The sequence below is a fragment of the Podarcis vaucheri genome (genome assembly GCF_965113315.1).
Source record: "Podarcis vaucheri genome assembly, chromosome: 12".
Classification (NCBI taxonomy): domain Eukaryota; kingdom Metazoa; phylum Chordata; class Lepidosauria; order Squamata; family Lacertidae; genus Podarcis; species Podarcis vaucheri.
The window spans coordinates 27685294-27829472 of record NC_138750.1 but is presented as its reverse complement, the minus strand read 5'-3'; the positions used below and the strand labels follow the sequence as shown (position 1 = coordinate 27829472).

The 144179-nt window shown below is 42.2% G+C and overlaps 1 protein-coding gene across 2 annotated transcripts; it reads right to left on the bottom strand.

Annotated features, from left to right (window-relative positions):
• Nucleotides 1-26564: 26564 nt before the first annotated feature.
• Nucleotides 26565-142252, bottom strand: SKAP2 (src kinase associated phosphoprotein 2). 2 transcript variants are annotated; one of them, XM_082193517.1, is made up of 14 exons: nt 142203-142252; nt 133779-133972; nt 127791-127896; nt 123517-123542; nt 113601-113708; nt 82605-82682; nt 80833-80916; nt 69049-69173; nt 68070-68133; nt 67454-67576; nt 47136-47219; nt 40999-41111; nt 28959-29060; nt 26565-26975 (listed from the first exon to the last, which is right to left on the bottom strand). In XM_082193517.1, the coding sequence occupies exons 1-13, from the start codon at nt 142235-142237 to the stop codon at nt 28968-28970; spliced, it is 1233 nt and encodes a 410-aa protein (XP_082049643.1). In that variant the 5' UTR covers nt 142238-142252; the 3' UTR covers nt 26565-26975; nt 28959-28967. The 2 variants fall into 2 exon arrangements, with proteins under 2 accessions (XP_082049643.1, XP_082049644.1); XM_082193518.1 differs by lacking the exon at nt 142203-142252 and having other exon boundaries at nt 133779-133951.
• Between the last annotated feature and the right edge of the window lie 1927 nt (nt 142253-144179).

Sequence of the window (144179 nt, the reverse complement as noted above, 5' to 3'; positions counted from 1 at the left end):
AACCTCATTTTTAAGAGAATCTTCTACAGTGGAAAACAATATCATACAGGAACACGGACTCCGGGAGAGGAAGACGGTTCTTCAATCATCTCCTGACCTTGACATTCTGCTACAGCAAAAGTTCACCCAAGTAAGGCAACCAAGATGTTCAGAACTTTCGGAGTCTTCCCGGTGGCAGGGACAGTGCCCCGTTATTAACACCGGGAAAGAACGGCTCTTTCCAGAAGGCAGCACTGGAAAGCAGGGTTAAGTGCCTGGCCTTAACTGTTGCACTTCAAATTGCATCGGAGGGCTATTTATTTCGCAAGATCCCCGTGGCAGAACTCCATTATAGGACGCTGTCAAGAGACTATGCAGACTCACAAACCTCTTGGATTGTGCTGCCCTGGCTGGGCCATGCTATTATCCCCACGCTGGATTTCTTTCTACCTTTCCATTACCCTGTAGCCCGCTATTTCTGGGTAGGCCAGCCTTCGACAGCTGGTCCTCTCCAGGAGGCTTGGACTACACTTCCCATCAGCCCCAGCCAGAACGGTCACCTTGGTGATCATGTTAGAAATTTATGTTCTGCCCACAAGGGCTATATTATAGTAATTACAGAGATATAAGATTGGGCCCATCACCTCCTGGCAAATAGAAGCAGAAGAATTGGAGGCAGTGGGAGATTTTACTTTCTTGGGCTCCATGATCACTGCAGATGGTGACAGCAGTCATGAAATTAAAAGATGCCTGATTCTTGGGAGAAAAGCAATGACAAACCTAGACAGCATCTTAAAAAGCAGAGACATCACCTTGCCAACAAAGGTCTGTATAGTTAAAGCTATGGTTTTCCCAGTAGTGATGTATGGAAGTGAGAGCTGGACCATAAAGAAGGCTGATCGCCGAAGAATTGATGCTTTTGAATTATGGTGCTGCAGGAGACTCTTGAGAGTCCCATAGACTGCAAGAAGATCAAACCTATCTATTCTGAAGGAAATCAGCCCTGAGTGCTCACTGGAAGGACAGATCCTGAAGCTGAGGCTCCAATACTTTGGCCACCTCATGAGAAGAGAAGACTCCCTGGAAAAGACCCTGATGTTGGGAAAGATGGAGGGCACAAGGAGAAGGGGACGACAGAGGACGAGATGGTTGGACAGTGTTCTCGAAGCTACCAGCATGAGTTTGACCAAACTGCGGGAGGCAATGGAAGACAGAAGTGCCTGGCGTGCTCTGGTCCATGGGGCCATGAAGAGTCGGACATGACTAAATGACTAAACAACAAACAACAACAAGATTGGTCAGATCTGTCATAATCACATACACACCAACATTTCTCCAATGAAAATAGGGACGTCCTATTCAAACATCATCATCATCATTATACCCCACCCATCTAATGGGTTGTCCCAGCCATTCTGTGTGGCTTCTAACATATAGTAAAACATAATAAAACATTAAACATTTTTTTAAAAAAACTTCCCTATACCGAGCTTCAGATGTCTTCTAAAGGTTGTTTAGTTACTTATCTCCTTGGCTCAAGGAGTCACATAACTCCATGATGGATGAAAATGGGGACGTCCTACCATACCCTCCAACATTTCTCCGATGAAAATAGGGGCATCCTAAGGAAAAGAAAAACCCACCAAACAAGCAATTGTATCAGAAGCAAGTCCAATTGAGTTCAGTAAGACTTACTTCCCCAGCTACATGCATATAGGATTGAAACTGTAGTTGTCTTGTCACCTGCTGTTATATAGAGCCGTCTCTTGAGCACAAAAAGGGAGGAAAGAAAACACGAATGAATCCTGACTTAGGGTCCTCTCCAAGGAAGGGTTTTTACAGTGAATGAAAATCTAGAGCTACATTATGATTGGATACCCATTCTGGTTGTCACTTCAAGTGCATATGTACTTGGACAGTGGGCTGCAATTTCTCGCTGGGGCTGAGAATGAATTTGATCCACTTAGGATATAAAATATCCCTTTTCATATGGCCAAAAATACCAACCCACAAAATTAAATGCGAAGCTGGGATTTGGATCAATGTAATACCCGCTCCTGTTAGAGCACTTAAAAAGGAAAACATCTACAAAGTGTCCCATTAGGCTGACAAATTTACAGCGCTATGAATGGAAAAGCAGAGCAGGGCACTGTTGAGGAGTATGAATGGATTTCGGGTCTGTAGCATTTCATCTGTGCAAACAAGGTTAGCCAGCCTATCACACATCTTCCAACTATTTATCAGATCCATGTACAATCGCTGCTGGCGTGGATATTAAATGGCAGGCTGTGGGCATTACAGTATATTAGCAAACATGTTTTAGAATGAATTATGAGAAATCTGGGTGGAGTGTATAAAATGATTCCTTGTAGTGCAATCTCTAAATGCTTGGCTTTGTAGATACAGTATGGGTAACTGTCATCAGCTATTAAAGATAACTGTGTGGCAATTTTGTAACACTTTTGCATCCATTGGCATGTGTAAACCCTTTCTTTGAAAAAAGGGAGGAAGTCCTTCCTTTAGAGTAGGTAAAAGGTAAAGGACCCCTGGATGGTTAAGTCTAGTCAAAGGCGACTATGGGGTTGCGGCGCTCACCTCGCTTCAGGCCGAGGGAGCCGGCGTTTGTCCACAGACAGCTTTCCAGGTCATGTGCCCAGCATGACTAAGCTGCTTCTGGCACAACAGAACACTGTGATGGAAACCAGAGTGCACGGAAATGCCGTTTACCTTCCTGCCACAGTGGTACCTATTTATCTACTTTGGCGTGCTTTCAAACTGCTAGGTTGGCAGGAGCTGGGACAGAGCAACAGGAGCTCACCCCATCATGGGGGTTTGAACCACCGACCTTCCAATCAGTGAATCCAAGGGCTCAGTGGTTTAGACCACATTGCCACCCATGCTTTTACCACCTTTAGAGTAGCAGCCATCAGGAGGGGCCTGTTAAGCAGAACTATGCATGCACTCTGTAGAGATGGTTGACATGTGAGCATTGATTACTTGAGTACTACATCATCATGTAATGGCTTGCATGTGTGAATGAGCCAAAACTGATTAAGCCCCCCAGTTAAACATTGTTATAAAAAAATGGGGGGGGGGCTAAATCTTAGAAATTAATAAATGCCAGAATTTTGATTATTTGGGATATGAAGGGAGAATAGAAGCTGCAGAGGAATTCCTGGGGTGGCCTATGCAAAATGACCTGGCCCAGCTAGGGCCATTAAGGAACGATACAGGGCCATTGAGGACTATTGGCAATGCAAGGGAATTGTCCTTCCCTCTTGCCCTGAGGTGTGAACAGATACTGAGGGTTTGGAAGGTTTGCCAGGGTAACTGGGTGTGAGGTGACAGGAAAAGAGAGTTTTGAGCAAGGGTTTCTGGGAAGAAGAAGGAAGAGATGTCTTGGACTGCTGCAATGCTGTGGGGTACGAGCCCCTCCAGAAAAGACCATGCAGTAAAATCTGGACTCCCTTCATGCAGAATGAAGGTGTGAATGGGTGAATAAGCCATGTTTCTTAAAGCTACCACAGTATCTGCTGTACAGTGGTACCTCGGGTTAAGTACTTAATTCGTTCCGGATGTCTGTTCTTAACCTGACACCGTTCTTAACCTGAAGCACCACTTTAGCTAATGGGGCCTCCCGCTGCTGCCGCACCGCTAGAGCACAATTTTTGTTCTCATCCTGAAGCAAAGTTCTTAAGGTACTATTTCTGGGTTAGCAGAGTCTGTAACCTGAAGCGTACGTAACCTGAAGCGTATGTAACCCAAGGTACCACTGTATCTCAATTCTCCAAAGGAACATAGACCCCGGGTGAGTGTCTGCAAACCCCCTGGGTTCTTGCTACAACGCGGCAGAGTGTGGGGAAGGCACCCGACTGTTGTAACAATATTAAATTTCCTATCACATGGACTCAAGCACAGTTGTTGTTGTTGTTTGTCAGAGTCTGCTAATACATTCAATTGCGAGCCATTAGGTGTTGAGTAATCAAGATAGTGAAAAATCAGATGTTGTGCATGTATATGAACCAGCCTGAAGATCAGAGCTGGGGAACCCTTAGCCTTTCCAGATGTTCCAGGACTACAATGCCCACCATCACCCTAACCACTGACACGGCTGGCTGTGGCTGATGGGAGCTGTAGTAGTCTGGAGGACCACAGATCCCCTGTTAGTGCTTTATGGACTCAAAAGGATGCAGTACCAATCATGATTCATGATTTGACTAATTCTGGGCACCTTGTTGGCAATTTCTCACCTGATTTGTTTTTTTAAGTCAATCCTCAGAAAAGGGACAGCTTTATGAAAAGGAGGAAGCATTTTTAAGCTCCACTTGACTTATTTAAAGGGAATTCTGTATTAGATTAAGCCTTTGTGCAACATGGCACATGGGAGGGAAAAGCAAAAATCCAGGAGTCACAACAGCAATCAAGGTCTTTCATTCCTTTACAAAATTTGGAGTCATTTTAAATTATGCAATCAAACGGGGGAGGGGAGAAAGAGTCTGATATGATTAAAATACATGAAAGAAGAAGAAAAACAGCAAGCGACTGTTATGGCTTTCAGCTGTATCAGAGCTAAGCAGTAACCGTATTATTTCTGCAAACTATTTTCACTTAGCACAGTTCAGATGGAATTATTGCTATGACCTTTTAAAAATGTGAAAGAGTGAATCAATACCCTTTCAGAGGCAAGATTGCAGGAGCAGAAACCAGCCCAGCTGTAATGGTGTGTATTTCTGCATCAGAAGGCAGTTGAAACCTAATTATCGTCAATCACGTACAAGGTAGCCTCGATGAGCACAGAGCAGTATGACTGTATTTGTGTGACAGAGAGAAAGAAAGAGAAAAAGAGGGAGTGGGAATGTGCATGTGTAGCTAACACATATACACCTTATGTGCTCTGCATGCAGATCTTCTGGTCCCTATAACCTATGATTTAAGGGTGAATGATAGAGATTGTCTCCCATTTCCAATAACTAACACTGGTGTGTCAGGAATATCATGTACGACTGGTTGGCAGCTTGCCACCTTCCAGCAGACCTTGCAGCCAAGAATCGTGGTTTATTGTCAACATACAGCACACATCCAAATGCTTACTTGGACGTGTGCTGTATATTATTAAATAATAAGAGCAAGCAGCCAATCTGCCACTTCCCCTAGGGTCTACAGGAAATGGTTCAGGATTGGAGTTTATGTTTGTTTCTTTGGTGGTTGTTTTTTAGAAAAACAAAAATCCAACAATTCAGAGAAAGTGAGACACAAAACAATAAAATATCATATTTCAGCACACTGCCTTATTAATTGTGTAGATTTATTGTGCTTGATGGATTAGGGAGGGAGAGGTCACTGACGGTTTAGCTGGGACAAATGGTTTCTGGTTCGCACAGTACATTTTTGCCCTTCCCACAAGTAAAAATTTCTAAGCATCGCACAATGTAAAAAGCAATAAGCAATATAATTAAAACAAAAATTCGAACCAAAACACCACTAAAACAGTAGTATAAAAATATATAGAGATAGGGATTCATGAAATTCAAACAAATAAAAACAGGATCTGATCTCTGGGCAAAAAACAATACCTTTACAACACTTCTGGTGTCAGAAGGAAGGGTACATAGTACAGGGGCCACAGTGGGAAATGCCCATTTTTTGGGTTACCAGCCTGTGATATTAGACAGATCGTCATACCATGAGTTCCCCAGATGATCTAAGTGTTCTTATAGGTCGATTCAGAGTGCTGGTGGTCTTTCAGGGCACCTGCTTTGATAACGAAATTTGATGGATCATTCAGGACAGGTAAGAGAAAGCACTCCTTCATGCAGCCCATAGTTAAACTATGGAACTCACTGCCACAAGACGCACCTACTTGGAGAGGTTTGAAAGAAGATGAGACAAATTCGTAGAGGATCACACTACCAATGGCTCCTAGTCACAATGGCCATGTTCCACCTCCCCTATGAGAGGCAGTTGGCTTTGAATACCAGCTGCTGTGAATCACAGATGAGCAGAGGGCTGTTGCCCTCAGGTCCTTCTTGTGTGATTCCCACAGGTATCTGGTCAGACGCAGGATGTAGGACTAAAGGGGTCATTGGTCTGATCCAACAGGCTCTTACTATGTTCATAAATTACCTATATTTCAAGGGCCTAGCATATATATATATATATATATATATATATATATATATATATATATATTCCCAAATTGTGCACCAAATGTTTCAAAAAATGAAAGAAGAGCTGAGAAAGCAATTAGGGGTCTCCGTGGCAAGTGCTAAAAGGCAGGCGTCAGCTTAATGAAGGAGGAATTCCTTCCCCCTTGTTCCTTGAATTTAAGGGGCAAAAAATAGGAGATCACTTAATGAAGCCCACAAGGCACAACACCACACACCCCATAGTTTTTGCCAATACCACACACAAACACACACACACACACACAGAGGGGGGGGCAGACAACAATATCTCTGTTCCTTATAGTGATGCAGGCTGTTACTTAACTCCTTTGTTCCTCCCATTTTTTTCAGTGGGCCACCACTGAAGAGACCCTGTCTGGTAAAACCTGATAGATCTTCTGTTCCAATGTCTTTCCTGCCAACAGTGAAATCAGGACATCGTCACAAATACAAATCTAAGCTGGAGGAGCTCCTTTTCAAGTGGTTATATCAGTGGTTGGTCACTGGCAGCAAACTTCGGCATTAGCTTTGCATTTACAGATGTCCCTTGATGCTGGGAGAGATATTTGGATGCGGAAATAAATTTGTGAGATGCCTACAGCAATGAAATTGCATGGAAGTCTCCCTCCCAGCAACCCATGGGTTCTGCATGTCCTATGATTCCACAGTTGCAGTTTGACACAGGGTGAAGCCAGCACCCAATCGTCTTAGCTTTTCTTTAAGTTAGGGAAGAGGAAGCTGTGATCCTTCAGCTCAGTGGCGTAGCGTGGGTTCTCAGCACCCGGGGCAAGGCAAGTAATTTGCGCCCCCTAACCCGTGGATTTTAGCACTCGAGTCTCTTCCGCGCCCCCCCTAGATGTTGCGCCAGGTGCAGCAGGCCCCCCTGCACCCCCACGCTACGCCACTGTTCCCACCACAAGTCTTGAGGACAGCCTTCCGAAGGTTGGCGCGGGGAGAAGGTCTCTCCGCCCCACCGCCAGGCTTCGGAGGAGGTCCGAGGACAGTGGGGTTCCTGCTTCCTCGAGGAGGGCCGGCCAAACGCGCCCCCCCAAATGTTGCGCCCGGTGCGGCCGGCACCCCTGGCACCCCCCACGCTACGCCACTGCTTCAGCTGTTGCTTGATTGCAACTTCCACCACCCCTGGTTATATGGACAGGGCTTATGGGAGCTGGAGTCTGACAATATCTGAAGGACTACAGGTTCCTTGCCCCTGCCCTATGCCAGTCCAAATAGAATAGCTCAGGATTTGTGTAGGCAGCACAGTGAGAGTTGCTTCATGTGCTTGTTCCAGGAGGTACCTTGGCTCTGAAGAACTTCCTGTTACACTTCCTGTTGCTGCCCCAGTGGCTGCCATCTGCAGGCACCCTTGCGCTATCTCAAGGCCTCATCAACCAAACAGAACGGCAGATGAATCAATCTTCTTTATTTGGGTTTTCAAGCCAGTCTCATCATTGGAGCCATTAAGAGAACTTTGAAATAATTACCTGTAGTGTAATAAATGTTTGTGTACGTTCAGTCTCTCCATTTATCAACAAGATACTAAACCCAGTGCTTAATTTTATACAATAGCCTAAAGGTGAGAGCTTGACATTATGCTAATATCCTTCAGCACAAAAAAACAGAAGGTTCTCCAACTGTGTTGATAGAGAGAAAGTGTCTGGCAAACACATTGCAACTGTTCTCCCGCTCGCTTTTTTGCTTTAAATACACACACAGGCATGCCACACAACTGCTGTCAGTTACACTGCTTGAAAGTGACAAGCAAGAAATTTACTGATATTTCAGCAAGCACTCCTAATATTTTTGAAAAACTGCAAGCAACACCAAAACAGCCAACTAGTAAATGATGGTACTAAAAACCAAAAAGAAGCAATGCCTATATTAGAAAACCAGCAGCTTCCCCAATTTAAAATAATCCAAAATGATTTTTTTAATCACATTTTAAAAAAAACTTTAAATCAAGCTTTGGTACAAAAAGTTGAGCTGTAAGAAAGATAAGAGTTATAGGACAACTACAATTTGCTATCAATGATATGCATTCCCTGAATTCCTATATGACTTCTAATTTTTTATTATTTATTTATTGCATTTACATTGCCTTTTTCTCCAAGAACCTCAAGGTGGAGTACATGGTTTTCCCCATCCACATTTTATTCTCACAACAACCCTGTGAGGTAGGTTAGGCTAAGAGGCAATGACTGGTCCTAGTGAGATTCACACCTCAGTGGGGATTTGAACCCTGATCTCCCAGGTCCTAGTCTGACACTCTAACCATTATACCATATATACAGGCTTTCCAATGCAAGGTATAATGCAACATAAAGAATTCCCTTACATACTAACACATTTATTCCAGTTTCAGTATAAATCCCACCTCCCTTCCATATGAATGAATAACCAGATTTTGTGATGGGCAAGAGTACTGATTCTGTGTTATAGGTTTACCTCAGTGGTGAGGTGATAATACAGTAGAGGTTTTAGATAAATGAAATATGAAGGAAAGCAGGGGAGCAGCTCTTTCTGGGTTTCCTGATAGAATTTGGTTTTGTTTTTTTTAGTACTAGAATTCTTTGAGGTCATAGTGATAACTCGAAAAGCAATAAAGTTCAATACCTGTAACTGATATACCAAACTTTTGAAGCAAGATCAATCAATTTAAGACCAAACACCCTCCACCAGGTGAGTCTACTAGATGAGGTTGGGGGAGGGGGCTACCAACTAGGCTTCTAAGAAGAGCTGTTCCACCTGTGGAATACCCTTCCCTGACAGGTAAAGCTAGACACCTGTTTGTTTGTTTGTTTGTTTGTTTGTTTGTTTGTTTGTTTCCTTTAGAAAACAAATTAAGATGCATCTGTTCACTGTATTTTTAATAGTGTTTTTTTTTTTAAATAGCTTTTATTATTGCTGAGTGGTTGCTTCAATTGGATTTAAATATCTCTACCTCTTTTTGTGAAAGTTCAAGACATCTCAATTATTTGTCGCTACATGTTCTCGTCACTTTTAGAGTCTGCGTGCTGCTTCAAGTAATTAATACTTTTAAGCAGCCTCTAAATATTTCTGGTTGCAGGCCAAATATTACAAAACACTTAGAGGGGATTTGTCATAAATGGCTTTCAAAAACACCACAATGTTTTCAGGTCTTAATGTGCTTTTTCCAGTGTTGATTTTACTATTCAATCTTGAACACATGCTGGGCAAATTTAAATAATTAGGGTATTTCTACAGTAGTGAAGAATATACGGTGTTGTTGCCTAAAGATGTGTATCTGTCATCCCACCCTGTAACCTTTACTTCCATGATACCCTTGCCTTGACCAATAAAGAACATCACTTATCTTCTTGATTGCACAGGTTGCCCATATTGGTTCCCTCATTGCTCAGAATTAATCCCAATAAACAGGTGATGAGCAATTGTCCGTAATGTATTCCCCTTTCTCCAGGCAGTCAATAGTAAAATATGAGCGTAATATTCAGTGTCGTTATTGCCTATCGGGTGGTCCTATGGCAAACAAGGCATTCGGTACCCAGTCCGTGCAGAGTTCTCGGATGAAAGGAATGAAACCAGGGACAGCAGTCAAAAAATAGTGCCTTATGACTGCATAATTCACTTATGGGGTCGCACTGAAAGAATTGTTGCTTTCAGTGGGTCTTGCCCTGAAAGCATGTTTTGCAAAACAGACTTCTTTCCCAGCGTACACATTCACCAAATGTATGCAAGAACAATTTCTACTGTAAATCAAGCTACTCTTGATACTCTGTCTGGCAGGCCCTCACGACATACGGTTTTCAAGCTCTCCCACAGGGGCAATGAAATTATTGTTGTTGACCATAGTCTTGTGTCACCATCTCCTTAATAACAATATACCATTGTTTTCAAGTTTCTTTTCCTAGGGTCCAAGAAATATATATATATTCTGAAGACAAATCAGAAGATGAATAGAGATAATAATTTTAATTTATCTCTGGCGATTTAATTTGCGGATAACTGTGGTTTGTTTCTTGGATAGGATTTTTTTTTTACATGAAACGGGGAATCTATGTGCCTGTTTAACATCATTAAGGGAATATTATATTGACTGCAAAGGCTTAGTGAAGTAACCAGCTTCCATGTGGTTATATCAATCTATTTTCTGTAACACTGTACACCAGTTTTCTCCCCCCAGAGTACTCCCGGTAATGCTGAGAAAGTGTCAGAAATAATGACTGTCTACCTATATCTGCAATAAAATGTAGAGCATGGATATTATAGTTGTAAGTATCAAAGATTTATTTCATGACTGCAGGTAATGATGAATCTTTTAGCACAACTAATGTCTAGAGGAAACCTCCCTTCTTCTCTGGGCTGTCACAGGGACGACTATTTATAGGGCCCTTAGTACAGTGGGGTTTTAGCATAAAGAGGCAATGCGTCTAAGGTGCCACTAGATTGGAAGTGTTTGCAAGGGCTTCCTCTCATTGAAGATCTCTTAGTGGATGGCATTAGATTCCCTCTTTGTGTGTTTACGTCCCCCCAAAGACAGGGGACAGATGTTTAACATCAGACCATTAATCCCTGAGCCCAGGTTCCTGTGACAGCGGAAACCCAACAGAATGAGCCCTTTGCCTTAGCTCAGTGTAAATGTCGCAGTTTACTGCTGATTTACAGAACAGGGTCAGGCCATTAGAAACTTGGCAATCTTCTGTACAGCTGGAAAACAATATGCATGATAAGCTAAAATTCAATACCTTCTTTCACTAATTAAATGGGTTCCCACCAGGACCAAAGGGGAGGGGGGTCGGGGGGGAGAGAGAGAGAGACTCAACAACACAAATTACAAACACACGGCCTTTTCTGCATTCCGGTGCATTTTTCCTGCCTAGGCAGACCAGGGTCCATTTGGGTACTTTTCCTTAGAATGCGCCCAAGGATTTAACCCTAAGATGTTTACAGCAGAGGAGGCAGCGATGGAATGAGAATGGCCCCTCTCATTCTGATTTCCAGGCTGCCTCATTATGCTTTTGTCTTGTCAAAGCAGACAGACTAGCATATAAACCACTACCAATATTTTAAACGTCCTCATTCCCATTTTGGGTTGCTGTTTTTTTGGTGCGGGGGAGGGGGGAGGAATTGGACAGCTGGTAGATCACACTCACAAAAACAAAATCTGACTAATTTGTTGGAAGGATCTCTCCCCCCCCCCTTTGCAAAATGCCAGCCTTTCATTTCTAATTTGAACTCCCCACTCCTTTCCATTATAGCTGGATATTTTGGATGTCCCTCAAGCCGTGTTGATATATGAGAGCGAAGTGGAGTGTCATCATTAGAAAACTATCTGTTGTTTCAAGGCCAGCGTAATTAACTTTTCTTGCAGATGAGCGTGAGGATGCCATGAATAACAGCAAATATTTAAATAAGCAGGTTTGAACGCCTAATATCGCAGCCAGCCAAGAAAAGGGTTCGAAAACAACAGCCCTGGGAAACATGGGACTTTGCTTTCAGGAATCCCTCTGAAATAACTGGGATTGAAAGATGAACTATGGAAGTAAAGGGGAACAAACACAAGAAAACGACATCTTTTTTTCCGCACGAAACCACCAAGAGATTTCATATTTTTGCCTGTGTGTTAAGGACAGGCCCTTGAGCTTCCTCAACAACTGAATAGTGAATAATATTTAGCTCAAACATGGTTAGGTTTCAGACATATTCATTGCAGGAAGAGACTGAACAGCTGGAGGTTTTAAGTAAAATCAAAAACAGCTACGGGCTTTAACTCGGATCCAAACTGTATGAATAATAACCAAAATAATAGCAATAAAAATCTGGTAAGTATAAATCTCATCAGCCAATGCAAAAGAACATTCTAAATCTATTAATATTTCCAAAGACATTATCTCCCCGCCACCCCACTGCTCTGTGACTTGTCATCTCAGCGATATTATTTGCCTTAAAGCATCATCTAAGTGGTTTTCTTCCCCTGTGTGAAGCATCTTCTGCAACCTTCGCAGGATACAGCCCACTGCTCCCCTGCAGGAGAACGAGATGATCATTAACAACCAAAGACACTTCAGGCACAAGCCAAGGCTCTGGTGTCTCCAAACCTTCCTGTCTGCCATCAAAATTCATCTCCTGTCAACTGTTCTAGGAGCAGAAAGGCTTCTCATTACAGCATCATTCCCCTCTTGCAAGAAGCCCTGATTGCTGCACTGGTGCCTTTGGAAGGCAAAGATGTAATTTAGCAAAATAATGTACCATGCTGATTAATTTAATGTAGCCCATGACTAATTATGGTAATTCATTACATCTACAATTAGGCTAAGTAATTTATTGCACTGCAGTCTCATAAAGCAGAGGATTTATATCGAGTTTTGAATGTCACCCAAAGGACATTTCTGTACCTTGTCTTTACTGAAGCGGAATAAGGCTGCCAGCTGAGATGAGCCAAAAAAATTTTAAACTCCCTATACACCCTTCTTCTGCCATATTTGATGTTTGTATCGCAGGCAATCTGCAGGTATGAGGAGACATTTTCTGGCCAGATCCTCTTTCTGAAATTCCACCTTTGTGATTACTTGGCATTGAAGGGCTTAAAAAAACCAAAAACAAACCCTATACAAATTAACATATTATTATTAAAGCCACACACCAATTTTACTTTGCATAAGGGCTGGAAGAATCACTAGACCATCCTTGCATTGTGTTTGTAGCATTTGATGGAAACGATTTCAGAAAAGTGTCATGTTCAGCTCTGGATCTGCTTATTTTATAGAGTGTACCGCAGCCTCTTTCAACAAAGCAAATCTCCTCCCCCCCCCTTCATTTTTTGGCATGCCTTTGGCTGAAAGGAGGGAGGGAAGGAAAAATAGAACATCTCCCTTTCCTCTGGAAGAAAAGGGGGGGAAAGACGCACACATAGCATTATTGTGAAATACAGCCTCGCTGCTACCCTGCAGCGCAGTTCGCTCCAGCACTGGTGTACTTCAGAGACCAATTTGTTTAGCTGATCACTGTCTCTTTGACGTGGCTGCAAATGTTACCTTTCTTTTTCAATCAAAAACACAGCAGGGTGTGCCATCTGTTTGGCACAGCCTCTCGCTCTCTTCCCCAATGCCTTTTTGTGCTGATCATTTTACATGGCAATTTGTTCTTGAACCACCACACCAACCCAGCTTTTCTTAGCTTGGGCTTTGGTAAAAGAAAAGAAAATGGGTGCAAAGAATTCAAACTTTTATTTTATTAAAAGAACGCACTGTTCTTCTTTGGCATTTTGTGCCTACTCTTGAGTCTCTCAATTGATGGGCATCCTCGAAAGATCAGAAAAGAGATCTTTGTCCATAATCAGCTGGATAGCTGCCTGTCAGCATGGGGGTGATTTAAAAGAGACATGTTACCAAGGCTATTTCTCCTACTACTCCTGCTTACCATCGCGGTTCAGGTCATTTTCCTTTCTATGATTTAACCTAAGTAGCCTTGCTAATTAACCATTTATTTAAAAGTTCCTTCCTCCCACCGAGTATTCTTCTTCTTCTTGTTACCACTATTATTATTATTAGCAAGTTAACATAGAAATACATAATTTAACTGCACAGAAGCTGGACTGGAGAAGAGCTTAAATATCCCCTGTGCCACACCATCTCAGACGCAACTCAGAGCACTGATAGCCCTCCTTATACCAGAACAGATGATGAGCACCCAACCTGAAGCCACAGGGATGTTGGTGGAGTTTGGGATGCCTTTGGCATGGAAATGAATCATCACTCCCCTTTCGGCTATGTGGGTAAGGCAGGCTAGCGGCCTTCATTAGAATTCAGTCTCATTCTGCTTTTCTAATGTTCATATTCCAGTTGTGTGGGAAACACACGGAGGGGAAAGTGCTTCTACTACTATTACAGTCAACATGATATCCTAATTCTGAATTCTGAATTCATTCATTCCTCTTAAAGGGAATTATTACGTTTTCAAAATGTGCTGCTCTCGAAGTCCTAAAGCAATGCAAATCTACTTCCTTCCCGTATTGATGAATTAAAAGCAAGCTTATGCCCAGCTTAGAATTGCAGTGAGCACTTTTAATTTTTGTTTCAAAAGTGCTGCTGCAAAAAGAACAGATTGTGTGAAAGCTTTGAGCTTGTTCTGCTCTGAAAGTAATAATGCACAAGCAAACAATAGTATCAGGTAAGTGTTTGTGTGTGTGTGTGTGTGTGTGTGTGTGTGAGAGAGAGAGAGAGAGAGAGAGAGAGAGAGAGAGAGAGAGAATATCCAGAAATAACTCAGAAGAACATTAGGTGCCCTTCCTCTTTTGTCTGATGAAAAGTCTAATGGAAATAATGCTAGCAAGAAGAATTGGGGCAGGATTACTACTTGTGCCTTTTAAGCCAGGAAAAAGTTAGCTAATATTTGTATGAAAAGATGCAATTTTAGCATGATAATCAGATGTTTGCACAGTCAGGACATTGTGACTAAATCATTTTTTCAGAGTGCTGATGTGCAGGAATTTATCTGCGAGGCGGAGGTGCAGGTTCACTCACGCTGAAGGCTGGACTCAAGAAACATCCAGATCTGTACTTTGATTTACTTACAGAAGGACAACAAACCTCCTCTAAGACAAGTGACCTGGAGTAGAAATAGCACATAAGCATTGCAGATCTCAATATTTAACCAAATGTCTTGTTTATGTCCCAAGCGTCTTCTGCTGTTGTGTTCACAGCAAGAAAGCAATTGAGTCTGAGATATTATTAGGTTTTCTAAGAAAGAAACCTCCCTTGTTCATATAATCCAAAGTTATACACCAGCCTTTTAGGCATATCTTTTATATAGGCTCAGTGTTATTTGATAGGTTATTACTGCAAAAATGGCAGCTTAATTGAAAAGTTAAAACTTCTCTAAAGTGATATTCACTTAAGGCTATTAAGTCAATCTGAAGTATTTATGTAGTGGCTAAAAACTGTGTTTCTCTTACCGTCTTTTAAAATTCTCTTAGCTGGGAGATCGAGCTTACGTTTTGTTAAATTAAGCTCCCAAAGATAGCAGATCCCTTCTTTATCTAAAGCGCACCAGGCAAAGAGAAAGAGAGAGAGAGAAATGTAACTCTCAGTGCCTAAACAAAACAATATTTCTGTAAAATCAGTTGAGGAGAAATGCTCCATTATACCATGTGGTGAATAGCATGGTAACACTACAGATAGTACAATATTAATCTTTAAAATTAAGACCACAAAGTAGGCTGTAATGCTGCTTCTGTCTAAGGATACTTCTACTGCAATTAAGTAATCAATATGGAGTATTTATTGCTATAAGCCCAAGCATGAAGAGAAACACGGAAAAGGCATGCTTTAAACCAAGGGTAGGGAACCTTTTTTCAGCTCAAGGATTTCCTTCCCTTCCCGCCAAACTTCTGTGTGGGGCCAAGGGCAAAAGTAGATGCTACAATTAATATTATACCTTTGTGCAGCATCCTAGTTCCAAACAGTCGTGCACCCCTCTCTAGGCAAACAAGGGACGCTGGTGGTGCTGTGGTCTACACCACTGAGCCTTTTGGGCTTGCCGATTGAAAGATCAGTGGTTCAAATCCACATGACAGGGTGAGCTCCCGTTGCTCTGTCCCAGCTCCTGCCAACTTAGCAATTCGAAAGCAGGCCAGTGCAAGTAGATAAATAGGTACTGCTCCGGTGGGAAGGTAAACGGTGTTTCCGTACACTCTGGTTTCCATCATGGTGTTTTGTTGCGCCAGAAGCAATTCAGTCATGCTGGCCACATGATCTGGAAAGCTGTCTGTTAGCTCCCCCCACATCCCTACTTTAAACCACACCTGCTTGGCCATTCTCAAGAATGTCCTTTTATTTCCCCACCCAGATTAATTCACATATATTCCTCTGACTGCATCCCTAACTGTCCTACAAACCAGTCTGTCCTTACACCCTGCCTGAGGAACTGCACAGCCTTTTCTGAAAGACTCCTAGCTTGTAGTTTGGCACAGGTTTCCATCTGTGGTGACCAAAGCAGTGTCGGAACTCAAAATATTACAGCTCTCAAGTCCATCACTGCTGTATGTTACACTTGGTCTTGTAGTTACTGTTTACAGGAGAGGCAGTTATTCCCAATGCGTGGATTTCAGTATAAGATCATTGAGAACTACTCAGGTGGAAAAAAAAGAGAGTTCTTTAAAGGACCATCTACAAAGATGGGCCAAGGATAGGCCAAAACATATATTAAATGTAGCAGCAGGTGCATGTGTCAGTGTGCGTGCGAGAGAGAAATCCAGAATTATGATGGCTGGGAATATGAAATCTCCTCCTCCCTCCCCTGCCCCAGTTAAAAGGAGAAGGATATCCTGAGAGATGCTTAATGTACAAGACAATGAGCAGAGTATAATTCCATTACTGTAAAGCAGAATGGTGACCATTCCAAACTCTTCTCAGAAAAATACATTTGCAGAGTGGCATTGTTATGGAAGTTCGGACATGGTCTGGCACTTTCAGAGATGAAGAAACTCCTCCTCTCACCACTTCCACACCCCATTCTTCTCCCCCCCTCCCAGGAATACACAGGCACACACAAAAGCAGACCTGTGTATTCCCTCATGTGTGAATGCACCCATCTCCTGTCTTCCTGTCAGCATCAGCATGGCCATAGTGTTCAGATATGCTTAAGGAGAAAATGGTGGCTGTAAGTGAAAGGAAGGGAGACAGCCCCCACGACAATATATTGTTTCCCAGAAGACTCCCCTGATCAAGTTTCCGGCCACATGCACACTGTAGATTTAAAGCACTAATGAATTCTGGGAGCTGTAGTTTGCTAAGGGTGCTGAGAGTTGTTGTGAGACTCTTATTCTGCTTCCACAACTGCGATTCTCAGAGATTTAACCATCAATCCCTTGTTATAGCGAACCGTGGGAATTGTAGCTCTGTGAGGGGAATAGGGGTCTCCTAGCAACTCTCAGCAAACTACAGTTCTCACACAAAAATTGGGGGGTGCCATGGTGGTTTAAAGTGGTATCATAGCACCGTATGTGTAAACTGCTTGTTTTCCTTAAGGCACACCTACCTGGCAGCAGGCTGCACACAGCTGAAAGCATAGGAAGCATTCATAGAACGCCTCATGTGAAGACTTGTTAGCTAGAGAGAGAGAGAGGAATCTGCCAAGTTTGTTTTATGTCTGTTTCTCGTTTTCCAAGTCTCAAATTCGGTTCTGCCCATTTCCACATCAGCTTGTGATTTTTTTTTTAAAGTCCTTACCGAAATTCGTCAGCGTTTTAGTACAAATCACAGTTTAGGTATGTGGTGTTCATGGCAAAATATGAAAATAATAATACATGCATTACCTGAGTGGAGAACGGCATTGTAAAATTTGGAGAAGTGCAAATTTCAAAGGGTAGCTGAATTTCGCTTCACGTATTGTTTTGGGAAGTACAAATTAGGTAAGTATGAGTTAAAATATGATCCGAATCTCCACCCCACCCCTACTGTCATTTATGAATAAAAGGGAAGGGGGCAATGCTAATGGTTCATTGGATTCTAAAACATGGATGTAATATAGCTGGTATCCGGTAGGTTCATTGAACTGGAGTCTGAAAGCAATGGGCTAGAAGGGAATGGACTAACTCAAGGATGACAATGCTGAGATGTTGTTGGTGTGAAGCCCAGTAGAGGCTTGGTGTTACGTAGGCCCTTGAGATACTCTTAACCATGATGCTTACAGTTTTGGGGTGCCCTTAGATCTATCTTTGCTTCTGGATTCTCAGTTGACACCATTGACAAGGAAAGCCATAATTTAGATCTGTCCATTGTGTACATTATGCAACCCTTTCTCTCAGCCTAAATTCCTCATCTGTAAATGTATCTACTACTTACTCCCCCCGCCCCAAACACCACCTCAGGGGCTGTTGTTGAAGGCAAATGTAATGGTTGGAGAGACATATAAATGAAGGTCATCCACTCAAGAATTGTGATACCCTGAATATTATTGTTTAGCTCTGGCTGGGTCCTTCTACAGATATCCTGGTACATATTTAGGGTATGTGTGATATTTAGGAAATGATTTTTCCAAACTGAATGAGCCCTGATGACAGAAAACAGTCTTGGAATAGTTAGTCCTCTTTGTAGATTAATTATGAACTTGGGAGATCCATAAAGATAAACTTCCAAAGGAAGTGATGGATTTTGTACACTATAACAAAGGCGGCATTTTTTCATCTCCGCCAGGCTAAGCAGTTGGCTCCTTATCTCTCTCGCCCTGACCTAGCCACTGTGATCCATGCGACGGTCACCTCCAGACTGGATTATTGTAACTCGCTCTACGTGGGGCTGCCCTTGAGACTGACCCAGAAACTCCAGCGGGTGCAGAATGCCGCAGCGAGACTCCTTACGGGGTCTTCGCTGCGAGATCATATCCATCCGGTGCTGTACCAGCTGCACTGGCTCCCGGTGGAGTACAGGATCAGGTTTAAGGTGCTGGTTTTAACCTTTAAAGCCCTATACGGCCTAGGACCCTCGTACCTACGGGACCGCCTCTCCTGGTATGTCCCACAGAGAAATTTACGGTCTGCAAATAAAAACACCCTAAAGATCCCAGGCCTCAGAGAGGTTAGGCTGGCCTCAACTAGAGCCAGGGCCTTCTCGGCCGCGGCTCCAATCTGGTGGAACGCTCTGTCACAAGAGACTAGAGCCCTGCAGGACCTGGCATCCTTCCGCAGGGCCTGCAAGACAGAGCTGTTCCACCAGGCCTTTTGTCAGGGCGCAGCCTGACCCCCTCCTCTGGCAATCTGCACAAAAATTTGCTTGATGGTTGCCATTAATTTGATTTTAATTTGATTTAATTAATGTTATAATGAATGTTTTAGAATGTTGAACTATTTTTATTGTTGTTAGCCGCCCTGAGCCCGGCTTCGGCTGGGGAGGGCGGGATATAAATAAAATTTATTATTATTATTATTATTATTATACGAGAAAATACAGTGGGGACTGAAATGTTGTGATCCTTCCCACACAGATTGCATCTGTGTATCTGAAGAAGTGTGCATGCACACTAAAGCTTATACCCAGAAGAAACTTAGTTGGTCTCTAAGGTGCTACTGCACAATTTTTTAATTTTTTTATATAGACTGCGTCAGACCAACACGGCTACCTACCTGAATGCAGACATTGGTTAGATGTGTAGAAAGAGCTTATGCAGACGTCAATTGCCCCGTACTCTCCAACAGACAGAGAGCACTCATGCAATGTGTCAATGACCCTGCCTCCTCCATTGGAATGAACAATGAAGAATCAGTGGATGGGTCAGTTGTAGCCACATGCTGGAACTCTGGTGTGTTCAAGCATGGCTTCAGTTCGATCAATATGTATTTGACAAAACTTACATGAAACACATCTCAAGCCGAGTTTATCTGACACTGATCACTTCGCTTCACTGACCCATTCTTAAATAATTGGTGTCTACACCTGGAAGCAGCTTGTTTCAAATGCACAGAAGATGGTCCCAGCGTTGCTGTAAGCTCCAGCATGCATATCTAGAATGTTTACATATGTCTGATGTGCAACCAGGAAACTACACAAGGGAAAGAGATTAGAATTCAACTGAAACTCTCCAAACCTTGAATGTTTGAAGTGGGAATTAAAAATCTGCAGCGTGTATCCGAAGTTTCCATCTGGATAAGAGAGGTATCCAATATGAAGAAGATCTTCTCCATGCAGATGGATACCAGCACGAGAAAAGTCATGGACTTCTTATTGCTCAGAAAATAGTCCATACTCTACCAGACACAAATGATTTCTATCACAGAAGGACTGCTGGACAAACACATTCAAATTCTGCATGTTCATAATTTTCAGTGAAGGCCGTTCTGTGAAATACATGGGTGAGCATTCAATCCACAAACTCTGCTTAGAGCTAGTGAAACTTCGGACATGAATTTTGGTGTTTTAAGCATACCTAAACTTTTGATGTTTAGTTCCAATGAAATGAACACTCCGGTGCAGTTAGTTTTGTACCTGGATCCGATGTACTGTATTCTTTCCAATTGTTCTACTGATGATTTGATTCTTAAGATTTTAATCGCTGAAACATTATGTTGGTTGCATTCGAATCTTTACTGTAAGCTACTTTGAACAGATTGTTGTAAAAACAGGATATAAATTACTAAATGAATATTATAGCACCCAAACTACCCAACCTAATTAGCTATAACTGAGATAGACCAGACATTTTTATGTAATTAAAGGAGATACATATTTTTTCTAGGACTGCCATAATGATATACTGTTACTCTAAGGAAATGTTGTTGATATCTTTTGCGATATTCTACATGCTTTCATTCCTGCACACTTTCTGCACTCTGCACAGGAAGGACATCACACTTTTGGAAATCATGAATATAAATCATGACTGCACTGTTGGTGAATGTGCAGGGAACAGCTTGCACAATTTTTATAAGCTTCCATATATTTTAAAACTTTGATCGTCACAGTGAATGATATAGAAGCAGTTTAATGGTACAGTATAAATTCAAGAAATATACAGTTTTTAATAAATACCACTGTTTAATGAAGTATGGCTCCTCTGTTTCATATAACTACAGCCTGCTAGGAGTCCACAGAAAATTGATGGATGGGGGCCTTCCATGTAGATTTGATCAGCGTTCTACAATATAGCAGGGCCCATCTGCTGGTGTTCTTACAGATGGAACTTCATTAATGATTTCCCTATTCCAAACTTCCAGTTTCTAACTAGTATTTAATACAGAGCAGGCCAATGTGAAGCAGCCTGCCTACTTAAGTATGCAGCAAAATACATTCCCCCCTGCCATCCCCTACGACTTTCTGCTTCACTGTGGCTGAACGGATTCCGGGAAACTTCTCTATGTGACTGCAAAACTGACTACACAGACACTGGCATTCATATTGCACATACAAAAGTAACACTTGATTGTCTTAAGAAGTCGAGCGTCATTTCTATAGAACTAGGGTTGCCACATTTCAAACAGTGGCAAAGTTGTTGAGCTATTTTTATATGGAATCAGCAAAAATGGCACTGCTGCCATGGGCTGCCATACATCCGGATTTCCCCAGACATTCGTCCAATTTCTGCCCAGACACTGCTGCCGACTGCAGTATTCCGGACATATGGCAACTCTAACAGAACATAGGCCTTGTATTGAATAAGACCAGCCTTTCCTAGCTTGATGTCCTATAGGCGTTTTGAACTACAGCTCTCATCCAACGCAACCAGCATTGCCACTGGTCAGGGATGATGGCAGCACTGGTGTATGGTCAGTAGACTAAGGGGCCTAGGCTAGACCCCTAAATGTTCCCCTGGCGCCTCCTTCCCAAAGCCCGGAGAGCTTCTGCCTGGCTTAAGGAGGGAAGCAATGCTCATGCACATGTCACACACATGTCCCCCTTTCCATCGCCCTTACAAGCTGGTGGCTCTGGCCCTAACTGTCCGCCTACAAAAAAATTCACCACATGCCACCAGATGGGAGTTATAGGCCAAAACATTAGAAGGGGTCAGGTTAGAGATGGCCATGGGCATAGCCAGAGGGGGGCAGCTGTCACCCCTCAAAATCAAGTAAATAAATAAAAAACACTTAGCTGACCAATTGTATCACAATTCTGCCCCTGCCCAACAATATTCCTGCCTCCCCCAACATAAATCCTATGGAGATGGCTGAATTTGAAATGAACTTCTTCCAAGATGCACACTAGTAGAAGCGAGTCTGTTTTTATTCTGAATCTGAAACACAATTGCCTCTAATGGAAAGAATGCTAATCCAGGATCCAGCTAGAGAAGAGCAGATTTTCGTAGGTTTGCCTAAAAGATGAATTTGTGGTGACATCTTAAGGTCAATGTTGTCTTCTCTAGGCTAAGCATTTATGCTACGTCTCATAGGTTCGCTCCCACCCCACTTTTCTTTTCTTTTCTACCAGCACAGAGACCTTGTGTGTGGTGTTTTTAAACAATCCTACTCTTGAGAAGCTATGAAACATTTACTTGATGCTCAGGGGCAATAGGAGAGATTACCTTCAATATCTCCAGAAATTTTATTCACCTTATCCTTGGGATGGCTCAAGTTTAAGTTAGTTGATCTTGGGTCCCACTGAAATAGCTACTTAGGGCTCATTTCCTATTGATTTCAGTGAGACCCGAGTGCAACTCACCAATGTTCCTAACCTGTACACGCTCGCTTGGGTGTATATCCCATTTGAATGTACTTCTGATTAGACATTTATGTGTGGTATTGCACTACTAGTCTTGACCGGATCACCTGTGATCTAAGAAAGGTTGTCCACTGCTATTGACCCCATCACTGTGAAGCCCAAGATCTAGAGATCTCTGCAACAGTGTGTCCTCTCTTTGTTCATCCTATGTACACTTACCTGGGAGTATGCATCACTCAACTAAAGGTGACTTGCTTACGTGAGTAAACATGCACAGGATTAGGCAGCAAGTATCACAGAAGCTAGGGACGCGGGTGGCGCTGTGGGTTAAACCACAGAGCCTAGGACTTGCCGATCAGAAGGTTGGTGGTTCGAATCCCCGCAACGGGATGAGCTCCCGTTGCTCGGTCCCAGCTCCTGCCAACCTAGCAGTTCGAAAGCACGTCAAAGTGCAAGTAGATAAATAGCTACCACTCCGGTAGCTGGTTCACCAGAAGCAGCTTAGTCATGCTGGCTCCCTCGGCCAATAAAGTGAGATGAGCGCCGCAACCCCAGAGTCAGTCACAACTGGACCTAATGGTCAGGGGTCGCTTTACCTTTACTATCACAGCAGCTATAGGCTAATTCAGCCACTGGTTTTATTTATAACCCATTCCACCCCGGTAAACAGTATGTGCTTGAAGTTATTCGCATAATTCCAGTTTATTTCTCTAATCAGAACTTGTGTCTGAAAGATCCGCATTTTCTGATTCTGAACTTCTTTGTACAGGTAATTTTGTCCCTCAACTCTGTGTTATTTCACTTGATGCAGAAGATGAGGAGAATCTGAGACAAGTGAGCAGCAAGAAGAATCCAAGGTGCAAAATGCCAGGCATACTCACAAGGTGGACCAAAATACCCAGGTCTTTTGTGTCAGGCCCCAGATCTCTGTCTCTTTCCTCTATTTTCTTAAAAAGCTTTTGTGGCTATATGCACTGCCGGGTGCAGTGCTGATGAGACCCCCCACCCAACATCTTAACTGAGTCAGTGGCACATATATTAGCACATGCAAATGTTATGTAAATTCACGTCATGGGCCCGTGCCCACAGCTCTTTAAGCACCCAGCACCTCCCCAGCGCTGCAGCAAGTTGCAAGTGCTTTTCCATAATCACGATCCAAGAGTGTTGCTTGTTTAACAATCCAGTCAAATGCAGCTACAATTCTATCATCGCTAACATTAATCTATACTTGAATCTGGGATCTTAGAGATTTATAGTACAATGAACTGTCTGCAACAGTATTATTATTATTAAATCTGCTGCAAGAAGTGTTCCACTAATCCTTCTGAAAAAGAAAATATTTAATTTTTTTATTAAAAAATCCCCACATTTTCCCACATATATATAGAATGTTTACTTGTAAGTAAGCCTCACTGTGTTCCAAGTGTGTGCGCAGGATTATAAGAGTACCAGTACATAGTACTGAGCTATTTCATTTCACACGAGCACCATTTAACCCTCACCAGTCATGACAAACAGGGCCCTGTTCCTGAGATTATAAGGTATGGTACCTATAATCAATAACCATCTTTTTACAGGGAGATTGGGTCAAGGCTGAAACACGGAGAAGATTTGCGCCTCCACTATTGCCAATCCCTGAGTTTAACAGCAGGTGTCATGTCTGCACAGGTTTCTGTCGCACTGTAGAACACAGCAGTGGAATTGTTCCCCGTGGCAATTCGTTTTCAGCGTGCAAACGTGGCATTGTCTGCTCTCACAGCCCTGGCCATGCGAAAGGCAGATACCATTAAACGAGAGGCAAAGAAGTCTTTAGAACGGAGGGGCTCTGGAGCATGTAAGCTCCCAAGCAAGTGAATTACTGCAGGCGGTGTATATGAAATCATTATATAAGGTGGCATGGCTACATCACGGCGACACTGCAATTGAAGGCATTTGTATTACACTTACTCCTCTGAATAAATTCAGATGACAGCTCCATTTCATTTCTTCATTCACTTTGGAGACCAGATGGCATTAGAATCATTTACTTCACCTTGTTGTGTTTAATTACTACAATCAACACACTATTTTCCAAATTAATCATAACAAAGTAATTTCATTAGTAACACAGCAGGCTGTTGAATTATTAGCATCATAACAGTTTGCAAACAATTAAACTTTATTTGAACCTTAAAAATTTGCAGCGTGGAACATTATTGTAAGATCTAATGGCGGCAGAGTACAAACCCACGGTACAGAGCAAATAATCAAGCAAAATGCTGCATAAAATATGACTTACAAAACAGCTCTCTCAGTATTCCAAGGAACGCAAAGGAAATATAAGTAAACAATGGGAACAAAGCAATTAGCATATATTGCAACGTTTTCTTCTGTTTGAGACACATTAATGGGGGATTCTCCCACCCACCCTAAAAAGGTTATGGTATTTGTCAAGATTTCAAAGCAAACATTTCACCCCTTTTATTTTGCAGGGTTATTCCAAGGCATGTCTACTTAAAAGGTGGGGATGTGGTACCTTTGAAATATCTTCATTTGCAATGTGCATGTGTGTTTGCTAAATATATCACTTTATACTGCATGGGGGGAAAGGTTATGGAAATAATAAAACTGCTGCTGTCTATATTCTCCTATCAATAGGAAAAATTGTCTGAAGATCTGTCATTCATCAGCTGGCTAAGGACTCCCTCTCCTGGATTTACATGAAAAGGGGAAGGGAGTCCTCCAAATATTTTAAGTCGCAAAAAATTCATCTGAGCGTGATGGTGGGGGATGGGTTCTCCCAGAAGCCCAATATGCTGTGAAAGTCTACTGCCATCTACTGGCAAACATTGGCAGTACAGAGAAGTCTATTTCTCCCCCTTCAGATCAGTGCTAAGCAGCACTGATGTAATTTCTGGTTTGTTTGACTAGCACTGCTTCTCGGGGATTTAAGCCAGCTCCTCCACTAACCTGAGGAAGCCTTTAGTCCTTTGGACTGGATTGGAAGACAGTGCTTTGGCTTGTAAAGCAGACATGTTTGAATGCTCCCCACCCAGCCCCCGGGGAGGAAAATCTCACGAACAAGAGAGTTGGATCCAGAAAAACAGTGCATGTCTACTTAGAAGTAAGTCCCTTTGAGTTCAGTGTGGGACTTGCTCCCTCATATGTGAGTGTAGCAAAGTGTACCAAGTTAGTCACGTTTAGGTCTCAATTAGCTACTAACTTGTGACCATTCGTTTCAGTGGGAACATTTTTTGATTCTTTTTGGAACGATTCTGGAAGGGGGACCTTTTGCAAACATGTTCAGGGGCGACAGCGCACACATCTTTTTCATGGTTTCGCAGGGGTTGCTCCCCCCCCCCCCGCATGGCTCGCACTCTCAGTTGGTTTTATGATATGTCTCAGTGACATGTGGGTACATCATTACACAATCCCTCTATTATGCATATCCTGGTTTTCTGTGGATCATCTATAGGACTTACTGAGGAAAGGAAATGTGAAGACAACAGAACCAGAAAGAGGAAGAAAAGACGGTAATCTCCCCCCCCCCCTCAAAAAAAAGAGGAAAAGCAAAGATTCACAATATTCAGGGTTTCTGGTGGGGGTTGTTGTTGAAAACTCTACATCTGGCCCAAGGATATGTAAGAATGTATTCTATAAAGTGCAACATAAAGCATCTATAATCAAAGACTGCTAGATGATAGATAGATAGATAGATAGATAGATAGATAGATAGATAGATAGATGATAGATAGATATAAATAATTTCACACCATATATAATGGGACGCGGGTGGCGCTGTGGGTTAAAGCCTCAGCGCCTAGGGCTTGCCGATCGAAAGGTTGGCGGTTCGAATCCCCGCGGCGGGGTGCGCTCCCGTCGTTTGGTCCCAGCGCCTGCCAACCTAGCAGTTCGAAAGCACCCTCGGGTGCAAGTAGATAAATAGGTACCGCTTACCAGCGGGAAGGTAAACGGCGTTCCGTGTGCTGCGCTGGCTCGCCAGATGCAGCTTTGTCACGCTGGCCACGTGACCCGGAAGTGTCCCCGGACAGCGCTGGCCCCCGGCCTCTAGAGTGAGATGAGCGCACAAACCCCAGAGTCTGTCAAGACTGGCCCGTTCGGGCAGGGGTACCTTTACCTTTACCTTTATATAATTTGCTACCACAGTGTCGTCGACTTTTGCATTTTAAAAGAATGTGAAAGTAATTAAAAATGTAAAATACCACTAAAATAAAATGTACCGTTAGGAAAAAGAAACAAACCAGAGGAATATTTCACATCCAAGACCCTTTGCTGTGTATAAAACGTAGAAGCTTAATTTTTGGAGATGTCTTCTGCGTCACTTGTGTTGAAATGAATGCGAGACGGTCCAGAATCTCTTGTAGATTTCCCTGACATTCATTTCAGCTGCAGCTGCTCAGGATACATATCCTGTGTGTGATGCCCGTTTTGCAAAAGTATAACAAATGCCTGAATGCAACAGTTTTAACAAATAACTCCAATGCAAAATAATTTGAGTCCTACGATAAGCAGAGATTTTCTTTTTAAAAAGTTTAGCTTAACTTATATGTCAACACTCACAATAAACATTAAATATAAAAATACAGCATTAGAATCAATATGTGGAAGTGCAATATATTAGGGTTAATGCTCTTGCTAAAATCTAGGCACCTGCAGATTTGCATTGGCATACGTCTATGCCAGGCTTCACATAATTTGTAGAATCCACCTAATAAGAAAGAAAGAAAGAAAGAAAGAAAGAAAGAAAGAAAGAAAGAAAGAAACCCACAGTTAATGTGTAAGAAAATACTCACACCACTTCAAAATGAATGGCAATCCTTAAATACTCCATACCTAACACCAGTGAATTAGTTTCCCCATGGATGCGGATGAGCACATGCAAAACTGCACAAACCAATCAGGCAGACATGGGACTTTTGTTCTATGATCAGTCACCAACGATCCAGACTACAAAAAATAAAGGTAAGAAGACGCAGACAGAATGCTGTGTTTGTTCTGCATCATTTATCTGCAGTGTTCAGAATTTAAAAGAAAAGATAGAGCAGGGCCTTAATAAAATTCACAAGCCCCACCTTCCCCAATTTTAGCCAGATTGTGCCCATTACAGACTTCTAAAAAGATCAGGAGGTCAGACACGAAAGGTAAGGGGGCTAGGTCACTTTGCTCTACTGTACTTATTTCCTCCAGGAACATAAATTCTATCTATCCCTTGTATTGCTTGACCAACAGCAGCCATTGATAACAAGCCGGGAATCTCCCCCAAAAAGTTCTTGTGGCAAACTTGTGGCAACTATCTCACCAATGCAGAATAACTTCCCTGCATGGGGCCATCTGATTGGCTGCATTTGCCTTATCGCGGAGTGAAACCCAGAGCTGAATTAATTTAAAACTGCAGAGTCTAGGAATAATCAGGAGCTGTTTTTCTTGGGATAATAATATAAAGAGGAGAAACATTCACAGACAAGTGGTATTTGCGATTTGAAGCAAGCCATGACCCCAAGCTAGCGTTAGCATTCCTGGCGATGTAAAGAAATCCTAGGAAGCAGCACTTTCTGTTCTCTGAATGGCCTGAAAGCCATTCATGTAAGACCATTCCTATAATATGGCATTTGGAAACATGGAAGCACCCTGACAGTATCATCATCATCAGGCTGTTGTGTATACGGGATATGGCTAACAGAGCTTGCCATAATGGGAATTCTAAAGCAAAATAATAATAATTTTAAAAATCACTTTGACTGGATCACGCTCAGAATTTGCCTTAAAATAGTTCCAGGGCGTATACAGACACCACATTATCTGAGCCACTGTTTGCTGCACTGGGAGAGCACCCTCACCAACTTGTTCAAACGAATGGTTTTTGCCTGCTGGTTTTGCTCAGGAAAAAGCAGTTCTGAGCATCTGAAGCAAAACCACAAGTGCACACAGCATCTGATGGGCTTTGTGCAGCAGCAGCACCCCTGCTGCCTTCCAGATATTTTGGACTACAACTCTCTTCAGTCACAGCCAGGCCTGCAGCAGTAGATAGTTGCAGTCCAAAATATCTAGGCTACCACCTGATATCACAAAGCCCCCTTTGCCCCCGTCCCATCCTGGAAGCAGTTTTGTGCTCCTAGGTATGATATTGTTACAACTAGTGTGAATAAAAATATTAACACTAGTACCTTTGAGAAGAAGTGGGGAACAGAATTATGATTACTCTTATGGTTACCATTATTAGAATTAAAGTTTACTAAATTTACAGGTGATGCTTCTTCCTCTGTTTAAAAAGGGAACCTCTGCGGAAAATAAGGAGAAGGACAAGACTGGGTAGTGAATCAAGTGTTCAGTTTACTGGTCTGTATGCCACTTATGTTGTGGCAGAAAGAGCCTCATCCTGCAGAAAGAAAATCCACTGCGATTCCTGCTTCAACATTACATCTGTAGGCACCCTCAAAAAATTGAGGCTGAAATATGGTGAGTCACCCGGGAAGGATGGGACGCATCGTGGAAGACTTATTTCCTCCCATTATACAATAGTTTATTTTATTTCACTTAAAACTACACTACGGGTCCATTTTTTATTTTGTTTTATTTGCTGCAGTCTTTATTAACAGAACTCCAGTGAAGATTCCTGGAAAAGAAATCTGTATGAAACAGAGAGCAAGGAACATATAAGCCATTACAGAAGATTGAATTAAAATGTACTTACCCGGGCCTCTCAAATATCATACATCTCCATTATGTAGGCTCTAGGCACCAAGCCAATGGTTCCTTTCATTTCTCCTACCCACCAGCCAAATCTACCGTACTCCTAATTGAAAACAATATGCAATATTAACCTTTAGTCTGATATAAATGCAATAGAGTTTTTGCATGTGACTCCTTAGGTTTCCTCCTTATATACAGTTACAAAAGCATGAATGGAAAATTAAAACATTAAGGAATTGCGTGTGTATGTGTTTCTGAAGCACTTGAAATGCAGTTAAGCAAAACAGGAAATTACATTTTTAAAGACTATCTGTTACTACGTCCTAGAGAGAGAGACAGCGAGAAAGAGAGACGAGAGAGAGAGAAATACTAACTACCTATAGCAAGCCAAAATTCACTCAATGAGCAATACAGAATGTGATTGTACTAATGTCTTGTTTTGTAGAGTTTGTATATATGTCTAGTTGTTGTTGTTTTTAACAGTAATATCCAAACCATGCAGTCTTCATTGGCCTTATTTCATTCCTGGTTACCCACTTTGCTTTTCCTCAGTTAATGGTTCACCTTGAACTTGCTGGTTTTGCCTGCTTTGCTCCCCCCTGCTAGTTTGAAGGAGAAATAAACCAACGATCTCTGGCTCAGTATTATGTTTAAATCAAGGATCGTGGCTCATTTCATGCCAAACACATCACGATCTGGAGCCATTGTTTGTTCTTGGCTTACTAACTGTGGTTTGAACAAAACATACTAAAAACCCAGGATTGGATGGACACAATACTAACCCAGAGATCATGTTTTGTGTCTCCTACACTCAAATGGGGAGCAGCAAAGTGAGCAAGATCAGGAAAACATTAACTGTGGTTTACCGTATCGTGTGAACTGGGTCATTGTGTGTTGTGGGTTTTGGTTTGGTATTATCACTAGTATACTTCTTCTTCTTCCTATTATTATTATTATTATTATTATTATTATTATTATTATTATTATTATTATTATTATTATTTTGAAATACAGGTCATGAGGCTCATGGGGTGAATTCCCCTACAGTCAGGGAGCCATACTCTGCCTTATTTTTACATTCTTTCACCCAAAACCGTATCAACAGCTGACATTTGAAAACTAATACTTTATAATAAGGTATGGAGATCAGCTGGGAGCCATTCAGTAACGCAGCCTTGAGCCGTAAAGAACCTTGGTTAGTTAAGTTCACATATATGCCAAGTTAAGTTGACGTGGAGGGGCGATGCTCCCCACACACAGCCTGTATCCCTTCTCAGAATTCACCATTGCTTTATGCGGAAAATTCTATCACAGTTCTCATATGCCTGACAGGTGACTAATGCATTTTGGTTTGAAATTTGCTTAGGCGTAGCGAGATAAATCTGGAACAAAACAAGTATATGATAGTTTAAGGAAATAATATTTTCCAAAAGCAATACCAAGTAAGAGCATTGTGGGATCCAAATTTAATTTCTGTCCCTCTGAGGTAAATATTGTTAAGATCAATCCTAACAGCAGCTCAATAACTTCCAGCTGCTGAAATTGCCCCTTCTTACGCTGCGTGGAGCAGGCAGCAGTATGAAAACAAGAGAGCTCATTCCAAAATCAGGCTGACAGTGACCACATGAGGGACGAGGAAAGCAGAAACACAGAGAGACTTTGATATAGGAGAGAGCATCAACGTTCTGTTGCAAATGTAGAGAACTTCTGCAGAATAAAGCAAGCTGTTTTCTACCTGAATCTAAGCACTGATGGCATTCTGAATGGATTCCGGGCATGTATGTGAGATGCAAATTTTACCTGTCCTTTTCTACAGATTATATGAAAAGGATAGAAATTATACCCAACCCTTACAGGGATTTCTTCAATAATATTGTTCACTCATGCCATATATATTACCCCCAAAGTCCATATACTTCCCACCCCAACTCATCCATCTCTCATACATGCACGTCTCCCAGTCACTTCCACCCATTAGCCTGCATTGTGCTGTTCAAACAATCCAAACTACAACTTGCTTCCTGAAATATGCCACACCTTTTTTTTTTTTCATTTTCAAAGGGCTTCTCCTTAATTTATAATTTGACTGTTTAGTGTGAAAGCAGGGGAACTACTTCTGCAGGTAAATCAAACGATGACAGATCATGGATCTGTCAAGATATGATCCTGGTGCCTCTTTGTAATTTAAAAATTTAGAGAGAATCAATGAAATCAAGGCTATTAATGGCTACTCTGGTCGGTGGGTAGAGTCCAATGCTCAGATTCTGCTTTGGGGCTTCTTATGGGCATCTAGTTGGCCACTGTGGGAAGAGCATGTTGGAATAAATGGGCCACTGGCCTGACCCAGCAGGATCTCCCTTTGCTCTCAGATAAAAAGATGTATTCTGGCTAGGATGTGGCTATACAGGATGTTTTACACGTTTTACACATGTATAAGTGTGTGTATGGTTGTGTGTGCATGCGAGCCCACACAGTAATACCCTAACATAAACAAGATGGCAGAGTTTTCATGATGGACGCAATCTTTTATTTCATGCCTAACTTTGCCTGGATGTTAAAAACAAATACACTAAGCACGTTCATTTAACTGAGCACCTACAATGAGAAGCATGCCCAGGCTCTGCTTCGGAAGCCCTGCACCTTCAGGGGAACAAGAGAAGTCCCAAGGCAGAAATCGGATTTCCCCTTTGCCCATTGGAGTGAATGATGCTGGTTCATCAGCGCATACAGCAACCAGGCCAACGACTCTCCTGCTGCAGTTTCGAAACGATTGTTCTGGGGCCAAAACCCTTAAAGGCAAAGAGGAGCTTTGCCGCCTCACCAGGGGTTCAGATGTTCCAGCTGTGTGTGTGTGTTTAATAAACACATGTTTCATCCCACATTAGGCTGCTTAAATATACAATCCATGTCCCTGCAGACTTAAAGAGCGAGCAATCACTCACGGTGCCAGCCCTCACCTGTGCGGGAGGGAATGGTGCAAAGAAAGCTTTCCCAAAAAATAAGAGAAAGAGGAGAAAGTCGGGGGGGGACCACTTTCTGAACGCTAGCCGTAGAAATCGTTCATAGATGGGGCAGGGAGCAAAACAACGTGAGGTTTGCGGAAGGCTGCTTTAGTTAAGTGATCATTAAAGGCTTTTACGACTAATGGCAGAGAATAAAAGCAGTCTCCTAAATTACAGAATGGAAATATCCCATGCAGACATTTCAGGAACTTGGAAATAACACGTATTTTGCGGTGGGCGGGCGGAGAGAAAGCTGCTTCAGAAGAATCCAATTAAATTAAATTTAAAACCAAATTTCTCCTCCTTTTTGAAAACAATTTCTAGCTGCTAGGAATATACAGTTTAATGCACTTGCGTGAAGCTAAACTTGAAGATGAAGTGGCTGGAGATGTAACAGTCTAGTAAGCTAATTTATGGATTGGCTGCAGACATCGGCCCAGGAAGAGGCAGAAGCCTGCAACCCAGATGCTTTTCTTTTATCATTACTATTCTTGGTATGAGCCTCACGAGCAACATGAATCCCAATTAGAGCATTTGTAGTATAAGCAAGTAGGAATGAAAACACAGGGCCCGCTTGATTGGGAACGCCATATTTTAACCTTCGGCTGGAGTCGTTATTGCAGAGAGACCTCTTTCTAACCGGTTAATGTATTTACATCTCTCTCTTCTTCTTTTTTAAAGAGTGCTTCTGACTTTCATATGCACACAAAAACCAATTTGATCCTGCTCTTAGAGCTCTGTTACAGATACATTACTTACAAGTGACTCCAAAGGTAATTGATTCGGGCTACTCTGAGAGTCATATATGCTAGTTATTGAACTAGCACGCACATATGGAATAAAAAGCCTTAACATTCACCTCCAGGGAAAATATAAGCATTAGGGCAATTCGTATATTCTAGGTTCCTTGAAAACCAATAAGCTGCCATGCATTTTGATTCACGGCTCGGGGGTCCTGCGTAAGTGGAAAAGCACATACGCTTGTGCAAGGCGGCCCCACCTTGTTCGCCTGTGCCACACATCCCACTGTGAGGGTCTGTCGCGGGCAGGAATGCAGTGATGGCGAGCCAGCAAAGCTCTGTTGCACAATCAGAGATCAGTTTGATCTACTCCGGATTCAGCCATTTATTATTTGTACATCAACTCAGCGAACAGCAAAATATGACTGATCGCATTATATCATAATGCAGGTAAGACGCATGTAGCCACTCCTTCATAACTAAATGCTAGGAGACAAAATAATTTATGCTATGGAACAGCTCCATCTCATTCAGGAGATTGCAAGGATTCTTGCAACACTGCCAACAGCAACGCTCTGTTCATTACTGGGAGGTCTCTCAAATTTAAAAGCCGGTCTTTATCCTACAGCCAGTGAACGACAGCATCAATCAGCAAATTATTTAATATTTGTGGGGAAACAGCACCGTGAGAGCCTGTTGTGTAAGCTGCTTATTTATACCTTATTCGGGTATGAATAAGCCTACTATCTGGTATTCCTCAGCATATGAAGGTGGAGTGTGTATTCTTCCCACCAGCTCCAGCTTGGGCAATTGACTCCACTTCAGAGAGACTGATAAAATAATGAAGAGTCCTTTAATCTGCAGGAAACCATTCCAGTCAATTTATAAGAAATATTGCATTCCTTTGTAGGATGTGTAATTATTTTCTATTAATCATGCGCTATAAAGCTACATGATGTGGTTATTCTGTTATCGCTAGGAAGAGGCCTGCAGTCAGCTCCTGACAATGTTAGGTAATTATGAACACAAAGCTTCTTTCTCTTTCTGTAGAAATGCTATCAAGATCCAGGAGCACTGTAATGCTTTATTGTATGAAAATAACACTCGGAAGAAATTAAAGAGCCACATAATGAATGGCTTAAAGGCAAATGTGCGGATGGCCGGGAGACGAGGAGGGAGGAAGAGAAGGCAGAAAAAAATACTTTAAAATTTTGTGGAAGGAAAACTATAAAGGGACAACCAGCAGTGACGTTTTCAAAAGAAGCCATGCACCCAAATTTCACCTGGAACTATTAGCCATCCTTCCCGAAGCACTTAATGCAAGTATCTGGCTACCTGAAATTATAGCTGTGAGTCAGAACACAGTTACAACTGCTTAAATCACAGTGACATCTATTTATTGGTTTATTTAAAGATCAATTTATTTCTACACCTGCGGCTCAGCCCAAAAAAGGTTCCCAGAGCAGCTCACAAAGATCAGTAATCTATCAGCCCTTGCTTATCATTAGACAGAAGACAGAAGGGAGGAAAGCAAATTTAGGCCCTGGATCTTAAGTACAACCTTATACCTGGAATGGAAAAAGTTCAAAAGAAGAGGAGGAGCCAAAGGTTGCTGGTCTTTGGGCAGAGCCAATAGGATGATCCTGCTTCCCTCCTCTTGCTCAGCTGCTGCCCAATGAAAAACGGCTGATGCAAGTGACAAGGGAGTTTTTAGCTGGCTTAACTTCGTGTAGGATTTTGCCGCAAACTTCAGTACAATCAGACTCTCGCTAATATAACAGAACTAAATAAAAAAGCAACACTAACGGTAAAGTAGCTGAGAACTTTTTAAAAAAGAAATGGCATGTGCTTTTTTAGTATAATAGAAATTGCAGGTTTTCAACAATTACCACCCAAAAATAAATAAATGGTTCACATGGATAAATATGGGAAGATTTACGTAGCAACTCTTTAACATAAAAATAAAATGTGCACTTACTCCAACTAGGCAACAAAGACCCTGATCTTACTAAGGTTACCCAAGTAGATAAAATGAATTATCTGTGGAGAACTTGTCCCAGACACACAAAATCCCATCATTTGCCTTCGTAATATGAATTTCCAGGGCCTTCTCTCTGCAGGCAAGTGTGAGGGTGTTTATAAGGCAACTCAACCGCAAAATGCAGAACACGACATTTTATATAAAAAAATTCCTTCCAGTAGCATCTTAAAGACCAACTAAGTTAGTTCTTGGTATGAACTTTCGTGTGCATGCACACTTCTTCAGATACCCTGTGTGCTTGCACACGAAAGCTCATACCAAGAACTAACTTAGTTGGTCTTTAAGGTGCTACTGGAAGGAATTTTTTTAATTTTGACTATGGCAGACCAACACGGCTACCTATCTGTAACGAAATTTTATGTTACTAAGTTGCTGAAGTCACAAGTAGCTTAAGTTAATATACTCAGTTTGTGATTCAAACTATACTGTGGTTTGAAAAGCATGGGAAAAGAGCTGCTGGGTGGACAGCCCTGACTTTCAGCCAAGGCACTGGTTTAGATTGCCTTTTCAAACTGTCTAACTCTTTGATGCTGTGACTCAAAGAGAGCTCATCAAAAGCTTTTTGATTATACAACCCTCTCACACCCTCTAACACCTGAGTATGAACTCGCCCATCAAAAACTTCCTAAACATGAGAAGCCCATGACAGAAAACAGAGGTTCTGGCCTTCCCTTCTCCTTGTTTTGTAAACTTTCTACTTTAAACTTTTCTACTTCCAAGCATGAATCTCTGATGGTACAGAGGACTGCTAAACAGTATCGTACCAGACACAGTGAGTTTGAATGGAATCTAAATGGCTAAGCTTGAGGTTGAAGCGATTTACAGCTACGATTCAAACTCATACAGGAGCCCCGGAAAAGTTGGCTGCTTTATTATTATTATTATTATTATTATTATTATTAAGAGCAGCGGAAACAGAGAGATCACAACAACACAATTGAATCACTCCGTGGCTGAGTGGCACTGAAGTTTTAAACCAGGTCCAAGAGAAACCCTGTCCACTGACATGCACTAGATTCTGTGCTGAACTATTTTCATACAAAGTCATCACAAGTCTAGATTGGATTTAGTAAAGCAACACATTAAGATCAACTCTAAGTATCTTTTTTATAGTTTATAGAAGTATCTTTCTGCAACGTGTGATTTGTACACAGTTGTTTTTAACAAAGTTTCAAACCAGCAGTCAGTTCAATAGCACAGAAATATCAAATATTATCTATGTACAGTGGTGCCCCGCAAGACGAATGCCTCGCAATACAAAAAACTCGCTAGACGAAAGTTTTTTCCGTTCGCGATTTGCCTCGCAAGACGAATTTCCCCTATGGGCTTGCTTCACAAGACGAAAACGTCTCGCGACTTTTTTTCTTTGACTAAAAACAAAGACATGTTTTGTTTATAAAGTTAATTTATTTTCCCTTAAATTTTTGAACTGCTCTTTACAGTATGTGTGACTTTAAAGAGCAGTTAATAAACTGTTGTTGTACCAAATTTGGCTTTGTTTGGACTTTTTTTGACCATAGGAACGCATTAATTGATTTTCAATGCATTCCTATGGGATTTCGTGCTTCGCAAGACGAAAAATTCGCTAGACGACAAAAATTGCGGAACGAATTAATTTCGTCTTGCGGGGCACCACTGTATATATCTTTTTTTAAAAAGTTGATGAAATACGTAACCTACAGATATATTCCAGGGTAAGTGGATAATGGGCATTATACAATACAAAGCTGGATTTCTAGCTCTGATATAACTGGAAGTGAAAGACTGTAAACTATTTTAATAGATTTCTGTTTGCTTGCTGGACAAAGTTGCTGGTTAAGAGAAGGGTTTTGTTTTTCCCTAAAACTACTTTGGTCATTACTGTATACTTCTACTACTACAAACAGGAAGACAATGTTGAGCGTATTTTTCGTTTATAAGCAAAAGCTCCAAAAAGATGTTCAAGCAGAGCTGAGCCTATACTTCATTTTTAAGGACAGCTAGCCTTGTGGTGCATGGACATGTGCTGAATTAGAAACAGGAAATAAGCAGCAATGATAATAATCTCTGAACTACGGCACACATCATCCCAGTAAATGTTATTGATTGCTCTGAAAATAGGAGTGTATAAGTCTGGGTTGGCAGAATATCTGGCTATAAGGCTATATTCTGCCTGAATCGAGATTTGTGTTATAAAAATAATAAAGAGGGGCCTGCTAATATACTCAACATAATCATTTGCACCTGGCACATGAAATTATGCCATTCTACAATATGAAATTATCTCATAGCAAGATAGCTCACACCCTCCTTACTGCATCATGTGGGCCACAGTGTCCCTAACAAAGGCTTGGAGCAAAATGAAGACTTGCACATTTCTATCAAAAGTTTATGTTTAAAGCTGAAGAGTCCATGCTGCAGGTATTTTGGAGCATGCAGCTTGCGAAAAGAACAACAGGGTCTGGTACTAAGCAATCTTCTTCTAAATGAAAAGTTTTTTATTCCTAAAACGATGTTCTTTTAGGGTCCCCAAAACCTACATTGTCATTTATATTCCTATTTTAAACCTGGTTTTAAAATTTAGCCAACAGTAGGGGAGAAAGATTCCTTTTAAAAAAAAAAAGTTAGTTACAATATTTCAAAAGTGAATACTGATCCTTCCCCCTTGTTAGAATCCTCAGTACCGAAAACAACAAATTATATTATGAAGGTAGGAAACCACCTGAATATTTTTTTTTCTTGCATAAAAGTCAGGATAAAGCAAACACAAAGTATTAACTAACAACACAACACTTTATGGTGCTGGGCATGAGACCAGAAACGTATGGGAGCCTGCTTGCAGTCAGAATGCTCCTATATAATATTGCTATTAAGTTTAAAATCAAAAAGATGATAGCGGAAGCAGGAGACTATAACTCTGCGAACTTTACACATATAGGAAATATATGTGAAAACACAGAATATAAACCTCTGTACTACTAAAAAGCATTTAAGACCAGTCTTGTGCCCTGTTGCAGTTGCCACTGTTTGCAATAAGATATGAGCAACAAGATGCACAAACGAGAGTCAAAAGTTGAAGTGTGTGATCCGTTTCAAAACCTACGTAAGATCCTACTGTTTCCGTACTTAAGGTGAAGTTGTTTCCAAATATTTCTTTTAGGGAAGGGAAGAATTTGTCAAGACATGGTTAGGAAAAATAATTCTGTTGATCATATTTTAGGAACAACACCCACCCACAAAGTTGTTACTGGCAGAAGACCAAAGGTATGTTTCGGCTCATTTCATAACTGGCCTTGCTGTTATTTAAATTTCCTCTGCTGAAATGCTTTCTGCCTTCACACGTACTTTATCTTTCAGCTCACATTGCATTCTTCCCACAACATATAATACTTACCTTTAATTCCTTATCAGCAGAATAAGATTTCCTGAGGATTAATGTCAAGGGGGGCTGATATACGATCAGAAAGTAATAAGCAATAGCTGAGATCAAGCCAAAGTTGAAATTTATGACACCATTTTGGAACTGCAGACATTAGCGTCTCCCAACACCTGCACCGCTCATTTTCAACCACTAGATGGTGTAAAAAAATGTTTCTTCAAAAAACTGCCAAAGAATCATCCAAGTGCCATAAAAATGAAGCACCGATTTAGAGGGTTAAGAAGTATTTGTTCAAATCCTTCAGCTTAAGGGGTTTTGGATTATATTTTACTGTGTTTATATTCTTAACAAACCCTTTGTCTGGCTGGTAACAGTCAGTTAGACCTTGAACAGTAGAGGCAGATTATTCCCTAGTGTTTTACTTTCCAAAGTCCCTGAATTCAGTGCTGACTAGAGACCTTACTTTGCTGAAATAGCTGCAGTCAACAGCCAAAAGCATGTTGAATTTTCATCAAATTTCTCTGGAAAATTGGAGGGGCAAATTCTGAACATAAAACTTCCATAGATCGGGAGCAGCTACAACTGATCAAAACCAAGGTGTAAACTTTTTCAGCAGGGGGCCAGTCCACTGCCCCTCTGACCTTGTGGGGTGGCAGACTATATTTTGGAGGAAAAAATGAACAAATTCCTATGCCCCTCAAATAACCCAGAGATGCATTTTAAATAAAAGGACACATTCTACTGAAGTAAAAACACACTGGTTCCCAGACCGTCCGCAGGCTGGATTTAGAAAGCGATTGGGCCGGATCTGGCCCCCGGGCCTTAGTTTGCCTACTCATGGAGTAGAAGATAGATAGATAGACAGATGATAGATAGATGATACATAGGTAGGTAGGTAGGTAGGTAGATGAATCAAGATACTACATAGGATTGAAGGGAAAGAGAAGGCATGTTTGCTCCACCTTGTGTTCCTTTGCAAAGTGGAATGCTTTCAGTTCTGGGTCAAATGAACCACGAATTTGACTGGTGAAAATCAAGATGCAATTCCTTGTAGGAATGTTTAAAGAGCTGTAGCTGTTTAACATGTTAGTTAACACACTTAAGAGAAAAGTACAGTAAGACAGTGCTATAAGATAAAAGTGTAAGGCTGCAGTTGTGCACCCTTTCTTGGGAATAAGCTCTGTTGGAATACAATGGGCCTTACTTCCAGAAAAGCATGGACAGGATTGCAGAGCATGGCCACACACCTGGAAGCTAGCTACTGCATTTAACAAAGCAAAAAGAGTGGATTAGATATGCCGGGTCTGGATTTTGGGGAGCTAAATTCCTGCCGTGCCAAGGACTTAGCAGGTGGGCCTGGGAAAGAACCAGTTCCACATCTGTAAAATGGGAATAAGGATGACCTAACTCTCATAGTGTTCTGAGGGCAGCTGTGCAACAGATTTATTGTAAATCATTATTATTAAGTTATTTTGTTACATCAATAGCAAAGCAGAAGAGGTACACTTAGTTCTAATGAAACGCATCTATTTAATTAGAGATACTTTGCACTTTACAGGCGTGGGAAAGGCATGGCAGGGTTGCCACTTTTGTTCTGGCAAAATACAGGACAGGACAGGGCGGGGCAGTTGGGAGGCAATTTTTTTTTAAAAAAAATTGGTGCTGAAGTGACTTCAAAGCAATCCATTACAATATACTGTAGCCTATCACAATGGCCCCTCTGGAATTTGTCTGTCTGTCTGTCTGTCTGTCTGTCTCTCTCTCTCTCTCTCTCTCTCTCTCTCTCACACACACACACACACACACACAAATTTGTAAATCTGTCTGTACTTGGCTACCCAGAACTTAAATACATGACCTTTCACATACCCTTTCAAAAATATGCATTTGGAGAGGTTCCCTAACCTGGGGTGGGAGAGAGAGAGACGACCTGAAATACAGGACAAAACTGTATCAATACAGGACGTAACATTTTACATTGAAATACGGAACAACCCTGTATTATACAGGAAGAGGTGGCAACCCTAGCAAGAGTATGCCATGAACACTGGCTTGCCAGCTCTACAGACAGCAAGGATGGGGTTCAAGAAGCAATTGCTCAAAGTATCGCCAGGTATCCAGGCCACAGCCATGGCTCATTGTCAGGGCTGCCCCTCTAGTTTCTGCAGAGCAAGAACTGAACATTTTCTGGAAAGGGGGTCTGCTCATTTGTGGAGGAATTGAGGGGGGAAACGAGTCTTAAGTGAGACTAACCGCATAATTCCGTACACGGCTCAAAAATAAAGTCCTGTTGTGTTTGCAACTTAGAGGCGCTGTTACAGTGATCTACTTTCCAGAATAGTTAAATGTTGTAAGAATGAAATATTAGTCAGTTGCATACTGACGTTAATTCTGCCTCCTTCAGTAAATGCAAAGGGGAAATTGCACTTTTGCAGAGTGATTAACAGAAAAGAGAGGGAGGGGAAACAATGTAGGGAAAGTCAACTGAATCTGTAAACACACACACACAGCCGCTGGTTACTGCTGAGGCCAAAAACTGTGATATGAAAACAATTCCAAAAATTCTGAGTTCAGCACATGCAAGAACTGCCAAGGAAGAGGATGTAACGTGTACGCACACAGGAGTTGACAAAGCTAACTTTTACATGCAATTAAGTGCATTGTCTCCGAGGGAAGCAGAGATAAACATGCTTTAAAGACAATTCCTGTTGCACAATACCACTTCAGATGTGATTACATTCCATTGACAAAATAATTAATGGGCAAGGAACTTCTGACGGAACGTGAAGGATGTAAAGGAAATGCCAATTTCCCGACACCCTTGAAGGCCGCACGCTTTTTTTTCTTTCTTTACTTCAGCTATCTCCTCGTACCTATCTATTCTCGGTAGGATACAGTACCTTGCTGAGAATGTAGATAGCGTCTCCACGTTTGAATGTCAGCTCATCAGGAACATCACCGGTACAGTCCCACATACCTTGATAGAAATTAGCATAATCGGTTTTTTTACTGCCTGGGGAAGGAAGAGGTGAATACATTAGATTTGTCAGCATATGTGATCTGGGGTTTTGTTATCAAGGTTACGAATACACCACCGCTCAAAAAACCCCAAAGATCGACCGAGAATCATTTTCCAACTTTCTTTTCTGTCGTAGGAAGCCACCCCTTCATCCTGTAAGTGCTATAGCAAGGATGAAAAACAAGTTCCATTTCTTGCAGTCATCAAACATGTAGTCACATTTATCTTTTTTTAAAAAAAACAACAAGTTATTGCTATGGAGTTGCACATCACAGATCTGCTACTTTATTTCACGCAAGCAGCTATGTGTTTTCCCATAGAATAAGGGTAAGATGGCTGCTGACATTAAGAAAACCTGTGACAACAGGGCAAACCAAGCACTTTGCAGCTCTCCATGTCTTTCTCCTGAAAAAGACAAACTTCCCCTCTGAAAACTTCTCCCTTTTTTGAGGGCTAAAGCTGAAATACTGTCACGTCGGTAGAGCTAACCTTGCTGAAGTTGCATTTAAAAAAAAATATTTGTGTCAGCACCAGCTTAGGACATTAAGTTCCGGCTAAATATGCAACACACACTACAGCCGTAAACTCATCCTTCTAAGAACATAAGCACAATGAATGTGCTGCGTTCAAACTGCCATACAGACCATTAACTGATTGATTATTTTAGCACTGTTTGCTCTGTAATGCCACCATAACACAGTAATAAATGCTTTGTCATATGCTTGCCATACAGAGAAGCACTTACTGGAGCACAGAAATTCCATGCGGTTGAAATACTTGGGAAGCTTCTGTGAACACAGGAAGCTATTTCCTGTTTGCGATTCTGTAAGAAGCGCATCGGCCGAGTTTAACACAGCAAGAATGCAAGAAGCCCCGATGAGGCAAGCAGGGAACATTATGCTCACAAGACCCACAACAGATGCGAGTGTGCTAATAATCTGCATCTTTCAATTCAGAGATAAGCACTCCAGATTTAATCGGATGAAGGGAACGCTGTCTTCATTTTGTTACAGATGCAACAAAACTGCCATACTGAGAATCACGAAAGCGATCCAGTTCACGGTATTAGAACTCAAAAATCATTATTTATATCCCTCCACATACAACCGTGTATAATTAATGGTTATCACATCTGTAAAAAAAAGCCTCGCCAAATGTAAGCTGCGCACTGCATTTCAGAAAACAGGGCGGTTTTCTAATCATGACGGTGATCTACATTTAATCCCCTCCAGTATTAAGATGTCATAATAATATCTTCCAATGCTACACTCAGCTCAGCTCATGGAAAGTCATAGGCAGATGTTCCCCTGATCTGCATTCGACTCGAGGCAGCATTTCCATTTTCATCACGTGGCCTGAATTCTAAACAGAACCGGCTTAACTTCTGTTGTAAAACGCTAGAGGGCAGTCAGGGCGGCAGTCTGCACAGTGAGTGGGATTGTGCATGCACCACTTATTTTTAGCCATTTCTTTTTTCCTCCCCCCACCCCATAAGCAATTTGCTCGTTCTATGTTAAATACCTATATCATATTTCATTAGGATATTTTAATAGCTTATAAATGTAGGGTGGGGAGAGAGAAATCTGATTTGTGGAATGTAGTTCCTATTCCCCGCCTCGCCAAAATTGTAAAATAAGAGTCTTAAAAATAAGGTGGTTGGGCTTGATAACGCCTGCATTTATTATCTTGCATGTAATCATTCCCAACAGGGTTCTAGAGTTGCTGCAATATGCTGTTGCTTTCCACACAAAATGTCTCACAGCGATGCACGCTTGCAAAAGCGTACGTACAAATTAACATCAAAAAGATAAAAACAATACCAGTAACTAAAAATGCTCAACCTAAAATATTTTAAGAAGGGAGAATCCTATCCTACTATAATAAGGTGAACACCAATACAGATAAGGGTATATCTGTATTGATAGATAATGGTTTGATATCGAGATCAGTATCAACTAGTTCTTATCTGAAATCAGAATACAGAATCATAGAGCTACCCTGAGGGTCATCCAGTCCAACTAAATGTAAACGTGGCTCCATGAATGTAACAATATTATTAACTGCAGCTTTATCATTTTGAAATTTTTATTATTTTAAATTTGTTCTGCCCTTTATCATGATTTAAGGTGATTTTGGATACAGCCGTCGAATGCTTAATAATGATTTTTTAAAAAATCTTTTTTATCTTCAACATCGTATCCTTCTGTACGGAGATTGCAAGGCATTTACCTATTAAGAATGTAAAAACTGCTCACAGTAAATTGAATTCTGACAGAGAGTTAGAATTCAGTGCCAAAACCGGAGACCAAAGCTGCTGTACAGTTATTTGGATTGTAGCCTTAACGTTAACAGGATTCGACAGTGAAAACCTATGCTTGTCTACTCAGGACGGCCAGAGTTCAGTGAGAATTACTCCCAGAGAAGTGTGTACAGGATCGCAACCTTAGATATGAAAATAAGGTACGTGAAGAAACAACTTTTCCCCGCATGCGTATCTAAAAGCCACATTTGTCCATGAGGGGACTGTAGCCCAAGTAAGGAATTACTTGTGGTCAACACATGATGCCTGGTTGTTCAAGCCACACAGGTATACAAATAGAAAACTCTCTCTATATTATTGTTGGAAGGTGGGGGGAGTTTTAATGTGAAAAACATCTTACATTCTTAAGTAAGGTTAGAACAAGTTCATGTCATGTGATCCGTAGTAAGGCCGAAATATTCTTTGCCAATTCACGACCCTACATAACAAACAAACTTCTAGCATTACATGTTTAACCGTCCAGAGAGGATCAGAGGTCACTGCCGTACTAAAGTGTTAGAACCATTGCTTGAAATGAATTTCACGTCAGGGAATAATTATTATGGTGTTTTATTTCAAGGATATTGTATGAAACGTACTTATATTTATAGGTTCGCTCATAAAAATTTAAGACCATGCTAACAAAGAGAAACAGTAATATTTCACGATGGGGGCAGGTCACTTTTTCAGCGCAGAGACTGCTGGAAACATGAACTACGTTGTCTATTATTTATGTGCAATAGCCATCATTTGCATAGAATTTGCATGACTGTCAGGGCACAGCTGTTGCAGAAACTGCCACTCTGGGACAATTGTACAATTTCTGACGTGGGAGTTAAAAGCTCTGAGGATGCTTTGTAAGTTACAATCACTTTGGAAAGATTAAAGTTTCAACTCCTTAAAGACTTAGCAAGTGGGGGGGAAATGTTTTGCCCCCATATATACACAAAGAGACTTGTGAGGAAGAGCTAAAAGCATTGTGGAGTGAGGAAAAGGCAAGGGGAGTTCATGACCAAAGTTAATAAAATTATGTATAGTGAGGAGGGAGGGGAGAAAACTTTTTCATCCTCTCTCAAAGCTAGAGCAGAACCTGAAGCCAGAAAATGAAATGAACAGCAGGTTTAGGACAGGCAACAGAAAGTCATCACTCGGACATCACACTAAACTGTAGTTTAGCATGAAAAGAATGAACCATGGCATATGCTGGTCTCACGTGCGCCTCTGCTGTGCCTACAAGATGTTCACTACCAATTTAGATTAACCCTAGTTTGTTGTGTTGCCTGAACCTGACAAATGGTGCTTAATCTTAACTATGGTCTGTTAAAACAAGTTAACTTCAAACCATGGTTTATGAAGGTAGCTTGTCTAATCAAACAATAACTTAACATTAACCACGGCTTTTAGTGTTTGGAAAATAAGATGAACTGACGCTTACAGGACAGCTTGCTTGGGCGAAGCATTATCTAGACCTATTTCAATCTGGGTAACACCACAGGAAGACTATCACTTTTATGCCCTGTTGCTGGAAGCTACTGTGGGAAACAAGACCCTGGATTAGGCTTTGATCTGATCCAACAGGGCTTTCTAATGTGAACAAAGAAAAGGTAATTTGGCCACATGTTGCAACAAATATGTGTTAATCCCATCCTTTCCCACTGCCAAATCCCTTTGGACTGTTCCCAGCGCTATAGTTCACGTCAACAAAACCCAAATGTAAAGAAGAAATCCTAAAAGGTTCTCAAAATAATCCAGCTGCAAGGAATAGATTGTATTCAAGTTAGGGCCTACTACACAAACCAGCACCTTTAAAATTCTTCAACTCTGTGGGTTCTAGAAACAAACTTTTAACTTGAGAACTTGGGAGCTTTATCAGGATTCATTTGAACAAACATCCTGAACGTTGCATACAGAGCCTAGAAGTTAAGAGGCAATTGTGGTATGGCAGTTTCCCAGCACAGCCTTCATGTGAAAGGGATGGCATTGTATTATTAAACTGATTTGTGTTCAAAGTTTACTAAGGCTCTAATCCCTAGGAGTCCAGGCATCTGACCACTGGGCCCACCCAACTCAATATTGTCTACACAACTCAATATCGCCCGCCCTGATTGGTAGCGGCTCTGAAGGGTTTCAGGGAGGAGTCTTTCCCAGCCCAACTTGAAGATGCACCTTTACCAGGGAGTAAGCCCTGTCGAACTTGTTGCGACTTCCTTATGAGTAAACATGTATAGGAGAGGCTACAGTTTTAGAAAAGATTCTGGCACTCACTTTCGAATGGCTGAGAAACGGGGCTGGCCTACATCGCATTAATTTGGGAACGTGTCTATTTACTGGAAAGCTTCCATGATCCCGTTGCCAAGGTTACGCTGAGAATTATGATATTTTTTTAATGCTTGTTTTGTAGTGGTCCACTCTGACAGCAACATCTGATGACTCACCCCCTTGTTTCCTGTGCACGGCAAACCCAAACCCAAACTGTCTACAACAACCTGCTCAGATAGCTTCCTGTGAGAGGCCGGAAATCAGGCCTGCTTCCTCTCCACACACTATATGAGGAAGGGCACAGCCAAGACGCTTCCTGAACACACTCCTCGTCCACCCTTTCTGTGACAGCCGTGGAAGAATGATGTGGAGCAAATATGACGAGAAAGATAACCCTAGGGCTCATTCCTTTGTAGGGCCCAGCTGCAACACTGAACCACTTGCTCAGCTGGTGTCTGGGGTGTAAAGAACTGTCCTGATAAGGAACAAGCTCTGGTTTTCAAAGTTAAAAACAACACGGAGCTCAAAGTGGCAAGAGAGTGAGCTCCAAAGTAGAGGTTAAGTTGATTTTTAAGAGCGGCAAAGAAGGCTGCTCCTAACCCAAAGGCTTCATTTGCCGTGTCCAGTCCCCACCCTGCTCTCCTGAATGTAGTGCTAATTTGCACGGGGCAAGTTGCCAAGGCACAGCGGAGAGAAGCCATTCTTCACAGCACTTCATGTCCTTTTCTGATTATTTTATGCTGCCGTCACTTTTCCATTCTGCTGTCACTGAGCACCGGCATTTCTTAGCTCAGTTCATTTGCTTTCTGTGGTATAATCATATGCAATGAAGATATGCATGGCCAACATTTAAACAGGCTGCAGATCAATTAGTGGTCTTAAGTTTATCTGATTTTTATCAAAGAAGACAGAGCTGTGGGTCGATTGTCAGAGCCTGTGTCAAGATGACCTTTTCAGAGACGTCTACATTGCTGGTCCCCTGGGCAACTTGTTGTCCCCTGTTAGTCTCTGAATGACAGAAGTCTGTTCTGCTCAAGCACAAAGTATACACAGATGTCTATATTACATTCTTATAGGTTTGACAGGAACTGCATGTTGTATCTATAAACTGTCCTTTAGCAGTGACACTTCCTCAATGATGATAAGCTAATTTATGCAGCTAAATCTCCTTTGTGAAGAAATGAAAGCTAATTGAGTCATTACAAAGTAATTCAGGAAGGAATACCTTGTATAAATTGGCTTACTTTATAAATCCTTCTCAAGCGATTTTCATGCATCCTAAATGGTGCTATTCAGATTCCGCCGCCCCCCACCTTTCTCCTGCCATAAGAAATCAGTTAAACTTTCAGAAACTTCAAGGCTTTTTATCTGTGCCAAGGGCTGGGGTGGGCGAGAGGCAAACGCCGAAAAGTAAGCGTAAAGCAATGGAGGCAAAACACAGGCTGGAATCCAAAAGGTACCTGAAGGATTGCTAAGGTTCTCTTGGCTCGGTTTCCTTGACTCTTCAGCCTTCACTGGCACTTTGACCGGTGCTGCTTCTTCTTCTGCAGACACAAGTAATACGTTGAACAAACATGTTAGTCTACAGGAATTATAGCCCACGACAGTTTAGAAAATACAGAGTGTGGCTGAGGCGGCGTAAATTTTGCCTGTCAAGGAGGCCACAAAGTCAGCACACACAGCAGGGTTGAAATACGGTCAAGCACTTGGATGTCCCTCTTAAAAACAAACACCCCAGTTTTGAACTAGAAATATAACTCAAGTGGCTTTAGATCCAATCCTTGTCCTATGAAGGAAAGAGAAGGCAGCTTGAAGCGTCATTATCGCTGGTTGGCTTCTCTAGTTCCAGCGCTGACACAGGTTTTTGATGTAATGAAGTTCCCCACAAGGCGATACTTCTCACATTGTTTTCACAATGCCACCATGTTGCCGTTAAGTTCGCCTTCATACAGTGAAAGCTAGTAGCATATCAAGGCAGTGCTGTGCCAAGCCATTTTGCCGCCCGAAGCAGAGCTCACATAGCACCCTCTGCACTGAGGGAAAACCAATTCAGTGGACCAATTCAGACACTCATTCCTGACCCTTCTCAATTCCCCACACTGCCACGGCCCCATTGTGCTCCCTGAAGGAAGTTGCTATATGGCAGGGCCTATCCCGAATCAAGGAGACAGGCTTGAAAATCACAGTTCTCTTCTCCCTGATAAAATCTAAGGTATCACCATATGCAACAAGGTTCACCACATGAAGAGTATGCAATTAAGTCAACATGAGCTAACATTTTCATTTCAAAAGGGAAAGCCTAAAAGCTTAATGGGTTCTAAGCAAACAAAAAACAAAGCAAAAGCGGTTGAAACTAATTTACTCTTTTTTGTGCCACTGATTCATTCTCAAAGCAATTTAGATGCTGCTAAACTATGGCCACATTCACACCATTTTAAGCATTTTATTCTATTTAACACAGCCCGATTGATTAAACATAACCACAGCAGAAATCCTAAAACTCAGAAAACAAAGCAGCAAGTATTCTGATGTAATAATAATAATAATAATATTAATAATAATAATAATAATGTATTTCTACCCTGCCCATCCAGCTGGGTCTCCCCAGCCACTCTGGGCGGCTTCCAACAGAAGGTTAAAAATACATTAAGACATCAGTTATTAAAAACCTCCCTAAACATGGCTTCATCTTTACACCAAGCCTGAAACTCAATAAGGAAGGAGCCAACCATACCTTTAGGATGGTTTTAGCCAATGTGGTCCTCAGATGATGTTGTTGAACTCCAGCTCCCATCAGCCACAGCCAATATGGCCAATGCTCAAGGAAGAAGGAAGTGGTAGTCCAACAAAATATGGGGACACCGTGGCTGCTCTTGCATAAGCTTCAGCCTGGGATGCCAGGAACAGTGTGCACATACCACACACATACCTAATGCTTCAGGGGTAAGAAGACCCCATTGTTCAGAAGTACCTCAATTACTTCAGATCACAAGGTTGCTTTAACTATCACTACAACCTCTGCACCCAGATTCATTTTGTTGAACCCTACGTACCCAACCACAGCTACCGGACACTGTCTCATGACACAACACTACTCTGGATTGACAGAGGATTAAAAAAAAAAAAAGTAAATTGGGTGACAGCATGTTGTTGCCTTCTCATTTCAAACTGATGAATAGAGATTTTTAGCAGCCATGAGACCACTCATCTATTTAGACATGTTTTGCACTTGTCAAATGCACGCAAGGCAGAGTACCAGTTCATAATACCTGCTCCACAACACCCGAAGAAGAAGAAGAAGAAGAAGAAGAAGAAGAAGAGGAGAGAACAATCTGGCTCTCAATACGGCTAAGACCAAGGAATTGGTGGTGGATTACAGGGGAAAAAAGGCGGACATTCAGCCCTTGTATATCAACGGGGAACGGGTGGAGAGGGTGGCGGAATTCAGGTTTTTGGGAGTGACTATGGATCAGGGCATGACTTGGAGCGCAAATACCACTGCTCTGGTGAAGAAGGCCCAGCAGAGAATTTATTTCCTCAGACTTTTAAAAAAGAACAATCTGAGTGAGAGACTGCTGGTGTCCTTCTACCGAGGCTCCATAGAGAGCATACTTACATATTGTATTTGTGCTTGGTTCTCCAGTTGTACAGCTAGGGAGAGGAAGGTGCTCCAGAAGGTCATAACCACAGCCCAAAGGATTATTGGTCAACCTCTCCCACCTTTGGAAGAACTGTACGGTTCCCGTTGCCTTAGGAAAGCAAACAACATCCTGCGGGATCCATCCCACCCGGGATACAGTCTGTTTGCACTACTGCCTTCTGGCAGGAGGTATAGAAACATCAAGTCTAGGACAAATAGACTGAAAAACAGTTTCTATCCAAGAGCTGTGGCCTTTTTGAATGCTGTAACTCGATAGTGAGACCGGGGAGTTTGATGGGTGTGGGTGTGGGTGCGGTTGGAAGGTGGTTTGCTTGGTTGTTGCTGTTGTTTTGTTTTTGTTGTTTTTAAGGGTTGGCATCCAATTTCGTTGCACTTGTGCAATGCTGCACTAGTGTAATGACAATAAAGAATCTATCTATCTATCTATCTAGGAGGAGTTTGGATTTGATATCCCGCTTTATCACTACCCGAAGGAGTCTCAAAGCAGCTAACATTCTCCTTTCCCTTCCTCCCCCACAACAAACACTCTGTGGGGTGAGTGAGGCTGAGAACCTTCAGAGAAGTGTGACTAGCCCAAGGTCACCCAGCAGCTGCATGTGGAGGAGCGGAGACATGAACCCGGTTCCCCAGATTACGAATCTACCGCTCTTAACCACTACACCACACTGGCTCCCAAGAGGCTGGTTATGTGCTGCTTACCCACAGAAAGTAGCAATTGTAGTTTGGATGTTAAGGGCACAGTTTACTCAACATAGCAGCTTTATAGATCTCAATTCCACTATCCAACGTAGACAGATTTTATGCTGGTACAAGACTCCACAAGAAAGCCAGAATGGGTAGATCTGTTGTGGAAACCATATTTAGACTAACATTCAAGGTTCATCTGGGGCCAATATGTTGTCCTGGGATTTGCAAATAAACCCACTTGCAATTGCCGTTCAGCCACAAAGCTCACCGGGTGGCCAAGGGCAAGCGAACAACTAGATAAGGATTTTGTACAGATAAAATGACATCGCTTCATACAAGGGAAAGTGCTAGGGAAATGCCAAAGAGTGGATACAGTTTCCTGTTACCACACATTTTAGAAGGCTAAGTAGGAACACAAAGACAAGAAAAGAAATGTCTTTCTATATACTGTTAGGGGCACCAGGAGGCACTCTCATCCTATGGCTTATATCCAAGGAACAAACATGCCCTGTTAGTTATCTCTCCTTTCCACTGGGTATCACTGCTCCTAATTATGTTACACTGCATAAGCATCTGTTAATATGCAGCACACTGGAGGGAAAAAGCTTTTCCTAATAAACCCTATAAAACTATTCTACTGCGGTATCAAGGCCAACAGTTCTCACCTGCTTTAAGTTTCTCCAGAACTGAAGAGGGTAAAAACTTTTCCAATATTTGAATTTAACTAAGGAGACTAGTCTTTCAAAAATGTTGATCTAGCCCTCTCCTCCACTGCCCCAATTCACCCTAAATAATAATAATAATAATAATAATAATAATAATTTATACCCCGCCCATCTGGCTGAGTTTCCCCAGCCACTCTGGGCGGCTTCCAATCGAGTGTTAAAAACAATACAGCATTAAATATTAAAAACTTCCCTAAACAGGGCTGCCTTCAGATGTCTTTTAAAGATAAGATAGCGACTTATTTCCTTCACATCTGAAGGGAGGGCGGTTCACAGGGCGGGCGCCACTATCGAGAAGGCCCGCTGTCTGGTTCCCTGTAACCTCACTTCTCACAGTGAGGGAACTGCCAGAAGGCCCTCGGAGCTGGACCTCAGTGTCTGGGCTGAACGATGGGGGTGGAGACACTCCTTCAGGTATACTGGGCCAAGGCCATTTAGGGCTTTAAAGGTCAGCACCAACACTTTGAATTGTGCCCGGAAACGTACTGGGAGCCAATGCAGATCTCTCAGGACCGGTGTTATGTGGTCCTGGCGGCCACTCCCAGTCACCGGTCTAGCTGCCGCATTCTGGATTAATTGTAGTTTCTGGGTCACCTTCAAAGGTAGCCCCACATAGAGCACATTGCAGTAGTCCAAGCGGGAGATAACTAGAGCATGCACCACTCTGGCAAGACAGTCCACAGGCAGGTAGGGTCTCAGCCTGCGTACCAGCAACTTTTAAACAAATTAGTGCAGATTTCTTAGGTGTTAGATTCCAACTCGCCTCGCCCCTGCCAGAATGCTCAAAAATCAGGGATGATATGAGCTCAACATCCTGTGGTGGTCCCTCTCCCTGACATAGATGGTGATTTTCAGTTCAACACAAGGAACTGTAGATGACTACATAAAGGACAATAGGTCTCTTCCTACCTTATGAGAAAAATTATATGATCTAAATTTTGATAGAGGCTAGCAGATCATGGACTATGTTGCTTTTTTCATCAGATGCATGAAGCCCATCTTCCTGGGTACAGTACTGTAGTTATAAACAGGGGAGCAAAACTACCATGAAAAACAAGTAGAAATATCTTATGACTATGGATGGAAAAAGAATTTGTTTGGTCCACTTTTTGCAATAGACTAAACCCAATCTGATACTCCAGAATTTGCTTGCAGATTGGAATGTAGCTCCCAGCTGGATTGCAGACTTTTCCAGATTTTGCAATGCATTTTTGGCAGACCAAACAGGTATTTTATTTATTTAGTGCATAAACTGTATATACCACTTGGCTGTAGAAAAGAACTCAGAGTGGTATACAAGATGCATATTTTGCTGGTGAATGTGCTGAGAAGCATGTATTTCATGCAAAAAGTGTGCACAAAATGCATATAATGGAACTGAATGACTGGAATGCTATGAATACAGTTAACTAAAATAAAAAGCAAAAATCATATCAGGTAGTTGTTGTTATGTTAATGTCCCAAGTTAGCTTTCTAGAGCGTACTTCTGTCACGAGATCAGTTATGCCCAAGATAAAGATGTATTTGAAGTAAGCAATTCAGTTTAGATTCCCATCAAAAGCTCTAGTATTCATTACTAAGATACCTCCATTAGCCCTTATTAATAACATGGCTAATCACAAACAAGCACTCTATTGTGCAACGCTAGCTAAGAGACACCATGTCATTGCACAATATTAATTAATACCTTAGATAACAACAGTTTGTGGGTTAATATATTCTACTCAATACTTTTAGCAACAGTAAACACAAACAGCTGAGCTATGCAGTAAAATCCATCAAGCAACACAGATGGTTATAAGGTTTTCATTATGTGGTTTCCATAGCAATCATCTTGCAAATCTGGAAGATCCTAGCAAATAAGCAGCTTGTATTTACATGCCTTTCAGCTGCACTGTGTCTTCAACACATAGAGTTGCTATTCCGATAACATTAGAAGGGTCATTGGGATACATTTTGATCAGCCACTACTACTGCCGATTCTTAAGACAATTTGCCTTTGTAAGAAAAATGCATTGGTCAATAATTTCATGCCTGTAGTGTATAAAGGTATATTTTTATTTTTATTTGAAAGCTCAGTGTCATCTCAGCCACTTTAAGAAGTACACTTCCCCCCCCCCAAAAAAACTGAGCATACTAGAGAAGGGAGAGCCTTCTCGGGAGTGGCACCCCAGCTTTGGAACTTCCTCCGCTCTGAGATACAGCTGGCACAGATGTTGCTGAGTTAAAGATCTGGTCATTTGTCCAGATTCTGCTTTGCTGGAGCTCTGGGTAGCACCTGAAAACAGAAGAATGACCAAGACTCTCTCGTGTCCTCATTGAACAATCTGTTTGCATGGGCAACACTTCCAAGAGTCCATCCTTCCTCAGCTAACTGCAAAGACTTCTGGGGGTGGGGGTGGGGAAGCAGACAGGTGCTACCTTGGTAAATAAGTACAAAACCTTCTAAATTACATGAAGGGTGATACAACAGGACACACCTAAATCTATTTTATGGCAGGTCCAATGCAAGAGCAGCTATTTCATAGCTGCAGTTAAAAATATTGTGCTTGTTTACTCTCAAGTTGTAATTTTCTGGATGGCTGTTAGAAAAGTGCTTTTGCTCGTCTTGTGAAAGAGTTGTAGAGGATATTATCATCACCGTATCAGTAGCTTTTTACAAAAAATAAAGTGTCAAAGCAACCAAACAGGACAAAATACAGATAAAAGCAAAAAACAGAATACTTAAAGCAATGAATAATGCAAAGTAACTAAAATGCTCATCCAATAACATAATAATGAGGAGGAGTCCAACTCACCCCACTCAAAGATTAGTACCACCATAGAGGCCATATTAGTTAGCCAAGGCCTAAATGAATAGAAATCTCTTAGTCCGGTGCCAAAAACCCAGCCTTTTTTCCTCAGGAGAGCATTCCACATTGTTCACTACATCAATGCCCTTTTTACAAAGATCCTCATAACAAATATTTCTCACACCTACAGAGTTTCTGTGTTTTTTGCTATTTGACCATGAAAACTATGTTGCTTTGCAATTATACCTCATTTGCATTGGCAGGCAGTTTATGAAGGACTAAATTTGTGGTTCAAATCCCAATGCTCTTGATGTTATGTTATGGCTAAACAAATACAAACTATCGCCCACAAGAAAGCCAGAGTCTCCTCATCCTTCCCTAATTTCCAAGATAATAAAATACTTCCCCAATATTTCAGACATTGATTTCCCTTCTAAGGAAAGTTAAATTATATATATAAATATGTAACATTAAACCGCCATTTAGAATTAAGTTTCATTGCCACTCTTGTTTTGTGGATAAATTAACAAAAATTTAATCCTGTTAGTGTAAATAGATTTGAGAGTCCACTTAGTTACGTGTGTGTGTGTGTGTGTGTGTGTGTCAAACACATAAGCATCTACACAACATTTGTTTGATGTGTTCCGATTTAAGTGGGATTATTTCTAGGCTTGCATACTCTAACTGTTCGGAAACCAATGGTTTTATTTTGTGTACCTAAGTAAAAGGGACATTAAATTTTATCATCTTGTTTTAAAAAGGCCCTGAACGTGTTAAGAGATATAAATCTACACACACACACACACACACACACACACACACACACACACTTATGGTTCTCTGTCTCTTTCATTTCCAAGGGGTAAAGAGGACGAGTGTGTGGCAAAACGTAGGAGGCTCAGGAAACACTAAACTTCAGAGTGACTGCCACAGCTCTCTGTGGGTGGCCAGAGATCTGCAACATTTCCAGGGACAACTTAGACCATCGGCAGGCATGGTTAGTCTCAACTCCTGCTGGCTTCGCAGGGTGGCACATCTTTTGAAAAAGCAATCAGCGGGGCTTAGAATAAAGCATTTCCTGGCACTTCCTGAAATGATTTCCCCCTGCAAGACAATAATTTGGTCCAACATAAGGAAAGCAGCGTTAATTAAACAAAGTCAAGAATAAGGTGACTGCTGAGAGAGGTCAGATGGGGTGGGGGGGTTGGATTAAAATAAGGAAAAAAATAAAGAAGAGGAAACCTGCCATGTAGTAATTATTTACCCATGAAACAGCTTTACGTTAAATGCCTTTGTTCAGTTCTTCTATGTTGTATACACTTGAAGAAAGAAAGCACCCATAAAATTAAGTCAAAGCAAACACCTGTTCTTTGAGCACACTTCCCCTCTCCTCGTTTAATGCAAAAAAAATCGGAGAAGCAAATTCATGAAAAATGAAGTTAGAGTTGACCTTACTACTTTCAGAAGACATCTCAGCATTTGCAGCAGCTTTTAAGAAATCTTGTAGAACTCATTATTTTATGCTGAACATCTCAGAGTTAAAGTGAACACTCATGTGAAAAATGTGAACTAAGCCAAAGAAAAAACACACTGAAGTCCCTTTGGTTCCGATGATACAGAGAGGGAAGCACCATTTTTGAACTTCCTTATTAAAATCAAAAGTAGAATCATGTTAATAGCTTATATTTGTTTGGCTTATTTTGTTTGGCTCATGCCAAACAATTACAGTGGTACCTTGGTTTACAAACTTAATCCATTCTTTCTTATAGCAGCAGGGGACTCAATTTACAAATGAAACACACTCAACATATTCTGCTTCCAAGGCAAAGTTCTCAAACCAAAACACCTACTTCTGGGTTTGCAGCGGTCTTAATCCAAGTTGTTCATAAACTAAACTGTTCTTAAACCAAGGTACCACTGTAGTCTGTTGCAGCAAGCAACAAATTCTTGTGGCCCCTTAAAGTCTTAACCAATTTATCGTGGCATTAGTCAAAAGCAGCAGGAAGAAGATGTATGCTCACACAAAATGGAAAACTGTTGCCTCTGTTATTGTTGGTGTGGACAACAAAATACATTCTGAGGTAAACAAGGAAGTTAGAAGAGAGAATATATACTTATTGAAGCATACTGACAATTGGAAAGACCTGAGGCAACAGGTCTTTGCCTCGACTCTTTTTGAGCATCCTTATCAACACCTTCTGCTAGAGACAGACCAGCAATACTGAGCTGAATAAAGAATGGCTCCTGTCTGAGTTCTAGAAAGACCACACATGGAAACAGATCAAGCCACAAAGAACTGGAGATACCACAAGTAACACCCGGGACTCTCAACTAACATGCACACAAATCCTAATCTAAACACTTCCTAAATCAATAGGGACCATAAACGCTTAACTTCAGAAGGCAATTAAGCAGATCTCTGAATCATTGTTAAAAGAAGTTCCAAAATGCCTGCATGTAATGGTTGAGTCTAGTTCTATGGATACTTTCAGACACTTTTTTAAAGCACACGATGCTTAGCTGTAGTACAGGTTGGGTTTTGATTTGACCTTTATAATGCCCTCTTGAGATAACTCCCTCTAACTTATTAGCTTCATCAGCTAAAGGTCACGAACACAGGGGTGATTATATGCACACAATTATAATGGAGAATGTGGCGTAACAGCTTGTAACGAAACCTTAAAAGCAAATTTCTTTTTACGCATTATGGAAATTTAAACAGCATTTTTCACAGGAATAAATAACATCGCCGTACAACCAAATCTCCACCAGGACCTACTTGGTCAAAGACTTGCAGAGACTTTGCTCAGTTCAGATTGTGGCAATAATAGATAAGATTGGTCATTCCACAAGGTGAACACACACAACATTTTCCTAAGTAGATTTCCTAAGTGCTTAGTGTGTTTGGGCAATGTTTTGTTCTTGCTGATATTTCCCGCTTAGGTCAGTTATCTGAGTTACAAATACATGGAGCAACCAAAAAGTCATTTTCATACATGCTTGGTCAGTCTCCGGCTGCAAACACACTTTACATTTCAAGCACATCCCATCAAGAAAAACAAAGAATCATGGGTACTGTAGCATGTTAGGGGTGTTGGGATTTGTAGCTCTGTAAACTAGAGTTCCCAGATTGTTTGGTGGGGGGGGGGGTTGAAAAAAAAAATAGTTCAGCCAAGAAGCTGTCTTATTCATATATTGCATTAGAGAAAATTTCAGTTCTACCATCCAATCTGAACAGAGGTTCCTGTATCATGATTTCACCTTTATAGATTCCATTACAGGGTCAGTATTCAGAGAACTGTGAAAACTAATTCTGCAAGTCTAAACGGAGCTCTTCCACTCGTTTCCTTCCAACTGCAGCTCTTCTCCTGTAATCAATGCCACATGGCAAATCGCTCTGGAAGCTGACGCAACACTCTCAAGCAGTTTGTGACATGGCATAGAGATGGGCAATTCAGTCTTGTTGTTTTAACACTCGTTGATCCAGTGCAAACACCTTTGGTGAGCCTAAGCAGGTCTTTGGATACTGGCCCAGGATATGCAAGCACAGCGTAGTCATTCTCCTCCTTGCTTCCTAGAATGCCTCCAGCTCATATTCCATATATCATTGGCTCCCAGTGCTTGGCATTTCAGCCAAATCTATATGGCATGATCAAAACTGGCAGCCGCAATTGCTGGATGCGCTGCCAAGCATTCCTTCTTGGGACTCAGTCCATTCACAAATCAGAAATGCAAACAGCATACGGTCATATATGTGCCAGGCCTCTGCATTTGTTAGGCTCATGGCGAGAGGAACCATTGATTTTTCATACAGATAGATGAATTCCCTACTGGATGCCTGCCAAACCGCAAACTATAAAGAGTCCGCCATCTCAGTAATGTTTTGCCTCAACTTTAAACTAACTTTGGCCCAACTTCTCAAACATCTGTTTCCCTTGATGCTTGGCATTTGCAATCCACACTCCTAATGTGTAGACGAAGCGCCTGCAAATGTGGACTTCTGTGTGCACTTTACGGCAAGGCAGAGAGTATAAATAAACGAGAAGGTTCTGTGGGTGGTGGGACTCCACACACACACACACACACACACACACACACACACACACACACTGCAGCCCTTGTACCTGCAAGTAATCAGTGTGTTGGCACAAACAGATTGGCACCTGTCCAAAATGGCTTACCATTTAAAATAGTGGAGATCAAGCAGGTGGAAACCGTAAGGCAAAAGGAGGAACAAAATGGCTCTTATTAATTTTAACTGCTCCTCTCACAAACAGCTACTCCCAAAGATTTATGACCAGCGATTTTTCACATGTTTAGAATCACCTGGGTCAAGCCCATATGTTTTGATTTTTAAAGTGTTTTGAGACCCTGACAGAAGACGGCATTCTACCTTGGACCTGCAAAGAACACAAGACACTGGAAGTCAAAACCCCTTTTAACTGAAATGCATTCTACAGGTTCAAAACAAAACGGCATGAATCCAATGGATCCATAAAGAAACAAGACGTATATAAAATGTACTTCAAAATGTTAGGGTTAACTCCTGACCGCTGGGTGTCATTCACACATGGCAGCACAAAGCAAAGCACAAAAAGGTCTGCTTCACTATAAACTGAAAGCAAAATTATTCACCCCTGTGTGTTTTGTGTCTCCACATCATACCCTATACTTAGATTTGCAGCAATTTAGAAATGTTTGCTCACCAAGTATTTCAACAGATTTACATTACGAACTATAAGCTTCATGCTAAAATATAGCTAATGAATGACAAGGGTAAATAGTTTTCATTAATAAATGGCGAAGCGTGCGCACACGTACACACAAAAGCCTGCAATAAAAAGTTGCCCTACTTTAAGAACAATTTGTCATACACAATATTCTGTGCCTTAAGCATAATATTAGCAGAATGAAGCAGAAACTAATCATGTCATGTGGCATCTCCCATGCATATCTATCAGGAGGGAGGGATCTTGATTTAAGAGTCATTCATGAAAACTAAATATCTCTAATTGTGACAAATGTGACTTGGCAACATAGATAGCATCAGAATGAGCCACTGTACCTCCTACTTTGTGAATAATTTGTGGGTTTAGAACACTGAATTTTGTTTCCTGTTCTTTGGGTAGATTCATTTCTGAATTCAGGGGAGAGAGGGGAGAGAGAAACCCAAAGCAAGTTGTTTCAGTGTGACTTACTACAGTAAAGGAAACACAATGCAGTTTTTTGGAATGGTTCCACAGGAAAGGTCTGGTTCCCAGATGTTTCTCTCCTAGCTGCTTTAGCCATTTTAAGTAACTAAAGTTTATGCATTCCCTGCATAGACAGCACAGGGACAAGAGATTCAACCAGAGAGATCATTTGCCATACTTTCATTCAGTGTCGATATAATTAGACACTGCTGCCATTTTCTGCCTGCTTGAAATTGGCATCACCACGTCCTGCAAATTAGCTTGTCCCCCCGCCTCCCGCTGTACTAAAAGAGTTTATAAACTAGCTAAAGGTTGACTCATACAACAGAAGCAAAAAGAAAGAATGCGTAATAGACAGCAAAAGAGCTATTGGCCAGCACTCGACAATAATTGTCTAAATTCTTCTGCAACCCAGTCTTGTGATCCCCATCTGAACCCACATACTAAGAACATATGCTTGCATTATACCATCCCAGTATATCCACAGAAAAGGGGTATCTTTTCTTTCTCTTACAGCACAAGTTCAGGTATCTGCCAAGTGGTTGCTGCCACTTTAAAACATGCAACTCTTTGTGGTGGAGCAAAAATTGCACTGCTGTGTTATTAGGTAGCGGCTATTCCCCTTCAGACTATTTCCAGCACTTGAAAAGCCATTAGCTTAATCTAACCCTTTTTGTGTTTACTGTCCCCTAGAAAGGCACTTAGCAATTTCCTTCCCAGCGGATCCCTTAAGCTGCCTCCCCTCCACAGACATGCAAAAGGAAAAAACCTGAAGCAGAGAGCTTCTAAAATATCAGGTGTACATTCTCATTCCTCCATGCATGCATACTGAAAGACATGGCAAGTGGTGATGCCGCTATCCGCAGAGAGCTCAACAACAGAAGTGGACTGTGGTGGTTTTAAGGCTTCGGGTATGGCAGTGTTGAGTATGCGAATCTAGATGGGCCCATGGTCTGATTCAGTACAGGGTGGCATCCTATCCTAATCATTTATTAATTTTATGCACCACCCTTCTGCCCCATGGACCCCAGGGCTTAGTATTATGGCTTCATGACCACTCTGTGGTGCTAGCTTTTTCAGCAGTAGCTTTGTTCAAGCTGCTCTTTCATGTGCCTCCTGTCACTCATATTTGTCACCTTCTGTCCTCCAGTGTTTTGTTTAGGTAAGGTGCTAACTGTACCCATGCAATAGATCCCTGATGTGGGTTTCCTCATTGGTTTAAAGCAAGAGTGGGGAAACTTTTGGGTTCCATGGGCCACATCATGAACAGGATTGGTCTCACAGGCCAAATCTGACAGGTCAGCAGGGTTGCTCCCCTGCCAAAATCCCCTCTGCAGCTTTGCAAAGGAAGTCTGGTTCAAAGAGCATTTTGCTCGGTTTCTCCTTTAAATGGGTGAGAAGCAGCATTGGTGCACCCCACCCACTTAAAGGAAAATAGATTAAATTCTGCTGCCTAGGCCGCGCAGTCCTGTTCCCTGCTTGGAACAGGGTGGCACATACTATACAAGATTTAACCCTGCCTTCCTCTTATTCCATGACAGCTAAGCTTACTCAGGAGTATTCAGTGAGGTAGAATGTCAAAGGCTTTTCAGAAATCTAAGCGCATGCCAACTGAATTGTGCTTGCTGGCACTCTCAAAGAATTCTAAAAAGTTTGTGAGACATGACTTGTCCTTGCAAAAGCCATGCTGGTTCTGTTTGGGCAAGACTTGTTCTTCTACATGCTTGGTAATTCTGTCTTTGAACAATGCTTTCCACCAGTTTCAACAAAAATATATTGCTTGTTCTTTGTTTTAATTTTTTAAAAGTCGTGATATTCTAGAGCACTAATGTTCAAGTTTAAGATTGTTTCGTTGCATTGCTTCTTAATCACAAGACAGCTTTGCTTGCATATGGAGAAATATTCTATTTTGGGCACATAGTGTGCCAAAGCTATTCATGAATAAACAAAGTGTTGTTAATGTGTAACATGAAGCCAGCTGTCAAAAATGTAGTCAACAGTGAAAAGGCTTCAATATAAGGAAAATTACTTTTGTCTCTCTAGAATGACAAGATTCTCCAACTTGGGATTCTCCCCCCTCAATAAAACAGCCAACTTCTGTCACACAGCATTCACATCATATTGGTTTTACAAATCTATAGTGTCAAATATGTTTTCGCGTTGGTCCATTCGAAGGAGTAAAAAGGATGACTGATCAGAACGAGTAATAAGCAATCTTATTTTAATGGGAAGCAAATGTGTGGGAATATGATGCTTGATCGTTTCTCTTTTTTTACGGTTCTTTCAAAAGTTGAACTGCATGCTTATGAAGAAACCTCTCTTTTTATTGTGCAAGGGGATCACTTTCAAAAATTACAGGAAATAAGTATTACCAAAATGCTTTAAAATGATAAAAAGCTAAATGGTGTTAATTTGAACATTAAAATGCTCGTCTGCAGACAAAAGCTGCTTATGCAGGGTTCTTCCCCCTAACCATTCAGAGGTTATGCAGAATGGCTATGAGTAGCTCACCTTGTTGCTCCTCCCCATAGTGGCGTTGCTCTAGTTTCTGGTTGCTCTAGGAACAACACTGCTTTGGGGAAGGGCTGCTGCAACATCCTCCCACATGGCCTGGGGGATTTTCAGGTTAACTGAGCAGCACATGGCAGCTCCCATGCATCAGTCAAAATGCAAATAGGGAGACCAGAATCTTGAAAAAGTTTCACACAGCAACTGTGTTTGCAGTGTTAAGTAGCTAGATTCCGTTCTAAAAGAGAAAAGCTTAAAGCTATCCTGCCATGTTTTGGGGGCAGAAATAAGGAATTGTGTTGGGAAAGCAATGTGCTTCTTGTTCTGGATATTAATAATTGGGGTGGGGTGGGGGATAACAAGCCACTATTACTCAGCCTAACCCACCTCACAGGGGATACGGGTGGCACTGTGGTCTAAACCACTGAGCCTCTTGGGCGTGTCGATCAGAAGGTTGGCGGTTTGAATCCCAGCGACCGAGTGAGCTCCCGTTGCTCGGTCCCAGCTCCTGCCAACCTAGCAGTTTGAAAGCACGCCAGTGCAAGTAGATAAATAGGTACCGCTCTGGCGGGAAGGTAAATGGCATTTCCGTGCGCTGCTCTGGTTTCAGTGTTCCGTTGAGCCAGAAGCGGCTTAGTCATGCTGGCCACATGACCCGGGAAAACTGTCTGCGGACAAACATCGGCTCCCTCGGCCTGTATAGCGAGATGAGCACCACAACCCCAGAGTCGTCTGCGACTGGACTTACCTGTCAGGGGTCCTTTACCTTTACCTTTTTAACCCACCTCCCAGTGTTATTGTAAGGGTGAACTGGAATGGAGGCGGTGTAAGCAACCATGAGCTCCTTGGACAGTAGCCAGGATATGAATGTAATAAGAAATAGATCGGCAATGGATAGCTCAGTTGGTTAGAGCATGGTGTTGATAACGTCAACAAGGTCACAGGTTCGATCCCCGTAAGGGACAGCTGCCTATTGCAGGGGGGGTTGGGGGGGAGTTGGGTGAGATGATCCTCAGGGTCCTTTCTAACTTGTATGATTCTATTATTCTAAGATACGTCACAAAGGTTTTTTGGATACTACAAAAAGCACAAGAAATGTGGTTTATTGTATCACAAGTTAGGAAAAGCTACTTTTTTCAGGGGGGTAGGATGATTATGCCATTGCATCACTTGGCAGCAAGATGCTTTGGAGCCAAACACGCTTATGGACTGAAGCTGCAAATGTCACAGGTTTTATTACATTTGTGACTGATACCAAAGTCCAATTATTGCTGACATTTGGGGTTTGGGGCTGAAATCTTGCAAAGGTCAGTGTGAACAGTGAAGTAATACTCCCTTGGAACATTTCTTAAAAGGAAAGCTGAACGGGACTCCCCCAGGCATAGAGCAGCTTATGATGGCTACTCTGTGTATTACTTAGCAAAACCCAGGACAAAAGCGATAGGATATAATCTGCAACAAATGGGGCAATTATTGTATTATCTGAACAAGCAGTTTAAATTATACATGTTGGGAGAAGGGCAAATCTTGGGACGATCGCCGCAAGTAGAAAATCAAATCTGAGTCTCTGCTGTGTTTTACAGTTTAATTGTAATGCTTTTTATTCAATATTTAAACAGAACATTGAGTGCTTTAGGTGGAAGAGATGCTTTTAAGTACACCTAGGGGGCTTTAACATGCCTGGTGTAATGTTCTCCCTTTAAAAGACAGACACCTCACCCCACCCAAAACTCCCGTCTCAATATGCAACATCACAATTTGTTTCTAAAAGTTCTATCCCAAAACAGGTTTGCTGTGTAAACGTGGGGTGGGGCTGCTGCTCAAAAAGGGAAGGAATCCATTTGGCATGGCTAACGCTCCCTGGGATGCGTTGAGTAAGTTGCACAGTTCTTTGAACCCAGGCCACAACAAGCTACGTTGGGTCAAGACTGGAGTCTGTGCTTCAATATTCAATTTCTTTGCAAGCCTTTTAACCCAGCGTAATTTAATTCCACCCAAGAGAACGTCCTTTTAACTTTCCTTAACAAAACTTAAGAACATCAGAAGAGACTTCTCGATCAGGCCAGAGGTCCACCTAGTCCAGCCTCACCGTGGCCAAACAGATGCTTAAGAGAAGCCTGCAAAGCAAGACCTGAGCACAGCAGCACTCTGCCCACCTGCAATTCCCAGCAACTGGAATATGGCCTCTGACAGTGGAGGTATGACATGGCCGTTGTGGCTCTCAGCTGCTGATAACCTTAATCCTCCTTGGGCTTGTTGAATCTTCTTCTGAAGACATTCAAGTTAGTGGCCATCACTGTCTCCTGTGGGAGCGAGTTCTATCATTTAACTATGTGCTGCATGAAATAGCACATTGTTTCACTCTGCCCCGAATCTACCAATATTCAGCTGCATTGGATGCCCACGAGTTCTAATACTATATACGAGATGGAGAAGCACTTTTCTCTATCCACTTTCTCTATGCTGTGTATAATTTTGCAAATGTCTATCATGTCACCTCTTACTTGCCTTTTCTCTAAACTAAAAAAATACCCAAATCCTGCAGCCTTTCCTCCTAAGGGAGCAGCTCCAACTCGTTGCTTGTTTTACCCTAAACCAGCCTTTCTCAACCTGTTGTTGAACTACAACTCCCATCACCCCTAGCTAGCAAGGCCAGAGCTCAGGGATGATGGGAGTTGTAGTCCAACAACATCTGGGGACCCACAGGTTGAGAACTGCTGCCCTAAATGGAACTGAGCACACTTTGTACTTTCTGAGATGTTAAGCAGAGGGAACTCAGCTGACTGAAGTATACCAACTCTGTGGAGGAAGCAAATACCTGACCACAAAGCAAAACCTGGGAGGTAATGAAATTATGCCTCTGAATTCTCTAAAAACTGAGAAAAGGCTCGGAGAAGCCCAAACGCAGTCTGCTTGCAAATAACTGGTGTTAGTCCAAGTGAGCCCAAGGGAACTCTGGAATGCGACTTTGGCTGAGAAGCAGAGGCAGGCCAGAATCCTGGTGCTGTTGAGAATAATATTAGTCAACTGCAATAAATTTACTCTGTTACCAGAAAATAAATTAGTCATCTTCCCCCTTGTAAAAACAGATTTATGGCGCAAGGTATCAATAGATTAGTCTCCCCTATCCAATAAACAGCTCCTTACTTAGCAAGAGAATTGCAACACAATCCTATGCAAGTCTATTCAGAAGTCCCCATTGAGTTCTGTGGGATTTACTCCCAGGTAAGTGTGTACAGGACTGCGATCTTATCAATTTACAAGACAAGCTAAACATTTTAATGCACCAACAAATTGGTACTATGCATCAGTCTGAAACTATTCTGCTCTATTCAAGGAAAAAAATTGTTTCTACAGAAAATCCTGGTATTATTAGAAAGAATCGTAACATCTGGAAAATGTGGCACAACTCTGGGTTCTCTCTAGTGCTGAGTACCCATTTTTTTAAAAATGAATTGAAAGATTCCCCCACCTCCTTGTTTTGGCAGGAGGCTGTTTTTGAAATCTACATTCCATTCTCAGCCAAGCTTGGTGCAGATGTACAACTTAGCTGTGATGAAGGTGACAGGGAGAGTGTCATTTTGTAAAAAAATAATAATGATGGCGCTTTTTACCTTTTACTTGGGTTTAAGCGGGCCAATACTCATTACTTTAAACCTACTTTAAAGAGCTAGCAAAGTTCAAAAGTAATGTGCACAGGACAACAGCATGGTCAATTATAGTAGAAGGGTGAGACTAAAGGGACCAAGTCATAATTAAATTAATGTCAATATGGATGCTAGGATCAAACATTAGGAAGAACTTCCTGGTGGTTTGACAGTGGAACAGTCTGCCTTAAAGGGCGCTGTACCCCTGGTTAGAAGTTTTTAAGGCAGATGGCTACCTATCAAGAGTGCTGTAGTAGTGAGTTTCCTGCACTGGCAAGGATTTGATTGGACTAGATGACCTTTCGAGGTCATTCTATGATTCTGCAGGAAAATGAGGCAGATGCAAAACACCTGCCACCACAAATAAATCACAAGAATGGCAGTAGTGATTGGAAAACTGAGGAAAGACAGGGCAAATGCCCCTGTGAGGAATGGGTACTAATAGTAATGGAAAATCATATCCAAAAAACATGGAGTAAATTGCACCTGATGTTTGACAGCACCAGCCCAAATTGCTTACATTTGGGTAAATTTTATTCAGTCTTGAAGCCTGTTGAATGTAATGTAGTATATGTAAAATACTGTGTATTTTTCCACATCCACTTCCATAATTGATCAGGAATTTACTTTAATAAATCTGCCTCCCATTATACTTGGCATTTATTTATTTTTTCACTGTTTCTGAATTAGAGCTAGTTTTGTAAATTGGACCTAATACTCCTCCTGTTAGACCAACAGCTGGCATTAACTTTTCAAACTTTGTGCAGTCTCTTAAGTGATCCATATCATGTCAATAAATAGTTTAATACCTGTCTTACTCGGCAATACTAGAGGGAAAGGATCAGTGCTCAACCCATATCCTACTGGATAAAAAGGTAAAGGGACCCCTGACCATTAGGTCCAGTTGTGACCGACTCTGGGGTTACGTCGCTCATCTTGCTTTATTGGCCGAGGGAGCTGGCGGACAGCTTCGATAGCATGACTTAATTATGCCTTCTTTTGATATTTTTCAAAGTTCAACCATTCCAAAACAGTCCCAAAACTTCATATTACCCAACAGCTCTTTCCTTTCAAACTGTGCATTATTCCATTGTGATTAGTGGTGAGAATTCTGGGCTCTGCCTATCTTGAAACTTTCCCCAAAATAATCTTAATAATTGATACATTCCAACCATCGGGTAGATTTCAAATTTGCAACATACCCTGTTTTGATGATGATGATTAGAATTTATATTCTGTCCTATACCCGGGGGGTCTGTTTGAGATCTGTTACTGTGTTTCTCATTAACCAAGTTTTAAAATGAGCTAACATAGCAGCACACCGCTTGATACGGAGAACACCTGCTGATAAAAAGTCTAAAAGTCTACAATAGTTTTCAGTCTGTGTCTTTCCTTATGCACTGAACTTATTACAGCTATATTTTCTAGAGAACCAAAATATCTGAAACACATCAGATGGAAGTAATTTTTATTTACCAACTTACCTTCTGATAGCATTCTTTTATTCTAGAGCAGGCATGGCCAAACTTGGCCCGCCAGCTGTTGTTGGACTACAATTCCCATCATCCCTGACCACTGGTCCTGTTAGCTAGGGGTGATGGGAGTTGTAGTTCCAAAACATCTGGAGGGCTAAGGTTGTCCAAGTCTGTTCTAGAGCTATACCCCACACTCCCCATTACATTTACAGTAATAAGTGTTGCAGTTCTCTGTATTCAATATCTCTTTAAACCGCAGCAAGGAGGACACCTCATTTCCATGTATTTACATCCCTACAGACCCTGTCCTGCCACTTTCTTCTTACTGGAGTGAAGTTCAGCACTAGGTGCCAAAAGGAAGGTTTGAATGAGATTTACATCTGGGCGTCAAGATGCAGAAAAACTTTTCCGTAACTGAAAAATCTAGAAAAGAAATCATGGCACGATCAGATTCATGCTGGATGCAATTAGAAAAAAAGTCAAGCCAAACCCCCCAAGTACCTTTCTTGACAGTTCCTCTCCACAACCCCAGAAATCAAACCAAAACACACACACATCTTGTGCTTATATGCAGGGATTATGAGATCATAGTATGAGAGAACATACTGATAAAAACAGAGTGTGAAGAAAAATGGTTAATGCAAGTGACACAGTGAATAAAGTGGGGAGGAATGAGTGACTGCATTGGTGAGACAAAGCTGTAAGGCACGTCAACGTTTTAATTAAAAAATTATGTAGCAGAGATGATGCTAATGAGCCAATAATCTCAAGAGACCATTTCTACAATTCCTGTCTAGTTTCAATGCCCTTATTAGCCCGAAGTGAATAGTTATTTTTTTAAACCTAGTAAAAAACAACCCCACCACACTTCTTTAAATACCACAAGCGTCTGGCATTAATCATGGAAGACCATGTGGAACTGAGGCTGACACACTATGACTCACCTAAGACCAGACAGTTGAGCTTGGTTCAGGTCTGCCATAGCCAAGAACTATCTGCTGGAATCAATTCTTTCCACCAACCCCTTCTGTCCCTTCAGAGCTGTACACGGCATCTCCACTACGCAACCCAGGCTCTCCCCATCCCAATACCTGGAAGTTCTTCATAAATATCATCGAATGCCTCTGTGCTTGGTTGCTGAGAAGGAACGCCACTTTCCTCAATGTCATCATATTCTTCTTCATCTTCCTCAAGAATATCTTCAGATCCCATGTCTGTTCAGAAGAATGCAAGAGCTATTCAACAGGTACCCACCCAGGGAACACAGCCATAAGGAATGCGAAAGAAAAGCAAAATAATTCTGACGCTTCCATTTCAAATCCAAGGAAATTCAATGCCCCAGTTCTAGCTTATTAAGAGATACCTCTGAAATACAGATGTGACTATTTTTATTTAGCTAGCACCAGCTGAATAAAAACAGACACATCTTTATTTCAGTGGAATTTAACTCAGTAGCATGTCCTCAGCTTATTACTATGTATATTTCTTTGGAAGCAAGTCCAACCGAGTCTAGAAGAACTTATACCCAAGTGCGCAAAAGATTCCTTATTCACACTCACACATAAAGCTGAAAACAGAAAATGTGTTACACAAAAACCACCACAATGAAACTCCAAGATCAATAAACAGAAAATCTATTAGAAAGCGATAACAATTGGAATTCCAACATGCACTGTAAACAAAGGCTCTTTTCAACAACTGGCTTACCTCGTATTGCGTGTCTCAACGTCCGCACCCATTCCACAGCTTCCTTGGAAGTAGCAGCTGTAAACTGTTCAAAAAGTTGATTTTACTAGTAGGAATTATGAGCATAAAAATACAGCCAGCACGATATCAGGAATGAAAAGAAAGTAACATTCTTGTCACTTCTTCAAGGCACCATTAGCAATTCTTTACATGTCTTCTGGTACTTTTCTTGCAAGGATGCTTCTTATAATGTACAGTTAATTTTGACAAATTTACGTAATTGAAGCAGAGGATGATGGATTTGGAACTCTGATCAGCAGCTGGCAGCTGTGCAGAAAAAAAAGCTGCTTCTCTTCATCAATGTCAAAAGCAGGACTGATGAACAAAATTCGCCCTTGACAATTAGAAGACACCCATGAATTTCTTTAGACTGCTGGGTACAGTTTTCTTAAAAATGTTCTTGTCAGATTCCAACACAGTACCTGACAACTTAATTAACTGGCTTTCAACTGCAATCTCAGATATTTAAAACTTATTAAACTTACATTCCACACTGATGCCTAGCTGATAGATCTTGAATCACATAGCTGATATGTGCCTTTAACTTAGATTTCCTTCCCTGTCCTCTAAGCAATACAAGATATGTTTAACATTTGGGGTTTAGATATATAATACACACACACACACACACACACACACACACACACATATTATTATTCATCCAAGAGCAGACCTATTAGATAATAGATATTTAAATATAAGCTGTGAAATAGAACAGCAGATAAAAATGGTATATTGGTTGTTCTTATCCAAAAAGATAGTATAATGTTTAATCTATTCATATACATATATATATGAATGAATGTACAAGGTAAGCAAATCAAGAGTTACTTTTCCTTGAACATGTCAGGAGTTGTTTTATTGAAACGTTAATGTCTTCATAACTGGAACAGTAACAGTTTTTATCAATTTAATTTCAAGATGACATAAGAAGTCCAACCTGATAAATGCGTTTATCAGGAGCAGCGATTTCAAAACAGCAATCTTTCTTTCCATCCTTCCGAAGGGTATTATTCATTCTGACGGTGTAGCCATCTATAGCAAATTCACCTTTCTGTTGTTTGTCTGTCGTAGATAAAAAGCAAAGATAGAACTTCATTTGCAACGCTGAACGTGAATGGCACGGCAGGTTATCATTTATTCAGATTTTGTTTTCCATTTCATGAATATTCGAGAGAATAGGTTAGACGTTATTAGCCGAATGGTTTGGGTGATGCTATGAGTGATTTAAAAAAAAGAAAAACCTCTCCTTTAAAGAGAAGGTACAAACAAAGCACATTTTCATGAAAGCTGCCTACAGAATCCCCCAGGATGATACTTACAGATGGTCACATTTAGTGAGAAGTACATGCAATGATTTCTGTACCCAGGGAGAACCAAGAACTGGAACATGGAACTTGCAAGACAAGTGCATCATAAATCAGTGTCTCTTTCTGGTTCAGTAGTCACTGGAAAAATCTGTCCAGTGAAGAAGAACTTACTGATCTCCTTGGTACATCTGCCCCACTATTGCATCTCAAAAAAGAAGAAGTGAACTTCAGAGGCTGTTAACAACAACTGTAAAAGGGGGTTCTTCACCTACTGACGAATGTGAAGGAATCTAAAGGAGCCTACAAAATGCTCAGCTTATTCTGACTTCTTCTGAAACAACCCAAAAGCCAAGTAGCAGCATACACAACCATTTCAAGATAAAGATACCCTCAGGACAAACAGAAAATTGCTTTGGAGACCTCTTTGCATAGCCTTCTTAATATATTAAGCTATGGTCCAGGGAAAAGGGTGAACACTAAACAGGGTTGAAGTATACTGACCACCCTGCTATTTTGATAAAAGCAAAGCAAGCTAGGAAACTTCTGAGAAAGCTCTCACAAATTTGAGTATCTATCAGTATAATGTTCAGGGCCTACACGTGAAAAGTACACCGGGGAGAAACAAAGAGGCATTGTGCACATTATTCTAAGCCAAACCATGGCTTAGCAGAAACACGCACGCTGCTGACGAGATTGAGATCACATTGCACTCCTATGAGGTAAACCAGGCCATGGTTTAGCACATTGTCCAAACCCACCTAAGCTTGCGGTTTGTCCTGCTCTAGACAAACCATGAGCTCTGGCCAACATTTGTTCTATGGCTTACCACTTGTGGCTTTTCAAACCAAACCATCGCTGAGCTCAGAGCAGCCCTGCAGCAGCAGGACCAAAGAAGGAGCAATGCAGCAGGGATCTCTCTGGGAACCTCTGCATTTGCACTAAGTCATGGATTGGCTTAGCGCTACAATACTAACCAGGTCAATGAGTGAACCAGTACATTTCCGAGCACAATTCAAAGTGTTGGTGCTGACCTTTAAAGCCCTAAACGGCCTCAGCCCAGTATACCTGAAGGAGCCTCTCCTCCCCCATCGTTCAGCCCAGACACTGAGGTCCAGCTCCGAGGGCCTTCTGGCGGTTCCCTCACTGCAAGATGTGAGGTTACAGGGACCCAGGCAGAGGGCCTTCTCAGTAGTGGCACCCGCCCTGTGGAACGCCCTCCCATCAGATGCCAAAGAAATAAACAACTATACAACATTTAGAAGACATCTGAAGGCAGCCCTGTTTAGGGAAGTTTTTAATGACTGATGTTTTAATGTGTTTTTAATCTTTTGTTGGAAGCCACCCAGAGTGGCTGGGGAAACCCAGCCAGATGGGCGGGGTAGAAATTAATAATAATAATAATAACCAATATACATAAGCTAACTGTCCTGCATTTTGCAACAACACCATGCAAACCATTCCTGGGTCTAAATAATCAAAAGCAAAACATTTTAACATGCATCAGGAAATAAATAATCTCCATTAAACTTGTGGCATGCCCATGTTGTACTAGCTCCAATTGACTAGAGGAATAGTTAGAACTGTTCTTTTGCTGTAATTCACCAGCAAGTTTCCATGAGACTTAATGCCTGGTGCCAAATCCTCAATATCCCCCTTTTCTTTAAACTCAGCACATTTCTAGACTTCTTATGAGGGTTCTGATCATACCTTTGAAAATGTGCAAAGTCTTACAAAGCTCCCAATTGCCACTCATTCATGCATATTCTGCAAATGCTCGCATATCTATTTCAGAATAAAACCGCAAAATGGTCAATGATATAGGCGAAAGAGTACCTATATTCTTGACTTGAATAATTTGCGTTGAGCATAGAATCCAAAGTCTGTTAGTGGAGATTATTATCAGCCTAAGGCGTAACTGAACTAGTAAAGTGTACAGACTGAAGAAGTAGCAAATGTGGCACTGCAGGTCTGTATTAGAGGGAGGATTACAGATTATATCTCAGACTAAGGTGGCCGGGAAAGAATTTTGCTGCCTAGGAGGTGAACGGATATACAGGACAGCTTTTCACAACAGAGGAAGGCCGAAGAGTTGACCATTCCATTTCTAGAAATGATAACCTGGGATGCCATTAATATAATTTGAGAAAGTAAACCAGGGCCTGCTATATATATCTCCTCTTGCAAGAACTAAGAATCATTTAACAAAATAGGCAGCAATTTTTAAAAAAGTTGTCAATAGGTTTTTTTCCACACAATCAAAACCATGTTGTGTGTAGCCAGGGGGTGTCACTAGGGTAAACTGCATAGCTAAATTCCAAGTAAACTAAACACAAAGAGGGTTAGACAAAGTCATGAGTGACAGGGTCACCAGCGGCTACCAGACTGGATGGCTAAGGAATACAAACATGCGCAGAGTCACCCCAAATACCTACAAGTACAAGAAGCTGAAAGGAATGAGGGAAGTTGCCCTGTGACTTCTCTTACATTTCCTCAGACGTAAATGGTGCTGCCTACTACCAGAAACAGCTGTTTTGTCCTTAAGGTAAGAGCATCTACTTGGTACATGACCCCAGTCAAGCTAGCAAAAATCTATCATTTGCCTGATAACAAGTGTTGGAAATGTAAAGAAACTGAAGGTACTTTCTATCACCTTTGGTGGACGTGCCCAAAGATTAAGGCTTTTTGGGAGATGATATATAATGAAATGAAAAAGGTACTTAAATGTAGCTTTCCTAAGAAACCAGAGGCCTTTCTCTTGGGCATTGTCGGCCAATTGGTGTTAAAGAAAGATAGAACTTTTTTCATGTATGCTACGACAGCAGCAAGAATACTCATCGCAAAGTATTGGAAGACACAAGATCTACCCACCCTGGAAGAGTGGCAGATGAAGGTGATGGACTATATGACACTGGCCGAGATGACTGGCAGAATCCGTGATCAGGGGAAAGAGACGGCGGAAGAAGATTGGAAGAAATTTAAAATCTATCTTAAGAACTATTATAAAATTGATGAATGTTAAAATGTCGAAGTTTTAAGAAAGAAAAGGAGATTACAGCGACATAAGATTAAGTTAAAGAAAAGAATAAGAAGAGATATACTTGATAAAATCATTTAGAATTTGCTGAAATAATTTCGGAAATTGGGATGTAGGAAGGGGAGGTTTGGGGGAGTCCGAGAAGGGAGGGATATGAAAAAAAAGGTTACGAAATTATACATGTTTGTATGTTTCTTTATTTGTTTGTATTGTCTAAAAAATGTTGTAAAACCAATAAAAAATTTATATATATATATATAAAATATATATATGCTTTCGTAGATTTTCACGGGTACAGGAATGCAGGTTTTGGTGTCTTCGGGTGTCTTCCCGTGTAAGAGTCGGGGTGTCTGTGCGACGTTTCGACGAGGTCTCACTCGTCATCTTCAGGCTGGTGCTTTCGGCTTCTTGTTACTGGAACAGAGCAGAGTCTGGTGTTTGAGTTCCTATAAATACTGTTGAGGGGTGTGGTGTATAGCCTCCAACGTTCTGGGCAGAGAGGAAGTTCCTAGATTAGTGTGCCTTTTCTTCTTTTGTTCCTTAATTACTTGAGGGATATCTTGGGTGATTTCATGAGTGATATTCTGAATATCACTGGGTGGGTCATTAAGTGTAGATTAGTTGCTAAAGCTTTCGTGTCTTGACCTCTTGAGCTTGTGAAGAGTTTTTCTGAGAAGATGGCTGTGCTGCATTTAGTTGTGCTCTGGCTTGGCTTCGTGTATAGGGGCGAGCTATGGTTTTGTGCCTTGTGCCAGCCAGATCTGTGTAGGGATTGCAGGGGGGTGCAGCATCCGGAGGTGCCACTATAGTTTGGTTACTGGATGGAGTCTGTAATATGTCTGTGGAGAGGGTCTGGGTTTGGGTCTGGTGTGGTTGATTGGTGACGGCGTTCTGTGTGCCTCTGGTTCTGGTGTCGGTTTTTGTGGGGAGGGCTAATTTCCAGATGTCTGGCAGGCGGGACGTGTCGTCACGCTTGTTCATGTTGTGAGGGTGTTTCTCTATCTCGATGGCTTCCATGATTATTCTCTTGTGGTGATGTTCCATGTTAAAGAGCAATTTGGAATCTGCAAAATTAATTTCGTGTCCTGTTTCTTTCATGTGTTGGAAAAGAGAGGAAGTTTTTTCTTCTTTTTTGACGGCATTCTTGTGTTCTGCGATACGTGCATTTATTCGTCTGTTTGTTTGTCCAATGTACGTGGCTGGGCAGACTTTGCAGGGTATTTCATAGACCCCTTGGTTTTCCAGCTGGATTTTGTCTTTTGGGTTTCTGAGGATATTGGCTATTTTTTGGTTGGTGCAGAAGGCTGTTTTGATATTGTGTTTATGGAGGATTTTGCTGATTTTGTCTGTAGTGCCCTTGATATAAGGAAGGAGGGCCATGCCATTGTTTTCTTCTGTGTCTTGGTTTTTGGGGGGTGTTTCTTTTTGGATTAGCTTCGTAACCCTGTTTTTCTGGTATCCATTGGCGATTAACACATTTGAGAGATTCTGTAACTCAGTTGTCAAGTGGTCTTTGTCAGCCAGGCGTTTGGTTCTGGAGATGAGAGTCTTGGCTACGGAGTTTATTTGTGCAGGGTGGTGGTGTGATTGTGCATGTAAGTAGCGGTTGGTGTGTGTTTTTTTCCGGTAGATAGTGTGTCCTAGGGAGCCATCAGGTTTTTTGTAGATTAGGACGTCAAGAAAGGGGAGTTGGTTGTTGTCTTCTATTTCCATAGTGAATTGTATTTTGGGGTGTAGGCTGTTGAGATGTGTGAGGAAGCTATCTAGTTTTTCTTTCCCGTGTGGCCAAATTACAAAGGTGTCGTCAACATATCTGAGCCAAAGTTTGGGTTTGTGTTCTGACTTGTCTAAAGCATTGGTTTCAAAGTGTTCCATGTACAAATTTGCGATGACCGGTGAGAGGGGTGATCCCATAGGTGCTCCTTCTATCTGTTTGTATCTTTGTCCATTGTGGATGAAGTACGTGTTGGTTAGGCAGTGGTTGGTCAGGTCCAGGATGTATTTGGGGGGGTTGTATTTGTTTTGAATGGCTGTCAAGGCTTCATTAATGGGCACTTGAGTGAAGAGAGATACTTGTGAGCTTCGATGTTGTATCTCTCTTCACTCAAGTGCCCATTAATGAAGCCTTGACAGCCATTCAAAACAAATACAACCCCCCCAAATACATCCTGGACCTGACCAACCACTGCCTAACCAACACGTACTTCATCCACAATGGACAAAGATACAAACAGATAGAAGGAGCACCTATGGGATCACCCCTCTCACCGGTCATCGCAAATTTGTACATGGAACACTTTGAAACCAATGCTTTAGACAAGTCAGAACACAAACCCAAACTTTGGCTCAGATATGTTGACGACACCTTTGTAATTTGGCCACACGGGAAAGAAAAACTAGATAGCTTCCTCACACATCTCAACAGCCTACACCCCAAAATACAATTCACTATGGAAATAGAAGACAACAACCAACTCCCCTTTCTTGACGTCCTAATCTACAAAAAACCTGATGGCTCCCTAGGACACACTATCTACCGGAAAAAAACACACACCAACCGCTACTTACATGCACAATCACACCACCACCCTGCACAAATAAACTCCGTAGCCAAGACTCTCATCTCCAGAACCAAACGCCTGGCTGACAAAGACCACTTGACAACTGAGTTACAGAATCTCTCAAATGTGTTAATCGCCAATGGATACCAGAAAAACAGGGTTACGAAGCTAATCCAAAAAGAAACACCCCCCAAAAACCAAGACACAGAAGAAAACAATGGCATGGCCCTCCTTCCTTATATCAAGGGCACTACAGACAAAATCAGCAAAATCCTCCATAAACACAATATCAAAACAGCCTTCTGCACCAACCAAAAAATAGCCAATATCCTCAGAAACCCAAAAGACAAAATCCAGCTGGAAAACCAAGGGGTCTATGAAATACCCTGCAAAGTCTGCCCAGCCACGTACATTGGACAAACAAACAGACGAATAAATGCACGTATCGCAGAACACAAGAATGCCGTCAAAAAAGAAGAAAAAACTTCCTCTCTTTTCCAACACATGAAAGAAACAGGACACGAAATTAATTTTGCAGATTCCAAATTGCTCTTTAACATGGAACATCACCACAAGAGAATAATCATGGAAGCCATCGAGATAGAGAAACACCCTCACAACATGAACAAGCGTGACGACACGTCCCGCCTGCCAGACATCTGGAAATTAGCCCTCCCCACAAAAACCGACACCAGAACCAGAGGCACACAGAACGCCGTCACCAATCAACCACACCAGACCCAAACCCAGACCCTCTCCACAGACATATTACAGACTCCATCCAGTAACCAAACTATAGTGGCACCTCCGGATGCTGCACCCCCCTGCAATCCCTACACAGATCTGGCTGGCACAAGGCACAAAACCATAGCTCGCCCCTATACACGAAGCCAAGCCAGAGCACAACTAAATGCAGCACAGCCATCTTCTCAGAAAAACTCTTCACAAGCTCAAGAGGTCAAGACACGAAAGCTTTAGCAACTAATCTACACTTAATGACCCACCCAGTGATATTCAGAATATCACTCATGAAATCACCCAAGATATCCCTCAAGTAATTAAGGAACAAAAGAAGAAAAGGCACACTAATCTAGGAACTTCCTCTCTGCCCAGAACGTTGGAGGCTATACACCACACCCCTCAACAGTATTTATAGGAACTCAAACACCAGACTCTGCTCTGTTCCAGTAACAAGAAGCCGAAAGCACCAGCCTGAAGATGACGAGTGAGACCTCGTCGAAACGTCGCACAGACACCCCGACTCTTACACGGGAAGACACCCGAAGACACCAAAACCTGCATATATATATATATATATATATAAAAGAGCATCTACTGGCAAGCATCCGATAGAGCTAAGCTTGATTTACTGGCAACGGCATTCACATACAAAGCATGCTCAGCCTTCTTACAGAAGTTCATTGATAAGTTCACTGGATGGTTAAGTCCAGTCAAAGGTGACAATGGGGATGTTGCGCTGATCTCGCTTTTAGGCTGAGGGAGCTGATGTTTGTCCACAGACAGCTTTCCGGTATTGTAGCCAGCATGACTAAACCGCTTCTGGCCCAACGGAACACCAAAATGGAACCAGAGCGCACGGAAACACTGTTTACCTTCCCACCACAATGGTACCTATTTATCTACTTGCACTGGTATGCTTTCGAACTGCTAGGTTGGCAGGAGCTGGGACAGAGCAGCGGGAGTTCACCCCATTGCAGGGATTCGAACCGCCGACCTTCTGATCGGCAAGCCCAAGAGGCTCAGTGGTATAGACCACAGCGCCACCCACGTCCCTAAAGTTCATTGATAATACATTGGACATGAAGCAAAACTCAAAGCAATTATTATCTACAACACCTTCATGGCATGCCTGGAAAACGTTCAGACACTGAGATATATCAGTTTATCATGATGTTTAGCTGTTGATATATTGAGATGTTGAAAACCAGATAGACTGGTGTCCAAGCTAGAGGCGATTGGACTCTCCAACTCCACCTGTCTCTGGGTTTTGGATTTTTTGTCAGAACGTTCCCAGAGGGTTAGAGTAGGGTCACACATGTCCACAGCCCTTAGCCTTAACACCGGCTCACCACAGGGTTGTGTGTTGAGTCCCCTGCTCTACACTATCTATACGTATGACTGTACAGCCATCTATTCCAGCAACAAAATCATCAAGTTTGCTGATGACACTACAGTGGTAGGGCTCATTTCAGGAGGGGATGAGTCCGCCTATCGGGACGAGGTGGAGCGGCTCTGTGTTTGGTGTGGGGAGAACAATCTGGCTCTAAATACGGCTAAGACAAAGGAATTGGTGGTAGATTACAGGGAAAAAAAGGCGGACATTCAGCCCTTATATATCAACGGGGAACGGGTAGAGAGGGTGGCGGAATTCAGGTTTTTGGGAGTAGCTATTGATCAGGGTTTGACTTGGAGCGCACACACCACTGCTCTGGTGAAGAAGGCCCAGCAGAGAATTTATTTCCTCAGACTTTTAAGGAAGAACAATCTGAGTGAGAGACTGCTGGTGTCCTTCTACCGAGGCTCCATAGAGAGCATTCTTACATACTGTATTTGTGCTTGGTTCTCCAGTTGTACAGCTAGGGAGAGGAAGGTGCTCCAGAAGGTCATAACCACAGCCCAAAGGATTATTGGTCATCCTCTCCCATCTCTGGAAGAACTGTACGGTTCCCGTTGTCTTAGGAAAGCAAATAACATCCTGCAGGATTCATCTCACCCGGGACACTGTCTGTTTGCACTACTGCCTTCTGGCAGAAGATATAGAAACATCAAGTCAAAGACAAATAGACTGAAAAACAGTTTCTATCCAAGAGCTGTGGCCCTTTTGAATGCTGTAACTCGTTAGTGTGACCTGGGAGTTTGATGGGTGTGGTGTGGGTGTGGCTGGAATGTGGTTTGTTTGGTTGTTGTTGTTGTCTTGCTTTTGTTGTTTTAAGGGATGGCATCCAATTTCGTTGCACTCTGTGCAATGTTGCACTTGTGTAATGACAATAAAGAATCTATCTATCTATCTATATTGCCCAGCCCTAGCTGTCACCTTCCAAACCCTGGAAGCCTCTCCCTTTCAAGAAATTCGAGAGACACCTTGAACTACAGTGGTACCTTGGGTTACATATGCTTCAGGTTACATACGCTTCAGGTTACAGACTCCGCTAACCCAGAAATAGTGCTTCAGGTTAAGAACTTTGCTTCAGGATAAGAACAGAAATCGTGCTCTGGCAGCGCAGCAGCAGCAGGAGGCCCCATTAGCTAAAGTGGTGCTTCAGGTTAAGAACAGTTTCAGGTTAAGAACGGACCTCCAGAACGAATTAAGTACTTAACCCGAGGTACCACTGTATTTCCTAACTATTAGCTCCATTGACAAAACATCTACTAGTCAATCTGGACCATTAACAACAAAACGTATGGCCAGCCAGCAGCTATAACAATAATTACTTGTAAACAACAGAATTAAATGGTGCTGCTAACATTCTTGCAATGGCCTTTGAAAACAAATTTTGCAATCATACTGCCTTCCTAATAAGACTCACAGTGGAATCCTAGTAAAGATTCATCTTCAAGCTGCAAGTAGTTCCAATTCAGCCGAGAATCATTAGAAATTCAAAAAGCAGTTAACCATTTTCTGTAATAAAAAGTTCAGTAGATCTGGGTTCTTTTCTACCTCAAGGGAAACTCCGATGCTATAATTATGAATCAAATTTATTTTTCTGCCTCTGAATGTAGCCCTAAACATTTTTTAACAGGCAGTACTGTAAGGGCATTCTCCGAAACACCTGCTGCAGATAGAAGGGAAATGGACCTGTGCTGAAACAAGGGAATGTCTTTCACTTTTCACGGTAGCATCAGTCACTAGTTTGAGCCTTCTTAATTGCTTTTCTTTAGTCTTACTTGAACTCTGTTTATGTCACAAGGCAACCTCAATGAGGAGGACAGATCTACAGGTCATGCCTAAATAATATGAGTTCTCTGCCATGTATGATTGTTAAAAAACAGATTTCCTTAACTTCACAATCTAAACTGTCTGCTCAGACAGTGCTTCTGCAATTAGTGCTACTGCAGTTGTTAAAAAACATCCTTGAGCTAAAGGATGTTTGCCAAGTGCCAGATTTGGTATTTCCTGAACAAGACTTCTGCACAAGAGACACAAAGAGTGTTAGCATAGCAAACATCTCAGAAAAGGAACAGCTGGCCTTTAATATTAATTAATTTGATGTTTACACTGCACACACACAGATGCATGCACACACATTTCTGGAGGTGTTCCCTTCATCAAGTCTATGTCTAAATACACAACAGAACTCCTAGAAGACAACACTCCTTTCCCATGTATGTTTAGTTTGCTGCGTATATCAGTCCACCGTGGGTATATAACTACAGTAAGCCTCTCGCACAGCTATAAGCAAAAATGCCCATTCTCAGAATTTTGTAGCAATTTAGAAGCAGAATGTATTGGTGTGCATACTAATGTCAGCTTTCGGGGTGGCCTTAATTTTGCAGCACACCTCATGGCATATCTATGAAGAGTCTCTCTCTCCCTCAAACTTTTGTATAGCAACTAGTGTGTCTTGGTGTACAAGTAACTTCTTGGGCTTCAAGCAAAAACCATTTGGAGGCACACTCCCCAATAATTTCAACAACATGTGTACCAAGTACAGTGGTGCCTCGGGTTAAGTACTTAATTAGTTCCAGAGGTCCGTTCTTAAGCTGAAACTGTTCTTAAGCTGAAGCCCCACTTTAGCTAATGGGGCATCCTGCGGCTGCCGCGCTGCCGGAGCACAATTTCTGTTCTCATCCTGAAGCAAAGTTATTAACCTGAAGTACTATTTCTGGGTTAGCGGAGTCTGTAACCTGAAGCATATGTAACCTGAAGCGTATGTAACCCGAGGTACCACTGTATGCTCAACGCAGTGGGGTGGCAGTTCCTGGGCACGCTGGCTATTTTGCACATGTGAAAACCACAGATAAAGCCAGCAAGATGCTGGCAACAGGCTACAATGGAGGGAGGTGGCTCCTGGCTGCCATTATTAGTTATTAAGAAAGGAAATAGTGAGATGCAGGAGGAATTGCAAGAGACTGAAGTACTTGGAAGAGAACCAGGGAGCACTAGATGGCACAATGGGCACTGCTCACTTTTGTGGAAGTTGCCAGTGTGCACGTGCCAACTCATAAATAAGAACTGCCTCCAGTTTTTTAACTACTGCAACCAACCATCTTTCATCCGAATTCTCTGAAATTCAGAAAACATCTGCCCCTCACCCAAGAGATCTTCTCTACCAAATTTCACAATTATAGGACAAACCACTTTTGGAAGGGGTTATATAATAAACAGCAATTTTAACATGGAATGAAATACATCCTAAGTATAGAGGTGTTCCCACAATGCAAACTGCTCTGCCTTGCAAATTCAAGATTGTCATTAATTCCATCTGGAACTAAATTGAGACAAGAAAATGGTAAACAGGTACGAAACTTCAAAACCACTTACGGAGGGGAGGAGAGAAGAAGAAACAACAAAGGAAACTAAGTGGGGATAATGCTAAGGCATCTTGAAAACTGATCAAAGTTTGCGGGGGGGGAAGGACCTATCTGAAATTCCAAAGGAAAGAACAGAAGAGATAAGACAACATATAGCAGATACAGTACATTCACGCCATCTGGAAACACAGAGACCATTATACAAAGGCCATGAATGTTGCACGGGAATCCGGAATGCCTCAAAACAACAGGGCGACCCTAGAGGTCTGCAAACAGTCAACCGCATTGCACTGGTTTCTAAGATAAACCACAAATTTTTACAATACCTTTGTCACTTCCATAATAGTAGAAGACTGTTGGAGTCAGAGCACACCACCGCTTTTGCCACTCAAAGCCAAGAAAGCTGTGGTCTGCAATTAACACAATCTATATTAGATGGGCATTCTACACAAAATTCAGTAACACACTTCATATTTGTTTCCATTACAGATTTTCTTTTTTAAGGATGGAACTGACTTCTCAATTAAAAAGCAGAAATGTAATGTTGGAACAAAAAATTTTAAGCAGTGCAAATAAACAGAAACATAGGCTTTATTATTTCTACTGTATTTTTTCTTAGTCAAATAGGGTATATAGGTAAGTATATGTGCTAGTATGTTTTTTTGTGTGTGTGTTGGGGGGGAGAGGAGAGAGAGAGAGAGATTTTCCTAGGACTTTCCCCCTTTCCTTGAAGTATCAGTAGGTGGTTGAAGAATGGCAAAACTTTAGACAAGGAAAGACTAGCTATTTTTCAACTTCCAGCATAGTGCGTTAACAGTTCCAAGTACATCCCACCAAACTTTTCTTGAACTTTAAACACTGCCCAGCTCAGTCTTGCTTTACAGCAATCTTGTATGACGGAGGGACTACAATGCATCCCCTTCAGAAGTCTAAAATTTGAAGAGGCAGGTTACACAAATTTGCGCATCTTCATATGATTTCCAACTTAAATTTTGCTTCTGCAGCTTGTAAGGTCTTAAAATCCATAAGGGGGGGCTCTTTTCTTAAAATAATTGCATCCAGCAGTTCAATCTACAGAATTATGCTTGATCCTCTCTGCACTTCAAGGTGTTTAGCAATAGCTGCTGAATTTGGGAGTTAGTCTAGCTACAACAGGGAATGTAATTCTTACAATATATAATTGTGTTTCTTCAGGTAGGCCCCGCCCTGCATAACTGACACGGCACACGCTCACACCATTTGAATGGCAATGCCCATCCTTGGCCCCTAGGAGTTGGCTTCTATGGGGAAGAGCATAGGAATCTCTTAAAAGGTAAAAGTAAAGGGACCCCTGACCATTAGGTCCAGTTGTGACCGACTCTGGGGTTGTGGGGCTCATCTCGCTTTACTGGCCGAGGGAGCCGGCATACAGCATCCGGGTCATGTGGCCAGCATGACTAAGCCGCTTCTGGCGAACCAGAGCAGTGCAAGGAAATGCCATTTACCTTCCCGCCGGAGCGGTACCTATTTATCTACTTGCACTTTGACGTGCTTTCGAACTGCTAGGTTGGCAGGAGCTGGGACCGAGCAACGGGAGCTCACCCCATTGCTGGGATTTGAACCGCCGACCTTCTGATCGACAAGTCCTAGGCTCTGTGGTTTAACCCACAGTGCCACCCGCGTCCAGGAATCTTTTAGGACTGGCTAAAATTCTCACTGTGACCTGGCATCCCGCCCCCGCCCTCACTGTAAGACTTCACAGCCCATGCTAGTTCTTGAAAGTCATGAGCTGTGGGAAAACGGAGAAGGAAAGAGAGGTTTTTAAACATTGTAACAGGATTGCAATGATCCAGAACAGCACATTCAGTCCCATGTTGACTGCAGTGCCCCACGTCTTCATGCTGTTCATCAAATTCCACCCATTTTTAAAGGTCTCTTTATAGCCACACACTTTTCAGGACTCTCCAAAGAAAGCCACTCATCTCGTGGTTTTAGTCTTCTGAATACTTCTTGCTATTCCACTAGCTAAGAGTTCTTCCCACCTGTGCTACCAGTGACAGCAGTTGCAATGGGGAGCGGGAGAGAGAAGCCATAATTTAACTTTTCCAAAGCTGCTTACCTTTTCTGCGTTTTTCCAGGTACCCGGATTTTAAAACACACTGAAGTTCTTGCGCTGCAACTGGGAGGAATTGATTCCCTGAAAAAAAGAGAAAAAGGAGGGGGTAGTATTTTTTTAAAGCATTGGCAAATCGTTATCAAACGGGGGGAAATATAATCACTAGTTATTAGTGAATGTTCAGTATATTTGTAGACATGGATCAGCCAAGATGGTGGGGCTTATAAGTGTGAAATTGTTGTATTCCATTCCCTCTTCCAGGCAGCCCTCCTTCTGTGGCTTGGGAGTAATTTCCTGTGTTTTAGGAGGAGAGACACTTGGTTAGGAGCACTCTACTTTCCTCAAGCAGCAGTGCAATTGCGGGAGACAGCATTCATAACACCAGTTCCAAAAATAGCCTAGAACAGATACTAGTTACTACACAGATTGGTGAAGTAAAGAGTGCATCTGAGCATGCCTGTCTTTTATTACAACCAAGGTCCACAAATATAAAATTAAGCACATCCCCAAGTCTTATCAACAACTGGGGTGCATCCTATACTGATGGTTAATTTTTGAGACAGCTGGCATTTTTCTTGCTACAGAAAAAATACGTAAAACATCCTTTCATAGAGTGTTTTCACTCGGCATTATTTTAGAAAAAAAATATTTTAAAAGGAATGAAAAAAATTAGCTTATGAATAGCACCAAATTAGGGAAGATTTAAGCAACCAATTAATTGACACCGATTTTTTCCCATCGTGACAGCTCTAAATAATAGTCCTTTGAAGATTTGTTACATCAGTAACGTTAATTACACCTTAAGATTTAAGATAACATACACTATGAATTATTCTTGACATCTTTTATTAGTACTTAAAATCATATTTCCTATACCAGGCATTGATGGACACCTGCCAGTTGTCAATTTATACCACTAGGGTGCTCCAGTAGTCAGCAGAATTGAGACAGATCTCTTGAAAGCAAACATTTCCCCTCATTTTTTTTAAAGCTTTACCATTTTACCATTGGTTGCCTCTTTGCTACACTTCAACAAATACTGCAAATAATTAAACAGTAATTAATTTTCTCCCTTTAGTTCCCATATGCTCCTTTTTCTACATCGCAGTAGTTAAGAGAGGCATTGCATGGATTTTAAAGGATCAGATGGAGTGCAACTGCAAAGGAGGCAATTACCCAACTGTCAGCAAATTACAATGATCACCAAGAGCTCTTGGCATCCAGATCCAGGTTGGCATTGGGCAACATGAATAATCATTTCCCAGCATGACACTCTAGGCAATCATGTCATTCACAGCATTGTCTGCATGCTTTTGGGTTACTGGAGAGAAATTTCATCATCAACATGGAAAAGACTGGGGAGTCTCTGGTTATGTCATCTGGCAAAGAGAGCAAGGACTTCTTTGCACAATCTGCTTAAATCAAACCTCATGGCTTCTTGTTTCCAAGGCATTGTAGCAGTGCTGCTATAGCAGGCTAGCCATATATTCAAGCTGGTACTGCCATAATACATTACCTTTCATATCTTCTTTCCTTAACCCCCCCCCCAAATGAAAAAGTGCAATATTTTCCCCCTTCTGCTATGAGGCACAAGTTGAATAACTTCCCAGAGTTATGAACCATCAACACCTTTTTGCTTAATACTGCTAATAACAATAAAGTTTCGTTTCTGTATTGGTAATGCACTATTTATTTTGACAGGGTTTCACAAGTGGCTAAGCTTTTCCTAGTGGCCACACACATAAGTAGTCAAATGACCAGTTGCATTTTTATTTTTTGTGCTAGCCCAAGGCCACTGCAACATCCAAAGAAGGAAGGGGGGGCAGCAGTCACTACATTTGCAGTAAAACCATGATCAAATCAACCAAAATTTCTTGTTACCCAGAAGAAGAAGTAATTCTCAAATAAAATGTGCGAGTTAGATCTCAGGGCCTCTTTTGCAACTGACCGCTAGTCCATCCAGTTCTTTCCTCCTAATCTTCCCAGCTGCCAAGGCATAGAGAGCCACCTTATAAGTCACAGAGTCATCAGTATCACTCAGCAGCCATTTCACCCTGCAAATGAGGACGGTAAATTTCTCCTTCATCCCTACCCGTCAGGTAGCAAAAACTGTCTGGTCTGAGATTACTTTCATCAGCATATGACTCCTCCTGCTCTTTTAAAGGTGGTCGTGGGCTCTCTCCTTGTTTAAATGAGGATCAAATGAAAGCAAAATAAGTCTTCCTTCATCAAATGTACTGTAAAGAAAGGGAAATAAGCAAGGATTGTGTTTTTCCCGTTTCCCATTTGCAGCTTTTGTGACATACAGTGGTACCTCAGGATGTTCCGGAGCCCTGTTCACATCCCAAAGCAAATGTAACCCGTGTCTGCGCCTCCGCGCATGTCGCATTTTGGTGTTTCTGCGCATGCGCGTGACATCGTTTTGAGCGCCTGCGCATGCGCACACGGCGAAACCCAGAAGTAACGTGCTCTGTTACTTATGGGTTGCCGCAGAGCGCAACCCGAAAATATTAATCCCAAAGCATATTTATCCCAAGGTATGACTGTACTACAATACTTTCTGAAGGCTCAGGGCAGGTCACATCATAAACATACAAAATACATAATAAAAACAAGAACAGAAGAAGTCAATAACTCCCCCCCTCCGATGACACATTTAAAAGGACATAGAATATTAATCAGTCAAAGACCTGGTTGAAGATTTTTATTTTATTGTTTTGCCTGACGCCTAAAGATGTTTAATGAAGGGCCCAGGCGAGCCTCCCTGGGGAGAGCATTCCACACACAGAGCTATTAAAACACGTGATGTCCGACGGCTAAATCTTATAGGAGTCCATTTTCCCCTTCTTAAATAATCATATCCTTTGTAAAGCAAATATCTACTTATTTGCCATGCTACTTTAAAATGGTTGATTCTGGGGCGAAAGTGCATGGCAGTGTTTTATCTGGACTGTGTAGCCCATATGCCAACTTTAGTTGAAAATAAATATGACACCTCTAAGATCAAAAGGGGGGCTTGTAGCAGCTGACAATCTTAAATCTAGCATGGCTAGAGGATGAAAAAATAATATGTCTGTAAGCTCCTATAATACCCACGACAAACTCATTAATATGAACGATGTTTGCTTCACAAGGCACACTATACACAGCACAAGGGATGCCGTCTTCATTTTGAGAAGCAAATCAGTAATCAATATTTGTAGAAGCAAGCTAATCCTTTGTAAAATCACTGGTTTAGTGATTGAAGAGTTTGCTCCATCTACACAGTTAATCCCTCTTCATCTGTTTGAGCCCTCTATTTATTTCAGCCACTTACAATGGTAGCTGTGTCAGATTAATACATCTCCACATGCTAAACATGCCTTGACAACTGACAAAAGCTTACCACTGTCAGGATAATCTCTGCAAACACGGGGATTTTTCTTAGCGAGCCAGAAGGCAACATCCAGAAATCAAATGTTTGCAAAGGGTCTTAACTTCAAGTGACATGGCCTGCTCCCACATCACCAGTTACAGTAACCACCTTACCACTGAATCTTTTTCTAGCCCTCGTGGACATTTTTTCGTTAAACTGGAAAGATGCGAAACTGCTTAAGTCATAGGAATTTTTTTTTATTTTTTACCAAAGCCAATACTTCATATATGAGATGGGCCTCCAGATGAACTCTCAGCAATCCCAACCTTTCCATCTGGAGGGAAACAGAGGGATGACTGGTTTACAGCATGTAAAAAACTTTTTAACTATGCATGTCAGGGGATTGGACTAGATGACCCTCAGGATCCCTTCCAACTTGGCAATTCTATGATTCTATTAAGGGACAACCTTAAAAAGAAAAGAACCACCACCAAAATTAAACTAAAGTCCTGCAAGTTTGCCACCAACAGAATTCATGCAAATGATGCCTGCAACATTTGACCTACTTCTTTTCCTTGAGAAACCTGGCATGGCAAAAGTTATTTCAAGATAATGGCACTTGTTCTAGATTAAAGATCGCCCGGTAAAACAAAACAGCATAAACTCCTGAGATGAGGATGGACCTTAGGGGGAGAGGCTGCAAACTGCCACAAAAAGGAAGCAAACAAATAACTCCTGCAAAATAAAAATGCATTGCAAATTCACTCAAGAGTCAAAAACCATGTCAGATTAAAGCAAACACATTAGGTCAGTGTTTCTCAAACTTGGGTCCCCAACTGTCAGTGGACTACAACTCCCATCATCCCTTTCTAGCAGGACCGGTGGTCAAGGATGATGGGATAATGTAGGCCAACAACAGCTGGGGACCAAAGTACTTGCAAAGCATGGGGATTGTATGTTAAGGCACCAAGGTGCAGCGAACACATTCCACAGTCTCACATACTGTATAGCGCTTGCTTACAAATGAGCTTCCATGCTTGTACACTTTCCCTTGGTCCTCCAAGGGAAGAGCCAGTGTGGTGTAGTGGTTAAGAGCGGTAGATTCGTAATCTGGGGAACCGGGTTGGCGTCTCCACTCCTTCATATGCAGCTGCTGGGTGACCTTGGGCCAGTCACACTTCTCTGAAGTCTCTCAGCCCCACTCACCTCACAGAGTGTTTGTTGTGGGGGAAGAAGGAAAATGTGAATGTTAGCTGCTTTGAGACTCCTTCGGGTAGTGATAAAGCAGGATATCAAATCCAAACTCTCCAGCACTAACCTTCCTCCTCTGCAGGTGTGGAACATCTCATGTGGATGTCCACGGTTGGAAGAGTGGCCAGTCAGCACACCAACCCTCTGCTATCCTGATGTGCTTTCGTTTGGGCTACAGAGATCGGCATAGGTGAGATGAGCACACAAGACCGAGGGCAGGCAGCCATTGGGGCTGCCTACATCACGAAGTTACACACCAGCGAGTCTTAACCCTCCTCTGAAACCTAGAGTTCTTTTCTTGGTTTTTGAAAAGAACTTTGTTGCATGACGTGGATAGGGTAGGGGGGAGTAAAAGCAAAGTTTATCATCATTACAGATCTATAAATATTGCTGTTGCGGTGTTTGGGATTTTTTTGTGGGCTTCTTTCTCCCCCCTTCACATTTTTACACAATTCTCTCTCCCAATTTCTGGCCAGATTACAACCAGAAGCAGCTCACCCAGTGAGGCGAAGATGTACTCACAGCTCCTTGCAGCAGGAGCACCACTGCCAGTCACGACCTCATGAGACACTATGGGCTCTGCCACAATGATAGAACAGAAAAGCGGAGCAGAGCAACAAAGGAGAATGCTGAAATCCTGAGACAAATACCTGAGGTACCTCAGATTGCTAATTATCCCAACAGGGATGGCTAATCTGTGGGATGGCTAATGTTACTGGCCTCCAACTCCCATCAGCCTCAGCCAGAACAGTCAGTCAGACCTGTATTCCAACAACATCTGGGAGGACCACAGTTTGGCCACCTCACCCCTGTTCTAGAAGATTCTCTTCTTTCACCCAAAATATCCCACCATTTACACAAATGACCTCAACTCTAATATGGGCACTGTTAAGGAAGTGGAAGCAACTGACAAACAATGTGTGGCCCACACAGCAATTGTATGTTATTTGAGCAGCCTTGTACCTGGCATTCCTCAGGAATTCTAAGAAACACCCCCCCCCCAAAAAAAAAATTGGCCCCCAATAGTAACCAAACACAGATGAAAACCTACTCCTTGCTCTCAGGAGCCATCGCGCGAAATTTAGTTACACTATCTGAAGAAGTGTCCAAAAGCATAGCAAACAGACAACTTTCCAAGATATATAGTACATACATACACATATACACACAGAGAGACAGAGAGTTTTACTATTTTCACATGAATACAAGCAACAAGTAGAAGATTAAGAAAAATGTTAAAAGACTAGCAAGGTTTAATTCTGTGACTTGGAGAAACATAAGGTGCCCATAAAATGTGTGTTCCATCTCCTTTTAACATGACTCCTATATAAGGGAGTTTCAGTCTTGCTGATGACTTATGGGTTTTTACATAGCTCTACCAGACAGATGTTCATGCTTAAGGCCTGGCTGTAAGACGGAAAGAGGGGAAACAGCTGGAATGAGCAGCAAGCACCAGCAAGCCAAGTGACAAAATAGAATGCTGAAATCCTGAGGCAAACCGCAAGCAAGAGGAAAACACCATCTGAAGGATTGTTTGAGGGCGCCTGCTATTCTAGAAATTTATCTCTTCCCCTCGTCCATCCAAGTTACACAAGCATTCATACCTGCCTCCTCCTCTCCTAATAAAAATGGCCATTAGAAATGCCGAAGCAGGAACATCTATGTTTCCCTCTTCTGGTTCGCTGTTTCCATATGGCGATAAGGATATGAAACAGAACCCAGCACCTGAAACCATGTCCAAAGCCTTCATGAAAAACAAACAGTTTAGAAGAACTTGCTCAAGTTAGTATCAAGAGAAATATGCAGAATGAATGCTGGACCCTGAATATCCCGGCTACATTTAACAACATTACGTGTGCCAACAGCATGGAAAAGATGAGCATCTTTTTCAGCTCCTGGGAGATTGCTAAATGCTGCATATATTTTTATATCCCCCCCCTCTCCCCTTGTGCAAGCAGAAGGAACAAAAAATATTTGTTTAATATGCACAGATACTCAGGATCCCCATTCTGAGCAAAGTATGAACTTGGTACTAATTGCAAGCAGGTTTTTTATATTCTTCAGTACACTACTTTTTGGTACATAACTATATTTAAGTACCAAATAAGAATATTGCTAAAGTTTCAAAGCCATCAATTATCAACTGGGCTTCCCCAGGTCCTACTGTTGTACCGATGTTTGCCATCCTGATGCACCTGAAACTTTCTTAATCTTCTAATAAGGATCAGAAGTGAAGTCACCTGTTGGTCCTAGTCCAACATCCTGTTCCCACAGTGGCTAACCACATGCCTATGGGGCCTGAGTGCAGCAACCCTCTGGCCAGTTGTGACCCCCAGCAAATAGCCATCCAAGTTGGTGGCCATTGCAACATCTTCTGGAAGCAAACTGCCACGATCTTATGATCATATCTCAGCAGAAAAATAGAGTTGGAAGGGACCCCATGGATCATCTAATCCAGGGGTCAGCAACCTTTTCCAGCTGTGAGCTGGTCCACCGTCAGACCATGTGGTGGGCTGGACTATATTTTGAAAAAATATATGAACGAATTCCTATGCCCCACAAAAAACCCAGAGATGCATTTTGAAGAAAAGGAAACATTCTACTCATATAAAAACACGCTGATTCCCGGACCGTCTGCAGGCCGGATTGAGAAAGCGATTGGGGCTGATCCGGCCCCCAGGCCTTAGGTTGCCTACCCCTGTTCTAGTCCAACTCCCTGCAATGCATGCATATGCACCCACATGGCGATCAAACCGATGACCTTGGCGTCAAAAATAAAATTGAAAAATGAATGAAAAATGCAAACATGGTTCGGCAGGGGTTCAAACCCAAAAGCACCACATATTGCACACTATTCACTATTTAGACTGCTCAGAAGTAAGTCTACTGATTTCAGTGGGACTAACTCCCAGGTAAGCTATATGTAGGATGGCAGCCTTAACCACGTATAACTTTCCCTGAATATGTGCCCACTAAACAGAACCATTTAATATCCATTTCAGTGGTTGGTAGTCAGGTATTCTTTTCCTCAGTGTCAGAACTTCTTATGCAAAAGTTGGCACTTGAATTAGCTGGCTTTGTCTTCGTTCCACACCTCTTCTTTCCTTTTTGTTTCATGTGCATGAAACTATAAGCTGTTGTTTGAATTTGAAAACTGCCGTAAGTGCTTTGGAAGAAAGGCAATATATAAATATAAGTAAAGGAAGGAAGAACAAGCAGTGTGAGAAGTCCTTGCTTCCCAGATCCCCAAAGGACCTCAGAAGAGACCTGATAAGCACTTTTCCCTTTGTCAATCAAGAAAAAAATCTGGCTGACTAAGCGGTTTTTGTGCTTTTCCCCTTACCACCTCTGCAAGATGCCATAAGGTAGAGAATCCTGGGTTAAAAGGACAGAATTCCATTTTTATGAATGGAAAATGAGGGGGGGGGACAGAGTTACCTAACTCAAAATAGGCGTACAACTGTACAGTCCTCCTTTCCTTTCACACAACATACAAAGGCCAAACAGATTTTCTAAAAGGGGCAACATATATATTATCAAAATAAAATAATCCCCAAGGCTCGATTACTGCACGTTCAGAGTTAAGCAAAGAGGGTTTTTTTTACTGAGTGAACTAAAGCAAAGTCATCATTCTCGAGGCAAAGGAGGGAAATTCTAGCAGGATGCAGAGCCCTTGAAACTAGCACTAAAATTAAAGGCATGATTAGATGACCACTTACAAGACAGCAGTTTCGTTGTACTGAATAGGAGAATACCACTATATATTGCAATATGCAATATCACCCTTCAGAGTCGTTTATGCTATAATTTGCTGCTCCATATCGCCGTACATTTTATTAAACTCTCAAAATGCTTCATTTTTTTGCCCAAAGATCAAAATGCATTTGCATTATTTATCTATTCCCCATCCCCCACACAAAGCATCCACTCTTTCTGGGCTTTTTTTTTCATTTTCTCAGCAAAATAATAACTCTTTGGACCTTGCAGGCAGCCAAGTATCAGGCTTTAACCATCTGTCAACTGGCTTGGATTCAGCAAGCATGCTCCCATAGTTTGGGCTCTAATTGTGTTTAATGCTGCACTAATTATTTCAATGGGGAATAATCTTGTACAGTCAAAGTTGACTCATTTTATAAACTGGAAGCTCCTCAGCTATAAATTGGCAGGTCTCATCCTTCATTTCTCCTAAGCGTTGTGCCAAGGGGGAATAAGTATATGGTTGCTCTGTGACCAAATGTCATGTGCTGGGCAGAAACATTGATCCTGGCTATTAATCACTCCACAAGCCCTCCCAGTAATCAAAGGGCACAGCTGCAGTGATATATGACCAATGTCAAAGCAGAAAGCCCTTTACAAGACTGCATGCCTACCAGCTGATGGCCAGTATGTAGTACAGTGTGCACACTAGCCAGCCCAAAATGCCCAGGCTAATTAATCACCACCTCTAACTGTTCATACTATCATTAAACACCTTTATTGGCTGAATTATCTGAGGATTCTTGCCCCGTAATTGCTTAGGTCTGGAAGCTATGAACCTTCTCACCTGGATACACAGAGCTGACTATTACCTGCTCTGGTCCACCCCCTGGCCTTTCATTCTCTCCTCGGAAGAGTTTGCTGACCCAGCAGTGAACCAGTGACGAGGAGAAAATTGGATACCTTTCCAACCGATCTTGGGATGGTTCAGTTTATTGGGAGAACTAAATAATGCCGGGGAGGTGGGTACAGGGGGGAAATAATTGGATCAGCTTTAAAAATCTACTCATTGGGACTTCTATTCTCAAGGGGCATGAATGCCAAATGCAGAAGTCAGAGGTGCCAACTCGAATTAAATATTGTGGGGGCCCAGGTAAGCCCTACCCCACATAACTGATCACATGACGCAGTGCGCACACACACTATCTGATTGGGAATTCCCATCATCTTTGTGGGGGCCCAGCCCCTTCAGATATTTTATTGTGGGGGCCAAAGCCCCCATTGCCCCCAGGAGTTGACTACGTTTTTTTAAAATCTGAAAGCCAAAGAAATGAAGATTACAACGAATGCATCGATTCAGGCCAGAATCTGTCTGCCAGAACCAACTCAAGGCATCAGCACCCGCACTAGAGACTAAATGACTTCCGCAATGCTAGTTATCACTTGCTGCAGATCTGGAGAAGGGCTGTAGCTCAGTAGTAGAGCATCAGGTCCAATCCCTGTTATATCCAAAAAAGGAATGGTAGAGAACTTTGATTGAAACCCTGGAGAGATACTGTCAATCAGTCTGGATGATACTGAGCCAAATGGACTCAATGGTTTGACTCGGTATAAGGGCAGCTACCAGGCCCAACATTTACAGAGTTAAAAATACTGGATTCTTTTCATAGCATCTCCCGTTGAATGCACTTGGGTTTATATGGAGCAACTACTGGTTCCATTTTAGAGAATTGTGACAATGACCCAACAATTTGTTTTTTGTTTTTTTTTAAAGATATTTATTAAGGTTTTCAAAGTATTACAAAATAGAAAAAGGAAAAAGAAAAATACAAAAGAAAAATAGTTAAAAACAATTCAATCTTTCTATAACTTATCTTTCATTTGCTTATTTCCCGGACCTCCTCACGCCTCCCTTTTCTGTATTCCAGTTCAGTTTGTTGGTTCAGCGAATCCCTCCCCTCTTTGATTATCCTGATCTTCAATCTTAAAATATTTTAGCATTGGATTTTTACCTATTAATAGTTCATTTTCTCATATTCCCTTATAACACTACAGCTATAAACCACTTAGTTTCTATCCAACATCATTCTAACATTCATAAATTTTACAATATTTCTGTAAATAGTCTAAACTTTTTCCAATCTTCTTCCACCAACTCTTCTCCCTGGTCTCAGATTCTGCCAGTCATTTCTGCCAATTCCATATACCGTATTTTTCGCCCTATAGGACGCTCCAGCCCATAGGACGCACCTATTTTTTGGGGGGGGGGGAAATCAAAGGAAAAATTTTTATTTCCCCCCAGGTTTGCGCAGCCATCCCCAAGCTAGAAGAGGGAGACGGAGCACTTCGTCTCCCTCTTCTGCCTTCAGGGACAGCCTCCCAAGCCTCTGTGGGGCAGCGCACTGCGCTGCCCTGTAGAGGCTTTGCGCAACCATCCCAAGCTAGAAGAGGGAGACGGAGCGCTCCGTCTCCCTCTTCTGCCTTCAGGGACAGCTTGGCCCGCTATCCCGCGAGCTTGTGGGGCTGGCGGGGGGAGAAGCAGGCTTGCTTCTCCCCCCCCCCAACCTCCAGATCAGGTCGGGGAATAGCGGGATGGCAGCGCTCCGCCATCCCCCTATCCCCCGAACTTGTGGGGCTGGCGGGGGGAGAAGCAGGCTTGCTTCTCCCCCCCCAACCTTCAGATAAGGTCGGGGAATAGCGGGATGGCAGCGCTTCACCATCCCCCTATCCCCCGAACTTGTGGGGCTGGCGGGGGGAGAAGCAGGCTTGCTTCTCCCCCCCCCAACCTCCAGATCAGGTCGGGGAATAGCGGGATGGCAGCGCTTCGCCATCCCCCTATCCCCCGAACTTGTGGGGCTGGCGGGGGGAGAAGCAGGCTTGCTTCTCCCCCCCCCAACCTTCAGATAAGGTCGGGGAATAGCGGGATGGCAGCGCTTCGCCATCCCCCTATCCCCCGAGCTTGTGGGGCTGGCGGGGGGAGAAGCAGGCTTGCTTCTCCCCCCCCCAACCTTCAGATAAGGTCGGGGAATAGCGGGATGGCAGCGCTTCGCCATCCCCCTATCCCCCAAACTTGTGGGGCTGGCGGGGGGAGAAGCAGGCTTGCTTCTCCCCCCCCCCAACCTCCAGATCAGGTCGGGGAATAGCGGGATGGCAGCGCTTCGCCATCCCCCTATCCCCCGAACTTGTGGGGCTGGCGGGGGGAGAAGCAGGCTTGCTTCTCCCCCCCCCAACCTCCAGATAAGGTCGGGGAATAGCGGGATGGCAGCGCTTCGCCAGCCCCTATCCCCCGAACTTGTGGGGCTGGCGGGGGGAGAAGCAGGCTTGCTTCTCCCCCCCCCAGCCTCCAGATCAGGTCGGGGAATAGCGGGATGGCGGCGCTTCGCCATCCCCCTATCCCCCGAACTTGTGGGGCTGGCGGGGGGAGAAGCAGGCTTGCTTCTCCCCCCCCCCAGCCTCCAGATCAGGTCGGGGAATAGCGGGATGGCGGAGCGCCGCCATCCCGCTATTCCCCAACCTGATCTGGAGCTTGTGGGGCTGGCCCCAGCTGTCCCCAGCTTTTGGGTGCAGGCTGCTGCCCGCAAGCCTTGCGAGCCCGCGGGACATCCCGCCGGGCTTGCAAGACTTGGGATAGCTTCCTGAAGCCTGGAGAGCGAGAGGGATCGGTGCGCACGGACCCCTCTCGCTCTCCAGGCTTCAGCGAAAGCCTGCATTCGCCCCATAAGACGCACCCAGATTTCCCCTTCATTTTTGGAGGGGAAAAAGTGCGTCTTATAGGGCGAAAAATACGGTAGTCCATCACCTTCATCTGCCATTCTTCCAGGGTGGGTAGATCTTGTGTCTTCCAATACTTTGCGATGAGTATTCTTGCTGCTGTTGTGGCATACATAAAAAAAGTTCTATCCTTCTTTGGCACCAATTGGCCGACCATGCCCAGGAGAAAGGCCTCTGGTTTCAATGACCCAACAATTTGAAACCCATGGTTCTTATTCATTTCCTGTTACGTGATATTTGACAACTAGCAAAAAGTTGAGTTACGCCAAACGAATCAATTCAGTTTTGAATGAATCACAACGTACAGCTCCTCGTGAAACCAAAATTCAGGACACCGGTTATGGATACCTTAAGAGCCATGGAAATCAATGAAGAGACTGTTTTGGAAGCAAACAACAGGTGGAGGCAAACAGCATTCTGGAGAGAGTTGAAGGCATTACCACAGATGTGTCATTGCTTGTGGTATACACACTTATTGTTATGGCCCCACTATCATCTCTGGTCAAAATAGAACACACATAAATTGTTTTTTCAATATTGTTTCCAGCATGCCTGCGCAATCGGAAGCTGCGCCTTGGTTTCTGCACATTTCAGAAGTCAGATAGACCTCCAGAACGCATTCTGTTTGAAAACCAAGATATGACTGTACAGAACTGTAACTGCACTGACAGTAAGGGTTGAGCTTTTCTTCTGCTCAAAACCAATGTACTGAGCTGGAGTGAGAGCAGGCCACAATGTTATGGAATAATCACATGCAAACACAGATTTTGGCACTGCAGACAAGGATTTTTAACAGACTAACACCACTGTCTTCCTTTCTAGGCAGCAATTCAACAGGTTAAGCCATTTCTGGTATGAAAATACAATTATGGAAAAAATTTCATCATGACCGTACTCTCTATTGTGTTATGCCATGCCCTGCAAGGCAGCCATTTTGTGACCAGCACTCCCGATCACTCTCTAGAAATTCAAAATGTGCCCCTTGTTTGAAAAAGGCTGGTGACTCCCTGGGCCTAAACTTACTGGCAACGACTCTCCAGGAAGAGCTGACCCAAGACATTTTGGCACCAATGGCAGATTCCAAAATGGCGTTCTCTTCCCTGCCAGGAAAGAAGGGGTCAGGGAAATTATTATTATTATTATTATTATTATTATTATTATTATTATTATTCCCCAACCACTCTGGGTGGCTCCCAACAGAATAAAAAAGTGATAAAATATCAAACATTAAAAACTTCCCTAAACAGGGCTGCCTTCAGATGTCTTCTAAAAGTCAGAAAGTTGTTTATTTCCTTGACATCCGATGGGAGGGCATTCCACAGAGCAGGTGCCACTGCCAAGAAGGCCCTCTGCTTGGTTCACTTCTAGCAATGAGGGAACTGCCAGAAGGCCCTTGGAGCTGGACCACGGTGTTTGGACTGAACGATGGGGGTGGAGACGCTCCTTCAGGTATACTGGGCTGAGGTTGTTTAGGGCTTTAAAGGTCAGCATCAACACTTTGAATTGTGCTCAAGAATGTACTGGGAGCCAATGTAGGTCTTTCAGGACTGGTGTTATACGGTCCCAGTCTCCAGGTTATTGAGCAAAGGGCTTTCCCATTTACTGCTTCCTGATGCTTTTAACTGGAGAGGCCAGAGGTTAAACCTCAGACCCCTGGAATGTACAGCATGTGCTCTATAGGTACGTTCATTTCAGGCATGAATTTTACCCGCAATCCTTGGCATTTAAAGCATCTCTTCTAAGGCAGCCAGTACCAGGAGCATGAAGAAACTTAGCATGGGGGGGGGGGCTGAGCATGAGGAAACTTTCCCCAACAATTTGTAGGTATCGAGAAAAGATTTCAGAACCTCAAACTTTAATGAAAGCTGAAAATTACTTTTCGGCAATCTGACAGAGAATTCGAAGAAGAATTTTTTTTAGATAAATTACCTGGCGACAAAAAGTGCTTTGAGATCTTCGCACCCAAAGTAGGAAGTGCTTTTAAGACAATTAAATTATTTCGCTTCGGGCTCTGTCTTTTCAATTTGAGCTAATGACACCATTTAAGGATGGTCCATTTAACTGAGGGTCTTTTGCGAGGCAGACAGACAGAAGGCAATCTGGAAGTGTTTGGTAGGATTTTTCCATATTTCAGAATTTAATACTGAAAGGTTTCCATCAAATTCTCCCACTCAAACATTCATCACCAGAATGAAAGTATAATCTCACAAGATAAATGTGTGGCGGGTTTTAAAGAAGTTTCTCCCACATTTTTTTTTTCCTTCCCTCAAAAAGGAATCAATTTCATCCTAATGGCAATTATGGCACTGTGGAGGAATAACAGTATCAAGTTGGCTCAGTCTTTCCTCCTGCCTCTAGAGTGCGCCCAAATCACTCCTATTACTTCTGGCTTGAAGACCAAATTTCCTGTTTCTACTCTATCAACGTGCATATTAGTTTAGAGTTTCTAGAAGAGAAAGAAACTGCCAGGCCTGTGCCAGGCATTTACCATAGGATACATAGCCTCCAACATTTATCTGATGAAAATAGTAATAATATTCAATAATACTAAATTAATAATAATAATAATAATAATAATAATAATAATAATAATAATACTTTTACTATTTATACCCCGCCCATCTGACTGGGTTGCCCTAGTCACTGTGGGCAGCTTCCAATATATATAAAAACAGAATAAAACATTAAACATTTAAAAAACCTTCCCTATATAGACGTACCTTGGAAGTGGAACAGAATCCGTTCCGGAAGTCTATTCGACTTCCAAAACGCTGAACTTCCAAGGCACGGCTTCTGATTGGCTGCAGGAGCGTCCCGCAGCCAATCGGAAGCCACGGTGGACATTTGGCTTCCAAAAATCATTCGAAAACCGGAACAATTGCTTCTGGTTTTCAATTATTCGGGAGCTGAAATGTTTGAGTTTACAGGCGTTCAGCTTCCAAGGTTCCACTGTACAGGACTGCCTTCAGGCGGCTCAGGGGTCGCAAAACTCCACACCCTCCAACATTTCTCCAATGTAAACAAGGATGCCCTAAGGAAAAGCGGGACATTCTGGGATCGAATCAGAAACTGGGACTGCTCCTATAAATCCAGGACTGTCCCAGGAAAATAAGGGCACTTGGAGGGTCTAAGGACAGTGACAATTGTTAAGCTTCTTCAAAGCACTTCTGTTGCATCTGCTCTTCCGATTATCCGGGAATCCAAACAGACACATCATCATAGGGTGTTTAGCATCTGACCACAGTGCAGTGGAAAACCTAAGCCCCATGTGCCCTGTTCCCAAATGTTGTTCCTTGCTTCAGAGCACAACAGCCCTGCTCTGAAATGCATAAAGAGCTCCACCGTCCATTAAGGTTTACTTGCTTTTTTCCCCCTACCTGCAAACACCACACTGTTCCTTTCTTGTAACTGCTGAGGAAAAACAAGCATACGTAGCAATTTCATGTGCACATCGCATCACCCACAGCATTGCGAATACAACAGAGCAGCTATTAAGCAGAAGTCCAGATTAAGATGAAAGAGAAGATGAGGTGTTTTCTCCTGTCAGCAGTGGGAGAGCCCTGCTGCTAGTATGTGCCACGCTACATCATTGCCAGCATCTGCCTGCTCATGTAAAAACATGAAAGTTGCTGATTCTGAGGCAGGCTGAAATTAAAATGGGTTTCTCCCCACACACACGCACACACACAATTCACCAATACCTCCAACTGCATCATGACTCCACTCTGGTCTCGATTCAACTTGATTAACGCTTGGCGTTTTCACTTTGCAGTGATTAAAAAAATAGGTTTGCTCAGGATGCAAGGACTCTCATTTAAAATACCACAGATGATGCAGTTCCAGGTGTCATTCAATTACTATTGGGATGTGCCAAATTTGAAAAATCTGAAGTGCATAGACTTACACACAGAAGGCAAGGAGCCATTGTGGTATAGCGGTTCAAGAGTGCTGGACTAGGACCTGGAAGAGAAGGGTTCAAATCCCCACTCAGATATGAAGCTCACTGAGTGACCTTGGGCCAGTCACTGGCTCTAATCGTAGGCATACCTTATAGGATTTGTTGTGAGAATAAAATAGGAGGGGTGCAAAGCATGTATGCCACCTTGAGGGCTAAGGGAGCTGGGCATGTTTAGCCTGGAGAAGAGGAGGTTAAGGGGTGATATGATAGCCATGTTCAAATATATAAAAGGATGTCACATAGAGGAGGGAGAAAGGTTGTTTTCTGCTGCTCCAGAGAAGCGGACACGGAGCAATGGATCCAAACTACAAGAAAGAAGATTCCACCTAAACATTAGGAAGAACTTCCTGACAGTAAGAGCTGTTCAACAGTGGAATTTGCTGCCAAGGAGTGTGGTGGAGTCTCCTACTTTGGAGGTCTTTAAGCAGAGGCTTGACAACCATATGTCAGGAGTGCTCTGATGGTGTTTCCTGCTTGGCAGGGGGTTGGACTCGATGGCCCTTGTGGTCTCTTCCAACTCTATGATTCTATGATTTGAGCTCCTTGGAGGAAAGGTATGCTATAAATCAAATAAACAAATGAATAACCACCTGCAGATATGGCCACGGCTGTATAAAGGAAAGCCAGTCCCACCCTCCAAAATGGACAAGGCATGGCATAGCATGGCATCAGAGGGCATTCAGTAGTGTAAACTGCTACTTTGCTGCGTTGCACTACTTTCAAACATGGCACAGTTTGACAAAGAATCCCACTACCATTTGGGGCTGTTGGATGCTCTTGATTCCCCCATGTACAGCTAGTGCCACATCCTCGTATGAAGTAGCACATTCGTTTGGCTTCGGAGTCTTTGGTGGTTGCCATCAAAACGTACAGAAGTGCTTAAAGGGATCACAAGTTACAAAATAAGTGAAAACCTCAAGGTTAATGACAATTACAAAAATACAGAAGGGAGCTCCTTAGGATGAACATGATCGAACACCATTCGCATGAGAACATAATGTGATTTTGCTGAAGGAGATACCAAGATCCACCCAAATCTGCCTTCTCCAACCTCACACCGTCCAGATGTTTTGGAATGCAGCTCCCATCAGCCCCGGACATCTGCAGGGCACCAGGTTAGCAAGGCTGACCTAGTACATCATCCTGTCTTCAACAGTCAGCCAGAGGCCTCTGGGAACTAACAAGACGATTGTGAGTATGATAGCAGTTCCCTGTTTGTCCACAGCATCTGGCATTCAGAAATATGGTGCCTCCGTTTATGGAGTCTTCATTTAGTTATCATAGCTAATAACTGTTGATAGACCCACCCTCCATGAACGTATCTAACCCTTTTTGATGTCATCTAAGCCAGTGGCCATCACCACATATTGTGGTAATGAATACCATAAGTCAATTATGTGTTGTGTGACAAGTGCTTCCTTTTCTCAGTTCTAAACCTTCTGCCAACTGACTTCATTAAATGGCGCTGAATTCTAGCATTGTGTGAGAGACTCCAATTTCTTACCAAACATTTTCTTCACGGCAATCGTTGTTTCATAAAATTTTGACTATGCTTTCCCTTATTTTACTTTTTAAAAAATACGAACTAAAAAAGGTCCAAATGCCTTTCCTCGAAGGAGACCGGAATGCAAATAAAAACCAGATGGCATTAATGGAAGTCAGCAGAACAGAGCAGAACAGTGATTTCTGACATAAAAATAACCACAAAGGAATATATAAGAGCATTGCAAAGGTGGATTGAACAATGACTTTTTGGATGGATTGAACAATGACTTTTTGCATAAGGAACTATAACTTGTCCCAGTCAAGTGGAATTTTATTATTTATTATGACATTTATATCCTTTTCTTACTTTGGTGAAATTCAACACCCAACTCAAGTGTTTTCATGGGTTGCTATTTTAACTTCATATTAAAGTCTTGAAAATTAAAAAAAAGATAAAAAACCAGTACTAACTTGTAAGCATAATTGTAAAATTCTATTGTGTGTTATACAGTGGTACCTCGCAAGACGAATGCCTCGCAAGACAAAAAACTCGCTAGACGAAAGGGTTTTTTGTTTTTTGAGCTGCTTCGCAAGACGATTTTCCCTATGGGCTTGCTTCGCAAGACGGAAACGTCTTGCAAGTTTGTTTCCTTTTTCTTAACACCGTTAATACAGTTGTGACTTGACTTCGAGGAGCAACTCATAGAACGCAGTGTGGTAGCCTTTTTTGAGGTTTTTAAAGACTTTGGTGATTTTTAAAGCTTTTCCAAAACTTTCCCAACACCGTGCTTCGCAAGACAAAAAAAATCGTGGAACGAATTAATTTCGTCTTGCGAGGCACCACTATATAAACTAGTGACATGCCCATCAATCGGCAGGAGGGGTGGTACCTGCAGTACGGTGCAGCTTGCCATTTAAAAAATGGATTTTCCAAACGGCAGAGCGATAGGATTGGTCAAATGCTGTCAAAAAGCAATTCTGCTCCTCCAGAGACTTTCTCTTATTACTTTTCCCTAGGGGGCTGGGTCAAAAGAGGGGCATGCCTTACACACACAGAGACAGACACACACAGACACGTTTCCAACAGCCACTGAACTTACTAGGAGTTCACCATGCTGTTTCCGTTTTATATCTCCAGGCAAGGCAAGGCTGCCTTCCCCAGAGGAGCCATCCTTTCCTCCATTTTGCTCTCCCTGTCACCCAGTAGCTTCTCTGCTCATCTCCGGATAAACCCAGTGGCTATTCTGTTTCAGGTGGCATTTGGGGACGCAGGAGGAAGGTGAGCTAATCTCACTAAAGCTGTCATAATAAATGGAATGAAATATGCGTTAGAAAGCTCTGCCTTTGAAGGTCTGGAAACGACAAGGGGCCTCATGAACACACCTGTATACACACGTTTGTGCATGCCTACCCAGACAGCCACCTCTTTCACAGCAACACTATTCAAATGTCTGAAGAAAGGCCCAGGATTTGCTCCCCTGGCACAGATAGTCAGCACTGTCAAAACTGACATTGTGCAAGAAGTGGTTCCCGATTCAGTGCTAGGAAGGATGTTTGAGGCCCCAGAAACTGTACACACACCCCTTTTCCTCCCACATGTGGTTCATAATCGAAAAGATGGTGCATTAATGCAATTCTGCCGATGTATCATCCTTGTTCGTTCAGGGAAACTGTCCTCTGAAGAGAACATAACAAACAACTGAAATCTGAAATCTTCAGTCATTTTTGCTCGCAAAAGACAAGGTGGGCTATCTTATGCAGCCTGAAAACAATACAAAAGGCATTTCCAAGATGGAACAAAGTGTGCTTAGGTCGCTGTTCAGAAAATCAAGTTTTACTGATTGTTAATGAAACTGAAAAGTCTAATTAGCAAGACTGGGGGATTTAACCTCAGCATTTTGGCCAAATACCAAGTTGGTTAATTACATCTTCCTAGCCAAAAAAAACCCCTTTGTCACTTTAATTAGATAGGCTATTCCTCATTTCCTGGCTTTAAAATGTTCTCGTGGGTTCACAGTACCACTGTGACAGCTTCCTAAGTTCTACCCAAGAGGCAGCTGTGTTTGATGTTAACACAATGATAATATATCTAGATCACAGATTATATTCTAGGAAGCACTTCAAAATATTAGTATCGTGTTAACTGTGTTGCATTGAAATACTCTGAAGAAATAACTCACTAAAACACATACAGCTACCCACATTCCACAAAGCGAAGCCTAATTGGTGCCCAAGTGCATATGTGGGAACCCCTCAAAGGAAAGGTTCTTTTGTGAATCAGAGAAGCAGGGAGGCGGTGGAAGCTTCTCTGAATTATGCTATGTAAGCTCCTTTCAAAGAGGTAGAAAAAAAATCAACCAGCTAATTTTATAAAGCACTTCAGCATACAGTAATAGCACTTCAGTTTTAATACTGCATTGTTTTAACTATAAACAAAGATGGAAAAAAAACCTTTCACATTGTTGAATAGCAAATAATTTTGCACGCCATTAAAATGCTATGATCTACCTATCTCTTACCGGTATTCAAAGTCTAGCATGACAGTTCTCATTTTCTTTTTAGTTAAATTACTAAAGCTGAAATAGTTCACATCAATGCTAAAATATATGTCAGAAAGACATGTAAAGCTAGTGAGATGTGCCTAACTTTCGACCGTGCAAAAAGAAAACTGACTAGCTGCATAATCCTGCACATGCCTGCTCAGACATGTCCCATTGAGTTCAATAGGGTTTTACTCCCAGATACGTGCATTGCAGACTATATCGGCTCCATAGCGTGTGTAGGTGGGTTTGTGTTACCCTACAAAGGGGTTTGGAAATACACCAGTCCTCTTTAGCCACATAAAGACGTCTGTATTAGTGATGTACTCTGACAACAATTCCAATAAATTAGTATTTTAAGTGGACTTTTATATACTTAATCCTGTCTTTATTCCTGTGGCTGCAATTTGTTTTCACTGTTTTTAATATGGAATTTTAAATTGTAATCTGCCCTGCGAGCTGCTGGTGAAGGAGGAGAAATAAACAAAATAATAATATTTACAATGGTTTCATGTAAAGCAAAACTCCTGTCAGATATTGCAGAGCCATAGTAATGTACAGAATTACTTTACTATTTTAACTCTGGAAATCTTAAACATTTTTAAAAAAATACACTAGGGGGTGTTCTATAGATTCCTAAATTTTCAATACTAAAATCTAAAATCAAAGATTCAAGTCCTATAGTAAAAGTAATAATCTCTCCCTTACCAATCCTGTTTTAAATATCACAACAATATGAATATACACCCCATGTGACAACGCACTCCTTGTTCTGTTATAATAGAATTATTAAGAAAAATCACAGTGGCCGAAAAGAAAATTCTTCCAAAAGATTTGACTATGAATACACCGAAAGTCAGAACACAGCTGAGGAGTGAAGAAAGCCATAAAGCTATAAAAACCAGTGTGCGATTTCCTGGTCTGGCTTCTTGAGGTCATAAAACTCAAAGCATCTTTCCCAAACCCTCTTCACTCAGTTGTGCCTTAACTATTTGGGTTATAAATACTTTTCATCTCCTGACACGTTTTTTTCCCAGAGGCTCCATTTCCTGTGGAAATTGTAAATTCTTTACATATTACCATAATAACCAAACACATAGACGCAGTATTATTATGGTCAAAGAGAAGTGAAGTGCTCCGCAAGATAACACACATGGGTATTAAAAGCCTTATTCTGAGTGGGAAAGGTTAATATCTGAGAAAAGCTGTTTCAAACTGTGATGAGAACGCATCATTTTGACTTTGCCAGTAAAACATAGCGTGTTATAAACTCGGCAGCTAGAAACGTACGGCCTCAACGCTCTGTCTGCAAACATCTTCACCCCAACCATTTTTTTCCAGCAACAATGCAACCACTAGAAATCTACAAAGGACAAATACAAAATTGGTTGTAGACTCTTATGGAACAACTAAGGCATCGTTTGCCTGTCAGGAAACAATAAAGCATTATTCCACCATCACAAAAAAGGGGTTTGGGGGGGGGGGAGAGAGAGAAAGACCCATTGGAGACAGTATAGTTCTGTCGGTTGTGCAAATGTGCAGTTGCTAAGAGGCAAATATGCCCCTTGTAATCAAATAGCCCAGCTCAGCACTGCTGCTGGCTTGGGGCGAAAAGCAAATTCCACCAGCCACAAACTTAGAAACAGTCTTGAATTATTTGTTGCTGACCGCTGGCTGAACTCTGTCCTGATGAGCATCATCACCATTAGCCACTTCTCAGTGTATTCCATCACCCAATGGCAACAGCAGCATGCTACAGCTCAGGCTACGAGAAATTGATCAAACAGGGTAATGAGACTATTTCTTCACGGAGGTTATTTTAAATGAATATAAATATTTTCTTTCTACATAATTTGCCACAAAAGGTCACCGAGCTCCCCGTGATTCTAAAGAAAAATGCGGCAGAATTTCCTATCTCCGCATTTGAGTGAAACAAACCATTTCCGTGGATTTTCCTTTTTTTTTTTTTTTTAATGGACGGTGGCATAAATCTTAATGGTCTGGCAGCATCCTATACAATTGATTAGAGGAAACATTTAAGCTGCACGTTTTAGTTACAGCTGAAAAGATATGATGCAATTTCAGAAAGGATGTATAACCAATCACGACTTGCTGATTATAAACCTTCCACAGAGGAACGTTGTTGTTTTTTGCTGAACAGCCTAAACTTTAACGTGCACAAATTGAACACATGGGCTGGGATCCAAATAGCCTTGCACAATGTTGCATATATGTGCTCCCTTTCCCCTTGCAGCCCCTCCAAAAGCTGCTCCGGTGTGGCCATATGGGACCAGATTGAGAATCAGCAACCCCTCCACACACAAGCTGGGTCCACACAGTGCTGCTTTCCATTGACGCATGAAAAGGTTTGGATCCCAGTACCGTCATTAGGCTGAATGCACCTAGAATTATTAGGATAAAATATCCGAGTACGGGTTAGCGGTTTTTTTATGGGATCCCTTCTTCATAATGAATTTTGCATCCCTGCTACTGAATGCGAGTTTAATTCACTTACCGTCCTGGTCCATTTTAAGCTTTGGCAAGCTACAAAGTGAAGGCGAAACCCTTCTTCCAAGTCTTGAGTGTAATTCTCAAGTATGATTTTTCATCACTCTCTCTCTGCAGAATTACCATTAAATATTGCACATAATCAGAGTGCTTCACCGACTGCAGCAAGGAAATACACGCAGTGACAAAATATATCCAAATGAAAGCTGTTGCTTAGGGTTTAAGGAAGAGCGTTAAGTGTAGCCTATAATGAAACTTACCCTTTCATTAAGTGCTTTGATAAAACAGATATCGGGATTCACACACACACACACACACACACCCAATACTGGCGTAATTTTAAAAGAGGAAATAACAATGAAGAATTTGAATAAAGAGAGAGACTATACTTTTATAATAAAAAAATTCCTTCCAGTAGCACCTTAAAGACCAACTAAGTTAGTTCTTGGTATGAGCTTTCGTGTGCATGCACACTTATCTGAAGAAGTGTGCATGCACACGAAAGCTCATACCAAGAACTAACTTAGTTGGTCTTTAAGGTCCTACTGGAAGGAATTTTTTTATTTTGACTATGGCAGACCAACACGGCTACCTATCTATACTTTTATAGTACATGCAAGCTGTATTGTGCTTTATAATTCCAATTCTTGAAAATTATCTAATGCATATATATTAAAGGGAGGATGCATCAGCTAAGGCACAGATGGCTAACCTCTGCATTCTTGGGAGCCGGTCTATTTCTCAAGGGGCCAGAAATCCTTCATAGGTTGCCAGGCTCTAGAGCAGGCATAGGCAAACTCCGGCCCTCCAAACTCCTGGCCACTGCTCCTGTTAGCTAGGGATGATGGGAATTGTAGTCCCAAACATCTGGAGGGCCAGAGTTTGCCTATGCCTGCTCTAGAGGTACAGGCTACCTGCTTTTTGAGCACATGCACACAGGTAAATTTGGGGCACCATGTGTAACTACACTGAGGTCTTCAATGGACAATCTCCTGCAAGTACCCCACTATCTGTAGGAGATAGCTACTACCAGAAAGAGGGCCAACTTTGTGTTGCCCGCAAATTCTCCCTATCTTATTGTTTTTCGGCTGCTTTAAAATACCTTTTTTAAAAGGTATTGTTCTGTGCTGCTTTTGTGATCTTGTAGCCTTTCTGTGTCTTACATTTTGTTTCTTATATATGTGCATTGCTGCAGCGTAGTGGAGGCACTTTTCCCACTTCGCCACTTCTTTGCTTGAAATGTGACCAGGAGGCCCCATTAATGTCTTTCTGTACATGCCCTCTAAAAGCAATGTTCAGCTCAGGCAGAACTACACCACGGTTTCACTGTATGTTTAGGAAACTTAACAAATCAGGATTAACGCTGACGGCAGTTAAGTGTTATGTCCCTCATCCATTACAGAAATTTTCAGTATCTGGAGCATCACTGTCTACCGATGCAAAATGAACACATAGACTATAAAAAGTATTCTCCAGAATGATCAAGCATAGTTTCCATTATCAGTACAGATAACTCCAGAAGGGTTAATTTCTCTGCTGAAGCATCAGAATAATTGTGGAACCTGAACTTCTTAGAAGCAAACTACAGGCAAACAATATAATATCCTCCCAAAATGTCTCCAGTACAGTACTGAATTCTCAACGTGTCCACAAGTGGGATGAAAAGTGCATACAATTACCAATTAAAATCAATAGTACAGGAAAATTAGCAGCCACTAGCAGAAGAACTCTAATCAACTGCCTAGCCATTTGACAAAGTCCATTGCAACAGCAAAGGAGCCATCACAACTTCAAGTGCCAATGAGCCAGATGGCATTACTGGAAAAATTATGCCCACAGACTGGCAGCCTGATCCTGTGATCACTGCCCAAGGGAAGTAGTAATGAAAACAATGAATACTTAGATGTGATAGAGTAAATCAATTATCACCAACTCTCTGCAGCCTCCCCCCCCCAATATTACTTTAGAAACTTCTTTCTCCTAACTATCAAGCACCTGGTTAGGTGAACAGGTTCTCATCCATTCTGATGACAAGTTAACTGCCAATGGAAATGGAATGGAATGAGATATAATTTTTTTTTTGTGATTGACAATGCAGCATCTCCTAATTTGGTAGCTGGCAATTATTGGGATTAGTTAAATGTATTTCTAAGCACTGCCATGAAAAGCTTCCTACAGGCATTGGAAATATGTGCACCGTGGAGCTGCATTTTGTGCTCTACTCACAGAGTTGTTTGGCAAGAAATCACTGAGAAAACTCAAAAGCAAGCAAGGAAGTTTAAAGGCAAGCGCATCTGCATTATGGCTTTGGAGACAAGGCCTGTAGCCTCCCCTGTTCCCATCCCTCGCAAGACAATTGCGGGGTGGGGGGTGGGGTGAATATCCTACTGGGGCCAACGGGAACCTTGCTCAAGCATAATTGCCGTACGGGGGAACGATATTGTTGAGATCACAGTTTAACCCTCCTACAACGCTAAAATCTGAATGAAGATTCTCCTCCACTCCAATAGGAGGCTTTAAAAAATCCCAATTCCTATGGCAGAGAAAGGGGTATGTCAGCAATCTCTGTGTATGAACAGATGACCATGAAAGCAAGTGAATACGCACTTTTAGCTTTGGTCTCATGTGCTACTGATACGTGCCTCCTGGAAGTTTAGCTGTAATGGAATGAGGCCCTCAGGCTGGAAGAAGTTCCCCATGCACAGTGACCCAGCATGCAGAAAGCTATTTCATTGCACAGCTGAAGCTACCTAAACTTCTCATAAGAATATGAGAGCAGCTCTGCTGGATGAGGCCATTGTACCCTCGGATCCAGCATTCTGTTATCACAATGGCCAGTCGGATGTCAATGGGATGCCCACAAGCAGCCTACACAATTAAGGCTGAAATACGATCTGAAGCAGAAAAGGGAACACTAGACAAGTGTGACACCCTTTCTCCATTACTTTTCCAAGAAACAAGACATGATACACAGTGTTGTTTTTGAGTCTCTTTCCCAACTTCTTGCAAAAAGCAAAAAGCCAAGCAACGATAATACCACTGGTTCCCTGAAACATCACTCGCTTTAAAACGTTTTTTAGTATGTCAGACGAGGCTGGTCGCAAGTTCTACCACTCGCATGCTGCTATAAAGCCCATAGCCAACTATTTGCAATGAAACATGATGGCCTTGCTGGGGCTGCAAAGGAAACCGAGAAACAGTGCAGTGTGATGCATCGAAGTGAAATACAAACGAAGGGTTCAGAAGCAATGAAAGATGTCTCACACAACTGAAGTTTAAAATTTAGCAGACTATGAGAAGGAGGATTTGGCCAACAATGGCCAAAAGGGTACGGAACATGTTTTTACCCTTAGAAGCTTGGCGATACAAGGCAGAAGGAAAACTCTGGAGAAGTCATAAATGCAAGGTGGCTGCAAGCCAGTATAGATCCTTGATGGCAAGAAAAAAAGTTGGCAGAAAAGTGTTCGTGAAAACAAGTTACAATCTAATAGGGGTCAAAAGTTCCATAGAGAAAATAGTGAACTAGGAATCAACCCAGTACGCCTTCCTCCACAGTGCTATGTAACACAGCCCTAAACCTGAATTGTGCTTTATTATGATTACAACTCCTACAGGACTGAGAACCTGTGGCTGTCCATTAGCTCAGTGCCAGTGTAAGGGTAGTTGGCACCCTAGGAGAACTCTGAGTCACTGCCCCTCTTCACTCATATTATAACCCTCTGCACATGGTAAGAAAAAGCACACTTTCTGCTTGTCCCACATCCTCTAGAGTAGTGTTCCCCAACCTTGGGCCTCCAGCTGTTTTTGGACTACAACTCCCATCATCCCTCGCTAGCAAGACCAGTGGTCAAGGATGATGGGAATTGTAGTCCAAAAACAGCTGGAGGCCCAAGGTTGGGGAACACTGCTCTAGAGCAGGCATCCCGAACCTGCGGCCCTCCAGATGTTTTCGCCTACAACTCCCATGATCCCTAGCTAACAGGACCAGTGGTCAGGAATGATGGGAATTGTAGTCCAAAAATCTGAAGGGCCAAAGGTTGAGGAAGCCTGCTCTAGAGGAGCTGAGGCTCATCTCAGATTAAGTCAAGGTGCGGGGAAGAAAGTCAATACAGTGGTACCTCGGGTTACATACGCTTCAGGTTGCATACGCTTCAGGTTACAGACCCCGCTAACCCAGAAATAGTGCTTCAGGTTAAGAACTTTGCTTCAGGATAAGAACAGAAATCGGGCTCCGGCGGCGCAGCAGCAGCAAGAGGCCCCATTAGCTAAAGTGGTGCTTCAGGTTAAGAACAGTTTCAGGTTAAGAACGGACCTCCGGAACGAATTAAGTACTTAACCCGAGGTACCACTGTATAAAGGAGATAGCTATACTCAGCATCAATTCCTGCAAGTGCGGAAGGAGGAAGGAAAGGGTGTGACAATCATGAAACCTGCTACTACTTACTGTTATTATTTATTAAATTTGTATACCACTCGATGCCCCATACATAGTTGCAACTGTAGTGTATACATGCATTTCTCTGTGCAGTCATCGGCACACATATGACTGAGTTGAGCTTAGACCAGCTTGCATGTAAGAGAAAAGTTTGCCGTGTAAAACTGCTGCAGTTTTTCCCTGCTTAAACATTAAATGATCCTGCCGGTTATAAATCTATAGACGTGTTTGCATTTCAATATTTTTTTTTGGGGGGGGGAGAAGGGAGGGGAAATAGCCCGTCTCTTTTCAAGAAAACAGCCATGCTAACAATGTATTGCAAATAAAACCACACCCCTTAGGTTTTCTGATTTCCAAGTACAGTATATCAAAGGAATGGTTATAGCACTATCAAGTCAAGGTCTATTCCTCACCACAGACGTATTAAGAAAAACAACGAACGCGCAACACTGTTGTACTATACAAGATCCTGTCGTTTGTTTTGCAAGAAACCCGGTCGTCAATAAGTTGTTTTTTTAAAAAAAAAAATCCTATTCAAAAATCAATTATCTGGAGTCTTTTGTATAGAGAAGTACCACACCTTTCAGGCAACTGGTATTAATGAGCAGGCATGACTATAGAATCTCCATCCGTTTTTCTGACAAAGCGGCAACTACTCCAGCCTCTCATTGAAATTCCATTAATCTGGTGCAGCCGGCTCCAGTGTGAAAATCAAAACTCCATCTAACCCTTTATCAGTTCACAATAACCTACCAGTGAACTCTGCCTGTTAGCATATAGCAAGTTATGATTTGGCTATCAATCAGGCTGCGAGCCAGTAAAATAAAAGCCGGCCAGGAACAGGGTGTCTGGCGAGAATTCTGCATCTTGCTTTATTCCGAGGCCTGTTCCCTGGCAGTTCTTTCCACCTTCCCCTCGTCTTGCTAAACCTCTTTCTCTAAGGTGTCTGGGACTCTGCACGTTTCTCCTCCCGTGCAATTTAATTGCTGCCGGCAATCAAGACAGAGCATCACTGAAGTGCGCTTGAATTTCATTAGAAGATATAACTTATGCCACTTTACTACAGTACCTAATAAACCATAAAAGAAACCCAAACACATATGGCTGGAGGGAATAACTGGAAAATTAGGTGGCCATTGGGGAATGGGATGAACTTTTGAACCAAGGAAACGGTGGGGTGGGGGGATATTTGTTAGAAAACAAAGTGGGGGTGGGTTTGAGGAGGCAGACTTTAAATACATATAGAGATATGGAGGGGGCAGAGGGTTGATATTTTCAAGCCGTACAGAAATTTATCGACATAATAAAACAAACACATGTTTATAGCTTATATAATCGATCAACGTTTGGATCCCGAGTTCATGCCGAACACTTGGCGACAACCGAAAGGACAAAACAACTTCATCAGATTTGACAAAAAGGCCTTTTGATGACCTGGGCTAACTTAGTTATACTGTAGTTACTGTTAAAAATAATTACCTTCTTTCTAATTAATGCACACTGTTAGTCAAAGGTCAGACAAAAAAGCAGGATTTTTTTCCCATATGACAATGTACCTACAGTCCTGCAAGCAGATTTTTGCTACACATTCTCAATTATCTTTCGACAAAACCCCAAAGTCAAATCAAAAGTTGATTTATTTATTTGTTTAAAAAACCTTGAAAATGGTGCTTTAATTCTTTAGGCGTGCTATAATTACTGAGTGTAGTGGTTTCCATTTAAATGGAGAAAAACAGTTTACTGGGACATATAGCGATTTCATTCTTCTCAATAAGTGTTCTTGCAATATTAACGCCCATTTCTGAATATGAATATTTTAGGTGTGCACAATCACATGGAGATACTGAAACAAAGTTTGTGCATTTAAAAACACTGAATGCCAACAAAAGCACAAACAGCTGAAACAAGTCTGAAGAGAAACAATGGGCTCAATTTGGTGGAAGTTGACCTTAAATGTAACTCCTTTCTCTGTACATAGAAGCCTTCGAGATCTGCTGGCTGCGTAGAGATAAATACAGATTTGCTTATTTTAACTTACGGAGCAGATATCAAAATGTCTGACATAGAGCAAAGCGAGCACAATTCGCACCAGAGAAGAATAAATCTGATATTTAACCAAGGAACAACAGCAAAATTCATAATTGCTTAGTTTGTATATCACAACAAACCATAGTCTGAAATTATGGTTTAACTTGAATGAGCAGCATGCTAGTGCACACTGCTCAAATGCACCTGCTACACATCCTCCCCCAGTTGTAAACAAACCATGGAGCAGCTCGCTTAGCATTACAAACTGATCAGCGCTTACACTTACCGTAGTTTCTCTCCAAAAAAAGCCAAAAAACCCCCACCACCCTAAGTAGAAACCAATACTAAAACAGCCACTCCACAATTGGTTGCCCAAACTAGGAGAGGAAGGAGCCAAGGGGGTGTTGCATCTTTACTTTTCATTTAATAACCAATGATGTTTTTAATGTCTGCTTCACCTTTGGATGGTGATGTACACCACCCCAATTTTTTATTTTTTAACTGAAAGACGGCATCAAAAAAATTCCAAAAATAAATAAATAAAATCAGCAACGAAGTTGGAAGCTTCTCAGATAACCCGCACATTCATATCGGTGGCACTTAATGCTTGAGCGTCAGCACTGCCGAATTCGCTTTCGCAAACAAAAACGGTTGTCCATTTTTAAACTAGCAAGGAGAAGACACTTCTCGCAACCTCTTCGTTATGCCCAGTGTGCAGTAAGCCATAGGCAGCAAAACACAGCTGCATATTTTGTTACGGTATAAACCACTTCTGTCTTTGCACCGTTTAACGCCAGGGGGAGAGGGGGGAGAGATTTATCTAAAAATTGCATAGAATCTGTTTTGCCAACAAATATAAAAGGGGTAGTCAAAAGCTAAAGGTTATTTTATTGCTCGTTTTTCCTTTACTGTAGAGCAAGTGGAATTCAGCAGAAGAGAACTCCGTTTGCAGAGTTCTATAAATGTGAAGATCCTGTTTTCTGAATCAGTTGTTAGAATGTTCATCACTTATGCACATATTTTACTTATCCCTGTTCTGCAATAGATATAATTTTATACCTCATAAAAGCAATATATGTTTCCAAAGGGAATAATCTGAAAAACATAAAATGTGGAGTAGCATGTTGCAGGAAAGCATTATTTTCAAACAGCAATTGAGTTGGAGCTACACAGTTTGATCATCATATGACAGAAAGGAAGAAAAAGTTGCTCGCTTCCAAGTCTAAAATTCGGAACAACTAATTAGTATACGCTTTTATGTGCATGCAAATTGTGATCTATCAACACTGTCAACTAGCAGAAAGAGATAGCTGCAAACAATGATGCAATAATCCCCATAGAACATTCACTTGTTCTTATCTTCAAAAATGTAAGAATGATTAAAATTTGATATATAATAAACTTGGACTGGGCGGGAGTACTGTTCAAATGTAAGCACCAAAAATTGTTTGATCGAGAAACGTCAGTACATTAATGGGAAGACACACCATAGGAACAATTAATTTAATATTTTATGAACTCGCTCTGTTTCAAGTGTGCCACATGCAAAAAGCAAAAATCCATCAAATGAATTCTCTTTCATTATTTATACACTAAATAAAACAAGTACAATAAAATTAAGGAAGAATCTGGTGCTGAATTAAGAAGAGATTTGCCCTAAAGAAAAGAAATCCGAGTGTATCAGTTGCTGATTCATTTGTGCGAGGGCAGGGAGGGAAAACTAAGAGATCTGCTTTGGTTACTGAAACAAACAAGCAAGTGTGCATTTTTAAAAAATCCCACTGTATCTTATTTTAGCCACTAGAGAGAGCTCTTCAGTTCCTTAAGGGTCTTGTGAAGGTAAGGAACAGGACCCACATGGTTCGCTGCTCATCTGTTTCCCAAGAATTGCACCAGCTCAGAGACACTGGCGGCCAACGAAACTCCCAAATCACTGTGATTATGGTACCTTGAGACAAAGAGAACCACTTACCATCAGAGGGGCCTTCATCCTCTTTATCACAGCGGTCAGACGCTACAGAGATATTGTCAGGAGGCACAGGGCAAGGGCCTTCACGCTCTTCCCCATCTTCAAGTTCTCCTGCACAAACCAAAATATTGATCAGGAGTTAAAACAGGCTCCTTTCAGTTTAATTATACACATATTCATCACGAGCTGAATTTCAAAGTAAAGCATGACCAAAACAAAAAACCCCAACCCGAATCCAACAATAAGCTTTCCCCTTGATCCAGTTACCCCAGAAGCATAGTTGAGATAAAAGTTACAGTAAAGAACAGGGCTGCCAACTTGAATAAAAATGGGGGAGGGGGACCAGGCAAGCCTCACCCCACAAAATTAATCACAAGATGTGGTACACGTACACCATTTGAATGACAATGCCAACAACTTGGGGCGGGGGGCTCAAATATTTTATTGGAGGGGGCAATAGGAATCGGCTCCTGTGGCAAGGTTACCAGATTTTTTTCAATGAATCCGGGGACACTTTTCAACTTCAGTCAGAATGATAGGATTTCGTAAGGGGACTGATTTGGAAATCTGGGGGCTGCCCCCGGGAAACGTGGGATATCTCGTAACCTTATCCTATGGTAAAGAATGAGAAAGAAGAGTTGGATCCAAAGTAAAGTTAGCTGAGCTTAAAATCATAAAACGTGATGTTCAAATCATGGTTAACATTCCATTAATTTCAATCTTAGTTGAAATCCCCACTCAGCCATGAAATTCACTGGGTAACCTGGGGCCAGTTGCTTTCTCTACCTCACAGGGTTGTGAAGATAAAATGGGGAGGACGACGATAGCTCTATACACCACCTTGAGCTCCTTGCAGGAAAGGAGATATAAATGCAAAAATAAACTCAACTTTACTTTGGATCCAACATGAAGTGTTTGAATGAGGAACGGCTTGTCAGCACTATCTAGCTACAGATTCCATTAACTACCATAATATCCCTTCCAGCAGAAACCCAATGCAATAATTCATTTATTAACTGGGGGTGGGGGGGAGGACCATGTTTTATTAGCTACACAGCAATATGTGCTTAAACGTAACATTTGATTTAGTGCTTTCTCTGACCATTCCAGCATAACAGCCACGCAATGCTGACATGCCATTGGTTGAACAATGTAGTCAGGTTTCCCTGCAGTAAACATTCGTTTGCTGCGGCAGCAAATCTTGGGCCATGTGTGGTATGACATACTTGTGACATGAACGCTTCATCACCCATCCACCTGCCAGTTCAACCTATATCTATCATGCCATCACTCAGTCCACTTTTCAGCAGCCTTGCGGTAGGGTAAATGCCACATGCCAAACTCAGCATAGATCCACTCAACACATAACACTCACATAACACCCGCTTGGTCATATGAATGGGCCCTTTAGCCTCTGCCGCTTGTCAAATCCATGGCTACTTGAACATTCGCTTCACAGTGTTGATTTGCAACAATAACCAACTAAAGTGTGTTGCACTGAGCCCTATTACTATTAGGAGCAGAGAGGTTACACAAGGGATTTAAAAACTTCTCTTCAGATGTTGTAAAATAAATGTAAAATGCCCTCCGTGAAATATTCGCCTCCTAAAGCATTTTTTTTTTAAAGGAAGGGCAGAACACAAAATAATAATTAGTGTCCAAATTCCACAGCAATTTAAATCCTGCACAACTGCTATTTGTCTAGCTCACATTGTGCTTCCCCAAAAGCTACAACTCCCAGGGCTTCTTTGTAATCTGGATGTGTCTTAGCTGAATCCTTCACAATGTACAGAATCAAAATAATTGCAACTATTTCTGGCTAACGCATGAGTGCGCCTTCTGAGTATCTTTGAAGCCCTGGAATGCTGATGAAAGCAACATTTACAGCTTACAGAAAGAACAGAATATCCCCATGTGTTTGAAAAATGCAGTCTCGTTAATCCAAAATCTCTAAACTGAAGTTTCAAAGTGTTTCTTACATACATTATAATACTCTGTGAATTTGAATCATTAAGGAATGATGAAAACAGGAAAGATAAAGTAACAGAGGTTTGCTCAACCTCATTTTGTCACAGAGTTGTGAACACAGACCAGAGCCAGTGTGGAATCACAGAAACCTCTCTGTCGTAAATGGGAAGCAAGCCAAGCAAAGGCCAGATCACATGGCAATTTCTTTCTAATTTTAAGGTCCACCAGCAGGGATCCACAAATCCCCAACCCCATAGGCAATTATTCGTACCTACGGGACCGCCTCTCCCGGTATACCCCACGGGGGACCTCAAGGTCCATAAATAGCAACACCCTAGTGGTCCTGGGCCCTAAGGAAGTTAGATTGGCTTCAACCAGAGCCAGGGCCTTTTCAACACTGGCTCCGGCTTGGTGGAACGCTCTGTCTCATGAGACCAGGGCCCTGCAGGATCTGATTTCTTTCCGCAGGGCCTGTAAGACAGAGTAGTTCCGCCTGGCCTTTGGCTTGGAGCCAATTTGATTCCCTCCCCCTCTTTCTTTTTCCTTTCTCCTCCTGTGATGAGGCTGCATTTTAATATTTTAATGTTGTATTTTAATCTTGTTTTTAAGTTGTATTCATTCAACTTGTTTTTATTGTTGCTTGTTAGCCGCCCTGAGCCCAGCCTTGGCTGGTGAGGGCAGGGTATAAATAAAAATTATTATTATTATTATTATTATTATTATTATTATTATTATTATTCTCCACTATTGATAACTTACTTAAGGAAGGGATCTCTGTACTAGATCATGAAGACCAATGATAAGGGCGGGCAGTCACAGAACTTTAGGAAGAGGGAAAGTGCAACGGCCTCACTTTGTGTTGCTAGAGTCTCACAACACCGACTCTAGTCACGACCAGCTGCAGCCCAAACTCCAGTCTTTCGGGTGACTATCCTAGGAAGTGTGCATGCATATGTAATAAACGTGTATGCATATGTAATTAATATCAATATTCAACACATATTTGAAGAAAGTATTCAAGCCACATTACATGCACTTTGCTGATGACCCCAGAATCAAATATTCCAATTGAATACTTTGGGGTGGGGAGTCAAAATTTTTACACAGAACATAAAATTAACACAGAGCACTTCTTATGTCATGTATACTAAATATGTCAAAGATTATTATTATTAATAATAATTTATTTATACCCCACCCATCCGTCTGGGTTTTCCGAGCCACTCTGGGCGGCTCCCAACAGATTAAAAACAGAATAAAACATCAAATATTAAAAACTTTCCTAAACAGGTCCCAATCAATTTATTAGAGCATTGGAAAAATGTCTAGCCCACATCACTGACACCATGCCAGCCCACAGTGTTGTACTGCCATGCCACTCAACAGCTGATGGATACCAAGGGAGAACTGAAAGGAAAAACATGGGAGAATGGGGTAGAAAAGAGAAGGGACCGAAACAGGGAGAACAAGCTAAAATAACGAGGAGGACACCCATCCTTTCCCTGGTGGCTACCTCCTCATATTCTTGGAGGAACAGCAACTGGGCTCAGAATCCAGCTCTCCCCTCCAGCTCCTGCAGCTGACATGAGATTTGGTTCAGAGTGCTGCTCTCCTGTTCCTCCAGTACATTGGTAGTAGAACCATCCACAAAGAAAGAGGCGAGAGTCCAGTGTGGCGTAGTGGTTAAGAGCGGTAGTCTCGTAATCTGGTGAACTGGGTTCGCTTCCCCGTTCTCTGAAGTCTCTCAGCCTCACTCACCTCACAGAGTGTTTGTTGTGAGGGAGGAAGGGAAAGGAGAATGTTAGCCGCTTTGAGACTCCTTAGGGTAGTGATAAAGTGGGATATCAAATCCAAACTCCTCCTCCTCCTTCCATTTCAGCCTGTTCGCTTCCTCATTTCTTCTGCTGTTCTTCCCTACCAGAAACCTCGTCCACTACCCCACTTTTCTGTGCCTTCCCCCATCATGGCGCCTCTTGTGCATCTCTCCCAGGGGGATGAGATTCTGGCAGCGTCCTTCGTGGGAGGCGGAGCCCAGTGTGAGATATGGGAAGCATAAGGTACCCAACTACAAGATTGGCGATGGAAAAGGCCACTCCTACCCTAGGAGTTGAAGATAATGGCTGGAGGTTAACCCGAGCCTAGACTGTGGACTCCCAACTATCAGCAAAGTTTATTTCTTTTTCATTTCCATGTGATAACGCAAATGGTCATATGGAACTAGTTTTCCCTTCCCTCCCTCTCGTTGATGGGAACCAACAGTGGCAGAGAACTCTTGATTTCATTCCCTGCTTGTGATCTTCCCAGAGGGATCCAGTTATCCACCGTGGGAAGCAGGATGCTTGACTAGATAGGCCTTTGGCCTGATCCAGCCAAGCTCTTCTCACGGTCCTCATTTGGAAGTTGTATACATACTGGAGAGTTTGGATTCGGCACAGAATTTTATTATATGTTTTATGGAGGGCAGACGCATCCCTGGTTACATTTCTCAATGTTGTGAGGAAAGTAGCACGAGGAATATATATATATATATATATATATATATATATATATATATATATATATATATAATACTCAAAGCCTCCAAGATTTGTGGAAGGGCGTTAAAAAGCACCAGATGTCTATATCTGCTAAGTCTGTCCATTTAAAAAGCCAACGTTAAGTGGGCTGCTTCCTCCTCAAAAGATTTAGACAAGATATACAGCATACTTAAAACTAAACCAAACATACCAATGCACTCTTTCATGCAACAAAAAGAAATGAGCTTTTCCTATAACACAAAAAAGTGTTATAAGAGCCAAACAAAGAGTTCATGTGATGAAGGATGCAACGCAGTTCACTTTAATATGTCCATATTTCCTCTTTAAAAAACAAAACCAAAACTCATGTTACATATATATATATACACACACATATACACACACACATTCATAGGCCTAGCCTTACGGCCAACACTCTACAGCTTCTCAAAGGGAGCCACATTTGAAACAATGAATGTTGTGCCTTCGTTCGGTCAGAGAAGTCACTCTTGAGCTTCTCACCCAATAATAATAATAATAATAATAATAATAATAATAATAATAATAATAATTGTCCCCCTGACAGGTGCCTTGTGTCTACTAGCATACCTGGGAGGGGGAAGGAAATCAATAAAGCAATGCGTTCAGTTGGTATCTATGTAATAGAAAACTAAACTACAAAGGAACAATAAGCACCAGGTAAATGTATCCAATACAATTTGCAGGCATAATTGAAAGCATTACAGCCTAATCAGACATCTAAAAGCAAGGCATGTTCAAACGAAATGTCTATAGACTCATTAGCGGGCAGCCATTCCATTATAATCATGCATAATGTCAGCGATGCCTTGAGCCTGTGCCAATGACAACAGCATAAATTTTGCATCTCATTTCTGCAGTCATAAAATTAATGATCAGTTTAAAAATACTTCTTTATAAAAAGTTATTACACAAAGAAAAAGCACGAATGTGTCCCTGTGACATAGCCAGGAGGATAATTAAGAGGCTAATGCTCATTAATATGGTTTCCCCAGAACAACCTTTGATTTATCCTAGAACTTTAAAAAAAAGTTTCATTAATTAAACACATTTAATGGTTACCGGAAAAAATACACTGTTCGTATTTTCTTTCGTCTGTGATTTAATCACTTATGTTTTGAGGCTAGGATGCTTTAATTTGCTCACAATATGACACACGGTACCTGACCCTTCTTTATTAAATAGCATCTTTTTTCATTTATAGTATTATTTGCTTATTGATCCTAGCAGATAATGGTGTTGGACTAAATACGGGAAGCTAGTCACTTAACTCCATTGTTAATGGAATTCCCAGTTATCGCAATAAAGATGTCAGATTGACTTTGCATCAGCTTCATATCAAGGAATCGGTATTTTATAGTGTCTTATATGTTTTCTAACACAAGTGAACTTTCTTCCGCCTATGCTCTCCACAACAAGCAGAGTGTTTTGACATCATCAATATTTCCTTCTGTCACAAAACCCGCAATAAAGGAGCCATCAACATATATTTCACTCAATACGTTTGAAGCAAACTGTTGCTGCTCTGAGAACCCACCCCGCCTCTCAGATCCCTAGACATATGTGCAGTGTTCACTATCTAACGAACCCATGGTCTCAAATTGCTCAGAGTTCCATCTCTAAAAAATCTCTTCATCTTCTGCTATATCACATTCCATTAGGAATTAAGCTGATCATTTATCCCACAACCAAACACCTTCTGCAGTGCTCTTAGCAAATTAACCAGTTGTGTATCTAATCATATACATTTTAGACCCTTTAGTTCCTAATTTCATTTCTTTTTTTAAAGAAAAGTCTTTCTGCTATTTTAAAAACAAATAGCTATACAGTGGTACCTCGGGTTACATACACTTCAGGTTACAGACTCCGCTAACCCAGAAATAGTACCTCAGGTTAATAACTTTGCTTCAGGATGAGAACAGAAATCGTGCGGCGGCAGCTGGAGGCCCCATTAGTTAAAGTGGTGCTTCAGGTTAAGAACAGTTTCAGGTTAAGAACAGACCTCCAGAACGAATTAAGTACTTAACCCGAGGTACCACTGTACTTGTCTTTCATGGTAGTTTGGCACCCCTGTTTATAACTACAGCGGTACCTCAGGTTAAGAAGGGAAGTCCAGGTTTTGAACTTAAGGAGCAATTCCCTTACCACCAATAACAGCAAAGGACATATGCATGTATGAAGCTCCTTACACAGAGTCAAGATTGTCGGCCCATCTTGCCCAGCAAGGACATTGTTAGAGGGTAAGACCGGGCAGTGCAAGCCTTGGGTCTTCTGCGGAGCACCCAGAAGCCCCTGCTTTTAAACCATAATTTCCCTAGTATTACCATTATCTGGTAGGAGGTGACTGGGTGTGTCATAAGGCAGAGTGCTGATGAACCCCCAGCCACTCATTGTCTTAATTTGCCCAGGGGCTTATGCCCAGACTCCTTCAAGTACAGAGCAAGTACAGGGGGGTGCTAGTAGTGCAGTGGAGAGTGTTGTTGTTGTTTATTAAATTGCTGTTGTTTATTAAATTTCTATACCGCCCTTCATCCGAGGGTCACAGGGCAGTTTACAATACAGTCGTACCTTCGAAGTGGGATGGAATCCATTCCGGAAGTGCGTTTGACTTCCAAAACGCTCAGAAGCTAAAGCACAGCTTCTGATTGGCTGCAGGAAGTTCCTGCAGCCAATCGAAAGCCCTGTCGGATCTTCGGGTTCCAAAGAACGTTTGCCAACCGGAACACTCACTTCCGGGTTTGCGGCGTTCGGAAGCCAAAACGTCCAAGTACCAAGGCATTCGTGGTCCAAGGTACAACTGCACAAAAATACAAACCATAAGGTAATGGGACCCCTGACCATTAGGTCCAGTCGTGACCGACTCTGGGGTTGCGGCGCTCATCTCGCTTTATTAGCCAAGGGAGCCAGCATACAGCTTCCGGATCATGTGGCCAGCATAACTAAGCCACTTCTGGCGAACCAGAGCAGCACACGGAAACGCCGTTTGCCTTCCCACCAGAGTGGTACCTATTTATCTACTTGCACTTTGACATGCTTTCGAACTGCTAGGTTGGCAGGAGCAGGGACCGAGCAACGGGAGCTCACCCCATCGCGGGGATTCGAACCGCGACCTTCTGATCGGCAAGTCCTAGGCTCTGTGGTTTAACCCACAGCGCCACCTGCATCCCTTATACAAACCATGGTAACAAACAAAAGCAATAACCCTGACACAGACACAGTTTAAAAGGCCATAGATGGTTTAATTAGCCAAAGGCCTTGGAAGAAGAGGAATGCTGTTGCCTGGTGCCTAAAGATATGTAATGAAGGCGCCAGGTGAGCTTCCCTGGGGAGAGCATTCCACAAATGGGATGCCACCACAGAAAATGCCTGTTCTCATGTCACCGCCCTCTGGACCTCTCGCCAGTGGCATAGCGTGGGTTCTCAGCACCCGGGGCAAGGCAAGTAATTTGCGCCCCCTAACCCGTGGATTTTAGCACTTGAGTCTCTTCCGCGCCCCCCCCCCGATGTTGCGCCAGGTGCGGCAGGCCCCCCTGCACCCCCCACGCTACGCCACTGCTCCCACAAGTCTTCAGGACAGCCATTCGAAGGCTGGCGCGGGGAGAAGGTCTCTCCGCCCCACCGCCAGGCTTCGGAGCATCCTTCCGAAGGCTGGCGCGGGGAGAAGGTCTCTCCGCCCCACCGCCAGGCTTCGGAGCATCCTTCCGAAGGCTGGCGCGGGGAGAAGGTCTCTCCGCCCCACCGCCAGGCTTCGGAGCAGCCTTCTGAAGGCTGGCGCGGGGAGAAGGTCTCTCCGCCCCACCGCCAGGCTTCGGAGCAGCCTTCCGAAGGCTGGCGCGGGGAGAAGGTCTCTCTGCCCCACCGCCAGCCTTCGGAGGAGGTCCGAGGACAGTGGGGTTCCTGCTTCCTCTTGGAGGGCCGGTCAAACGCGCCCCCCCAAATGTTGCGCCCAGTGCGGCCGGCACCCCTGGCACCCCCCACGCTACGCCACTGCCTCTCGCAGAGGAAGCACACGAAGAAGGGTCTCAGGTGATGATCGCAGGGTCCCGATCGGTTCATATGGAGAGAGGCGGTCCTTGTGGTATTTTGGCCTGAGCCAGTTGTTGCTATTTGGAAACGAACTGAAAGCCCCACTCACATCTATGCTTCTATGGACTAGGATCAATTTTAAATAATTTCCTCATTAGTATTTGTTATGCAATATTGATTTTACTCTTTTTTTTCTTTCTTTTAAAAAGCGCTGTGCTTGAACCAGGCAAAATAGTATTTTACCCATAGTAAAGTTAGGGTTTTTAATGTGGTGCTTTTATCCTTTCTGTTTCCTAATTCTGGCATCGTTGCAGTCCTGCACTGGGAACTGGCAGTAACTTTTGTGTGGGTGTTATGTGCGCTTGTAAACAAAAAACATATTTTCTGTTTCAGATATGTGCCACTTACAATACTGGCACCAATCCATGCTAAACATTTCTATTTGCAAGCTGCCCTGAACATACCCCTGTTGAAGGCTGGCATACAAATGCTAAAAATAAAATAAACTCTTATTATGTCCTGGCTAGAATCCCCATGTTATTGCAGGTTAGCAGAGAACCTACTGTAGTTTCATATACTTTTTTTTTTTTACCTCATGCTGTGACCCTCATGCTACCATTCACAGTCGGCAGGTCATGACCTCATGAATTAGCATCGTGAAAATAGGGCCATTTCAAATTCAGAACAGGCCACTGTAGCAGCCTGCTTTTAATGAAACCATAAAGGTCTGTTTCAATACATGCACTAGGCGATTATAGGCAAACCACGTTGGAGTTTCCCATTTCATCATTTCAGATCTTGTTCCCACATATAAAAAACTAAAAGTACAATACTGGCAAACGCAAGAAGCAATTTCTTTTGCTTAACACCAACACCAGTCAGGGAAACAAAATCTGCATTAATATGTTTGTGCTATATCACAAACTTCTAGACAATAAAAAATTTCTATTTTGAACATATTCAATTTCTGCTGAAACGTCTATTTAAAACTTGGGGTTCATTTAAAGAGCTGGGGGTTCACCTTAGAAAGGCAATATTAATTTCTAAAGGAAACAATCCTTTTTTAAAATTTGGAATGTAATGATTAGTTTGGTTGTTCTTGTAGTGGTGTGTCTTTCCCTGTTTTTAACAACACAAAAAGTTCACAAAAGGAAAATCCTGCAAGCTGTCCTCTTTTTCCTCCAGCAGGGGGAGCTAGCATCCTCATCCATGAAAAAGTCAACATGCACACACAGTGTGAACTCTGGACCTTTGAATTTTGGGATTTTAAATTGTACAACAGTACACTGAATAAAACTGGAGATCAGTTTAAAAGCCTACCAGTGAGCAAGATTTCTATGCCACGTGCAAATGAGTAGTCATATCCTTACCTCTTTCAGGAAAGTCTTGTGGGTAGCTGCAGAAGAGGAAGTGGGGGATGGGAAAGAAAGGATAATGTAAGTATTTGGAAAGTCTTAAGGCAACTTATTTTAAAAACGAGAACAAATACAACAGACAGAAAAACCAACAAGAGACACTGAATATTTTAACGTTAAGTGAAACTATCAAGGGAATATTTTACTAGCTTCAAGATGCCCTTCAAGATATTAAATTAAAGGTTTGCACGTTTTACACGAGACTGTATCTGGTTGGGTTGCATGCAATCTCCAACTTTAAGATCAATATATTAATCTGGAAAACTGATAGGTGTTTAAGTACAGCTCTGCAAAATACCTATTGACAGATAAGAAAGATTAGGTAAATCAAATGAACAAGAAAATCAATTAAGTTAAACTTGGCAAGAACATTTTGAGCACAAAAGAGTGAAGGTGCGAGTATCGGTAAAACTAATGAAATACAAAGAAGGAGCAAAAGAAAACAACAACAGAAAATGCCATTAAGCCACTTATGTGAGCGGAGAATAAGGCCAGGAGGAGTAAGCCCATGTGGTGCCCCTCCAGATGTTGCCAGACTACAACTCCCATCAGCCTCAGCTAGCATGGCCAATGGTCAGGGATTATGCGAGCTGTAGTCCAACATCTGAAATGCAACAATCTGGATGGAAGAGTAATGAGTAATGGAGCTTCAGAACTGATCTAACTTCTGTGATCGTTTGAAGCCTCGACGTGCACTGCTTAGAAACCAGGGTGTTTATATTGCTGATATAGATAAAAAAATAAAATTAATGACTGAAGCACCAATAACTTGTTATTGCAACAAGCAGCCTGTGGAGATCCACAGTGGTTTGGTACTCATATGGGGCACGGCCTGTTCAAGATGCATCTGACCAGTAAATCCTTTAACAGGCCAACAAATATTTGCATACGCGGATCAGGCAGTGCTTTTTTTCTGGGGGATGCAGATTTTGTGAATCTAAGTTTGGTCTCATTGAGGGCCAGTATTGCAATATGAGTAGGAAAATCCGAGTACCACTTTTTTAAAAAGAAAAAAAGCACTGAGATCAGGACAGATCAAAACACTGCGCACTAAATCCAATATTGCCCTTTATACAATTCGCTGAGGGATAAATTCCTCTATTCATTTCAAGGGGGGGGGGGTTCACAGTTCCATGGGATGAGGTCAAAATTAGATAACTGTTGGCTGGTGTAGACAAGTTTGTTACCTCCAGGGGAGCTTTATATGCACTAGCAATGAGAAAGTTATGGGCTACTTTTTTTAGCCAGAACAGACACACACCGGGGGGGGGGGGGAGGGAGGGAGGGAGGGAGGGAGAGAGAGAGAGAGAAACACATAAGATTTGGGAAACTTTACTGTCCTAAGCTCTAATAGCTTGCAACTCTGAAAACTGATATGTTTTAACTTACTATCTGATTGTCTTGGGGGTTTGTGCATTTTTGTGTGTGATATGTTTTATAACAGCAATTGACTATAAACAATAACAATCTGACTGATTTAATATGGGGGATTGTTCAGTTGGTTAGAGCACAGTGCTGATAACACCAGCGTTGCAGGCTCATTCCCTTTATAGGACAGCTGCAGATTCCTGAATTGCATTGGGCAGAGTATCTTCCAACCCTACAATTCCATAATTCTATGATCTCTGTGTCCTCACTTCAGTCCTTGAAGAGTGTTGGCTCTGGCTTGTAATTAAGCAATTAAGACATGCTTACCAGTGCTAAATGTTACACTGGCTGCAACTCATCAAAACTTTTCTTTGCTAAAGTATTATATGCACAGACAAATCTCTCACAGTAACTTACACTGACAAATTATATTCACAAGAATCACTGCACAGATTCACAAGAATCTGTCTACTGCCCAGTTCACACAACCATTTCTCCAGGCCACCATAAAGAATTACATGGAGTCAGTAAGCAAGGTTTACGTGTAAACTAGCCTGCAGGAATAGTACAAAGTAGGTCAAAGTTTTCTGTACAGAGCAAGTTCATTTCAAATGCCGATCTGTTTACACAGAAACCACAGCAATCTCACTCCATTCTTCTGCAATTCTTCATTTTCCATGAAACGATTATTCACAGGTTGGGTAGCATGCCATGATTTCTCTTATTAGGTAAATAATCTGTCTGGGTCAACCAAGAGCTCTGGTATTTCTAAGTTCAGAGACTGGGTGCACCGATTTGGCAGCATGCTGGTCTCTATAAGCCCACAAAGCTGACAAGCACTGGCAGAAGACCATGATAAGCTATTCCATCCAGACTGCAGACTTCCTACACTGAACCTGAGAGTTGCCGGAGGGGGCGGGAACTCAGGCCACTGCTATTTAGATGTGCATTTGCATTCTAGTTTAAGAAATTTAAAGGCACATTCCTTTCACATTTTCCCATCTCTCTCTTTTTTTTATGCAAACAAAATGCCACGGCCTGCTCTGAGATGCCAAAGAAATGCAAGCAACCCAACCACATGCACAAACAACTGCAAGGAAGGATCCCCCCTAAAAAAATCCTCAAAAGAACCCAAGAGGGACAGAAATGCTTCACTCTTATTACTCATCAGGACGTAAAGCCATAAAAAGGTAGTGCAGTTCTTTCCTTTCCCCAGTACAGACTTGTATTTTAACAACTCACCTGCTAGCCACAGGCAACTAGGAATTCCATACAGGTGAGTGAACAAGTCTGTTGGGGTGAGATGGATCTCACCATCAGTCCTCTGCCTGTCCGCTTGGTTTCCATGCTAGCTGCGAAGGAAGAAAAGCCTCCACAACCAGTACAGAAACACAGCTGGAGGGAAGCTTTGTCTGCTTAGTGCAAGACAGCTTTCCTTTTTTATTAACTAACCTACTGAGAAGCAGCAGCCTGCGTTTCTGGCCTGGCTTCAGAACAAAAGACTCTTCTGTGCCGAACTTTTCACAACAAGCAAGAAACAACCACATTGCAGTAGCCTGGCCACGTGGCATGTCCCAAACCGGACCAGCATAATCGAAATCATTTAAATGGCAAGGATCTGGAATTTATAGGCCATGTTCACACATAATGGTGAGCCAAAGTTTCTGGCTAACCATGGTTTACTGTGATGAGCCCTGACCATGTGATCATCATCTGAGGCTCTTCTTTGTGTGCTCCCACTATAGGAGTTTCAGGGGGTGACAACATGAGAATGGGTGTTTCAGGCCTGGTACCATTTTTATCTTTTTTCAGGCATGAATCTGGGCTTTACGACCTTAGTTTGAAGGGTAGCACTGCAGCTTATTTTAGCAGGGAAGGATCAGTAATTGTATTTTTAGGTTTTTATCGGTTGTTCTTAACTGGTTTTAAAGTATACAGCTTTGGGTTACTCTCAGGGCCAGATTTAGGTCTGATGAGGCCCTAAGCTACTGAAGGTAATGGGGCCCTTTATGTGTCCAGCTGTCCTTTGTCAACAACAAATTACCGCTGTTTTTTGTGTTGAATATATGATATAGGTACTTTATGGACCTAGTAGGTATCTGAAGCCATTTGCACATGCAGAATGTTGGCACCCTATATATAGAAATGAGCAAACCAGTGATATTTTAAGGAGCAGGCTAGCAGGCAGGGCCCATTACTTACATCACAGGAGCCAACACAACACACTGTTGCTGTATGTATGTTTTATTTTATTTGTTTTTTATCTTATATTTTGGAAATGTACATCCAGGGATTTTTTTCCCTTTACATTTTTTGGGGGCCCACTCCTAAGCTATAGCTTGTTTAGCTTATACAGAAATCCGGCACTGTGTTACTCTGTGAGAAAAGCGACTCACAAATATAGGAAGTAATAATAAGAATTGTAAGAGAGCAATATGATACTGAACTGTACTTGATCGCTTCCACTTAGCTCCTGGCACAAGTGGGAGGGGCAACCAGGAAGCCTTGGCTTGCTGCTCTCTAACAAGTCACTATCCATAAGCCAACAACAAACCATGGTTTATAGCTGGCTAGCAACCATGGCTTGATAGAGAGCAACAAACCATGAGCCAGAGGAGTGAAGATGGAGGAGTGAAGAGGGAATTACTCAGCAGCATACACTAGTATTCCACTCATTCACAACAAACCATGATGATCCATAAATTCTGGTTTACAGTTCTAACTAAATACTGCCATTGGGTGCCCTCTTTCAGCCTCAGTTTTTCCACTGTTAAAACGTGAAGAAATAATAATGATAGGTTTGATGCAGGGATAATTCACTTTCTGCACTAAATGCACAGTATACATGCATAATTGCTTACTTGGACTTGATGTCTTTTATCTTCTTAATCAGAGCATCCCTCTTTTCCTTTGCTCTTTTGGATAAATTCTCTCCTTTTAGGGTATCCAATATAAATGTGTCGACATCTAAATCATGAAAGAATAAAAGGAGAGAGAGATGAGTCAAAAGAAGAAATGATAATTCTCAGAAGATAAATACCTCTATTATGGCTTTTTTCATAAGGCAATAATATCCAAACTATCTAATGGAATTACTTTATCAGTCCCAGGCATAATATAATTGAAAGATATTTCAAACTCTAAATTGGATAGATTTGTTCACTGCTGTGCTTATGCTTAGCACAGCAAATGCTGTTTTGACACTTGCAATCATTAAATGAACAAGAACCCAACAAGTTTTAATAAACTGTCAAAGTGTGTAAAATATATATACACCCCATTACTTGAGAAATAAAAGCTAGAAGACAATAAACTGTTCTAATGCATATATGATTGAGCAAGATCAAACATCATTTGGCACTTTCATTAACAAAAGCCCATTTTCAGAAGTGACCGTAGACTTATGATGTCTTCCTCTGGGTTAAAGCTGGTCCCAATTTTGAAAGCATGTGGGTAAAAGTGTCACATTAAAACTAGTCAATAATCTCAAAGACATCGACAGTATAATTCTATGGACAGATGATATGACACCAGAACACTTAATATTTGAAAAACGAACCTATATTTTAAGTTTCACTGGATTTTGATCATTAAAAACATGGAAATAACATTTAACTTCACACGTAGAACAAACTATGCAGTTTACATTTTTGCATTTTGTTTTGTTTTGTAATCCCCTTTGCAAATGATTAAATACCCTCCAACATCTAAATGCTTTGTAGTATTTTACTATGAGAATTGGGGAGGGGGGGTTGCTCTGAGGGTGGAGAGGTCAGCATACAAACAAGTCCCCTTAGGAAAGACAACCATTTAAGCACAGTAAGAGAAAATTTGGAAGAATATGTTGTAAAAATGGGTAAAGCAGCTTGTGAAATTAGATGTAGTTTTATTTATTTGTCTTCCCCCCACACACACTCACATATTGAGGAAAGTGGTCTTAAGTGGGACAGGGGTGGAATCAAAATTTAAATCCCAAACCTGACTAGTTAGAATGGCGGGGGGGGGGGGATTAGAATGGTCTTGAGGAAACTGAGCACCACTTTCTTAAATGCAAAAACATAAACCCAAGTTTACATACTCTTGGATGTACCCATCTAAGTTTCCCTGACAGGTAACTGGAAGAAAAGCCAGGAGGACAAGATAACCAGGCCCACTGTTAATTAAAAAAGAAGCTAATTGAGCAGCAAGTATATAAAAAATACCCCATGCCATTTTTATTACAGATCTGACACTTACATCAAATTTATAGCAAAGACAATTGAACTATGTTTCAGATACTGTAGGCTATTTCAAGAATGTCAGTGGTCTCCTTTTCTCTCTCTCACTCTCTTAACTTCAATGTATCTAGCCTCATTTCAATACTGTTTTAATAGATGGTAATTGCAAAGGTAATCAGCTTAAATGATATCCACATAATGGTTATGTCTTATTCAGTTATCCAGAATCCGTCTGTGATGAACATTCATTTCACTAATGTTCAGAATGGAAATGAAGCACTATAAGAATTCAATCTTTATGTCCGAGAACTAAATGTAGAAAATATCATATTCTACCTTGGCTAGATTGCCTTAACAGAGAGCATGGGCATAAGAAATAAGGAGGGTGGTTACCATTCTTTTAATTATGGTCGCTAAATCAGTTTTATAGGATCAGACGGATCATCCATATTCAAGATCCGCAACCTTGCCAACCTTCTCATTTTGTAAAACTTACTCCTCCTCCTCCCCCAAAAAACTTTTGACCACTGTCTTGAAAGTAAACTGGCACATGACAATATAGAAGTTGGCCATCCCTGATCTAACCATATAGGTTTGCCAAAGAATATATACAACTGTACTCACTGGACACAACACAGCAGAGAGTTCGGCAAGATCAGTGAATAGGGTTTCCAGCTGTTGTTGGACTACAATTCCCATCATCCCTGAGCACTGATCCTGCTAGCTAGGGATGATGGGAGTTGTAGTCCAACAACAGCTGGAGACCCTGGTTTGGGAAACCCTGTACGAGATGTTCCTTGGGATCCCTTCAACCTCTTTCATTCTATGATTTTATTATTCTAAGACTGCTTTGAAGATTAATAAGCAAATCTTAAATGAGAGCTATTCAAACCTATGTAATTCAATTCCAAATAATGTGCTTTTTGTCCAAACACTAGTATGTTGTAACTTGTCTTTGAACTTTGGATGAGGGGTGGTCTATTATTTTAGATGAAGATTATGATTATAGCCCTTGGAGCAGTTATGCAAAAGTAGATGATAGTGGTTATTTCTTCAGTAAAGTCTCAAAGACCAGATACATGTAAGCCCTTCATGTGGGTGCACTGATGTACGCAAAATTAGTTGAGGTACAGAAAACAAGATGAGGCTCACAAGCCATCCCACGACCTGCAAGACTTCCTTGGAAGTCCAAAAGCATATGCTATCTAATCTCTATTCTTACTGCAAATACTCCACTGAAGCACTACAATCTGACTTATACTGCTAAATATTTAAGACTCTCTTTCCCCATCCTCACTAGCCCTAACCCATTCACTTTTCTCACAACTATTTTAGGCAAGAATCCGTATGGGCATATCCAAGGCACCGTCGTCACTGAACAAACGTTTAAAGGTTGCAGTTGTCCAACCTGGAAAAATCTGGTCCAACAGCCTAATGGCCTATCATCCAGAAGGGTTATAATATATTACAACCCCACAAAAACTAGCCCTGGAACAAAGAAACTGGAGGCTTGTTTGCAGCCACTTATCACCAGCACCCCTTAACTTGTTTCAGCTTCTGATTTATCAAGAAGAAACTAATCCACTAATATGTCATTACATCTTGGGTTAATTAGTCATGTAAACAAGGCCAGAGTCAGCAGCAGTACATAGAAAGGCCAGGAGAGGTGCCCATCACCTCAATGCAGGGCGTTGCTCTCTCAGTCTTTTTCATATTGATACAGGCTGCCTCAGCAAGTCAGAAACAGATACAGTGGTACCTCGGGTTACATACGCTTCAGGTTACATACGCTTCAGGTTACAGACTCTGCTAACCCAGAAGCAGTAGCTTGGGTTAAGAACTTTGCTTTAAGATGAGAACAGAAATCGTGCTCCATCGGCGCGGCGGCAGCAGGAGGCCCCATTAGCTAAAGTGGTGCTTCAGGTTAAGAACAGTTTCAGGTTAAGAACGGACCTCCGGAACGAATTAAGTACTTAACCCGAGGCACCACTGTATCCCAAAGAACCAGAGCATAATGCTCTGCCTTGTGGAAGATGAGCAGAAGAAACTCCAAATACATTGGTTTTCTTATGTCTTTAAAACCAGCAGGAAGTGCCTTCCTGGCCAGATCCATTTGGCAGATGCCCTACAATCAAAAAAGTTGCCACCTAAGCATATTTTTAGGAGTTAAAAAGAGTTTTCAGGAGTTTTTCTCTTTTTAATTCAGGTCAACCAACAAAATAATAGCTGGATGGAATCTTAATTGGTCTAGGCTCACCTGGAATGTAACAGGTTTTTCAGAGTTTGTGAAAATACATTATTATTATTATTATTATTACTATTATTATTATTATTATTTACTAAATTTCTATACCGCCCTTCATCTGAGGATCACAGGGTGGTTTACAATATAAAAAACCAAAAATGCATAACACAGTAACAAACAAAAACATTAACACACACCTCACACACAGTTTTAAAAGTGGTAGATTACCCACGGGCCAGGGAGAAGAGGAATGTTTTTGTCTGACAAGCCTCTCTGTGGAGAAAATTCCACAAACAGGGAACCACCGCAGAAAAGGCCCCCAGAAATGAACTGGCAGCCAGCCCAGTACTGGTGTTCTATGCTTAAACTATCTTGCCCAGTAAGCAACTAGGTCACTGAACTCTGCACCAGCTGAAGTTTTTTGAACTGTCTTCAGAGGTAGCCCCACATAAAAACGTACTGCAGTAATCCAAACAAGAGGTTATCAGAGCATAGACAACACAAGTTAGGCTATCCCTGTCCAGATAGGGGCACAATGGGCCACCAATGGAAGCTGATGAAGGCACTCCGCACCACCGAGGCCACCTGAACCTGAGGCGACAGCAATGGGTCCAAAAGTACCCCCAAACTACGTACCCACTCCTTCAGAGGGAGTGTAACTCCATCAAGAGCAGGCAACCTCCTGCCCATGTGTCTCATTTTTAAGCAGCTGAGATTAAAGATGTATTCCTTGGTGTTTTATTCTCACCTTGTAAAATATATTCCCTTTCTCTAGTCCAGGCATCCCCAAACTCGGCCCTCCAGATGTTTTGGACTACATCTCCCATCATCCCTAGCTAACAGGACCAGTGGTCAGGGATGATGGGAATTGTATTCCCAAAACATCTGGAGGGCCGAGTTTGGGGATGCCTGCTCTAGTCTTAGGAATGTATATATGCATACACACATCCTACACATTTATGCTCGAACTCAGGACGAAAGGGAGAAACGTGCTAAGAGGAAGGCACGTTTAGCAAACCCTCACCATGATCAACTCCCGCCCGGGAAACCTATGTCCCCACTGTGGAAGGATGTGTGGATCCACACGTCACTTACGGACTCACTGTTTAGACCGTGTTCATGGAAGCTAATCTTACTCGGCTACGAGCGATCGCCAAAGAAGCAGCTATGTAGGTTGTTGATGGGAGACCCTGCATTTGTAAGCTTATGCTGCAAGAAGTTAATTAGACTTTAATTAAGGCGCTTACAGGACCATTTGTCTTTGTATTCCTGCTCACTCTGGAAGAGGTTATTTAAGCAAGTTGACTCTTAACCCCATACATACACAGAAAGTCCCACTGAGTACAACAGACTGTCCATTCAGGTAAATGGGTATAAAATTGTATCATTAGGAATTGGGGAGGGGGAAACAGGTTCTTCATTCCAGGCAGAAAGAAAAATCACAAACACAAAAAGGCCACTGCTTGGGACAGGAGAAATTGGGAGTTTATTCCAAAGTTTCTTGAAAGGGAGTAAAAGAAGAACTTTATAGCAGAAGTTGTAGGTTACCAGTCACAAGATGCATTTGTCAAGATAAGCGATGCAAATTTCAACAAGGAAGAGACATTCAGAGTGTATATCGGGCAACACAGGAAATGCAGCATAGTACAGAACTGTTCTCCCATTTGTCAGATGCATGGAAATGTAAGCAAATATGTGGACTTCATAGGCCTCTTTCATTTGGTTAAAGAGGAAGCTTCTACATTTTGGACTTCTCCATTTAGTTCACTCCACCACCCTGCATTCACACATAAAAGCTGACTGTGATATTGGGGGGCGGCGGGAGTCAGGAAGCTGGCTGGACACATTGAAGCACTTTAGTTCCTCAAATAAACACTCTTAACTATGCTTTGCCAATGCTATTGCTTCTGGGGGGACGCAGGGGCATGCATACCCCTAACATTTTGTGAATCTTTGTACTTTTGTCCATTTACTACCTTTATTTTTCGCGATTTGAACTATAAAATGAGTCAAACATTTTTTTAAGAAAAAAACACTGTATATTTGTATATGCATAATTTAACAATTTGCCCAACAGCTTCCAACCTGTTCCTCCCTTTCCCAGGAGGCTTTTCTAGCAAAACTCCTGGATCATATTATTACCTACAGTTCTCCCATTTTCTTTTCTCTCCCCTAGCTGGAAAACTCTATTCCCAATAAGTTTTTCTTTCCCCCTATCCGGCTTACAGAGCACCAGTCCCATCTTCCTGCCACATCGCCCCCTCCCCGAGACTTCCCTCACCCTCCTCCCTGTAACTCCACTTCACTCTACCCTTCGTCCCAGAGAAACTTCTACCGCAGCCGCAAACCCGCGTTGAATCTTTCTCAGGCGCGCGGGGCATCCTTACCTGCAAGGAGGCTGCTGACCTCCTCGGGGATGGCGGGGGAGCCGTGCATGATGCGCCAGGTGGTCGCGCGCGAGAGGCAGCTGTTCGGCAGCTCCGTCAGGGAAAGACAACGGCCCCGCCCACTTTGCCCGGCTCCGGGAAGTTCAGTCAAGGAAACCACAGGCGGCAAGGCGGAGGGCGTGGCTACACTACTACTCTAACCCCGGGGGTGCCCCGCCTATTAGGTCGGTCTGCGCATGCTCATTCAGCCGTCCGCTTGTGTTACACTCAGTCACGACTTCCTCGTCTGCGATGGTCACAGGCGCCGCCTTGCGCGGCCGGGCAAGCCCGGGGGGGGGGAGCACGTAACCCTCAGCCGATGCCGGGCGCCATTTTAAAAGAGGGCAAAACCCATTCCCGCAGGTGTTGGGATTAAGTCCCGAGCGTTCCAAAATCAAAAATGGCGCCTTAAGCGCCTCGGCGCTATTGGACACAGCGATCGGAATAGGACACGCGGGAAGCGTCTGCTGCGGTTGGCTGAGCGTGGCGTTGTTTTTGTTTCGTTGACACTTTCGGCCGCCATTTGGCGTCCTCTTCATTTCCCTTTCCCATCCCGCCTGGGTCACGACCCTGGACTCTAGGCAGGGAGATGCATTTACAGTGCCGTGCTGGGGGATTTCCTGGGTAAAAAAAATGAACGGAGAAGAGAATCCTGAGGCTCCTTTTCCCTTATTTTGCTTCCAAGCAGAATTTTTAGAGTTGTTTTTCCCCACCACTGTCATTCTGCTAAAAAAAAGACTTACTTTGCACACAAAATATAACTGCTTTCTTTGGATTCTCGTAGAACGAAACATATATATATATATATATATGCCGTGGTTGGCATCCATCTGTCTCAAGAGACAATGGAGTATGCCTCGGGGGTGAAGGCCAACTGCTGCACTAGCAGCACCAAAGTCACCTCCCTGGAGTGCAAGCCTAAGCAGTGAGTATGGAGGTCCTGGGCTGCCCAGAGCAATGTTTTTGGCACCAGCTGGGCTGTAGGAGTTGCACGAAGGAGTTGTGCAAGGCGCCATCCAACCATCTTAGGGACTCCACTCCAGATTTGTGTAGGGTTTACTCCTTAAGTCTCTCCATCTCCTGAAGATACCACACAAGGCAGCAGATGTTTAGGATCAAGAGTTTACCTTCCCAGGCTGAAGAGCCCCCACCTGCCCCTATAAAAGAATAAAGTAGCAACTTACACTCTCCTGGTCTGAGAGCTAGAAAGAAAGGATCCTTGACAAAAGCTTAAAGATCTTTTTTTCTAACTCATGAATAGCATGTGTAAGGAGCTCTTGTGGTGTCTTGTTTGTGGAAACTAGAACTTACGCGCTGTATAAAGCTTCAAAATTCGGGGATAGAGGAACTGCCCTCCTAGATGTTATTCTACTCCTGACTCCTATCAGCCCCAGCCAGCATAGCCAATAGTGCAGAGACGATGGAAGGTATAGTTCAGTGACATCTGGAGTGCTAGTTTCCTCACTCTTCCTTACTGTAGTTTTAATTCCTCCCTGCATGTTCCGTTCAATTTCTGAGGCCTCCATTTTCCTTCTGTTGCATTATCTCTGTGAGGCCCAGTGGGCAACTACTAGGTGCAAGCAGGGACGCAGACTTATAAAAAATATTGGGGGGGGGGCCCCGGGAAAGCTCATGAATAATAAATAAGCTCATGAATATGCAAATAAAGTGGCGCCGCCTCCTCGTGAGCGAATAGGGGAGAGCGTGCTGCGCCTATTAATCAGCTCCGGAACAGCTGATATGCGGGAAACGTGGGGCTAGCCGGAGAAGAGAGGGCGAGCCCCCTCCGCTCCGGCCCTAAATAGGGCAAGCCGGTCGGGATTCCCCTGTTCTCGTGGGGGCTGAAACCGCCAGGAGGAAGGAAATTCCCCCCGGCAGTGCCTTGGCAGTGGCGGTGGTGCTGCGAAGCAGCGAGGCAGGAGCCCCCGCCCCCGGGGATTCCCTAATCTCGCGGGGGACGGCCGGGGCTCTCCGACTAGGGCGCGCGGCAGGCTGGCTGGCTGGCGAGGGAGCAGGTGGGGAGGAGGCGGGGGACGGCGGCGGCGCTCTGCTGGAAGGGCGCCCGAGATTATTGGGGGGGCTGAGCCCCCCCAAAAAAAATTTTGAGGGGGCTCGAGCCCCCTCAGGCCCCATGGAGTCGGCGCCTATGGGTGCAAGGGCTTTTTGGAGGGAGCGGCTCTGTGTGATGCTTGGCTAAGATTCAGCAGGTCCTACACCCTTTCAGTCATCTAGTTAAAGCACAGCTGTTCATAAAAGGCATTTGGTCGATTGCTTCTCTGACTGTTATTTTAATACTCTTTCCTGTGGTGGTTGTGCTTCATGATAAGCTGTTTGAAGTGTGGTTATTTTTATGCTGAATTATTTGAAATTTGATCATCTCCATGTTATTATGAGGTGTTCTGTAAGCTGGCTTGAGCTCAGTTAGGTTTTAAAAGAAAGTGGAATATAAGCTTTCTTAAATAAATTAATTGTGATTTTATTTGGGAGGGATGAAACAACACACACAAGGGTTTTTAGGTATTTTGATTCTGGTATGTAACAAACAATAAACAGCAACATACTAACGATGGAATAACAATGAACTGCATCCTTTGTTTATTAAGTTATGAATTGTCTCGTACTTCTTTCAAAATAGCAAAAAGACACCAAAACTTAATAAGCATGCTGTTGATTAAGTGGTTAGCAGACAAGTTGTTTTAGGTAGTTTTTGCAAAATTATTTTACTGAGATAATTGTCAGTGTGTATATCTTTATTGTTTTAAAATAGATACATTTATGCCAGGAAAGCAAACAAACCAACAGACAAACATACAATCAAATAAACAAACTATAAATTGACAAACAGGCAGTAGCAATATATGAAACAACACAATTCTTAAAACTAACATCCTTTGTACTCCCAGTGATGTGAACGATTGTAAAACTTGTAAAACAAGAAATTAAAAATGACTTCCAATTAGTCTCGCTGTACTTTATCTGTTGATTATCTTATACCACACAGTTACATATTTCTTATATAGTTTCTGTTAACCTCCCTACAAACTTATATTTATACAATGCAAGGTTCAGTCTAATTCTGCCAAGAAGTTTCCTTTTATACCGTAATTTTTAAAGTATTCTTTAAAAATTCTCCAGTCCTTATAGATTGTTTGTTTTGTTTGGCCTCTTATCCTTCCTGTCATCTTTGCTAGCTGCAGGTATTCTACCATTAGGATTTGCCAATCCGCTGTGAAGAGACTGTGGGTATGCAGTTTTTCTTTCTAGAGGTTGAACCACAGGAATGACGGGGTGTCAGGTAAGGCTGAAGTCAGCTCATCCCTAGTTAGCAAAAAATAAAAATCCTCATGCAATTTGGCAAGTAAAACCATATGAGACAATTGAATAGCAACCCCTTTACAAAGATTTAAAAGCTATGAGATCACTGAGTCTAGAAGTGAAGTCACCTCTTTGGTGGAAGAAGACCTACAGCTTATGTTTTACATTTTAAAAAACCAGGCCTTTACCGTAACTATCCACAATTTAAAAGAACCAACTAATGGGACTGGAGAATGCTTGACACCTTGAGTGTCCTTGGTAGCAAGACAGGAATGGATGACTCAGTATGAAGAAGCCCTTTATCCCAAATACCTTTGGCAGCAAGAGATGGAGATTTTCAGCCTGAATATGCCCATTATTCAATTATTTGGCACTTATGTGGTGCTTTATATTGGAAGTCCTAGTCCGAAAGATCTGGAGGGTATCAGTTTTGGGGGAAGCTGATCTAGAGGTCCACAGTTCTCTGCCTTGGGTATAATAATAGGTCCTGTGGTGGGAGGGAGGTGGGAGGGTGGATTTAGCTGGAGAGGATTTTGAGAGGGAAAACGGTTGGCAGAAAGGATTAACAATTTCCCACATCATTCATTCTGATGGCAGTCTCCAGCAGCTTTTTATAATTATAATATATATAAAAAAATAAACCTTGGGAAGGAAGTTATGTGAAAACCCCATGTAACATGCAGTTTGGCACAGTAATGAAAATCAAAGTTCTTCACTTCATGGGTTATGCCCTAGTATCTCTTCCACTTTTTATCTTTAATTAGACAGGAAAGCTATTTTAGATAGCAGTAGTATTTTATTATCCATTTTATTGCTGGCTTAACCAACATTCAAGCAGTTAAGTAACTGGCCCGTATAATGTCATACAATAATGGTAGCTGTGGGTTATAGTGATTTTATATTTGTGTTAATTGTTAATAAATGCCTATTCTTTCTGCCTAGGGAATATTTCTATTGTGTTTGTGTCTCCCTCCAATTGTTATAATGGCTATTAATGCGTACTTTAGGTTACACATTTCCATCAAAAGACTCTGGAAGCATGCTGTATGTACATAATAGACTAACAAGGAAATGGTATCCATTCCAGTGACTTTGACCTTTGGGGCTAATCTTAATCCCACTTTATTCTTTTAGTTTAATTTACTGTTTGGTCTCTCCTCAGAAACCAATTTAGGGTGTCACTTGAACTAACAAATACTATTTATATTGAAATTACTTTCCCTGTTGACATTATTATAACTGTTAGCTGCATGAGAGAAGGTGATCTGAAGTCAATTGAAAATACTCCAATAAAAAGCAAGCACGTTGTCTTAAATGGTTTGTGGATCACGGCCCAACAACTCCAACAACAATGCAGTCAAGCTAAAATGGGGTGAGTTAAAAGAACTATATTGCCATGAAAGTTCATGAAAACAAATTGGCTTAAATCCATTAAGTCTCTCTTAACTCGCTTGTAGATTAGCAGCCTCAGCCTAAGGGTACCTCCAAATAGCTCCTAACACATTAGCACCTTTCAACTGGGGAAAACTAATAAGCATACAATTCCCATCTGGCAATCGGAGGTGCTTTGAGATTTGCGCTGTGGTGTATTCTCTGATTCTCTGTCCTGATACTTTCAGGTTTTGGTTTGTAGGCAGCAGCTGTGGGAAAGACTCTTGACAGCACAGCCTTGTCACTTGCATATTCACCACTGAATACACAAACGATGTGGCAACTCCTTAGCTCAGGAATGGGTAACCTTTGGCCCTCCAAATGTTGCACTACAATTCCCATCATCCCTCACCATTGACTGTGGGGTGCAGGCATCTGAAAGGTCATAGGTTTCCCATCCCGTTCAACCTATGAGAATTTATGCTTGTGTTTTTGCATTACCACTCGTGTTACATGAACATAGCTATGGGGTTAGTCTTGGCAGTGTGGATAACGTTGCTCTTTGAGTCATCGCTCTATGTTCACACCTGACTTGTGTTTGGCCGCTACCTTAGCTAGTTTCCCAGCATGCTTTGCTGTACTGCTACAACACCACAATTTGCTGTCTTCCCCAAATGTCACTCGTAATGCCACTTTTCACAGCGCAGTTACCCATAGAATTTGGTCCAGCTGTACATTTTCTTTCAGTCCTCCACCCTGACGGTTGAACCCAATGCCCACTTTAAGACTGTTATGCAAATAAAAATAAAAGTCTGGATCGTGCTTTTTCTCCTTTTGACAACATATATGAAAAACACTCGAGGGGACAGATATTCTGTCCCTATTTCCTTAAACATATTTCCTAAAGTTCTTTTTTTAGAAATAGAATACCAGAGGGAGAGATGCTTTCTGTGATTTGAATTCTTTTGGCTTAAACCACGTAGGCAGAACACAATTTTTCAACAAGCCTGGAGAAGTCTAGATGTAAGGAGATAAAGGTAAAGGTAAAGGTACCCCTGCCTGAACGGGCCAGTCTTGACAGACTCTGGGGTTTGTGCGCCCATCTCACATCTATTGGCCGGGGGCCAGCGCTGTCCGAAGACACTTTCCGGGTCACGTGGCCAGCGTGACAACGCTGCTCTGGCGAGCCAGAGCCGCACACGGAACGCCGTTTACCTTCCCGCTGGTAAGCGGTACCTATTTATCTACTTGCACCCGGGGGTGCTTTCGAACTGCTAGGTGGGCAGGCGCTGGGACCGAGCAGCGGGAGCGCACCCCGCCGCGGGGATTCGAACCGCCGACCTCTCGATCGGCAAGCCCTAGGCGCTGAGGCGATATCGCCTTCTAAATAAAGTAAGGCTAGGTGGGAGGAGGAATCCTTAAAGATAGATATACATTTGCATCTGTTAAGAAATAAATTTTTTGTTCTTAAAAATGTGATGTCAAAGGTTGGAGCAATTACTAGAGCCAAATCTATCTGCTATCTTTTAGAGTTCAAATCTTAGAAGCCTAAGGGCAGTCCAAAATTGCACATTGTTATTTTAGTTTTGCATAATAGGCCAGAGCAATCCACTGATCCAGATGCATCTTGCGAAACGTGCACTCAATAACTTGGGGAATTCAAGAATTACCTAACTTTTCCTGTTATTTTGTATAGCACATTTCGTTCAATGGCAAGAGGAAGATCTATCTGAATTTCCTTACAACAGATTAAGAAAGAAGTGAAGTCCTGCTACTTATGTTATATGTTCTACCAATACAAGGTCATAACCAACATTTGTCATACTCAAAGTTGCTCCATTGAAATTAATAGATGTGGCTAACATAGATCTGTTAATTTCAATGGGGCTATCTATTCTACTAGTGGTGTAGCGGTTAGAATGTTGGACTAAGACCTGGGAGACCAGGGTTCAAATCTCTACCCAGTCATGACTTTGGGCCACTCATTGTCTCTGGTGACCTCCAAATTTTGTGGGTTTTATCACAAGCCTGCTCACCGCAGGGTTGGAATTAGTTGTGTAATGAACTATCTTTTAGCAGCCCTGTTTTCAAAATATATTTATACCTCCAATTTATCTTAATTGTGTAATAGCTTCTGAAGCTGTCTGACTTTCTGCCAACTATTTTGTCTGTTCTTTTTCCTTGTTATCTAATGACTTGGAAACTAATGTATGTAATTATTTAGCATTGCCTCCAGGTAAGATTCTTTCCTCTGCCAACCATGAGGTTTTTTATAGGCTTTAATAATCATGGCTTACACAAATTCTGCCTTGCGGGCATAAATTAAAACAAAAGAAGCAAAATGTTCCAAATCATGAAATCTCAACCTGTGTTTTAAATTACGTCCCCTCACCTATTACATATACCTGCCTATGGTACATTCAGCTAAAAATTGAAGGGCCAAATACACTGAAGAAAAGGGCTATTGCTTCTTCTGCTAGGAGCTGGCAGAAGTGGGGTAAACATTACACAGATCTGGAGTGTTGTCCCTAAGGCAGTTGGATGGCGCCTTGCACGCCTCCTTCCTGCAACTCCTGCAACTCCTGCAGCCAAGCTGGTGCCAAACCTATTGCTCTGCTTTCCTTTGGACCCCATCAATGAGGCTGAGAGGGGGGTCTTGTTGTCTGGCAACCCAGGACCTCCATACACACTGCCCAGGCTTGTGTCCCGGGAAGGTGACTTTGGTGCTGCTAATGCAGCAGTTTGACTTCACCCCCAGAGGCATACTCCATTGTCTCTTGAGACAGATGGATGCCAACAACAACCTGGAGTGGTTCACAGCATTAACGCCCCAAGAGGGTCTTGCTTCTCCCATAGCCACAGCCTTGGCTCCCAGCTTCCCAGCCTTCATTCTGCCATTTTCTACCTTCTAGCTTACATAACTAGCAGCGGGTTGAGGGAAGGGGAACCACCCATTTGCTGTCTGCCACAGAGCCACTTCCTTTGTTATCTTAATGGCCCATACTTAGAGGCCTTTGACCTCACCAGGAAGCTAGCCTGGCTATTCCAGGAATTGAATCTGTGCAGGATCCAGGAATCAGAAGGGTCTCAGGCATCAGCCTATCCACCCCCAAACGCGTAACAATATAAAAGGCTCTTGTAGAGCAGAGGGCAGGAGGTCTCTGCTCCACACACATTAGCAGCATATCCATTTTGAGCCTTCTGTAAATAAAAATTCGATTGCAGGATTTAGAGGCTGCTTCAAAACCATTACATCACTCTTAAAGGACCCCCCCCCAGTATGTATGGGATTAGACCAACATAGCATGGGGGGGGGGGTTCAGAAAAGCGGCAAAATGTCTGGGATTTGGGAGATGATTTTGAATACTTGAAAAACCTTCCTCAATTTAGTATTCTTTTTTGGGGGGGAGGGACTCTTTTCCCTTTTCATTTCCCACTCTCAAATATGCTTGCTGTTAGCAGTAATACATAAAGATGCCATCATAAAAATTCAAATGAACCAGGAGTTCAAACTGTGTGGATCCAGTGCTCTCACTGGGCGCATGCGAATGAAGACCTTGAGACCCTCACAAATAGAATTCTGCTTAGAGTGCGAGAGATGCGGGAAGAATGTTCTAGACATCTTTCTGCTTGTAAGGGTGACACCATCATGTGCCCTCTTTTGAATGATGCTCCGCTATATAAAATATCGTGCTGAACAAGGTATTTTTTTTTGCTTCCGACAGACCACGCATCCATTCCTGTTTTATCAAAGCATGGTGTGTGATTGAACTTCACCTCAGAGAACAGCTTAAGCTACAAATTATTACTTTGTGAAATTGGGAAAAGCTTGGCAAAACTCTACATGCAAGTTTAGCCTTATTTATAAACTCTCTAATGGGATGTCACGTGTTTTACAGTGAGACTGTTCAATTAATAAAAGAGCTTTCCTCAGCACCTATTTTCTGAAGCAGTGTCCATATGCTATAGTCTAAAAGGCTAAAGGTTTTCAAACACATTTACTGACAGCCTGCTGAGCAAAAACAAACACTTGCCAAAACTAATATTTTGCCACTTTTTCTGCAGGCTCTTAAATTTTTATTGAAAGTTGAATATGAAATGTGATAATTCATCCTTATTTATTTGGTCAAAGTTTGTGAGGAGATTGTGTGATTTCTACTTTTTTGCACATTCATTCATTGTGATTTGTTTGCAGGGAGGTTATACAAGGTTATACAATACGCAAGGTTATATATGCAGGGAGGTTATACAAGGTCACATCAAGCATGTTTTTATCCACATTTTCAAGTGCATTTTCTCAACACTTTTCTTACTGCAAATAGTCCAATTTGGGCGAGTAAGAGGGTGTTGTTGCACTAGAGCACCAAATTGGCTTTAATTGCAAAGCCTGAATTTCTCAGGATGTGGCTGAATCCAGTTCTACATCCTATTACTTCAATAACCTCACTGCAAGTTTATGGTCTGTATCCCCCAAATCCATAGCAATCTGTCAAGGAGCTGTCCGGCAAGTATAGGTCATCCACAGGACAGGAAAGAACTTGGGACATGGAATGCAATTAGCTTTTATTCACAGAAAGTAAACAACACAGCAGAGTTCCTCTGTCTCATCTTACCTACCTGAAGACGTAGCTGGGACTGACCACTGACCCTGCCTTCCCCCTCTAGCCTCTCACTCTGGATCTCTCCCAAGCAGATGCAGACTGTGGCAAGGGGCTACACTTCTTTTTGGGGGGCCTGTCTGGCCCATTGCTCAGCAACGTGCAGGACTCTTCTCAAGAGGGGTGTCAGGAGAGGAGGAGCCAGCAGGACTGGGACTGTCTAGATGTTGGGCAGCTGAGGCAACCTCTGACTCCTCACTGTCTGAGTCCGTGCTCACATTAAATCTCTCTGCACTCAGCCCTGTCCTGGAAGGATCTTTTTTTAAACCCCCTTTGATCACTCAACTCTCCTGCACCTAGCATCTCCCATCTTGTCCCCCATGTCAGACCACCACCATTGTCCCTCATGTCCCACCACCATTTTCCTGGGTCTAAGTCCTCTTCTGTGTCATCCATGGGAGGCTCTGGGATGGACACTGCCCACCACTCTTCCTTGTCCAGCCAGACCCTGACACAAACTTTCACCATTGCTATCTTCATGTATATTCATATACATAGGCATGAAATTAACTCTCAATATTGTTCTACCCAAGATATACTTTCGAGTCTCATGAATTTCACAGTGGAGTCCTGTGTGTTTGCCTGACAATAAATACATGGTGATTGGTCTTGAGAGGGGAAAGAGGTCTCTGGAAGCCAATTTCCAGTCCTGTGTAACTTTTGCAGTACCTCTGTTGCATCTGTTTCTCTAACAAAATTATATGACTGTTTGTGGAAGGAAAACACACACAAAAGGGGTTCTTCGGTTCACAGAAGCTTATTCTGTCCACAGAGTGACTGCACTGGATCCTGCTCAATGTCAGGAAACAACTGTATTTTTCTATTGACATAATAATATGTATTCATAAGAAGTGCTTGGAAGCTAGGTTTATAAGGAAGAAAATACAAAAGAAATTAAATTGTGGTCTAAAGCAGTGGTGATTTAAAGGGCAGCCTGCGAGCTTAGTCTAGCTCCGATGCTATTTCCTCAGGAGGGTCCATTGGCAACTGTTTAATTTAAAAGGATTGTGCACAGCAC

What these genes read in the sequence shown, in the direction of transcription:
- SKAP2 (XM_082193517.1), bottom strand. Translation starts at nt 142,237, where the DNA reads ATGCGTGGTCTGTCGGAAGCAAAAAAAAATACCTT. An exon ending in CTATTATGGAAGTGACAAAG is followed by an intron (nt 69,174 to 80,832) that starts GTATTGTAAAAA and finishes TATCTACGACAG; the next exon opens with ACAAACAACAGAAAGGTGAA. An exon ending in CTATCTACATTCTCAGCAAG is followed by an intron (nt 29,061 to 40,998) that starts GTACTGTATCCT and finishes GTTTTCAATTAG; the next exon opens with GAGTACGGTAGATTTGGCTG.